General features: G+C 43.0%; 2 protein-coding genes across 4 annotated transcripts; one reads left to right on the plus strand and one right to left on the minus strand.

Moving 5' to 3' along the window:
* Window positions 1–30,689: 30,689 nt before the first annotated feature.
* On the plus strand, window positions 30,690–67,155 carry ccdc50a (coiled-coil domain containing 50a). Of its 3 annotated transcripts, none has more exons than XM_084308803.1 (11): window positions 30,690–30,961; window positions 38,648–38,710; window positions 44,175–44,304; window positions 48,932–49,022; window positions 51,405–51,507; window positions 56,978–57,153; window positions 59,674–59,721; window positions 61,184–61,306; window positions 62,040–62,122; window positions 63,587–63,669; window positions 64,098–67,155. In XM_084308803.1, the coding sequence occupies exons 1-11, from the start codon at window positions 30,913–30,915 to the stop codon at window positions 64,118–64,120; spliced, it is 972 nt and encodes a 323-aa protein (XP_084164929.1). In that variant the 5' UTR covers window positions 30,690–30,912; the 3' UTR covers window positions 64,121–67,155. The 3 variants fall into 3 exon arrangements, with proteins under 3 accessions (XP_084164929.1, XP_084164927.1, XP_084164928.1); XM_084308801.1 differs by having other exon boundaries at window positions 64,345–67,155; XM_084308802.1 differs by having other exon boundaries at window positions 65,035–67,155.
* Window positions 67,156–96,924: 29,769 nt separating this feature from the next.
* LOC311223701 (hydroxylysine kinase-like) lies at window positions 96,925–107,436 on the minus strand (the record flags this gene model as incomplete). Its single annotated transcript, XM_084308473.1, has 4 exons — window positions 96,925–97,382; window positions 105,811–105,826; window positions 106,412–106,554; window positions 107,103–107,436. The coding sequence occupies 4 exons, from the start codon at window positions 107,434–107,436 to the stop codon at window positions 96,925–96,927; spliced, it is 951 nt and encodes a 316-aa protein (XP_084164599.1).
* Between the last annotated feature and the right edge of the window lie 36,743 nt (window positions 107,437–144,179).

Here is a 144,179-nt window from a genome sequence, read left to right on the forward strand (position 1 = left end):
CTACTCACCTTGACAATCTGAGGAGGAGGCTCTGAAACTCTGAGGAGGCTCCCTCACAGGGAAGGAGAGTCCGAACTCACAGAAGGCACTTCTCCCCGAGGAGGAGCTTTGTGAGGAGGAGCTCTGACAACTCCCTGAAACAGATCCATAACATGGACCTGAACAACCCACGGAAGTCTTACCAACAGAGACGCGCTCAGTGACGTACTCTATGGCGGGGGAATTTCCGCGGTGCACACGCCCAATCTTCCAGGGCGTGGGACCAGGAAACCCCCCCCCCCCCCCCTCTTACCCTGTAACGTGCAGAACAGCAACGTGACAGGAACCTTGAAGGACAGGAGGTTTTAACCCCTGACCAATCAGAAAAGGGGAGGAAAGGATTACCAGTTCACCCCTTTACGACCCCACACCCATGATACGATGTAATGACAAGTAGAGCATGACACAGTCATAGCCTGCTACATGAAGCATCGAACAGCCTCACATAGCTCATGTGCTAACCTGCTATCTGATTTTTACTAAGGAAAAAACACAGAACAGAGAGGGCCCCCTTTAAGAGCCCCGGTACCAGACTTACACATGTGCTTCTGTAGGCCAAACCTAACCCAGTTGTAGATCACAAGACACACACAACTCTTCATCACAACAAAAAATGGCAAAAGTACACTCTTGCTACAGAGGAAGGCCGTTTTTCATAACGAGAGAATACAGAATCCTCGATTATGTATTGGCCACAGGCCTTGCTAAGCACACATGATAAGTGACCAAACAATCTTTTCTTTAGGAAAAAATTGTTTCTCAAGCGGAAAACACAACCCCAGCAATTAAGCTGAGGGTTACATCGTATCCCCACAAACACAGTGACACAATATATTGTAACCAACATGTCTGAGAGGAGGGGGGGAAGCCCCAGGGAAACCGGGGGGACACCCCTCTTATCTTACCCTTGATACGACCAAGGCGAACAGGCACCTCTGTTAATGTGTGAACATACTGTTCATTGTCATCACAGGCTGAGAAAAAGATTCATTCCTCAATCACATGTCACTAAGCATAGCTTTACAGGTTTAATTAACCCTCTTAGTTGTGAGTTCACCCACGGTACAAGTACAACGTTACATGAACACACATGTTCTCATCACAACCAAACCAGTTCATTTTTACACACGTAAAAAACAACGCTGATTCACTACAGAGAGAAGCTATACCAGTGACAAGACAATTCACACACAACACGCGTCGTATCCTCAATGTATTGCAGCAACACATGTTTTGGAAAACATCGTTATTACAAAACATTTAGAAGGGAAGAAAAGAAGAAGTGTTTAAAGTCCGGTCGGGACTCCTACCTTCACCCAGAACGCAGGCCGAAAGAACCGCAACACAGGTTAACGGGACACCGAGTTGAACCCAGCACCTCCGGTGACGAGGGTATGTCCGCAATGCCAACCAGCCGCCGTTCTCCATGTTGACGAAGTCCTCGCTGGCACTGGCAACCGGGTGTAGGGACGACTAACATCCTCTGTCAAAGATGATGTCGTAGTCAGAGTGTTTTAAGGCATGTTATAGTCACAGTATCGTTTCAACAGTGTAGCATTAAGCTAACAACCGTCCGACTGATAGCAACAAGCTAACGTTTACTAGCCTGGTAAACACAGCGAGCTAGCGCCGCAGCTAACAGCTGACTGGCTAACACAGTAGGCCACAACTAGCACGCCAGCTAAGCAGCTATCACCTGAACTGTACACAACGACATAACAAGCCACACTTCAGACAGGCCGCTGTCCAAGTCCCTCCCCCATCCTAAGAGGGAAAAGAAAAAGAATGTCAAACACAGTTTTCAACGGTGATCCAGACATACAGCGGGGCCAGCACAATTCCCATTTCGGGCTGCAGCCGACTTTGAGCATGGAACTCCCGATAAAGAAGATCCTATGCCCACATTTCCTCGTTAGGGTGTACTTTCATTTTTATGTAAAAGATGGGTCCTGCACGGCAGGGTTAGAAATTAACATTTTTTTTCAAGGGCTTTTTTTGCCCCCCTTAATTGATTTTCGGGGGCTTTTTTTTGTATTTCGGGGGCACTGCATTTTTATGATAAACGGTAGGGGTGGGACGGTTCACAAAATGGGACGGTTTGGTTCGTATCACGATTTTGGGGTCACGGTTTTCAGTTCGATATATGTTAATTTTTATTAAAAAAAAATTTAACACTCAAATCTAAACGTGCTTCTCATTTATTAAAAATAAAATAAAAGGTTTACAGTGTTTACAGCCTTAAATAATGTTTGGCACACAAAGACCGAACTGACTGAAAAATATAGGCTACATTTGTCAAAGTATTAACTTAGTGCAAACAAACAATATGCTCAGCCAGCACTAGACTTTCCTTTCTTTAATATAAACACACAAAAACAATGTCAACCATGTTTAAATTCCCTGATTGTCAGTTCTTAATGGAAAGATTCGTTTTCTGCTTGAAATTATTATGTTTCTGTCTACATTTATTTAGACTAACATTATTTAAATATTGAGTGCAACTGTGGTGGATTACGTAATTCGGTGAGTTGGAACTATCTATGGGTTGGCGTCGGGTCCCCACGGACATTTTAGCGTCACGGACCACCAGCCCAGACAATGTTATCAGCTCCGGTAACGTTAGGAGGAGACGTTCTAACATCAACATGCAGTGGAAAAGCGGCAATAGTCCCGGTTGGAGTTAGTAAAACACAGTTGTATGTTAGCCTTCTTGGATGTTGAATAAACGCCTATCATTGTCTTTAAACACCCCGCCTCTCAGACTCCCATTTCCTCCTCTGCTACAGTAGCTAGTAGCTACGGTGACATTTCATTGACTACAGTATTAGCTTGCGGGCTGCGTCGGGCTACCATAGTTAAAACGTGCGTTGTGTTTACAAACTCCTAACGCTATGGCAAGATGTGTGTAGGCATATGTAATGTTAATGGCTATGTTTTTAAAGTCGTAATGAAGATTGATTTATATTGTGCGTGCCATTTTTACACAAACTGACTAGCACCTGGCAGCTGGCTGCTGCTGCCTGCAGCCAGTGCAGAACACCGGCTCCGCCAAATGATTTTTTTTTATTTGCGCGTCATCTGAACCGTAATCCCACAGACGCTCCATTACCGGATAAATATATATATATAATTAGTAAACTGTCGGGGGCATTAAGTGCCCTCCTTAACTGATTTTCGAGGGCATTTTGTCCATTTTCAAGGGCATTATGCCCCAAGCCCCCGTTAATTTCGAACCCTGCTGCACGGGACAGAGAAGCATCCGCTAGAGAATCCTGGGATCACCAGGTCCTGGTCGCGGCCCACTAGATTGACCATCATGGGCGTCAGACCAAGATCCTCCGACCGCCGTTTAAGCCGAGCAGAGGACCCCAGTCTGGAGTCTGCGTTTCGTTAAATTGTCAGCTAACCCCCACAGCATCAACAACAACCAGAGCTCGCAAGCAAAACAGTACGTACCCCACCCTGGAAACAACCGCTTCTCACAACAGTCGGTGCTTCCCACAGTCCAGCTGTATGGCCGGAGGGCCAACCCATCCAGCCGCAGCAAGGAGGACTGTAGATGGGGAGCATGTCAGCGGCGTGAGCTCCTAATACGAAAAAGCCGTTGAAGGTCAGAATGATCATCATCTTCCACACACTCCAGTGACGAAGACAATATCGCTGTATTTTCTCGAAAATAGTGAGAGAGAAAATAAAGATATAATGTCAACGTATCTCCTTGTTCTTCTGTTTTCCTTTCTCCAGCTAATACTTTCTTCCTCGCCAAGTGGTGGTATATAGGCACTATATTGTGGATGAAATTTGAGAAGGAGATGAGTGTGTGGCCCCACCCCTGCTTATGTAGACAGCAGATGGGGGTGTGGTCAGACGGATGTTGGTATGTAAAGGTACATTTTGAAATGTATTCAGTGCATATCCACTGAAGCGAGATATTATGCAACTGATGCTGAGCGAAAGCCATAATGAAATAGAACTAACGTTAACGTTATTAATCTGGCGGCCGCGCTTTATTTAAAAACAGCCAATCAAATCCCCATCAATGGAAAATTAACCCGCCCATACCCTTGCTGATTGGTCCTTGTGCAAGACTAGAAAGCGGGGATCTTTGATTAAACACCTGCTATCAGAACAATAGACAGTCAGAGTGACAAGCTACAGAAGATGACCACAAACAATAGTACGAATCTGCAACACTCTCCAATCTGCACTTAAAGCCCAACTTGCAGGTTAAACCCTACTCTGCAATTATGGGTAGTTTACATCATTGGTATCTAATTTAATTCTTTATTTTTTTCCATTTGACGCCGGAAATTTCACTCAGAAATGGTTAAAAAGGTCCACGCACGAATAACATGCACGAGCAAATCTAAAAGCTTATCAGACGCTAGCACGGCCGTGACGTCACTTCAGGAAACGTATGCCTTATGCCCGTCCGGGTCGCGTGTAGCTTATTGCCAGCGGAAGAGTGCAAGAATGCTTCCGCATTCGTCACCACACGCCAGTACGGTAATGCGCCTTTCCTTTCGCCCCGCTCAGACAAATGCATAGTACATTGCAACACAACGCAGCATTTCCGTGTACATTGCAACGAATCACTTGGAGTTTGAAAGTGATATCAGAAGAAACTACTCAACCTCGGCTGTCTTTAACTATGAGTGAACACAACGCATTGTAACGTTAACGCAGCTGTCAACTGTACTTTACTATGGAATACATGTATATTATCGCGAATCAATCAATCATGTACCTCGGTGCAGCTGAATAACAGTAGGAGTGATCGCCTGCTGCGTCCATCACGTGTATGTGATTAATATGAACCAAAGCATATGTGATTAATATGAACCAAAGCGTGATTAATGTGAACCAAAGCGTGTTAATATGTGTCGAACCAAGCGGGGATCTCATGCGCGCGCGAGCGCGGCGCGGGCACCTGGGCGAAGGAAAAGGAAATGCGCATTACCGTACTGGCGTGCGGTGACGAATGCGGAAGCATTCTTGCACTCTTCCGCTGGCAATAAGCTACACGCATCCGGGTCATAGTACTACTGGATATATGGCGCTGGCTAACGTTAGCATTATGTCTACTGTCGTGAACCATTTTAGATCGGGGCATGTAGAGGAGTTTGGGGAACGAGTAAAATCATGTGCAGGTCCTCTTCTCAGACCTGTGTGGCAAAGCACTGCACACGCATCATGCAAGCTACACGTCGCTGCATGTTGATCAATGGTGGCCCACTCGGTGCATCACAGTCAGTGACTGTGATGCACCGAGTGGGCTACTATTGTGCTAACAACGTGCTGCGGTGTCTGGCTTGTTGGCCGGCATGAGTGCCCGATTTGGGGTGGTTCTCTCCTCTTTGTGTGCCTTTGTCCTCGCGGGTGTTCTGCCGGGGAGCTTGTGGACGCGACAATAGTGGTGGTTGTAGGGTGTTTGAGCTTGTAGCGTTAGTTAGCTCATAGCTATCGTGTACCACTAGCGTTACGGGCTCGAGCACCTTATGGCTGCTGCTGTTGTCGTGTCCATGGGCTCCCTGGCAGGGTACTTGTGGGGACGGGGGTGTACAGAGAGGAGAGAACCATTTTGGGTCGGGCGTTCATGCCGGCTAGCAAGCTGGACGTCGGGATATGTTGTTAGCACAATAGCTACCAAGCTAAGCTATGTTAGCTTCTAACGGTGTATACACAATATGTACAACGACACAATGATTTACATTATTACAAATATGGTAACGTGGTTGTGGCTTTTACAAATAGTGGTTAGCTTTAGAAATGGATGGCTATGATCACGGAGCAATAGTGTTGTTGGGTGAAACAGATACATTTTCATTCGGCTAGTAGTAGCAAGGCTCTCTGCCTGCAGTGCCTGCCACTAGCTGTGTGTGACTCTCAGAGCCCCCTGGTGCCCTGCACCTGTTGTGACGACATCATTTCGATTACACACGCGCGTTATGAACCATTGATTAAAATATCCACGTGCGTGGTGATTGTGTTGGGCAGACAAAATGTTTGATAAAAACGCTAAAACTGGGTCAATTTCAATAATTTTTTTTCCTTCTTCATGAAAGTCACCGTTGGCCTAGTCCACATTGTTTATTGAACAAAAATACAACATGCAAGTTGGCCTTTAATGGTCTTAAAGGATCACGCCAACATTTGGGGAAATTAGCTTATCGTCTTCTCCAGAGAGAGAGACAAGAAGATAGATACGGAAGCGGCCACTGACGGTTAGCCTAGGCATTGTCCAACTAACACCTCTCTCGAAGGCTAACCGGCACTGTCCGCTTCCATTCATTGTGCTAAGCTAGGCTAACATGGAGCCAGATTTCTACTGAACGCACAGAGAGGAAACTGGTATCTATCTTCTTGTCTCCCTCTGGAGAATGCTGGTAAGCTAATTTCCCAAAATGTTGGCGTGTTCCTTTAAACATGTATTGAATACACATAAAACCAAGTTTATGTTGTGCTCTGGAGCTAGAGGTGTTGGTAGCAAAGACATTCATATTTCCACTGTACAACGTTCCAATATTGAGAGAGTTACAGAATATAAATATGATTTTAAATATGAAAAATATTTCTTTCTTTGTATAGAAAATAGAAGAAATTTGCCCATGCTGTGTAGGAAAAGGATTGGATGTTGAAGCTGTTTTTCTCTGTTATGGATTATGGTGATGTGATTTATAGGCCTCTGCCTCTACTCTTAAGCCCTCGGGTGCCGTTCATCATTCTGCTCTTAGGTTTATTACTGGTGATGTTTATAGCACTCATCATTGCATCCTGTATGAAAAAGGTGGGTGGTCCTTCTCCTGCTGAGAGACGTGATAGACATATGTATTTGTTTATCTACAAGGCCCTTATTGAAAAACTGCCATCTTACATCAATGCTAGATTGGTCTTCTGGACCGTACCGCACGCAGTCTAATTTTGCTTTCCATCAAGTTCGTACTAAGCTGGGAAGATGTGCCTTCAGTTTTCCTTCCCATGACCACTTGGAACTCTCTACAAGACACCTTATTTTTATTTAATTTTTTTTTATATCTTTTTTCCCCCTCCTTTTTTCCGATTTTTCTCCCATCCCACTGTTAGTCGTTATGCCAATTCCCAACCCCCTTCCTGGTTGTTGCGCACTTTCCCCTACTGTTGGTCCGAGAGGCCGGAGACTGTCACATGCTTTCCTCCGACGCATGTGCAGCCAGCCGGCAGCCAGCCTGGCCACGCAGATTCTCACTGGGAGAGTGTAACGTGTGGGAGGCCGCACTACCTCTCTCCAGATCCTACCCTTGCTGAGCAGGCGCCCCGACCGAACTGTAGGGGTCGCTGTCCACAACGCCCAGGACCCACCCGCCAGCTTTCCCCACCCCCTAATACTGCCAATTGTATTAGTGTGAACGGCCAGCCAAGCTGGTAACAACGCCGGGAGCTGGATTCGAACACGCGAACCCAGCGTCTCCAGCGTTGGTGACAAACGCAATCTCCGCTATGCCACCTGACCGCCCTGACACCTTATTAAAAGTCAAGAGCTTGGTAACCCTTGGACATTTTAAATCCACGATTTTAAACCATTCTGTCTCTGTATGTACAGTACCTGTATCTTGCGTCTTGCAACTGAGCTTTTTTAGGCATTGGTAGTAACATTTAAAGTGTAGAAATTATCTTGTTGATGCGTGACATTTATTGAAAGCCCAAAAAAATATTATCGATATATGCTGGAAATAAGTTGAGCTAAAAAAGGTTGTGGGTTGTGTTGAGCCAGAATGCAACGTGTCTGTAATTCATCAGCCTCTAATTGACAGTCATGCTCAAACTGTGAGCGTGGGGTGTATTTGTGCTCATCGTTCAACCCCTCCCACCCTCCAGCGAGGTCTAGGCACAGGTTTAATGGGCTTTTCTGACACTCATATCTACGCATTTCTTGGCATTTCTTACAGTATCCACCCCATCCTCCCTCACAACACACACACGCACGCACGCACGTGCACGCACACACGCACGCATGCACGCATGTACGCACGCACGCACGCACACACACACACACACACACACACACACACACACACACACACACACACACACACACACACACACACACACACACACACACACACACACACACACACACACTCCCCTGATGTCTTCTCTTCGTCTAGCCAAATACAGCATTGCCACTGGCAGTGAGTTGACATATTGTGAAAAGGTTATAAATATCTTGGCTTTCTGGCTCGATGACTGTCTTTCTTTTAAGCAACGTGTTGATAGTCATGTAAGAATGTAAGACTATAAAATGAATGTAAGACTGCGGTTGAATTTATTGAACCCAGGTCACAATACTATTTTCACCAGCTGAAAGTAGAACATAAAAAGTTATAATCAGCCACACTGGATATAAAAAAATATTTAAATAATTATGTTTAGAAGGGCGTTGTATGTATAGATTGCACAATTAGCCTACATCCTGCAACAATGTGTCACACATGTAATTCATGTGTGACATGGATACATTGGATGATGCAGTTCTTCTTCTTACATTATATTCTTGCAAAGCGTCACTATGGAGCTTTCCCTGGTGATTTGAAAGCTCAAATGAATGATGTTGCTAAATCTAAAGAAATAGTCCGTAGTAAGCCATCAGCTGTGTGCTGAACCACTACCCATTTGTGTACAGTTGTGTTGGGTGTTGGCCAGTTAATGAGGAACCTGGAATAAAAACACTATAGTGTTCCATTTTATTTTATTCTACTTTAATTGTCTGATGCACCAAATAACCAAGACAAACCCCTTGTGTGTGCAAGCTTACTTGGCAATAAAGACCTTTCTGATTCTGATTCTGGAATAACATTTAGACAGGAAACATGGAGTAAAGAGAAGGGGGCGTCATGCTATACAGGTCAAGGGTTGGATTCAAACTCAGGACATTTCAGTTACATGGTACATTTAAGTTACATGGTACATTTCAGTTACTACATGGTACATTTCAGTTACATGGTTCAGTGACATGGCACGTGAGCTCAGTGTGGTTAACTGCCAGGACACCCACAGTTACCGAATAACATCTGCAATGCAAGCACACTTTTTTCTTTACAACAGAAGGTTTAACTTATCATCCTCACTGTGGATACAAATTGTGCTATCGTGTGTGTGTGTGTGTGTGTGTGTGTGTGTGTGTGTGTGTGTGTGTGTGTGTGTGTGTGTGTGTGTGTGTGTGTGTGTGTGTGTGTGCGTGCGTGCGTGCGTGCGTGCGTGCGTGGTGTGTGTGTGTGTGTGTGTGTGTGTGTGTGTGTGTTTGTTTGTTTGTGTTTGTTTGTGTGTAACCTCTGCGTATACACATAGTAGCATCTGAGTCATTGGTTAATTGCAGAAACCAGTTTCAATATGCTGCTGTTTCAGTCTGTGAATAAAAGTAAAAGTCACATGCTGTCTGGTTTCTATGAAGCCCCATTCTTCCTCCTGTATGAGTCAGATAGTCTTATCAGAGCAGCGGTTCCATTGTTTGGGCTCTGTCCATGACTCAGCTCCCACAACCTCTGTCAAAAGAGTCAGTGAACTGGATAGGCTGCGTATTCATTGTATTTTAGTAGCCTACTACTGCTCTGCACCCTCTCTAGTGTTCCCCTCAACACGTCATACATGCACATGTATAGTTTATGCAATTGGTATCTACCAATTTTTTAAAGGTTGGGTTTAGATCACTTTTGCATATGATTCATGTTAAAGTAATACTACATTTTCATATTAATAAATGTAAATTTGTTCCACTCTGTATCACAAACTAATATAACACAATATTGATTTGATCTATGAATAGTAAATAGTGCATTTATATAGCGCTTTTATTCACTCACACACCGACAGCAGAAGCAGCAGTTAAGTAGGTTAAGTGTCTTGCTCAAGGACACTTCGACACACTTCCCGGGAGGAGCGGGAATGGAACCGGGAACCACCGGATTGCCAGAATACTGCTCTACCTGCTGAGCCACTGTTGGCCCTCTTAGTTACACATGAAGTTACATTATACTTCCCCACACATAGGTATTTCTTTAGATAGGTCAGTGCCTTGCTCAAGGGTAAGCAGCGATGGTGAGCACTACAGATGTAATACCAGCCATCCTTCAGTCACCATCTCGCAGCTGCAATACACCCTCCTATTGGTGCCGGGAATCGAACCAGCAACCTTTCCATCACTTTACCTCTAAGTCATCCTGTCTCCCCCATGAACATGTTTTAGACTTTTAATGAATATATTATTGTATATTGTATATTAGTAGTGATGTCCCAATACCAGTGTACCAGTCATATACTCATACTCGTAAAACTACTACGATAATACTACTCAGTCAGTGCCATGTTTGTTCAGGAAAACACAAAATTATATATTTATATTATATTAACTTAAAATGTTAGCAACAGCATCATTCATGTTGTATATTTACTTTCTTACAGTCAGAAAGTGATGAACATCACTGAGAAAAGTGGTATCAGGACAACCATATATATTAGATATGTTAATTTCTTAACTTTTTTTCAAGATCTCCTTATGGGTTGTCTTAATCAGGCAAAAGGGATGTCACACTGAACAAAACAAACACAGCTCTGCTTAATTCCCAGAACTAAATCACTTGAGAGACACGCTGTTTACAGATTCACACAATAACTTTATTTGATTCACAAAATAAAGGGCAGTGCATTCATCAAAGCAGTGATATTTGTTGACATTTGAAACTAGAAAGTGACACAAAGAAGGTGTAATGCTCAGTATTGCCACTAGAGGACGACATAACGGGTATGGGACGAGAAATGGAGCCATTCTGCTGGTGGGATCTGCACTGGACGTGGCTGAGTTAGATCACTGAGATGCACACATTTTTTAAAGTTTTTTATTTTATTTTTTTATGGTAAGATTTATCTCCCCACAGCCTTCTAAAATAGTCAAGTAATTTGAAAATCACATTATCATACAAGAATGGCTGATGTACAGGCAAATTATGTAGAACCAACAGTCCTACTTCTCAAGACAGCCCCTCAACACATAAATGAAATGACCCAGTGAAGAATAGCACTGGTGAAGGTACACCTCTATATTGCTGGAAGATATATAGCGTGACTCTAACTGGTGATGAGTCTTAAGGCTATGTTGGATTTTGCAGCTTCACAGTGGTCCTTCCTTCCTCTCTCACGTCGGTCTCACACACAGTACTTCCAGAAACAGGCTGTGGGCAAAACACAGGGAAAAAACGTGCTTGTAGTAATAATGCAAACAGCTATTCACTTCATGGCTAATGTTATATTTGGCTTCTCGAACCGCTGTATTTTCTTTATTGGTTGCATGGCAGCAAGATGTATGCAAATCTCAAAATGTTTTACATGGTCTACCAAATCATTAGAAGGAAAAGCAGTAAATCCACATGAGTCTTACAAGGAAGAATCTACCATAAGAATCTGCCCCTACGTGGCTGGGCAGCCAATACTTCAACATAAGATAAGATAAAAACTGTGATTTTATATGTCTGCACTTTATGTGCTCATTTTATGCCTGTCTTTTTTCTGTTGTGAAGCAACAGCTGCAGTTTCTGTATGAAAGGTGCTATACAAATAAAGTTTATTATTATTATTATTATTATTATTATTATTATTATTATTATTATTATTATTATTATTATTATTATTATTATTATTATTATTATTATAAGATAAGATGATCCTTTATTAATCCCCTTGGAGATATTCGGTTGTCAAAGCAGCATGGGGGGGGGGGGTACAGAGCTTCACAGTCCTATACAGTCCAGTATCTAAATACACTATAGATACAATATAAAATATAAGATATAAATACAAATACAATATAATATAAAAAAGTACAAATACAAGATAGTCCAGTGATATGAGTCTCTAGTTCTCAAGTGTAAAAACACACAGATGAGATGACTAAGGTCGGTGATGCTATCTGAGGACAGAAACTAAGAAACGATGTGTTTCTTATCAAACCTTTTGAAGGCAGCGACTATCTTTCTTATAATCCTAAGCACAGACAGCTCTATATGAAAGGAGGGAGCAACGAAAGCCACTTACGTTCGCCTCTCTTCCTGGGTATGGATTTACCCTCTGAGAGAACATGGGCTGTTAGATCCTCCTCCAGCTGCAGATCTGCTCTCAAAGCCTCCAACTAGGATTCAAGATTCAAGATTCAAGAGGTTTATTCGTCACATACATACACAAGACATGTAGTGAAATGAAGGTGGCCATGCCCGCCTTGATTGTGCAAAAAATAGAAAATAATAATAGACATGATAAAAAGTACTAAGATAAAATACAATACAATGCTAAGCTTACGAATTAAAGGTAATGACTATATACAATACTATACAATATACTATACAATATACAGTTATACTATATATATAACTATACTATACTAACTATACTATACAAAAACATAGTTATGTTTTTTAAAGGAGAGGTCAGGACCATTATAGACCAGCCAGGTAGCCATGGTCTCTGTATCTAATAACAATAGCTGTACCAGTTTAATCTCCCGATTCAATATCTCTCTCTCTCTCTCTCTCTCTCTCTCTCTCTCTCTCTCTCTCTCTCTCTCTCTCTCTCTCTCTCTCTCTCTCTCTCTCTCTCTCTCTCTCTCTCTCTCTCTTCTCTCTCTCACCCCATTAACATGCATAGAGATCACCAAAAAAAGGCCATGATTAATATAATGAATTATTAAACAACATTTCTGATCCCAGCCCTCCTGTTTAAATACAATACAATCGCATGATACATTACATAAAACGTTTGCCTTTAAATCCATGACAAATGACCACCCAAGGACATTTCAAGGTAAAGTTAAAATAGCCTCACCTCTTCTAACTCGGCTAATCTATTGGCCAACTCGAGACCTGTGGAGGGAGGGGGGGGGGGAATAATTAACATCACAACAAAAAATGTCATTCATCATTTATCAATTTTACTGTGTTTTCTATGTGTCTTACCAAGAGGGTCGTTCCTTTCAACAGGTATTAGGCTTTTGTGTAGTAACAGTGCTAGAATCTTGTTCTGTGCATCTGTGTCTTCTTTAGAGTGAAAAACTGGATTTCCTGGGTAAATTAAAACTTTAAATTAATATTTAAGCACCATGAACATTACAAACCAGCATAAAACAGCATATAAAGTCCATCTCATTGTAAAAATAAAAATAAAAAAATTCCAACCTGTTGCATTGAAAAAACAACAACAGCAGCTGTAAACTTAAGCATTTAAATGCCAGTGGACGCAGTTTATGCGTCCGGGACAACAATCAGGTTCCAAACCAGGAACCAAACCAGCATCCTCATCTCCACTCACCAGGGCTCAGTATGCTCCTTCCCTCCACAGTGAGCATCCCCTGCAGCAGAAGCACCAAGCCCAGGAGTCCTAAGCAGTAGTTGAGAGACATAACCTTATCCATGACACAAGAGACGTCGTCCCAAAGAAGTGCTTCACGACTAACTCTCCCTCAAGCAAGGCGAGCGATCCTCTGCCTTAAGGTCCATCACGGCGATACATTTATCCCTTCAGGAGATGGGAGGAGTAGGGGGCAGGAGGGGCCAGTCAGCCTTTCGTGCACTAAATCAATAACTAGTCACTGTGGCGTTCGTCAATAGGCCACCTATCCAAGGGGACCGTGTAACGTGCGGCTGAAATATGGTGATCTGATATGGTAGCCGTGGCCAGTAAACCCTACATCACTGTGACAGGGGCAAATCCAACAGAGTGAGGGAGTCATCGATCTGGTTATTTACGAGAGACGACAGTCGGATGCCATTGGCACGTGTGCACACACAAGTCCTTTTCTTTTACATTAATTAGATCCTTAAATAGGTACCATGTCGCATCTCAGGGCTGGGAGAGAAGGAGGGTGGGAATTAACTCTGTCCCTATAAGTGCACCATAGCCAGAGATGGGCTCTTCACTCTGGGCTTCAGCTCTGATTTGGAGCTGACGGAGGCCATTCGTCACATCATAGCACAAGCCCCGCTGGCCACCACCATCCCAGTCGCCGTACATGCTGTGCATCAAGGAAATAACATCATTCTCACACCTCTGGCAGAGCAGTAAGCATTATACACTGGCATTTGGCCTGCAGCCTCTCATAGAGGCACCGTGGCTGCTCCTCTCCCATTTGGCTTTGTCTGAGGAGCCTATTGACGTTTAGCATCTCAACCCCAGATCACAGATCCATCGTCTTATCATTCAGGCGCCAAAAGCAAAGGGCCTCAAGGACCTGTTGGAATGACTCACTGTGTGAATGAAGACCGGAGGGACGGTGCATCTTGAAGAGACACGTGAAAGACACTAACATTTGGGATCGAGGTCTTATACAGATTATGGATTTTGGAGTCGAATCCTAGACCATCTGCAGGACTAACGGAGCACTGCACGTTTGATGTGAATCGTCAACACGAGTTGCCATAGCTGATCGATCTGGGTCTGAGCTCCGGCATGAGCGCCTGGATCCTCTGGACTTTCTAAGTGACAGGCCCCAGGCGGTCAGGGTGGGGGGTCATACCTCCAGCAAAATCACCCTGAGTATCGGGTCCCCCCAGGGCTGCGTTCTGAGCCCCCTGCTGTACTCACTGTACACACATGACTGTGTGGCCAGGTTTAGCTCCAACTCCATAGTGAAGTTTGCGGACGACACGGTGGTGGTGGGGCTGATATCTAACAATGACGAGAAGGCCTATCCTGAGGAGGTTGATGAACTGGCACGCTGGTGCCGGGACAACAGCCTACTCCTGAACATTGGTAAAACCAAAGAGCTGATTGTGGATTTTAGGAGAATACAGCAGGGGACACGCCGTTGTGGATAAACAGGGCTATCGTGGACAGGGTGAGCAGTTTGGAAACAGCACGGCACTGGACAGGAAGGCACTCCAGAGAGTGGTGCGCTCAGCTCAAGTTCAAGTTTCAAGTTTCTTTAATAGTTGTCATACAGAAGTACAGAATACTTTTGTACAAAATGCTTCTTACTGTTGCGCTCCAGAGACTGTGCAAGACAAGATAAGTATGAAATAAAAACATAGTAAAATTAGAAGTAAAAAAAAGAGGTCACAGTGTTCAGTTTAGACATATGTACAATGTTCGATGCAGAATAGACGTAGTTACCATACAATATACAATACTGTGCAGTGTACTAATATACAATACTATATAGTGCAAGGCAGAAATGGAGAAATGGGACGAGGTGCAATTTAGGTACAATTCATAGTAGGTGTACGAGTTGTAGTGCAAATCCTTTATCAATAAATATAAAGTGTAAGTGTGTTTGTGTGATCTAAAGTGTGGAGAGTGGGTGCTGCAGTGTGTTGTTTGTTTGAGTGAGTGTGTGCGTGTGGGTGTGTGTGCTGTGTGCATTTGATGGTTGTTGCATAGTGATTATTGTTCGTTTAGCGATTATTGTTCGTTTAGCAGCCTGATGGCCTGGGGATAGAAGCTTCTTCTGAGTCTTTCTGTGCTCGCCTTAAGACTCCGGTATCGCTTGCCTGACCGCAGCAGTTCAAAGAGGCAGTTGTTCGGGTGGCTCGAGTCCTTAATAATTCTCTTAGCCTTCCCCTTGCACCGCTTGTTGTAAATGTTCTGGAGGGTGGGAAGCCCCCCTCCAATTGTGCGTTCGGCTGAACGTGTCACTCTTTGTAGTCTGCTACGGTCTTGTGCAGTGCTATTCCCAAACCAGGAGGTGATGTTGCCGGTCAGGATGCTCTCTATTGTACATGAGTAGAAGTTCCTAAGGATCTTCTGACTGACTTGGAACTTCCTTAGGCGCCTGAGGAAGTAGAGGCGTTGTCGTGCCTTCTTCACAACACTGTCAATGTGTGTGGTCCATGTCAAGTCCTCGGATATGTGGGCTCCGAGGTACTTGAAACTGTTCACTCTCTCAACCGGTGCCCCGTCGATGCTGAGGGGGCTGTAGTCCTTGACCCCCGACCTCCTGAAGTCCACAATCATCTCTTTTGTTTTGCTGACGTTCAGGGAGAGGCAGTTCTCCTGACACCACTGTGACAGGTTCTCTACCTCTTCCAGGTAGGCCCTTTTGTCGTTGGCAGAGATCAGGCCCACCACTACTGTGTCATCAGCAAATTTGATGATGGTGTTGTTGTTCCGCTGTGCTACGCAGTCATGTGTGTACAGGGAGTAGAGGAGGGGGCTCAGAACACAACCCTGGGGGGCCCCTATGTTGAGCGTGATGGATGAGGAGGTGCAGTTGCCGGCTCTTACCACCTGGGGTCTGCCCGTCAGGAAGTCCAAGACCCACTGGCACAGGTCATAGTTCAAGCCCAGGTCCCTGAGCTTGGCTATGAGTTTGGAGGGGACTATGGTATTGAATGCTGAGCTGTAGTCGATGAACAGCATTCTCACATAGTTCCCCTGCCTCTTGTCCAGGTGTGATGCTGCTGTGTGCAGCACATGGGCTATGGCGTCCTCCGTGGACCTGTTGGGGCGATATGCAAATTGCAGAGGGTCCAGGTTGATGGGGAGGGAGGAACAGATGTAGCCCTTCACTAGCTTCTCAAAGCACTTCATGGCTATGGAGGTGAGGGCTACAGGGCGGTAGTCGTTGAGGCAAGCGGGCGTAGATTTTTTGGGTACAGGGATGATGGTGGACTTCTTCAGACAGGTGGGGATGACAGCCTGTTCCAAGGACAGGTTGAAGATGTCAGTGAATACCGGGGCCAGTTGGTCGGCACAGACTTTTAGGACGCGGCCGGGGATGCCGTCCGGTCCTGCTGCCTTCCTGATATTCACTTTTTTAAAGATCCGTCTCACCTCATGCTCTGTTACCCTGAACACTGAGTCTCCATCAGCAGACCCCCCCCCCCCCCCCCCCCATTGCCGTGGTTTGTAGGCTGGTGTTGTTATTCACAGCCTCAAACCTCGCATAGAAGGAATTGAGATCATTTGCTAAGGAGATGTCACTGTTCAGTTTGAGGGGGGTGCCTTTGTAGTCTGTCATTGTTCTGAGGCCCTGCCACATGCCTCTAGAGTCAGCCTGTTCAAACTGAAGTTCAACTTTATCCCTGTAACGCCGTTTTGCCTCTATTACTGCTCTCCTGACGTTGTATCTTGCCATCTTGTGTTCTTCCATGTGAGCTGAGCGTACTACGGGTATTGCACTACCACCCCTGCAGGACTTATATAACAGGAGGTGCAAATCCAGAGCCTGCAGAATTATGAAAGACCCTCACCACCCCAACAACAGCCTGTTTAAGCTGATGCGGTCAGGCAAGCGCCTACGGTCATACGCTGCAAGAACAGAGAGACTCCGACTCAGCTTCTTCCCCCAGGCCATCAGAACACTGAACACTGAACTCTCCACTCACAAATACACATGAGCACACACACACACACACACACACACACACACACACACACACACACACACACACACCACTCATGCGGCAACCGCAAAAGAAATTTAAAATCACTTTAAACAAAATGTCACTTTAAAAAATTGAATCTTTAGAAACACTTTAAAAGAAGGAGGTTGTTGTGAAGGATCAGATTAAACCGAATATATATATTTATTTATGGATATATATTTAATAGTATTTGTATATCGTTTGATATCCCTTGTATATTCCTTGTACATATACACTGAATATCCCTTTAGTCTACTAACAGCCCATAATAGTTTCATTCTACCATTGGACAAGAACCTGGCGCCAGCAGCCAAGCCCCTTGGTTCAAGTTCAATCGTGCCGACGAACATGTCGTTACAAGCCCGGTTCCGCGTAGGAATACGTCTGGCGAAATACGAATGGTACTATTTGTTCACAGCGCATATATATATGGCGCAAGTAAAGTAGAACTTTCTTTTAGTCCATTAGTCCTTTACCCTCCAACCTAGTAACAGACGTGAAGCCTCACCCACGACCCACGTGTGGTGCAGTATGGCCTACTTGGCCTCAGAATAGGCATTGAGACATCGTGTGGATTAATAGTTGAATTGTCATAGTTTGGCACTATACCGTCGAGTGGGACGTATTTCTATTAAGTTAATAATAGTCTATTATGTATGGTGCATCGTTCGGTTAGAGTTATAAAGTGAGCAGTACCCCCATCGTTCCTGACGTTATCTAGAGTCTTAACCAGGCTGGGCAGACCACGTGTGTTGCTTTCATCCGAGGAGTTCTGGGCCAGGACGAGTGGACCTGCACATTGGATTACTTTACCCGGACGACGGCGAGCCCTACACGGCTTGGATTATCTACTTGCTTTGGGTGCTTTGATTATGCCATGGATAACAGCCAACACTGCTGAGTGTTGGAACTACCCCCCGAGAGGAGTCCAGGTGAGACGGCGCTCTACCCCGAGTGAGGTCGCCTCACGTCTCTTCGTTGTGGACCGGCAGCTACCGTCTACAAGAGGGCCCAGCTGTATTCATCTGTGGACCGAGGTTCTGTGGGCACCGTGTTCAGCACTCTGAATTCTCCCAAGAAATCGTTGGCCAGATGGGATATCGCCGGCGGCTCTCCTAACCCCCCCCCCCTACTGACTTACAACCAGCGGGACCCCCCTTTAGTGTATCCAGCTATAATCATTTAAGTACCATCGCTATAGTTCCCTAAAGAACCAGGTTGTATACTTGCTCCCTGCGTAACCAGAGATTGGACATTCAATGTTGATTTGCCTACGAATACTCATTTGCCTTACAAGTGCATTCAAATCATAAATGTCATTAAGTGAACGTTGTATATACCCTTTGCTATATAAAATATTCGATTTATACATTTGTGTGGACTTCGTTTCATCAGGTGGGAAAGTGTTCATCATATCTATATCATGTACTGTGTGGCCAGTAGTTAAAGTACATAATCGGTAGTGGTTTAATGATACCATACTTATCAATACAGTCAGGGAATTGTACCCCTCAGTTACAATTGGTCCTTCGAGCCGGAGGGTAACTAGTGTAATATTAATATAGTGTTATTAATATTGAAATGGCCTATGATGAACACTCCACGAAACGGTCCTCCTAACGTAGAACGCCCGCGGCGCAGACGACAGACACCTCAGTACTTAGAGGATTACGCTGTCAGTCAACTACCTAGCCTTCGACAAACGGTAAACGCGGTAAAAGTAGAAAGTAAAATGATGTCTGACCTTAACGACCAGGTTACCCCGACCACAGAGGCCCTAGTGGGTTCTAATGTAACTGACCAGGCTCACGGTGGGGACCAGGAGGGAGCTGACATGCCTTTACCCCCCGCCAATACCGAAGAAGTAGTCCCCGACCAGCCCCGGGAGGAAGACAACCCTACAGAGAGAGAACTCTGCACGGAAGAAGAGGAGGAGAGCGCCGAGGAAATAGAGCTCCAGGACTCCCCAACGAGTACCGCCAGGAGCGGCTCACCTCTACAACCGTCTTCCCCCAGCGAAGCGGAGAGAATGCTATCACAGGCATTCCTCGTCAGCCTGACAGCCTCTACCGAACGCGATCGACTTCAGGGTGAACGCGATCGACTTCAGGGTGAACGCGATCGACTCCAAGCACAGACGCTTAGCGAGCGCGAACAACTCCAAGCGCAGCAACGGAGCGGAGAAGAGCGCATACGCCTGGAAATGAGACGCCTTCAGACGGAAGAGAATATGGCAAGAGACCGGGCCGACGCCCAGCGCGCCGCTGCCGGTGCCCAAAGAGAAGCCGATCTCACCAAGCGCGAAGCCGAGCGCGACAGACTACAAGCCGAGCGCGACAAGTTACAAGCGCAGCTAATGGAGCAGCTGATCCTCAAGGCAACACCCTCTCCCTCCGCCAGGGGTTCAAGGAACTCGTCGAGACAACAGTCAAGGGCAGCGTCTCCTAACCGAGCAAGCGACCCTGAACTTGACCAACAGACCAAGCCTATACCCCCCGCAGACCCCCTTCCCAGACCGGTCCAAGCGAGACCCAGCTACAAGGAAGGAGCGGCATACACTGCGGAAAAGCTAAATAAACGACTACAGGATCTAGAGGACCTGATAGAAGAAGAAGAGGGAGAGGAGGAGAACCAAGCCCGACGACAGCACAGTACTCCACCGGACCAGGAGGTCCAGTACAGCCCAGGCTATACCCCCGCGGCGCTGCGCTACAGACCCCCGACTCTATTCACGGGTGAGCATGACGCACGACCAGCCCCGAGGAATAGCACCTGGACCAGCGGGCCATGGTACCCTGCCGGTACCAGCCCACAGAGAGGCGCAAGAGGAGACTCGCCTAGGAGGTCTCTCCCCCAACGCTCGCCGATGTATCAGCCATCCACGGCGTCATACATTGCCACGCCGACGTTTCCAGACTTCACCTATGAGAATCGAGCACAGTACACGGAGCTCCGGATGTGCTTAGAGACAATGATGGTGGATGTCGCTGATGAACGCCACAAGTATGCAATATTACTGAAGCACCTGAAAGTACCGCGAGCGCACAATATAGCGCTAGCCTATGCCACCTCTACGACCCCATACACCGCGGCTCTAGCAGCGCTGGACCAGAGATATGGACGTATATAGGATTACGTAATCCAAGAGATAAGGCATATCGACCGCCTACCCCCAGCAACAGACAATCGCTCATTAGACGACCTGTCTATAAAAGTGCAGTCCCTGGTAGGGATGCTGGGAGCGCAACGGGAAAAGGGTATGCACGAGCTATACGCCAACTCTAACGTCGAGAGGATTTTAGAGAAGCTGCCACCCGCCAGACAAGAGCGCTTCAGGCGGCAGAGAGACCACCGTGATCCTAACGGTCCCGAACCATCCCTCCTCGATCTAGCCGACTTCCTGGCGAGAGAAGTCAGCAGCTTACGACTGGATACGTTCGTGCGGAGCACACCAAGCTCCAGAGAGGGACCCAGGAGAATAAACAATGGAAGAAGATCGGTGACTGTCATGCACCAATCAGAATCAGTACCGAGCAGTAAGAACCACAGTACCCCCTCGAGAAAAGAGAAGTGGAAGATGGCGTGCCCGTACTGCGAGAAGGAACACTGGCTGTCACAATGTGACCTGTTCACAAAGATGAATGCAGAAGAAGTGAGTCAATGGATAAAGTCCAACAGGCGCTGTTACCGATGTGCGCGCAGTCACATGGCAGCCGAATGCCGCCTAAAGAAGAGGTGCAGTCGGTGTGACGGAGCCCATCTAGATGTACTACACGACAGTAACAGAAGAAAGCCTGCACCTGCACCATCGAGCAGCACCAAGGCAAGTGTCATGTACATTGACCCCGCCAGCAGCAGCGGCGCCCAAGTGCTCTTAAAGGTAGTCCGTGTAACATTGAGCTACCAAGATAAAGTCATGGACACTTACGCCGTCCTTGATGACGGGTCAGAGAAGACCCTTCTGCTCGCGTCCGCTGCGGCCCAGCTGGGACTGCGGGGGAGCGAGAACCAAATGACGATTCGGACAATAAGAAGAGATTTAAAGACGATAAAGGGCGAGAATGTCTCCTTCACCATCGCAGCAAGCGGGCAGCCAGAGCGACGGTATAGGATTACAAATGCTTTCACCAGCCAAGAAATAGGACTATCACAGTACACCTACCCCATCGCCAAACTGATGGATAAATATGTGCACCTGCGTCAACTACCTATCCCGCTCATAGACGGCGCCACCCCGACCCTGCTGATAGGCTCCGACCATGCAGACCTTATAGTCCCGATAGACCGGGTCCATACAGGACCCCGAGGCTGTCCTGCAGCAGTCGAGACCCGCCTAGGGTGGACACTACAAGGCCCCCTCGCTAAATCTCTCAACCGAACAGCAGCCACTAGCTGCCTCCACTCCAGAGCGACAGAAGAAGACACCACTCTCCTGCAGCATGTCGAGAGGCTATGGACACTAGAGACAATACCCTTTAAGAACGAAAAGAAAGACATTCGTTCTAAAGAAGACATTTACGCCATAAACCTCCTCGAGCAAGGGACAAAGAGAGTCACAGTCGGCGGAGTGATGAGATACGCAACTCCACTCCTGAGGCGAGAGGGAATGCCCACCTTTCACGCCACGAAAGAAGCTACGGAGGGGTATCTATTGAACACAGAGCGGCGCCTAGCCAAAGACCCCGCTCAAGAGAGTGTGTACCGCGCTGAGATTGAGAAGCTAATCACAGCGGGACACGTAACGAAGATTGACTGGCGACGCCGTGCGCTGCTCCGCGCCTCCCTGATCAAAGGCGGCTTTGATCTCAGGCAGTGGGCCAGCAGCGACCCGCACGTATTGCGCAGCCTCTCCCCCGCGGACAAGGCTGCCAGCAGCGAGACCTGGATGGCGACAATCCCAGGAGAAGCCCAAGAAATGACACTAGGACTAGTCTGGCGCTTCAAAACAGACTCGCTCCACTATAGACACAAACCCCTGACCACGGAGCAGGGAAGGTCGACGGCGATACCGACCACCAGACGGAGTGTGTACAGAACACTCGCCAGACAATATGACCCGTTGGGATGTATTCTACCTTACACCACCAGGGCAAAGATGATTGTACGAGCACTATGGGACAAGGACCAGGGCTGGGACAACCCAATACCCGCACACCTTGCCTCCACATGGAGAGAGTGGGAGACGGAGCTCCGCTCACTCCCAGGCATCAATATATGCCGCAGCTACTTCCCACCCACAGTGAGGCCAGAGACATGCAAGATGGATCTACACGTCTTCAGTGACGCCTCCGAAGTAGCCTATGGATCGGTGGCCTACTTGCGTGCCCAAGAGAAGGGAGGAGAGATACACACTGCTTTCATCCTGGCTCGCTCAAGAATAGCCCCACGAAAGCAACAATCTATCCCGCGTCTAGAGCTCTGCGCAGCCCTAGCAGGAGCGCATCTAGCCACGTTAATCCAACGTGAACTCACCATTCCGGTGCACAGAACAATCTTGTGGTCAGATTCCACGACAGTACTCACATGGATCAAGTCTGATTCATGCAGATACAAGGTCTTCGTGGGAGTCAGAGTCACCAAGATTCAAGAGTTAACAGAAGCAGCGAGCTGGCGGTATGTGGACACCAAACACAACCCAGCTGACGTCATCACCCGGGGAATGTCCCTAGATGACCTCACCCGTCGCAACATCTACAGTGACGGACCAGAGTTCCTCCAGCTCCCGGAAGAAGAGTGGCCTACGCCCACCCCACGGGAAGCGAGTAAAGAGGAGGCTGAGAACAAGAAACCTATGTTCTGTGGACTGAGCACAGTCGCCTCCACAGACCCCAACATAGATGACTGCATTACCCTACAGAGTGCGCAGCTAAAGACATTTCTGCGGCACCACCCAGAGATTCAGTCCACTGCCGACATTTCAGCAGCTGACTACGAAGAAGCAGAACTTCTTCTACTACAACGAGCCCAGAGAGACTCGTTCCCCGATGAGCTAGACTGTCTACAGGGAGGAAAGCCCGTCCCATCAGACAGCAGATTGCTCCACCTGGCACCCGAGAGCGACGCCCATAATCTCATCAGAGTGGGTGGTCGTCTGCGGAGAGCCCCCAATCTACCGGATGACGTTAAGTACCCGATAGTCTTGAACAGCCGACACAAGGTCACAGAGCTGATCATAAAGAAATACGACGAGGATGTACACCACGCAGGAGCAGAGAGAGTCTTCGCGGAGATCAGACGTCGCTATTGGATACTTCAAGGAAGAGAAGCAGTGCGACGCTTCCAGCGAACCTGTCTAGACTGCCGAAAGTGGCGCGCGCAGCCCAGCATACCCCGGATGGCTGACCTACCTCCCTGTCGCCTCCGACTCGGCGACAAGCCATTCCACTCCACAGGCATGGACTGTTTTGGCCCGTTGTATATAAAGAAAGGAAGAGGGACCGAGAAGCGGTGGGGTATTGTATTCAAATGCATGACCACCAGAGCGATACATATCGAACTCCTTCCGACCATGAGCACAGACTCATTCCTTATGGCCTTCCGAAGATTCACATCACGGAAAGGAAAACCGTCTACATTGTTGTCTGATCACGGGACAAACTTCAAAGGCGGAGAAAGAGAGCTGAGAGAGAGCTTCCAAGCTATGGGCCCAGAACTTAAGACCCACCTCGCTCCATCCCAGATTGACTTCCAGTTTAATCCCCCGAACGCACCCCACTTCGGTGGAACCTGGGAACGAGAAGTACGTTCTATAAAGACAGCCCTGTACGCCGTGCTTGGGGCCCAGACTGTGGCGGAAGAAGTCCTAATGACAGTCCTCACGGAGATCGAGGGAGTATTGAACTCCAAGCCCCTCGGCTACGTCTCCAGTGATGTAGCAGATGTCGACCCAGTCACCCCCAACACACTCTTGATGGGGCGGCTGGACCCCGCGCTACCCCAGACAATGTACAGGCCTGAAGAAGCAAACGGCCGAAGAATGTGGAGGTACAGTCAAGTACTAGCTGACAAGTTTTGGAACAGCTTTCTACTCCACTACCTACCGTCTCTACAGACCCGCCAGAAGTGGGTAAAAGAGAGAGACAATTTGACAGAAGGAACAGTCGTCATGATTATCGACCAGTCACTACCCAGAGCTATGTGGCCGGCTGGCCGCGTAAGCAAAGTGATCACCGGTGCCGATGGCAAGGTCCGAGCAGCTGAAGTGCTCGTCCAAGGGCGAACTTACACACGACCCGTGGCAAGGCTAATAGAACTGCCCAGACTCCCAGACACTATCGATGACGACCATGAACCCACGACTTTGTGAGTTGACTGACCCTTACAGCGGACCTTGAGTGGTAGACAGTGCGGTTAATCTGTCTCTGCTTAGCTAATTACATACATATACATACATATACATGTACATATACACTGAATATCCCTTTAGTCTACTAACAGCCCATAATAGTTTCATTCTACCATTGGACAAGAACCTGGCGCCAGCAGCCAAGCCCCTTGGTTCAAGTTCAATCGTGCCGACGAACATGTCGTTACAAGCCCGGTTCCGCGTAGGAATACGTCTGGCGAAATACGAATGGTACTATTTGTTCACAGCGCATATATATATGGCGCAAGTAAAGTAGAACTTTCTTTTAGTCCATTAGTCCTTTACCCTCCAACCTAGTAACAGACGTGAAGCCTCACCCACGACCCACGTGTGGTGCAGTATGGCCTACTTGGCCTCAGAATAGGCATTGAGACATCGTGTGGATTAATAGTTGAATTGTCATAGTTTGGCACTATACCGTCGAGTGGGACGTATTTCTATTAAGTTAATAATAGTCTATTATGTATGGTGCATCGTTCGGTTAGAGTTATAAAGTGAGCAGTACCCCCATCGTTCCTGACGTTATCTAGAGTCTTAACCAGGCTGGGCAGACCACGTGTGGTGCTTTCATCCGAGGAGTTCTGGGCCAGGACGAGTGGACCTGCACATTGGATTACTTTACCCGGACGACGGCGAGCCCTACACGGCTTGGATTATCTACTTGCTTTGGGTGCTTTGATTATGCCATGGATAACAGCCAACACTGCTGAGTGTTGGAACTACCCCCCGAGAGGAGTCCAGGTGAGACGGCGCTCTACCCCGAGTGAGGTCGCCTCACGTCTCTTCGTTGTGGACCGGCAGCTACCGTCTACAAGAAGGCCCAGCTGTATTCATCTGTGGACCGAGGTTCTGTGGGCACCGTGTTCAGCACTCTGAATTCTCCCAAGAAATCGTTGGCCAGATGGGATATCGCCGGCGGCTCTCCTAACCCCCCCCCCCTACTGACTTACAACCAGCGGGACCCCCCTTTAGTGTATCCAGCTATAATCATTTAAGTACCATCGCTATAGTTCCCTAAAGAACCAGGTTGTATACTTGCTCCCTGCGTAACCAGAGATTGGACATTCAATGTTGATTTGCCTACGAATACTCATTTGCCTTACAAGTGCATTCAAATCATAAATGTCATTAAGTGAACGTTGTATATACCCTTTGCTATATAAAATATTCGATTTATACATTTGTGTGGACTTCGTTTCATCAGGTGGGAAAGTGTTCATCATATCTATATCATGTACTGTGTGGCCAGTAGTTAAAGTACATAATCGGTAGTGGTTTAATGATACCATACTTATCAATACAGTCAGGGAATTGTACCCCTCAGTTACAGAGGTACTGTATAGTTTAGACCCACCCATTCTACATTCACTGCACATAACTTCCACATGCACACACACTCACACTTTAAACATTCACCTTAAACATGAATTCACTTTAGACACTTTAAACACTTTTACACCATATTTTATCTATTTATTCTTACAAATTTGCACTACCTCTCTACCTCATTTTGCATTTCGTCTTTTACATTTTGTACATTTTAGTTTTGTATAGTGTATATTTTGTATAGCGTTTGGTCCTTACTTTTCAACTTTTTAACTTTGTTACTGTATGAAGCACAATCTTAGGATGCCCATACAGAACCAATGATTTCACTATAATGTACATGTACCTTATATGTGACAAATAAAACAAAACTTGAAAACTTGAACATGAAACACTGTAAGAGGGGTTAAAAGAAAAGCCCTGCACCCCAGCTGGCGCCCTACTCTCTGCACCGGATCATTACGTGTGCCACTCTCTATGGCAACCTGGCGTTTGCTCCACCCAGCCCCAACCTAGCTTCCTTCCAAAGTCCATCTTTGGGTGGGATTGACAACCACTGGCCTAAATGCTGAAACCCCACTTTTTAAAGGAATTCTCCACCTCCTCCAGATCCCCATCTCTGTCTTCTGCTTGCACTCGATGTGGTTGAGGTTGACCTCACTCAAGAAGAAGAAAGACGTCCTCCTTGTACTTATTCATTGTAGACTACATACTGTAGTGTATAGGCTTCTTATTTTCTTGTTTTTGACTGAGCCATGTATACTTGCTCTCATTGCTTTACTATTTGAGATTCTCTATCTATATTGTTGCTCTTGTTACAGTATAAGTCGCTCTAGATACGTGCCTATGTAAAACAAATATCTGACTATGTAAGACCTATGATGTCCATATCGGTGGCCAAAGAGCAAAACCTCCTATCTGAATTTTTTTTGGGAGAAAACTAAAAATAAATTGTTGTTTTCCATCAATATGTTGATGTTTGTTAATCTGTTTATGTTAGGTGATTGTGTAGGTGTGTAGGTGCGTGAGTCCAAGTTTTCTCAGTAGTCTAATGGCAGAGGCCTGGGACATAATTGTCCTACTAACACACAGCTCAGACAACTAGCTATCTACTACTATCTACACACATCTAGAAATGGTGATATTGACTGGCCAGAATTATACAATGATAAAAATAGTTTTAAGTATTATTATTATTTATTATATATATATATATGAGAGAGAGAGAGAGTATTTATATAGTATATATAATTAGGTCTATTTTCTCAAATTTTATTGTTGGAATGGTTTTAAAATAACTTTCTTACAAGGATCAAAAACATTGAATAAAACCTAAAATACTGTAATTTGCTTGTTACGTTGTTAATGATTAATGTCCACCCACACTCTGGCTAGATCGGTGCCCTTCAAATTATGTTTTGCCCCTTAGACCTCCATGTCACAAGATCTGGGCAAAAAAAGGAACTACACCCAATTCAAGAATTCACACATTATTCCTACAGCACAGTCAAATATATTGTAACAGACGTAAAGTCTGAAGCTGCTTCACATTGAATTGGGAAGATGGTAAATATGACACTGAGACCACCCAGGTGAATGTTCTGAGTATACAGGTACATTTTCTGTTTCAGAACTGAGAATGCTACTGTAGAATAAAGCTCATTTGGGAATAAATAAAATAGAAAACAAACTTTCTGTGGGTCCACAAACGCAACCTACCACGTATTGCACAAGTCTGATTGATTGATTGAAAACTTTATTACAGAATGGGTACAATACAGTACGGCTCAATACAAACAACTACTAAGAGGATGCAGACCAGAAAAAGACTTTCGTCTTGTTTTACATCAGGGTCCTCCATTTTCAATTCATCAAGACATTTATGACAAACAAAACATACAAATATACAGTACTGTGTAAGAAAAAGAGATCATACATTTGTTTTGACATTTACCGGGGCCAGTTTCTAATTGCAGCCACCCGTAGGTGCTCTTTGAGAGCGGTTTTGAAGGAGGGTAGGGATTCACATTATTTTACGGCTGTGGGTAGGGCGTTTCACATTATTGTGGCATAATTGCTAAACGTGTTTAGTCCCTTGTTTGAGCCGAATCTGGGTTGTGGTCATGGTATTCACTGACCTTTGGGAAGTATTTTGACATGTAATGTACATAGGTATCTTAGTGGTGTAGTGTATCTTGTAGACCAGGCCCATTGCAAGTTGCTGTACTCTGTCGTCTACTCTAAGCCATCCTAGGTTGTCAAATGGGCAGGGGTAAGGTTGGTTTTATGACAAGAGTAAGGCCAAGCAGTAGTCTGACCAGTTTGTTCTGTGATGTTTGTAGCCTTGTTTTTAGGGCATTTGAGGTGCTTTGGTACCATGAGGTGCAAGCATAGTCATAGTACCCTTGAATGAGGACTAGTCCTGTTAGAGTCTTCAAGGTATTCTTGTTTACCAGAGAGGAGATCCGGTACAAGAATCTTGTTCGTTGGTTGACTTTTTTTATTACATTGGTTGCCATTTTGTCACAGGAAAGATTTGTCTCTAGGATGGAACCCAGGTAGGTAATTTCATTATTCCTTGTGACAATATTGTCACCCACTGTAACTTGCTGAGTTTGCTATTTGATCCAAAGAGAATGGATTCTGTTTTACCCAGGTGTAATGATAGTTTGTTATCAGCGAGCCAGGTGCAGATTCTGCCGAGTTCAGAGCTGAGGGCTTTTTCAACCTGCAACTTGTCCCTGTCAGAGACCAGCAGGGCTGAGTCATCCGCGAACAGGAACAAGTTGCAGTCACAAGCTGAGTCGTACTTCTCTGGATTTCTGTCTTTAGCAGAGAGGGTACCTCATGTTCACATGTATTGATTCAACTTCCCTGGGCAATATGGAAATAACACATTGTAATTCTTATTTGGGTGGCATTCCCCTTTTATCTATCTGCCATGTTGCGCTGGTTTACAGGCAGCGATTTGAAGGTTTTACAGCAGGGGGAGCAACTAGTCCATGCAATCATTATTAGCATAATCAGGACAGGAACTGTCATCAGTGGGTGTGCACGCAGTGTGTGTGTGTGTGTGTGGGGGGGGGGGGGGGGGTCGGTATGTGTGTGTGTGTGTGTGACTGTGTGCGTGTGTGTGTGTGTGTGTGTGCGTCTGTGTGTGTGTGTGTGCGTGCGTGTGTGTGACTGTGTGTGTGTGTGTGTGCGTGTGTGTGTGCATGCGTGCGTGCGTGTGTGTGCGTGTGTGTTACTATGTGTGTGTTAGTGCGAGTCCGGATAAATGCAGACAGTATGGCACGGCCGATTCTTTCCCTAATATGACATTAGTCAAATAAAACATTTTGAGCCCAAAAAGACTCCAAGAGGCATTCGTTTCTAGACTGGGGGTGAAACAGGGATGACCTGGGCCTGGGATGGGCCTGGTCTACAAGATACACTACTACACCACTAATATATCCATGTAGGCCCTACATGTCGAAATACTTCCCAAAGGTCAGTGAATACCCCGACCACAACACCAGAGGGAGTTCCACAAATCACGTTCAACCCAGATTCGGCTCAAACAAAGGACTAAACACGTTTCGCAATTATGCCACAATTATGTGGAACGCCCTACCCAGCTAGCCGTACTCCAATCATCATGCATTCATTATATCCACATGCGCTCTAATCAACATTCATTCATTTTACCCCCACACGCTTCTTTCACCCCTTCCAGTTTTTACGTCAAATGTATACTCTCTTTTCTGGACTCTTTTTGTATCACAAACAGCACTGTATTTGCAAATCTGGTATGTCATAAATGAATCTGTAAAAGTACTGTGTATCTGTATGTCATGTATGTCATATATGTCCTGATGAATTGAAAATGATGTAAACAAGACGAAAGTCTTTCTCTGGTCTGCATCCCCTTAACAATTGTGTGTATTGAGCTGTACTGTATTGTACCCATTCTGCAATCTGTTAATAAAGTTTTCAATCAATCAATCTATTCGGCACGGTGGTGTAGTGGTTAACACTGTCGCCTCACAGCAAGAAGGTCCAGGGTTCGATTCCCACTTGGGGACCAGGTTTCCATGATGCCAGGTACTCAGGTGGGGTATCTCCCAGGCCTTTCTGTGTGGAGTTTGCATGTTCTCCCCGTGCTCGCAAGGGTTTCCCCCCCGATAAGATAAACCCAATGGAAAAACATGCACAACAGATCGCTAACGCTGTGGCGTCCTTGACGAAGACGGACAGGAGCACTTGGATTGGACCCCGGGGCGCGGCTCACGTTGACGCCCTATCTGCTCCCGGCTGCCCATGGGGGGAAGGACAACGGGATGGGAAAAGTGCAGAGAGACATTTCATCGGCGACTCAGTGCATGTGTGTGTGTGTTCCTGTGGGTCGCCCATCTCGCGTGTGTGTGTTAAACTGCATGACAAATAAAGACTTCTAGTCTAACAATTATATTCCCCCTCCGCCCTCCCCCTCACGAGCTCCATGTAACGCGGAAGTGCAGTGGTCTCACGAGCTCCATGTAACGCGGAAGTGCAATGGTCGCAGGGAGAGAGGAAGGGAGGGTCAGTGGGAGGGATGCTACTAGCTCGAGTGGAGCAGCTGCTGCTAGGCTACAACTAGAGACGGTCGACAGGTCGTTACCGATACCAATAAAACAAAAAAGGGGCACCCAGCAGCACATGAACCATCAATCGGGTTTATGAGTAAAAAGGCGATCAATCAGAGAATACCGGGGCGACCTTCGGAAGAACTCGGAAGTGTAATTCAACGCGAACGATTTTTTTTGACACATTATCATCACGAACATGGCTGCATTTAGCATCGACAAGAATAATCTGCCTGGAGTAAAAGAGGGTAATGTGTGTTTGTTAGCTAACATCTGATCAAACTAACTTTAGCTATCCTGCATACTACTATAGCACGTTTTATTTACGTCCTGAGCTAACTTGTTATTGAATTGTATATGAATGTATGAACACAGGTGTCACTGTGTTAGCTATCAAACCTTGCTAGTTTGCGCCGACAGCACAGCAGCCCTACACTGGATTAGGGCTGTTGTTGTCATTGTGGCTAACGTTAACCCTTGGTGACCAACAATGCCATTATTCCATTATAGCCGATTAACCCGAACGTTGCATTCAGTTGTGTTCTAGTCATCATGAATGATGTTCCTGATGAATTGAAAATGGGGGACCCTGATGTAAACAAGACGAAAGTCTTTCTCTGGTCTGCATCCCCTTAACAATTGTGTGTATTGAGCTGTACTGTATTGTACCCATTCTGCAATCTGTTAATAAAGTTTTCAATCAATCAATCATGTGGCTTGTTAAACTGCTACAGATGATCACATGTAAATGCTGGCGTGGTTTAGCCCCAGGAACTGTGGCCAAGGTGCAGCATAGACACTCACTGAATGAGGTTCCAGTGAATGAATGAATGAATGAATGAATGAAAACTTTATTTAACAGATTGCAGAATGGGTACAATACAGTACGGCTCAATACATACAATTGTTAAGGGGATGCAGACCAAAGAAAGACGTTTGTCTTGTTTACATCAGAACTGTGTTCTAAGTTTCAAGTTTTGGTTTATTTGTCACATATGATGTATGGTGTGTGTGTGTGTGTATGGTACAACTGTATTGACATTCATCTCAACCAATCTGTAGTTTGCCCTTGGTCTGTTGACAAGTACTTTTGAGTCTACACAGTAGGCTACCATTCCCTATCTTCTATCTACTCATATCTTGGCCCAGACTCTGCAGCTCTGCATTGCCACTTAAGACATCCTTTGGAGCCGGGTTTTGGATGGGCTGCTATCTCTTTGTCGATGGAAAGCAAGGCCTCTTCCTGTGAGTGGGAAACAGCTGCTAAATGGAATGGAATGTATTGGATGCTGGTCTGGAAGAGTGCATGGAACGTGCCCGTCTCCAGGGATGACAGAGAGTTGTTGGAGACGTCAGCTTCCCCCCCTCACACTTGGAGCTTATTTTCCCACTTCATAGGCATAGATGACAAAGAGAGACATTTTAGCCTAACCCTTGACTTGAATTTGTGTCTGGAATTTGACCGGAATTTGTGTCCGGCTTGAATTGCTAAGCAAGCCTACGTTGTTAGGCAAGCTCTGCAAGTCCAGTAGTATTAACCAGACTAAAGCCAAGCTCTGCAAGTCCAGTAGTATTAACCAGACTAAAGCCAAGCTCTGCAAGTCCAGTAGTATTAACCAGACTAAAGCCAAGCTCTGCAAGTCCAGTAGTATTAACCAGACTAAAGCCAAGTTCTGCAAGTCCAGTAGTATTAACCAGACTAAAGCCAAGCTCTGCAAGTCCAGTAGTATTAACCAGACTAAAGCCAAGCTCTGCAAGTCCAGTAGTATTAACCAGACTAAAGTCAAGATCTGCAAGTCCAGTAGTATTAACCAGACTAAAGTCAAGCTCTGCAAGTCCAGTAGTATTAACCAGACTAAAGTCAAGCTCTGCAAGTCCAGTAGTATTAACCAGACTAAAGCCAAGCTCTGCAAGTCCAGTAGTATTAACCAGACTAAAGTCAAGCTCTGCAAGTCCAGTAGTATTAACCAGACTAAAGTCAAGCTCTGCAAGTCCAGTAGTATTAACCAGACTAAAGCCAAGCTCTGCAAGTCCAGTAGTATTAACCAGACTAAAGTCAAGCTCTGCAAGTCCAGTAGTATTAACCAGACTAAAGTCAAGCTCTGCAAGTCCAGTAGTATTAACCAGACTAAAGTCAAGCTCTGCAAGTCCAGTAGTATTAACCAGACTAAAGCCAAGCTCTGCAAGTCCAGTAGTATTAACCAGACTAAAGCCAAGCTCTGCAAGTCCAGTATTAACCAGACTAAAGTCAAGCTCTGCAAGTCCAGTAGTATTAACCAGACTAAAGCCAAGCTCTGCAAGTCCAGTAGTATTAACCAGACTAAAGTCAAGATCTGCAAGTCCAGTAGTATTATAACCAGACTAAAGGCTCAGGTTTCTTGCATAGGGACGCACCGATCTGACTTTTTCAGTCCTGATACCAATACCTGAGTGAGTACCGATCTGATCCATTACTTTTAATGAACAGTATAGACATGGACCATCATTTTAGCGTCTTCGACAAAAAATATTGAGATATACATTTTCTCCATTAGAGAGAGTTAAGGTGGGGAAAAAAGAGCAGCAAATCAAGTCACATTGCTTTGATTTCTGGCATATAAAGACGCGTTTCCTGGTATTGGGAAAATTCAATTTTAAATTCTGTATTGGTGCATCCCTATTCTTACATAAAGACATTAGGCATATGAGTGAAAAAACATGGTGCTAATTAAATCCTGTATTTGTCTGAGAGGGGGGGTGCCCCTCCTCTCTTCTCTTCTGCATCTGTTCCTCCCTCTCATTCATCAGTCATCCTTTCATCTGGTCTACCTCAGCCTCCCGCTTCTCCGCTTGTAGGGCCGAGGCCAACTCTGAGGAGCTGCCGCTCTTTCCACTACATCAACAACCGTGTCATCGTCACATAGAATAGAATAGAAGTACTTTATTAATCCAGAGGGACATTCAGCACTACATATCGCTCACAATAAACATTTAGGTTGTCAAAAATCGAAAATAAGAATAAAAATACAGTTAAGGATATTAGGATATACATTCTAAAATATGTATATACATTCTAAAATATTCAGCAAAATGTACAGTAAAAATGGAAAATGTAGATGTAAAATGTCCAGGAAGATATGCAAGAGTTTCTGTTACTGTTACATGTTTTAGTTAACTCTCTCTGCAGAACCCTCTCTCATATACACTAATAATACACACAAACGGCACCGTTGTGCCCTGCTCTTCGTTTTTAATTATGTATATATGGGTGAGGTAATCTCTGGGAGAGCCTCACTGCGAGGTTATGGAGGGTGGCTAGGCAGTAGGCTGCTTCATGTTTTAATGAAAACTGGAACGAGAGTAGTAAATACTGAGATAAATTGTAGCCTTAAGGCAATGTTAAATGTGCTCAACCTTAAAGCAATCTTTAATGTGCCTATAGCCAATGGGAATAACTTGGTCTTTTCAGAGGATTCATGCCAAGACTGCAACCATATTTTAACCCTGTTGAATTAGGACATCAAGCGCTGTCCAGCCACTTTACCAGCAGCACATTGGAACATGGATAATTACATATAATTATGGCTTTATATAATTTTTTTACCTTTTGAATGATTTCCATCCTATTTTTGCACAAAGACAAAGCCACTAACGTTCTAGATTGATAGGCTATGCTAAACAGAAGGGTGTTAAAACCTATTTTATACAGTGTACTGTATGAAACAGATGTCATCATAACGTTGCCTACAGTTCAGCTGTAGCTGTGATTACGTTCCCCTGGCTGCGCTGTTGTAGACCTGTCAGCGCTTTTAGACTGATGGAGGTTTAGTGCCTGATGGCAGATCCAGTCGTCCCCTATATCTGCTTCAGCAAATCAATTCAATGGGATGTGTGTCGATGCAGACAGGTTTTTAAGACAGAGGCCCGCTCTCTATAAGCCCTGCTGTCGGACGGATTTACACAGTGCTTTCTCCCTCCTTTGCGTGTCGGGGTTTCAGGAGGCTAAGTAGTGACAAGAGGCTAACCCCATGCTTCTGTGATTATCATGTTGACGTCATCGCGTCGTCACTTCACAGTTTTAAGTTTTGTTTGTTACATATATGTAAAAAAAAAAAAAAAAACATTGGTCCTCAATCTCGAACATGTTCGTAAGTACCTTTTGTAAATATCTAGGTAAAAAGTTTATACTAACAAATTTACAAAAATCCTCTGGGTTCCTGAACGTGTGAAACGGTCTCCGTAAGTGGCCAAAATCATCACAGCTGGGTTTCCATGAATGAACAACGTCACTCATTCTTAAATTGGAAGCACGTTCTTCTTCTTGTACACCCGAATTTGCATACAGGCACGCCCCGCCAACTCCTTATAAGGTGAAGGAGGCATGTGCAAAACAGCGAGAGGGTCAGCATTGCATCTGCACCGTGCTGAGTATTGACCCATTCAACAGGTGGCACGGAAGCGATTTGCGACTGATCTCAAAATGAGATTAGATTCAAATTTATTGTCATTATACAGCACAATTATATTATAATTATAATACAACATCCAACCAGAGTGCAAATGTAACAGTAAAGTGCAATTGTAACATACAATGCCCAGGTGATTAAACTGGGTATAAAATATATAATACTACTGAGTAATTGTGCGTTTTATTTGGGCCAGGATGGCCGCAAACGCTTCCATCACCACCACGGTACTCTCCTGTCTGTTAGCGAACCTCTCCAGGCTGTTGGCGACAATGGCGACCCTCTCCAGGCTGTTAAGGGCAAGGCCCTCCCATAGTCGAGCAGACTGTACACAGAGCAACTCCGCGGAGGTCCGCGCGGACTCAAAGGGAGTCAAAGCAGACCCACAGCAGAGTCCAAAGTGCGAAGCTCCTATTTTCTGACGCGCGGACGTCCGCTGAGATCAAAAGCTCAAAGAGTCCGCGCGGACCTCCGCAGAGTTGCTCTGTGTACAGTCTGCTCGACTATGGGAGGGCCTTTAGCGACCCTCTCCAGGCTGTTAGCAACCCTCTCCTGGCTGTCCAGCATCGCCTGGACCGTGTTGCCACGGGCACGTGTGGCACCGCTGGTGGACGGGTGGCAGCGGGTGTACTTGCTGTATGATGACAATACATTTGAATAATCAAATTTGTTGCCCCTCGTCCACCAGCGCTGCCACGCGTATTCTCTGACATATTACTGAAGTGATGTGTTTAGTTCTTGAGAGAAATTGTAAACTATCTATTTAATAATAGTGACAACATCAAGTAAATCAAATCCGTGTTTAAAAGGCTTTATTCATCCATGCAATTAATCGCTGTCGGACTTCGACAGCAGTCTGTTGTCAGGGCAAGATGAGCAGTGGAATGTTGGGCCGGGGGCATCGCTTGTGGACGGGGGGGCTGAGGGGCACTGCTGGTGGACGGAGGGCAGCCTGACCGTCCACTAGCAGTGCCACGCGTGCCCATGGCAACATGATCCAGGCGATGCTGGACAGCCAGGAGAGGGTCGCGGGGGTGATGGAAGCGCTTGTTGGAATGTTTCTTCAGCAATGTCAAAAAATACAAATAAAACCAACAATAAATAATATCAGTGAGTCTAGTCCACTATAGCTACATCCACACGATTGGGTTCAGTTCTTATTTATTGATTATTATTTTCGGACATGGTTCGTTAAGTCATGACTATATGTAAAACGTGATTGTTAATGATACACATATTGTCGTATTTATTATCATTATAATTATTTAATTCCGCGGATGTCTACAATTGAAGTGACGCAATCCCCAAGGACTTCTCCCACAGACAGCTGTTATAAACTCGGGTGCATGCCAATACATCGAGACATAAATAATCATTTATTATCATTATAATAGTTTAATTCCACATATTTCTGTAGAATCGAAGTGACACAATCCCCAAGGACTTCTCCCAAAGACAGCTTTTGAAAATACGGGCGCACACCGGTCTGTCCGACTTGCGTCCGATTTACAACTGCCTTTTTGAGTTCCTAAATCTTACAACGAATTTACAATACGAAGCCGTTCGAGAATGCCGAATAAGTTCGTAAATCGAGTTATGAAGGAATTCCTTGGTAACTTTCACGCAAGTCCGTTTGAGAATGTGAAAGTGAAATGCTTGATTCTGTATGACCCTCCTGAGATTGTGCTTCATACAGTAAAAGACCAAACACTACAAAATATACAAAACTAAAATGTACAAACATGAGGTAGAAGAGGTTGTGCAAATGTGAAAGAATAAATAGATAAAATACGGTGTAATGTTTAAAAAGTGTAATTCTCGTGCACATATTTGTCATCATTCAGCCTTAATCGCTGTCGCTGTCAGAGCAACTGTTTATGGACCTATATTTTCTTCCTGGGCTTGCATAATTTATGCTGCTTGTCTTTCTCATTGGGTTCTGATTGGCAGCGAGTGCCAAGACACTGCCGCTATCTGAGGTGTGGGTGTGGGTGTGTGTGAGTGTGAGAGAAACATCCACCCGTTAAGCCCATTACACATATCCTCTTTGGTCCTCCACAGTAACTCATCCTTTTTCTAAGCACTGTCCCATCAAGTCAAGTCAAGAGTTTTATTTGTCACGGCATACAAGTATACAATGAAATGCGGGGGGTCTTGCCCGCAACGATGTGCATAATACAATAGTAATATATAATAAGAATCCAATAGAACGACATTGTGCAATAAAACAAATAAACAAAGTAGGGCATATTGGTATATGTACATGAGTTATTTACAGAGCATGGAAGGACATGCTAGGTCCTGTGGTAGTGCAATACACTGTTAGCTTCGCATGAGGCACTGGGTCTTTATGTACACTGTTATACATGCTATATTATACAATCTCAAGTTATACTATACTATTCTTAAAGTGACCTTTCCTTTTGTAAAGTGACCATAAGTGTGAGCGTGTGCAATGGGCGGCTACGTGGCGTAGTGGGCAAGGCGCTCGCCACGAATGCGGAGACGCTGGGCTCGCCTGTTCGCTCCACATTGCTTTCAGTTTAGCTGGTCGTTCATACTAATACACATTGGCCGTATTAGGGGGTGGGAAACTGATGGGTGGGGATCGGGCGTTGTGGACAGCGACTCCTACAGGTCGGTTGGTGCGCCTGCGCAGTAGAATCAGGAAGTGTTGGGGGCAGCGTGAGCCTCCCACGCGTTACTCCTCGCCACTGAGGGATCGAGCTGCGCAGGTGAAAAGATGCGACTGCTGTTACCTCAAGTACCGGAGGGGACTTGTGCTATGTATGACTTAGTCCACATTGCAGCCGGCTTGTGGGAGGCAAGAAACAGCGTTTGTGACAGGGGGGGGGGGGGTTGAATTGGATGATACGAAATTGGGATGGGAGAAAATATAGAAAAATGGGAGAAAAAGTGGATAAAAAAAAAAGTGTGAGCGTGTGCAGCATCATCATGAGTGTGTGTGTGTGTGTGTGTGCGCTCATGTTAAAGTGGCTGCTAGTGTGTGAGCGTGTACAGTGTGTGTGTTGTGTGTGTGCTCATGTATGCTTGTGTGTGGAGAGTAATTAGTCAGTAAATCATTAGTCAGTAATAGGCCTCAGTCAACAACTGGCTCAAACGCAGATCTAGTTTGTTTGTGTTACTGAGCCCTCTTATGCAATTTCATTCTGGGGCATTGAGTCTTACGAAAAACATCAAACTTTATTTAGGCTAGGCTAGTTTCCTGGCGGAATGAGGATGCATACTGAACAATAGTTTCACTTCATGTTTTTTCAAATAAAATAAACCTTTCCTGATTTGGTTATCCTGTGTGTAAGAATCATGTCTAGCCTTTATCCAAACCCAGATGGCCCAGTACCCTCAGTTAAAATCAAGAGTATTTGTTGTCAAATTACCCAGGATTATTGTTCTTAATAGTCTTAATACTTCAGTCTTAACCAGTCTTAACACTTCAGTCTTAACCTTGTGTCTGTCTCCTTTCCACAGTGTGCAGAGACTTTGCGGTGCTGGAAGACCACTGCCTGGCGCACAACCTCCAGGAACAAGAGAGTGAGTAGACTACGGTTAACACCACACCACTGAACTGAGATCAGCTCCAACCGCTTAATCCCAATGGTTGTCTGGGCTGTCCCTGAATGATTTCTCTGTTGGGACAGGGTCGTCAACACTGCGATCTCTTCACTAGGTCGAGGAAAGGCTTGGTTCCCTTTGATGAGTCCTGTTGTAATCAAGAGGATACAATTCAGACAGTTTCGGCCCATTCCTGTTTCTCGAGAGTGTGCTTCATGCACCGTAGAGCGCATTCACTTCTAACCAGAGAATGCAGGAAAAACAAGTTTTCACATCCTTTTGAATGGGCGCAGTGCATTTGGGCTTTCACATTTGTTGCCGCATGGCTTGGCCAAAAAACAAACGTATCGGCGAGCAGCGAGAAAGCAGAACTAGAATAAACGTTTGCCATAACGCAACCCCCTCCCCACGCTGCATTGGCCAATCATGTAACCTGGGGATCAGAGTGGAAGACGCCCATGGGAAGAGGAACCGTATTCCTATTATTTACCATGCTAGCTGACTGTGTAGCGTTCTAGCTGTGTAGCATTGTAGCTGTATATCATTCTAGCTGTGTAGCATTCTAGCTGTATATCATTCTAGCTGTGTAGCGTTCTAGTCGTGTAGCGTTCTAGTCGTGTAGCGTTCTAGTCATGTAGCATTCTAGCTGTGAGAAACTGTGAAGATGGAAGAGAGACTGATTGCAGCTGTGATGAGCTATCCAGATTCCAGAGCGGTACGAGATGATTTAAGACGCCCACGGGAGGAAGAGCCCTGTTCACTGACACTGTTTACAGAGACAGAGCAGTACCCACTGTATGGAGGAATTAGACGATGCACAGAGAGAGACAGACATGTACGGACATGAGACTGTACAACATGGATCTGATCTTTTCAGATTGGAAAGTGAAATAGCTGTTTACAGTGGTCATAAAATAATTCTTTGTCTTGCCTGTCATTCGGGAGGTCAAACGTATGATGTATGATGTAAACAAATATTAAGCTATTTAATAATAGCATGACGTCACACAAACGGCCCATGTAGTGACGCAGGGCAGGCGCACGGTGCCGTGGCCAGGTGCCACGTCCTCTGATTGGAGGTGAATGTGTCCTCGGTGTTGTCGTCGTACCTGCGTCAAAGCAATTATGAAATGGCTCCGTAGCGGGCCAGACTACCTCACGCGCTGCCACCCCACTGCATTCCCATTAAATAACACAAACCATCAAATGTTTTTATCGTGCGTCAGAGGAGTCGAGTTGAGTCACGTTGTACTTTATTAATCTCCCTCTCCGCACGTCAAGAAAAAAAACGTGCGGAGAGGGAGAGGGAGGGAGGGCGAGAGAGAGGATCGTGATTGATAAAATGACAGACTAGGAAGAGAGGCAGATGTCACCCAGTGATAATCTCAGTGCGGATTAGGCTCCGATTTGGCTGTGATGGATTTGGTTTGGGGGCGCACTTGGCCTGGCCTAGCCTTTGTCCTGAACTCTATGAAGGTCTGCCCATGGCCCTGCCCTGTCTCCTCAGCTGCCACACTGACTCATCTGTCTTCAGCTGCTTATCTGTTGGTCTCACCGTTGACCCTAAAGGTCACCCAGATGTCCCCTAAACACGCTGCCATCTCGTGTTTTCTCTGACTTTCTCTTTTTAAATCCTGAGTAAATGTTGCGTGCAAAACCCTTCCCATGGCTGTGTCATCTCGACGATGTCATTAAGGGTACAGGGTCTCTCTCAGAGCTGTGTCACCTCGACGATGTCATTAAGGGTACAGGTCAGTCTCTCAGAGCTGTGTCACCTCGACGATGTCATTAAGGGTACAGGTCAGTCTCTCAGAGCTGTGTCACCTCGACGATGTCATTAAGGGTACAGGTCAGTCTCTCAGAGCTTCAACATATTTGGTCCCCAAATGGTCCCAACCTACGGTTTTTATTTGTCTTGAACTGAAGAAGAACCGTCCCAAATCCAGACCTGCCAACCTGTAAGCATTTTGACATCAAAGTATGCTGGTACCCTTTGTCACTCAGAAATATGCAAAAAGCTGGCGACATCTTGTGAGTTTGACCAATTGTGCAGCAACGTTACTCAAGTCTACACCAACGAACGTCTAAAGACAAAAAAGAAAGAAGAGGAGTTCGACCAATCATACAAGGTGTTGCTTAAACAGATTTCCGTTTAATATAAAGGGCGAGCGGGTGGGGTGGGTATTGAGAGAGAGCTTGTGTTTTGCACGCATTATTAATAATAATAAACCTTATTTGTATAGCACCTTTCATACATGAATTGCAGCTCAAAGTGCTTCACAGCAGCAAAAAAAAAAAAGAGAGAAGGGCATAAAATGAGCACAAAATTGGCAGATCAAGAGCAATGCATAAAGTGCAGACATAAAATAAGTATATCAAAATAGAACATTAGGTTAAATCACATAGTTCTTCACATAAGCGCTTCCTGAAATTGGGGAAATTCCTGAATTTCCCCAAGGGAATCAATAAAGGAATATCTTATATCTTATCTTAGGATCTAACATCCCAATAGGCCTCTTTGTTGTTTATGGTTAGATCAATTGTAAAATAGACAGTAATAAAATAGCAAAATAGAGTAGACAGAGCCTGCCAACCTTATAATAATAATAATAATAATAATAATAATAATAATATATTACATTTGTAGGTGCGCTTTATATTTGTGGAACAAATCTCAAAGCGCTACAGTGTAGAAGAACATAAACTAATAAGATAGTTAAAGTAAGTAGGGCTAAAACTAGTAAAAGAGTAAAAAGAACATGAAATGTGAAGACTAAAACTAGTAAGATAATATAAAATAAGAAGGGCTAAAACTAGTAAAAGAGTAAAACATAAAATGTGTGGGGCTAAAACTAGATACAAATCAACAAAAGGCTCTATTAAAAAGATGTGTTTTGAGGCCCTTTTTAAAAGCATTTAAAAGTCTGTGGTGCTCTCTGATCAGGGAGAGCATTCCACAGACTGGGCCCGGATGAGACTGCAAGATGGAGGAAGAGAGAATGCAGTAAGGGGCTAAGAGAAGAGATGGGCCAGAGGAAACAACATACATCTGCTAGGGCTGCACGATTAATCGTTTTTTAATCGAAATCGCGATTTGGAATGATGCAATTATCAAATCGCCAAGCCTGCAATCTTTTTTTTTTTTTTTTTTTTTTTTTTAATTAATTTAACCAGGAAGTCCCATTGAGATACAAGATCTCCTTTGCAAGGTAGACCTGGCCAAGATGACAGCAATAACATTTGCAATACATCACACAGCAATAAAATGTGCGATACATCACACAAGAACATAATAAATGTGCATGTATAAATCAAATCAAATCAAATCAAATCAAATCAAATTAATTTTGCAGTTGGGACCCGACTACAGAAAGCAGCAACATTCTTCTTGTAAATTTTTTTTTAAATATGTTATAATCGCATCGCAAATCGCAATCGCAATATCTGTCAGAATAATCGCAATTAGATTATTTCCCAAAATCGTGCAGCCAAGTCAATGTTAGGGTTTTAATAGGGCTGAATTATATCTGCTGTATTGGATTGATGTGTTTAGGCTCTGATCGTGACTTGAATTGACTTTATTTGAATTGAGAGTGTGACACTATAATACTATAATAATAATAATAATAACACGATATGAAGCTCAGGCTTTCACACATTTTATTTTCTGTGGTTATTTCCTTGAGAAAAACTGGAGATAACTTTGGGTGGGACATCATAACCTTATAATAATCTTAACGATAAGATAATCTTAAACTGTGGACCTGGTGGTCATCAGGCTGTCTGTAGCCCACTAAATTATCCTATTTGCTTATTTACTATTTACTATTCGACTTCACTACAATTGTTTTGTTATGACTACATGGACTTAGGCACATGGACTTAGGCTAGGTTACTACTTGAGGCATTTGAATTACCAGGGGAAAATATACACTGCTTGTGACTTTGCCATATGTATGTACTGGTACAGCATGCAATACATGATCATGCTTCTTCATAGCTTGTAAATCACCTATTGGTAGTAGCCTGATGGTTGAGGAACGGAGTGTTTTTGTCAGTGTGGAATTGGCCAAGTCTTGAGTACCGCTGGTCTGGAGTATTTAAACTTGACGGCTGCATTAGAGAACAGCAGTAATGGTTACGCGTGGAGTGGTGTTGAAATCCCATAATTATCGGTTGTGTGCTTCGACAAGGTGCACTCTAAGCCTTTCCTCAAGGTTGATAGGCCTGCAAATCCACTAAAAGTGGGTTGTATACAAATTGAGCCTTTTTGTTTTATTTACCATCCCTGGATCGTCCCTATATAACCTATGTTTTACTGCTGTCATAGACACTATATTTATTGCCGCCGAGGACGAGCGCTGTCTCTCCGTTGGCCGTAAACCAACAGAGATTACACACTCTACTCTTCCCCAGGTCAGGAGCTAGAATCAGAACGATAGCGGACCTCGTCAATGTTGTGTCTGTAGAGAAATCAAGAGTGTCATAAAGTCCTCTTGCTTGACTTTAATTTCCTCAGGAGAGAACCGGTGTTGCTGTCTAACCAACCTGCCATCGGATGAGCGATAGGCCCCCACGTCTCTCGTCCTTTTTGACGTCCCTTTGACGTCCCTTTGACGTCATATTTCCTCCTCAATTCTTCTCGTGAGATGTCGTAAAAACTTGCACAATTGATCAGTGTGTCTTCCGAATAAAAATCAATATCAACCCCTCAGGTTTTTTTTTTATATCATCAACCCACCGCGTCCGTGACGCACATCCCCCCCCCCCCCCCCCCCCCGTTTCCTCCGTGGCAATCTAGGAGCAGGAACTTTATGGAGCCCCTCCGGAGTAAATTGTGGGATGTAATTTGCTCCTTTTCGCACCAAAGGTAGGAAGCGTGATCGATAGCCAGGTGAAGCGGAGCTGAGTGAGTGACTGATGCGCCCGGCGTGGCCCCGGGACGGGACGGGGAGTGTGTCAGCACGCAGGGATTTATGGCCTGTTATGGCCCCGGCACGTGCCGACACCCAGCCTTGGGAACGGCGGCGTGCGTCGTGAAGGAGTCATTTCTCAGTGACTGAGGCCGCACTCTGTGCATCTCCAGACTGGAAAGATGTTGTTTTTGTTTTCTGTCCTTGATGGAGTAGACATCATAAACAACTCTCCTCTCTCGGACGGGCGACGATGTGTTTTCTATAAACATCGATGCGTTTCTATAAATATACTCCTCTCTCCGCTGACCTCGCACGGCTCTTTTTCTCTGCTAAAGTGTGACGCACAAGAGGCACTAAAATAAACGGGGCTCTTCGTGAAGTGTCCTCAGCTCGCTTGACCTGAGGAGGTCCTTTAAGGTCTCTCTGTGTGTGTACACCGTCTAGAACTTGTAAGTCGCTTTGGATAAAAGCGTCGGCTAAATGACTAAATGTAAACGTCTAAGAGGGGTGTGTGTTTGTGTTTGCAGTCGAGAGCCACTTGGCGTCTAACGTCCATAAGAGCCGTCTGGTGCAGCAAGACCTGCAGGTGGCCAAGAAGCTGCAGGAAGAGGAGGACAAGAGGGCCAAGGACCAGAACAAGAAGCAGCACAGGGACCTGTGGGTAACACACACACACTAGGGATGGGCATTGATTTTCGAATATAAGAATAGTCGTATATATATATATTTTTTTTTAAATCCATTAGTTTACGCAAATATAGTTTTGTCTCAAAATAAATATTTTCCCCTTGTTTTTACCGGCACCTACACTGTGTAGTGTATTGAGCGGGGAACCTATTAACTGTTAACACCGCTGAACCAACGGTATGCTAGGTACAGGTAGCTAGCATAACAGTCAGTTAGAATGTGGGGAACAGAAAAGAAATATGAAGAAAGAGAGACCAGAGATGTCACACGGTAGCAGCAATGTTTTGTACGTTTGCCGTGTTTTTTCACTAAGTTCACACATTTCAATCATCAGTGATGAAATGTTCAGAATGAATGCTGTTGTCAACAATGTAACTTTCATAATTAATGCTTTTGTTCCTGGAAATAATGTTAGCCTGCTGTGACTCGCACATATCTAGCTGTTTGCAATGACAGAATTCAGCTAGCTCTCTTTTGATTATGTCATGTTTGCTATTAAGTAAAAAATTGCATGTAAATTTAACAGAAGTGGGATTTTTTAAGTAATGGAATAGTTCCCACTGACTATCGAATAGCAATTCTGTGAGTTTTGCCCATCCCTACTCAACACAACACTAGGGTTGGGCGACAATTTTATATGATAGTTTAACATCTTTCAATGGGATCATATCACGATGACATGATGATGTCATTGCACACTATTCTTTCATCTAAATTAAACATTTTAAATAACAACGATCATATTAACTCACATTTTGGCTCGGTGTCACACTTTACATTATCACGCAGGTCAATGCGACGAACAGCAGTCGGATTATTTATCAGGTGATTTTTGCATTATGTGATCATCTGAAAAGAATTCCAGATGAGATTATCATTAATGAATTACCGGTAGGTTCATATCGCCCCGGGCCTGGATGTAACTATACACCCGTCCCGTCTGCTGCCAACACTTCATCACAGCACCCTGTCACGCGCCATGTGTCACTATGGAAACCCACAAACGGGCAGTTTTGATGAATATGCTCCCAATATGCTCTCCCAAGTCTAGTAAAATATATAATAATAATTAAAAGAAATGCATTTAAAATAAAATAAAAGACATTATAAGTAAATATTTATTATCAGTGAGAGTAGTGTTCCAAAAATAAGCCACAAATATACACAGACACACACACACACACACACACACACACCACACACACAGACGGGAGCACCAGTAGCAGGCCGGCACCCCCAACAGGGAGGCCAGATGCTCCACTGTCGATGTAGGCAGGCCAGCGCCGCTCTGCATGCTGGGAGCTGCTGCCATCCGCTGCACTCTTGCCAGTGCCACCTCACACACAGACTCGCTATCAAACTCACCATATTTGCAATAAAGAAAGCCATTTGCTGTAATTTCCTGCAACGTAAAACATAATTTCAATAAAATGGCAAACACAAGGGTAAATTCCAAATAAGTTATTTATTTAAGTACAGTGTATAAGGTTACAGTGTATAAGGTTTAACGTAAACACACACATACACTTACAGTGGAACTGAGGACAGAGTACGAGGACTGTCTCACTTCGCCCAAGATTTGGCTCAACCCTTCAGTTTCAGTTTTTTCCTTTTTTAAAGGACATTGATAAAGATTTCTGTAAATGTGTCAGTTTTAGCCAGCTGGCTAATTCGCAACTGTAGTCCTTTTGGCAAGATGTTATGAGACCGACAATACACCTAGAACAGAAACATTAAAAGTACAACACAGTATTTACAACATAATCCAACATAATAATAAAAGCAATAATAAAATACACAATGAACTGATTAAAAGTGATTACATGTTTGATTGGTTAATAACCAGGTATTGAGTTTTTTTGTAAAGGTGTGGTAGGTAGCACAGTGTCTTATTTCAGTTGGTAGGGTGTTCCAGAACTGTGTGGCTCTGACTACAAAACAGGACTGACTGAAGGAGCTGGACCTGAACACTCCTTTCGGGAGTGTTTTGGAATGTTTTCTCCGGATTCTATTTTAGTTCAGTTCTCAAAGTTTCTCATCTTGCGGGTGAGATCGTACACCTGTATCGCATGAAGTCAGACGACGAACTGTTATTGATAAAGTGCGGGTGGAACACGGTTCAGTCTCTCTGGTACCTTGCTTCTAATGAGAGCACTACACACGCATGCACGTCCACATACACACTAGGGGTGGAGGGGGGGGGGGGGGGGGGGGGGGGGGTCAATAGAGCAATTCCTCAAGGTATTATGTGTGCCGATATTATATAGATACAGTGACACCAAGTATCGATATTAAACAAATAAATTAAATGTTTGCTTAAAAATCCCAAAAATCTAACCCTGACTAACCTTACTGTCATGCACTTGTCCTAATAAACTAACCTACACTGTAACACGCAACACTTTGATGAACATTGTTACTCAGCTGATAGAGTTGTACCCTTCTTGCTGTCTTGTCGTACAGAACTTGTAAGTCGCTTTGGATAAAAGCGTCAGCTAAATGTAAATGTAAATGTAAATGCAATAAAAACTATTGGAATGAGGCGAACAGACTTTATCTTATTGGATAAAACAGATGATGTCTATATATTATTTTTATATAAAAATGTTCCTGTTGGGAACATAATTTGCAGTTGAAAAAAGGTAATAAATTGCAATATATATCGTGATATTACAATATCGCGTCTCTGCTATCGTGATAATATTGTATCGTGGGGCCTCTGGTTATTCCCACCCCTAACACACACACACACACACCTCGGTGTCTCGCGCCCTCCAGTCAGATGGTGTAGTCGACACATTCCTGGAGGACACAGGGGAGCCCGCAGAGGCAGGAGGTGTTCAGTACATCACAACAGACCAGGGGACTCGCACCTTGAGAGTAGACACTCTATCCCCTGCACAACAAGCTTTGCATAGATCTGGTATCTCGTATCAAAACTAGCTCCGAGCGAGTCGGTGGTGCCTTTGTTCACCGTTCCGCCGTGCTCTGACATAACACGCTTATTCCATGTTTCATGTTGTGTAGATATTCTTGATTGTTATGGCTATGATGTATTCCTCAAGGTATTATGTGTGCCGATATTATATAGATACAGTGACACCAAGTATCGATATTAAACAAATAAATTAAATGTTTGCTTAAAAATCCCAAAAATCTAACCCTGACTAACCTTACTGTCATGCACTTGTCCTAATAAACTAACCTACACTGTAACACGCAACACTTTGATGAACATTGTTACTCAGCTGATAGAGTTGTACCCTTCTTGCTGTCTTGTCGTACAGAACTTGTAAGTCGCTTTGGATAAAAGCGTCAGCTAAATGTAAATGTAAATGTAAATGCAATAAAAACTATTGGAATGAGGCGAACAGACTTTATCTTATTGGATAAAACAGATGATGTCTATATATTATTTTTATATAAAAATGTTCCTGTTGGGAACATAATTTGCAGTTGAAAAAAGGTAATAAATTGCAATATATATCGTGATATTACAATATCGCGTCTCTGCTATCGTGATAATATTGTATCGTGGGGCCTCTGGTTATTCCCACCCCTAACACACACACACACACACCTCGGTGTCTCGCGCCCTCCAGTCAGATGGTGTAGTCGACACATTCCTGGAGGACACAGGGGAGCCCGCAGAGGCAGGAGGTGTTCAGTACATCACAACAGACCAGGGGACTCGCACCTTGAGAGTAGACACTCTATCCCCTGCACAACAAGCTTTGCATAGATCTGGTATCTCGTATCAAAACTAGCTCCGAGCGAGTCGGTGGTGCCTTTGTTCACCGTTCCGCCGTGCTCTGACATAACACGCTTATTCCATGTTTCATGTTGTGTAGATATTCTTGATTGTTATGGCTATGATGTATTGCAGTATGTTGTTTTAACTAAGCCTCTCCTTCGTAGAGGGTTCATGCGGTCATAGAAAATATGGAAAGTGTTGGAATGGCACTACCGTTAAAACCAGTGCCTGTAAGATAATAGTGTAATGGTGAATTGTTATGTTATTTGTACAGCTTATTGGACATGTTTCATAGCTCTGTGTTAAAATACATAATTATTCTCTTACAGACTAGTTCATATGGGTCAACTAGTATAACGATCAAAGACACTAGGGCGACAGTCTGCCGGATGTTCTTAAAACAACCCCAAGGGCCACAGGACAGTTTGACTTCGATATGACATTTCCAAGTAAATCACATCTTGTTCTTTTCTTGTTTAATCTTGACTCCAGTCTTGTGTTAGACAAGATAAAACCCCTAACTCATCTTTTGTTTTTTAATTATTCATCTTTGTTTTCATTTGTCATTCCCAGTTGGTATTTAATTGTAAGTCTGACCAGGGCTCTTTCTCATTTCCTGGTCAGACGCTTGTGTACACTTGTCTCTGATTTGTAACTGAGAACTTTTTCTGTGATCACTGTGTTAATTTTTTTTACAATCGACTCATCTGAATTCCTACACTGTCTTGACTCATTTAGAATATTCCACAACAATAGTTACACCTGTTGTTTATCTGTTATTAACCCTGTATTACTGCCCACCCACCCCCTCCCTCTCTCTACAAACATACACACACACATTAGTGAGCGCCAGGATAATGAGATCGCCCAGGAGATTCAGGAAGAACTGGTCCGACAGGCGGAGTGGGAGAGACAGCAGGAGGAGAAAGATGAGGTAAGAAAGGCACACAAACCAACTGCATCCACCCGTCACTCTCCACCCGCCACTCTCCACCCGCCACTCTCCACCTGTCACTCTCCACCCGCCACTCTCCACCCGCCACTCTCCACCCGCCACTCTCCACCCGTCACTCTCCACCCATCACTCTCCACCCGCCACTCTCCACCCGTCACTCTCCACCCGTCACTCTCCACCCATCACTCTCCACCCGCCACTCTCCACCCGCCACTCTCCACCCGTCACTCTCCACCCATCACTCTCTACCCGTCACTCTCCACCCGTCACTCTCCACCCATCACTCTCTGTGTCTACTGGCACTTTCACATCCGAAACTGCTCCATTGTCCTGTGGCGTGCCCCAGGGTTCTGTGCTGGCTCCTACTCCTGTTTGCACTTTACATGCTCCCCCTGGGAGTAATCATTAGTCAATTCAAAGAGGTCTCTTATCATTTCTACGCTGACGATATCCAATTATATGTCTCTTTCAAGCCTGAACAAACTGACAAATTATCTGCCCTCTTTGACTGCCTGACTGCTGTCAAGGATTGGATGGCAAACAACTTCCTTCAGTTAAACGCAGAAAAAACTGAGGTTCTTATTATAGGCTCAGAAAAAGTCACCTCAGAAGTTGCCACATGCATGGGGACCCTCTCAACAACTCTGAGGCCCAAGCTTAGAAACCTTGGTGTGATCTTTGACCAGCAGATGCGCTTTGATCACCACATTAGATCTCTGACACGTACTGTACCTGTTTTTTCCATCTACGAAATATTGCCAAACTCCGATCTGTTGTGTCCCAGGTAGAGCTGGAAATGATTATTCATGGTTTTGTTTCATCCCGCCTGGACTATTGTAACTCCCTTTTCACTTGCCTCGATGCATCCACTTTGGGCCGGCTACAAATGGTCCAAAACGCAGCCGCTAGGCTGCTGACTAGGTCCAGAAAATATTGCCACATCACTCCCATCTTAGTTTCCCTTCACTGGCTCCCCATCAAATTCAGAATTCACTTTAAGGTTCTGGTCATCACCTATAGAGCACTCCTTGGTCAGGCACCTGCCTACATCTGCGACCTATTGCGTCCATACACCATGAACAGATCGCTCAGGTCGTCTGATCAGGGCTTGCTGGCTGTCCCCCTGTCTAGATTGAAGAAAAAAGGGGACAGAGCATTCGAAACCATGGCCCCCAGGTTGTGGAATGCTCTGCCCTTGGACCTTAGATCTGTGGTCTCTGTAAACACTTTTAAAAAGCAGCTAAAGACTGTGCTGTTTAAACAGGCGTTTGGCGAATTATGCTCTATGTAAATCTTTTATATCTTTTTATCTGTTTGGCTTTTCACGTTTTTTATTATTTTCTTTTACCATGCTGCTATCTTTTGCATTTTATTGATGTTTTGATGTGAAGCACTTTGTGACCCTGGTCTGTGAAAGGTGCTATATAAATAAACTTTACTTACTTACTTACTTACTTACTTACTTACTTACTTACTTACTTACTTACTTACTTACTTACTTACTCTCCACCCATCACTCTCCACCCGTCAATCTCCACCCATCACTCTCCACCCGTCAATCTCCACCCGTCACTCTCCACCCGTCACTCTCCACCCGTCACTCTACCTGTCACACTCCACCCGCCACTCTCCACCTGTCACTCCACCCATCACTCTCCACCCGTCGATCTCTACCTGTCACTCTCCACCTGTCACTCTCCACCCAGTATCAATAGGTGAGTGGGTCATCCCGCCCGAATCGCCATCATCGTTATCATTATGTCAATTCCTCTCTATTGATAGAAAAGGTTAAAGGGGCACTTAAAAAAAAAAAATGCCAAATTATTTTATAATTTCACTCACATCCCCAAAACTCTATAAACAGTTTGGCACATGTTCATTTAGTTGGACATTTATCGAGAGTGAATGACTTTGAATATGGCCACCAGTGATGTCATCAGATCATTGTCGTGTTAATTACAGCTAATTACATGAAATGATAGGTAGCAGTCCCCTATAAGACAAGGTATTGCTATTTTCTCTTCTCCATCATCTCGTGGTGCTGTAAATAACACAACACAAGGATTCAATGTCCCCGATGACATCACTGGTGCCCATATTCTAACTAATTTACTCTCTAAATGTCAAACTAAATGAATGTGTGCTCCTTTTATGAGTTAATAGTTAGTGACCGGACTGGACCAACACACATAATTTCCCCGCATGCATTATAGAAACATAACATTTCATTGCTGATGATCCCAGAAGTCTATCTCTCAAAACATTTTGAAATAGTTGTCGAAACTGTTTTCCCATGATATATTTGGCAAAGATCAGCAGTTTATTGGTTGGGATTTCTGTTGTGTGTCTGTGTCTGTCCAGGCCATAGCTCGTAAGATGCAAGAGAAGGAGATGAAGGAAGAGAGGAAGAGAAAGAAACAGCTGGAGGCAAACTTAGAGGAGGAGTTCTACGAGGATCAAGGAGGTGGGTAGAGCGCCCCTGGCCTATCTGTGTGTGTGTTAGTCTCCTTGGAGTGGATGGTGGTGATTTGAAGTATGTGTGTTATTCTCTGTGGGATGGTGGTGATTTGTTTTTTTTATGTCATTGATTCCATAAGAACATAGAATAAACATTTACAGACTTTTTCTTTTTAAATGGCCCATTTGCATGTTTTAGGGACATCTATGGTTCTCAGGGAATGTATTCCCAGTGTCAGAAATATTGTGTCTGGGGCGGCTGGGTGGCACATTGCGCTTGTCACCAACACAAGAGACACCGGTATCGAATCCGGCTGTCAGCGTTGCCGTCATACTGACTGAGTCGATGGGTGGTAGTCTGGTCGTAAACAGCGACTCCTACAGGTCGGTCAGGGCGCCTGCACAGCAAAGACAGGAAAATGGCGGGGGCAGTGTGAGCCTCCTACACGTTACTCCTCGCCAATGAGAGTCCGCGCTGGCAGGTGAAAAGATGCCTCCACATGTATCGGAGGGGACATGTGATGGGCTTATATCCTCCCTACGACCGGCCTGTGGGGGGCACATGCGAGCAACGATCAGGACAGGGGAGGGAGAATTGGCACGAGAGGTAAATTGAGATGGGAAAAAAATCACAGAAAAAGGAGGAGAAAAAGTTGATAAAAAAAATATTGTGTCTGTTACTAGGCTTGAGTAAATTGTAAACCAAAGGAGAATATTAACCAGACCATTGACCAGACCTGAAAAATCTAAGCAAATGAATAAAGGGAAGATGAAAACAGAAGGTTTTGTAGATACAGTACTGAATTCTGCCATCTGGACACATGCAATTTGAAATATGATTATAGAATATCAGGCCTATAAATTACCTTATTATGGCCAAGTCGCACATCTATGGATCGGGCCAAATCTCCCCTTTCAATCTGGATTTAGTATCACCAGGCGTGATTTACAAACCGTGAATGAAATCTACTGTAAGTACGGTTACTTTTTTAGAATGTAAATTTCTCCACCATTTTTCATCAGATTGCAATGCCGTTTTTTGCTAGATGTTCACAGAAAGGTAGAGAAACTACCTGTGTGTGTGTTAGTGTTGTCACGATACTGGAATTTCGAACTTCGATACGATACCTTGAAAAGTATCGTAACTCGATACCATTTTCGATACCACAGGGAAAAAGGTTCAATCTTAAAATAAAAATAAAATATATATATATATTTTTTTTATATACATTTTGCTTTTGTTGCTGGTTGATTCTCCTCAGCTTCTCTCTGGTACTATAAGAGAAGATAAATATAACACTTTTAAAACCCTTTGTTTATCTTTAGATCACGCATTTAAAAATAACTGTTCATCTCACTTCAATAATTTTTAATAAATTATTAAAAATAAGTTTTAATTTATAGTATTTTCTCAAGCAGACAGATGTAAACACTGTAATCTGTGTTGCATGTACCTGACAAACTGAACCGTTTGTATTACAGTCATATTCCGACTTAACTGAATGCACATTTGTGTGTGTGGACTACTGTACTATTACAGGTATTGAAATGAACAATGCAACTTCCTTATACAAAAAAAAATAAAAAAAATATGAATAATTAAATAGCGATATTTCGGGAAATGAGTATTGAAACCGTTTTAAATATTCAGAATTGATATGTATCGATTTTGATATTTTTGACAACACTAGTGTGTGTGTGTTATTAGTCAGTCTCTGTAGTGTGTGTGTGTGTGTGTTATTAGTCAGTCTGTGTAGTGGGTGGTGGTGATTTGAAGTCTTGTGTGTGTATTTATGTGTGTGGTAGTCTCTGTTTAGTGGATGGTGGTGATTTGAGGTCTGGTGTGTGTGTTAGTCTCTGTAGTGGATGGTGGTCTGTACTGTATGTGCACGTGAGGCCCGGGTGTGAGTTTGATGTTGCACAGGGCTGAGATTTAGGAGTGCTGTTCTAAGCACACAGTGACCTTGAAGAGAGGCTGTGTCTGTGTGTGTAACAGAGTCATTTATCATCTGGCCTTCTCTTCCCTTTCAAGCACACATACACACACACACACACACACACACACACTGCCACCACAATGAGGGGTTTCACAGTGCTCTGAATGTACTGCAGAGGTAGGCTGTGTTTATATTTAAAATTCCAGGAAAACTGTCCAAGATCACTTTAGAGACACAAAAAAAGATGATTCTGATGTAGAGCCAAAGTTAAAATCTGATGTAGAGCCAGAGTCTGGGTACCGTCGGGGGAGAAAAATATATTCAGGGGTGCCTTGCTTTGTGAACCACCCGTCTTTCTCATTGTCATGTGAAGTGAAATCTACTCTGCTACTCCGTGCTGCTACTCGGAGCAGACACGTTCAGTTTATAATGTTGTCTGACTAAGTATTGATAACACACTTAGGGCGGGATCCACAAAGAATGGATTGCACGGTGCTAATTGCACCCTTACTTACAATTCATTATGAATTGAACATGGGGAACCCTGATGTAAACAAGACGAAAGTCTTTCGCTGGTCTGCAATTGTGTGTATTGAGCCGTACTGTATTGTACCCATTCTGCAATCTGTTAATTCAATTTTCAATCAATCAATCACTGCGTAGGTGCCGGTAAAAACAAGGAGAAATATATTCTTTGAGACCAAACAATATTTGCATAAACAAATAATTTAAAATATTTTTTTAACAACTATTCAAATATTCAAAAATCGATGCCCATCCCTAGAATGAAGCAGTGTCTGGTATACAACTGTGGCAGTCTGGTACAACTGTGGCATGCATGAATGTGTCCATAATGGAGCAAAGACTCCGACCCTTTATTAATCCCTCTATGCCAGTGTATCTAAACGGGCATCATATTCAGCTCATAAGGTTGTTGCAAAGCTCGCCTCACTCCATGCGATCTCACCCTTGTCTGTTTGTCTACAAAGTGACATTCTTGATCAGAGACTTTCAGTCCCCTTGTAGCTTTTATATCACATAGGCACAGAATCACACTCGCACATCTCATCAGTGCCGTGCCGTTTCCTCAGGGCGTGTAATTGGCCGCTCCATACAGGAAATGAGGGGGCGCCGGCTGCCGCGTTTGTCTTAATCCTCCAGATCAGAGATACACTCAAGCGGCCAGTGTGGGGGAAGAGCCTATCCGCTCAGCCGATTAACGACTGGAAAGTGTGTGTGTGTGTGTGTGGGGGGGGGGGGGGGGGGGGGGGTGTATTTAAAAGGGACAAAAGAGGGGGAAATATCCATCTCATCCAGCACATAGCATCATCCATCTCATCCAAGCACATACCATCATTTACTGTATTTAATCAAGCACTTTTTTACCAAGTCTCACTTTGCGCTGGCAGCAAGCTGTAGTTCAATACTTAAAACGAGCACTCTGTCGGTTTTCAACCTCAACCCTATCGTTCTGTTGTGAGGAAGATGTGTAAACTCACCAACGTGTTCTGTGTCTCCAGAGCTTCGCCGCTGACCTAACCTGATGCGCCAGATGGTTTGTTACACAGAATTACACAGTCATTTCGCTAGTCAAGCTGTCTCTCAAGGTCACTCGGCTGCATCGACCCCCCCCCCCCCCCCCCAGGGAATTTCCTTTGTGTGACATCACCGAGAGGTGCGCAGACCTCTAGCGAACTGCAGACACTATTGCAGACAACCGTTTAACCTCACCTTGCATTCTGCTTTTCACAGGGTATTCATTAACCACATCTGTGGTGCAATGGATCCTTTGGGGCCAACATGGCCACTAATAGCTGCTAACTCTTTTTCTCAGTGTCTTTTGCTCATAATCTAACACTCTCCTCACAGGTGCTGCGACTAACCCTGTGCTCACTAACCAAAACGTAGCATAGCTCATTGCTGTCCCTGTCGTTCTTATCTCCATGCTCTCGTCAACCACCATCACCATCTCTGCACGTCTCCCCCTCCTCCGCCGCCTCTCCCTACCCTTCCATCTGCCCAGCAGCACAGGGGTTCGTCGAGTTGGACGAACCCAGCCGCCACGCCTCCGCTTCCGATTATGAGGCCCCAGGCCGAGATAATGACCCAAATGCTCCAGGAGGCATGCAGCACGACCTTTCCCCAGAATACACCTCTTCTGAGCCCAAAATGAACAAGCACCCGAGACCGGACCCTGTGGAGCACCACAGCCGCTCCAGATACCCCGAGCACCACCCGGTGGGGGAGGGAGGGCGCGGCAGGCATGCAGATCCTTATCCGGAGCACCTGCTGCCCCCTAGGGGCAAACACGGGGACAGGTACCCGGAGCACCAGCTCATTGAGACGGCCAGAGCCAGGGGCCAACGGGCGGAGGAGGGGGGCGAGAGGGCAGTGAGGAGAAAGGAGAAGCCAGCGAGACCACCCCAGCCGCGGGGTCCGGTAGAAAAAGACAAGACCCGACACAGGGAGAGAGACTACGGCAGAGAGAAGGACAGGGAGAGAGACTACGGCAGAGAGAAGGATAGGGAGAGAGACAGGGAGAGGGACCCCAATAGGGCCAGGAACTTGGAGAGAGATGGGGAGAAAGAGCGGAGGAGGGACATAGAGCCTAGGCGAGACAAAGAGAGGGACAGAGACGGAGACCAGCGTAGAGACAAAGACGGACACCAAGCGCTGTCGAGGAGCAGGGAGAGGGGACTGCAGGAGGACTCTGAGCCCGTCCTGGGCAGCAGAGATCGGCGGAGGGGAGACAGGGTGTCACGGGAGGAGGAAGACGAGGAGGAGGATGAAAGGGGCAGGAGGGCCAGGGGCCGGCAGCGGGTCCACTCCCGCCCCGGGGAGGTCTTTGAGGAGTATTGGAGCGACGAGGGGCCAGGGGAGAGGAGGGAACTCGGTGACCCTCACCACCGGGAGGGTCCCGGCAGGGAAGGCACGGAGACAGGTACAGCCCGATCCCCCGCCACTGGGCCCCGCAGGTGGTGGGTTTGTGTGGTGCCTTGGTGTGCATTTGGTTTCAATTCTCTTTTTCTTTTGCTGGGGTGGATCCTGCAGGTGGTGGTCTGAGCATCACAATCACTACAATCGCTCTCTTCTTCCTCTCCTGCTCTGGTCTTTGCTTGGTTCTTGGTCATGATGATGGTGTTTTTGATGACTAATTCTGAATCAGATGGGTCGAATCCGCTCCCGGTGATGCTGTGGCGTGTGGTTTGGTGTGGTTTCTTAATCTGCCATTGTTGGGTTAGTTGCACAGAAATGTGTGTACAAATATATATATGCGTGTCGTGATTGTCCAGTAGATTTTCTTTCTGCTACGTGATTGGTTTCACATCACTATTGAGTCTCTCCCTCCAAATGCTGGGATCTTCAAGGGCTGCAGTGTTGCCAGGCTGATGGCTGCAGTGTTGCCAGGCTGAGGGCATCGGTCGTACCACAGCATAGAAACACCAGCAGAGAAGCACTGCAGCCCTTTCTTTTTTTTGCGGGTGGGTAATCAGACTTCAGTTTGTGTCCAGTCTTTTAACAAGAACACTCCCTTCACAGGACGCGCTGTACCACACGGGGGTGGTGGAGGAGGAGGAGGAGGTGGTGTTGGAGGAGGAGTGAGAAGCGAGTTTGGGCTAAGCGAGGCCACACAAGGCTTGGCACGGCTGGATCTGAAGAAGCAGGAGCTGAGGGACATGGAGGTGGCCAGGAAGCTCCAGGAGGAGGAGATCAAGGTGAGGAGGAAGGCTAGGAGCTCTACCGAATATGAAGGTATACCGTCATGGATCCATGCAGTATGGGTTTTTACTATACCGTCCATGATATATATACACATTGTAAAAAAAGATCAAGAATAATAAAATAAAAAAACGATTAAAATGTTTTTAAAGAAAATAGACCATCATTAGGACCATGACAATTGTATTAAAAGATAAAAATGTAAAAAAATAAAAATAAAAAATCAGTAATTGTCACTGGAAAACCATAGTCACATACCATTATACAGTTAAAACTAAGGGAAATATTGTGATGTCTTTTGGTTAGGGATGCACTGATCCGACTTTTTCATTCCCGATACGATACCTGAGCTTTGGGTATCTGCCGATACTGAGTACCGATCCGATACCCATTGTTCAATTAATAAACTCTATGCCTCACTGTGTGGAAGAGACTGGGATCATCAGGCTTGACTTAAAACATTACTTTCCTAACTTAGTGAAACAAAATATAACAAATTAACACATAGATATAAATGTACTGAATTGTTATTTATTATTAAAAAAAATATATTCCAATATATATATAATTTTTTTCCTTTTTGATACCCGATCCAGCTATTTTAGTCATATCGGGGCCGATATCAATATCGGATCGGTGCATCCCTAATTTTGGTCATATCGCCCTAGAGTGGAGGAAGGCTAATAGTCTAAAAGCTCCACCAGAGACCATGCAGTCCATGATGCCAGGATCAGATGACACAAATTCAGCCAGAGTTTGACACAATATTATCATGGCCAACACATTTCCAGCATTGTGGCCAATTTATGATTTATAAAGGAATCACTGATTTATAAAGGAATGCCTGTGCAATCGGACAACATTAGTACTGGCATGTACTAATGGAGTAACATGTACTAAACGTGGGACAGTATCATAGCAGGCTATAAGAAGCGGGCGATGTTTCCTAAATCAAGGCTGATAGTGTCTGTAGTGTCGCTTCGTATTGGTGCCTCAGAACGCAATCTGGCATGCTAACGTTAGCTAGCAAGGCTAACACAGTGAGGTTATTGGCAGCTTGGCTCGAATGCGCTCTGAAGCTTTTACTGTGTAGTTGCCTTAATTTAGGACAAATCGCCCTGCTTCTTTGACTCCAGTACACCATGTTTCAATGTAACTTTCAACAATGCTATGTTGTAAGCTAACAAACGGCTTCTTTCTGAGAGAACAGCGTCACAGCCAGAAGCCGTCACAGCCAAAAAGCCAGCTGTCACTGCCCCCCCCCCCCCCCCCCCCCCCCCCTCTTATTGGGGGCACCAACTGTCTCTCAAGTTGCACTTGAGTATGAGGAACTGTGTTGTTCTTGTCTGATACTCATAATCCTGTGGTGGTTAGAGGACGAGGCAGCTCGCAGGCTTAATGTTATTGCCCCACAAGGGCAAACCGCAGTAACCACAGTGAAACAGATACAAGAATAACTTTCAAGTTGATCTCCTGTCCTGCCAAAGGCACTGTTAGTCCAACAGTAGATGGTATATATACACCTTCGCACCATGGGCGACCGGGCCTTCTGCTCAGCTGCTCCTCGGCTGTGGAATGCCCTCTCAGACCATCTGAGAGCACCACAGTCCATTGAGGTTTTTAAAAGGGGCCTAAAAACATTTATTTTTAACGAGGCATTTGCCTGAATTATTCTTTTACTTTTATTTTTACTTTTATTTATTTTTTTAGATTTTAGTCTATGTTTCTTCCATTGGTTGTTTTATTCATTTTAATTGTTTTTATTCATTTAACTTTTGACCTTTATCTCCTGTAGCACTTTCACAAATGTAAAGTGCGGTACAAATAGAATTTATTATTATTATTATTATTATTATTATTATTATATAATGCGCTGGTTGTTTGTTTGACGTGTGTTTTAATTATTTCCCTTACCTCTGTGATGCATGTATCATCTGTCTCATTTCTATTTTATTTTATAAAATGTTTTGGTCCCCTTTCCCTGTTACCATTGGACAGGACCTTTTGTCCCCTCACCAGGCCATCATTGTAAATAAGTATCTGTTCTTAATTGACCTGCCTGGTTAAATAAAGGTTAAATAAAATATGAATTCAAGTCAAATTTGAAGTTTCTTACTGTATATCAGTCCTCAAAATGAAGCATTGTGTCTGTTTACCAGGCGACAGAATACAGTACAAAGCTCCAGATCATAACTAGTCTTAACTCTCTAAACCTCAGAACTGCTCTCAATTAAGGTTCACAGGCTGCAGCTCCTTTGTGCCAAACGTCACCATCTGGAGCCAATATGAGACAAACAGTAGAAAAACATTATTAGATCTGTGGGCTAATAATAAACCTCAGAGGTCTAAATTGTCTTTTGAAGCTCTGTGGCTCAGAAGTCTGTTTGAAAGGCCTCTTTTCCCGTACAAACACCTTCCCTGGATGATGTAATAATGAGCGGAACGAAATGTCCTGCCACGCCAGGGGGAAAATGTGACTTCAGACGTTTTGATTTTTTTCTTTATTTTTATTCCAGGCAAGTAAAGTGGACAACAAGCGGGCAGCGCAGGTGGCCCAGGACGAGGTGAGTGGGTGGCACTTCCTAGTTTGCCTGGAAACTTTGCTCTCATTTCTTGTCTCACGCCATCTCTTCTCTTTCGTACTTCCTCTGCTCACCCAGTTAGCAGCACACATACACACTTCTATCCTACTATCTATCTATCCGTCTGTCTTGTCTGCTTACATACATACACATACACACACCGATCGACCTATACTATATATCATCAGTATATCTATCGGTCTGTCTTTCTGTCTGTATGTCCGTCTGTGTCAGTCACACCGATCGACCTATACTATATCACCAGTATTTCAATCTGTCTGTATATATCCTATCTCTCTATCTGTCTGTGTCTGTCTACACACACGCATGCATCCATAATACTGTACATGCGTAGTATACACACATCATACATATTATGTGTACGTACTGTATATAATTCAATCAATAGATGGATCGAACGGCCAGATTCCTCTTAATTCATTCAGCGCCAGCTATTAGACGAGGCCCGTTGTAGCAATGCCACGCTTTAAAAGATAGGAGTGTGTCACCTTGTTTGTAGAGCTATAACTATATTCTATATTATAGCTATGGATACAATACTATGGCCCATTTGACATCAACTATCTATCGTTCAGTATGTGAAAAAGAATAAAATGTTTCATCCATACGTTCCCGTGTTATACCGTGGTGAATATAAGTATGGTTTTAGAGTGGTCTGGGGTAATTCCCGAAAGGCTGTGTTATAGCCTCATACGTGAATCCTACTATAAGCGTTGCCGTTTCTTGCCTGGACACGCTACTATTCCCAAATCAAATCTACATAATAGGTATTTATGTTTCATCATGAAAGGGGGGGGGGGGGGGGTCGTTTCTGATTATTTGATTGCCAGTAACGGCATTCGTATTGAACACTAAAAACGCTTATCAGCCCGATCGGTATAAAAGCATTGCACGATCAAGCTAAAATTGACATCAGATAGTCCTTACCTGTGATCGGGAGTATTCCAAAAATAATATTCAAATTGTTTGATCGCCATCTGGTACATCTGATGTCCATTTGGTCCACGACATAACCCACCACAACATATGGATCAGGGATATTTGACACGCTTCAATGCAACCAGGAGAACCGCTCGACTGGCCCGACCCAGAAAACTGCGCCCGGAGACATTTGACCGTTGCACAGGCCAAGATATAAGGTTTTAAAGGGTGCTCGATACCGCCGTCTAGCTGGAAGCGGCCGGTATTGCACTTTGGCGATCTCGGACTCATTCCCTATGGTAACACCAAGGTCCCTGGATGAATAATCAATACAAATATTGAATAAAAGAATAAAGTACCAAAACCCGAGATATCTCGGGTCTGGCAGCCAACGCATGGCGAGTTAACCCAACTTATCTCGGGTTTGGCAATTAAAGAGTTATGGTGATGAGGTGTTACTACTGTACAAGTCATTTGTCACGTGTACTGGTTGCGCTGGCAGGAAATCGCCCGCTTGCTGATGGAAAAGGAGAAGAAGGAGTACAAGAAGGGCAAAGACCGTGTAAAAGAGAAGGAGAGGGAACGGGAGAAGGAGAGGAGGCGCCCAGAGGGAGGAGACTACAGGGTGATTCTCCTTAACAACACCTCCTGCTCGCAAACGACATTCGTCACATGTCTTAATAACTGAACCATTCAGACGAAGAACCGGACAAGTCTGTAAAAAAAAAATTTAATGTGATACACCACTAAACTGTCTTGTAAAGAGAAATGCCACCCATTTTAAGAATTCACGTATGATTCTACCTGAGCCCCAGGACAGTTCAGTCAGTATTTGTGAACACGCACCACTCTCTCCTAAGGCTAGAAATCAGAGAGAGAGAGAACCCTCCAATCTGTGATGTCACTGGGATGTAATATCTGGGCCTGCTTCATAGACCGTGAATGAGGCTCTGACTTTGTGAGCTCTTACACACAAATGGGCTTTATGTTCTAGCATTGCTAGAAGGTCTGAACCGGAATGAAAACCTAGTTGGGTTTTGAAGCAGCCCCAGATTTGACGTCACCGATTGGAGGGTTCACTGTCCTGGGACACGGGAAGAACATTGTGTGAATTCAGAAAACGCATGGTATTCCCCTCTAACTACTGTATGAATGAACGCGACACTCGCCAACTATACCCATAATAAGATCATTAGGTTTGACAATATTGTTCATCTGAAAACTTATATATTCTTCAAATCCCAGATAATCCTTTTTGTAGATGTTAGTGATTTCTACATTGCCACTAATACAAGCACCATGTATTGGGTCCTAATTACGACAGCAGACCACTTTTAAACCACTGTCTCTGTTTCCAGCCGAGCTCGGAGGATGTGGTGCGGCCCAGGTCACGAGAGGAACATGAGCAGCAGAGGCAGAGGCACCAGAACAAGCCGAGCAGGTAGCAACGCCTCACTGTGTTCATCCATGGTACTGTTTCACCCACTTTGAGACATATGAGCAAAACCTCCTATCGGAAAAATTGCAGAATGTTATTCGTTTTTTAAGGATACCCAATACAATACACTGTTTTTGGACTATATTACTATATTATGTATTAATAATACCGACCAGGCATTAGTGCCTCGCAAAGTGCAGATGGGAGGTTTTCCCCACTTTTTTTTATGCAGATGAGAGGTTTTCCCCTACTTTTCTATGCAGAAAGGAGGTTTTTCTTTTATGCAGATAGGAGGTTTTTCCCCACTTTTCTATGCAGAACGGAGTTTTTTCTGCTTTCTTTTTTATGCAGATAGGTTTTCCCCCACTTTTTTATGCAGATAGGAGGGTTTTCTTCACTTTTTACGCAGATAGGTTTTCCCCCATGTTTCTATGCAGATGGGTTTTTCCTCTTTTTTTTATGCAGATAAGAGGATTTTCCCCACTTTTTTCTTTTGCAGATGGGAGGTTTTCCCCCACTTTTCTATGCAGTTTTTTCTGCTCACTTTTTTACTCAGATAGGAGGTTTTTCCTCTTTTTTTATGCAGATACGAGGTTTTGATCTTTGGTCATCGATATATAACTACAAGACATCAGCTGATGCATCCTCAAAATGTACAGACTCCATAGTCTAGCAACGTTCGAGACAGGGGAGGGGAGAATTGAAGGCAGAAATTGGGATAAGAGAAAAATAAGGAGAAAAAGTGGATCCAAAAAAGTACAGACTCCAGTGGTTTCCTTCACCTTCATTCTTGCTCCTTCAGTTCACCTTCTTATAGGTCTGGAAACTCTTGAAGAGAAAAAGAAATTAAATGTATTTTTGATCAATTCCAGGAGATAGGTAAAAAATATTGTTGTTCAGTCGTCTTGAGAATAAAATCGTAAAAGCTTAGAATCTAAAAATGAGTTGCTGATGACGGGAGACCTAGACTAAAAGGAACACACCAACATTATGGGAAATGCACTTACCGTATTCTCCAGAGTCTGACAAGAAGATGGATACCAATTTCCTCAGTAAAAAGCTATCCAGCTGCACGCTAGCCTAGCTTAGCACAAATAAATGAAAGCAGATACGGACCACTAGCTTAGCTGTTGGCCAAGTACACGTCTCCCGAGTTTTAAGCTAGGCTAGTGGTCACCAGTCAAAGCCTTTGAATCCACTTGAAAGAAAATGTAGGTCTAGGAAAAAGTGTGGTAGAAAAGACTCACGCACATCCCAAATGTAGTCACGGGTGCTAGACTCGAATTAGATCTGTAATGTTTGTGGAAGAAAAGTCTGCACACCGTCTAGTGTTCCCAAGTTTTAATGTACTTGAACACAACGTTTCGGCCTGTGGCCTTTTTCAAGTGTCCACCTGTGTGACCTTTTTTTGAAGTGGAAAATATGCAAGGCGCTCTTCAGCTTCTGTGTCTCTTTTGGTTTTGGCAGGCCTCCCCAGCCTCGTACCCACGACTATGAGAACGTGAACTCCAGCTCTGGCTATCCTTCTAGACCTGAGGCCGCTTACAAAGGTAAGGCCACCTTGACCTGATGCACTTCATCTGACTGAACTAGAATCTATGCTACATTTAACCCGTTCACTGCCACACGACAGAAGGTTAACCCTTTACTATCACACAACCGACGGTCCCGGCTGTTGTGTGGCAGTGAAAGGGTTAACCTTCTGTGAATTGTCGCAGTGAAAAGGGTTAACCGTTTGGTAGTGCGGCAGTGAAAGGGTTAAAGCACTTTTGGTTCACTTGACGATGATACTTTTAAATGTATGCCGAGCATAATGTCTTAACGACGGGTGCCATTTTAATGTCGTCTGGTGTATCCAGAAGGCAGCATGGCTGATATAAAACCTCTCACGGTGAATTGTCATTATTTCAGGTCCCTGTTTGAAGTCATGGTATCAAACCGTTGATATTGTTTCTTCTTTGTATTCCATTCTCCTCAGGTGCCGCCTATTACAGGCAGTGACCCAGGCTGCCCACGCTGTCCTGTTGTACCTGCTCCACTTTTGTTACAATTTTTTTTAACTCATATTTCATTTTCTTTTCACCCTCGACCCTCAAGCCTCGGGGGCGGTCTAACGTGTCGGCAATGGGATGTTTTTCTTATACCCTCCAGAAGTCAGGAAGCTCGTCTACGACCACTGGAACCCACGCTCCTCTTTCCCTTTTTATTTACATCTTTAACCACAGGGCTCGACATCCAAGACGAGCCAAAGGAGTTGCCTTGTGACATGAACTCCTGTGGCTCCTAGCCGTCGAAGTAGCGGCCGTCGCTCCTCTCCCGCTGTAGATGTGGCGTGCCGGTGTTCCATCCCGTCGCTCCTCTCCCGCTGTAGATGTGGCGTGCCGGTGTTCCATCCCGTCGCTCCTCTCCCCTGCTGTAGATGTGGCGTGCCGGTGTTCCATCCCGTCGCTCCTCTCTCCCGCTGTAGATGTGGCGTGCCGGTGTTCCATCCCGTCGCTCCTCTCCCGCTGTAGATGTGGCGTGCCGGTGTTCCATCCCGTCGCTCCTCTCCCGCTGTAGATGTGGCGTGCCGGTGTTCCATCCCGTCGCTCCTCTCCCGCTGTAGATGTGGCGTGCCGGTGTTCCATCCCGTCGCTCCTCTCCCGCTGTAGATGTGGCGTGCCGATGTTCCATCCCGTCGCTCCTCTCCCGCTGTAGATGTGGCGTGCCGGTGTTCCGTCCCGTCGCTCCTCTCCCGCTGTAGATGTGGCGTGCCGGTGTTCCGTCCCGTCGCTCCTCTCCCGCTGTAGATGTGGCGTGCCGGTGTTCCGTCCCGTCGCTCCTCTCCCGCCGTCATGCGGACCGTAACTCAGGCCTCTCTCTCTCTCTGCTGGATGTAGCCGTGCTGTCACTCAGGCCTCTCTCTCTCTCTGCAGGATGTAGCCGTGCCATCCCCTTCTCCTCATCACTCGCGCCCGTGTTTTGATCCAACATGGCTGCTACGGTGTCTTATGATCCAACATGGCGGCTGCTCGGCTCTGTCCACTTCCTGTGCCATGCAACAAGGCCGTTACAGGCCCCGTCCCGTGTGCTGCTGCACTGCATACTACTCCTTTTTCTTAGGGACCTGTTTGTATCATTCTATTCTACAGCACAGATGAAAAAAGACTATCAGAAATGCTATATATCTCGATGCTGGGTCTTTTGGCTTCTACGTTTACTGCTTTTCCATCCCGAGGAGGCGTTGCTTGGTGACAATACATGGACCTATGGCTGGCCGTGAGCTGCTTTTAAACCGACCATCCTTATAACCACAATACCTTCGAGGCAAGAGGGATGTTGGACGTTCGGTTTATGGCTCAGTGTTTCTATGTGCATGCTTACTGAAAGTGTACTCCTGTGTACATGCATTTCTGTTCTTTATTTCAAACTATCCGGCTCCCCGTTTGCCAACAAAAGGCCAAAGGGCCACGCGAAACGCCAATAATCTACTCTTTGTGAATGAACAACAATATACCCGGTATATATTTATTTTCTATCTGTATTTTATACGGGCTCGGTCATCTACAAACCGAAACGAGTGGGCCACGTGCGCCAAGCCCGTCCAAAAACGTCGGAGCGGTTGGGAGAAATTAAATGCATGTACATTGCAGGTCCTGTGTCAAACCTAAATGAATGCTTGTGCTGATGTGACTCGGTGTGGTTGAAAAGTCGCTGTCGCTTGTTTATTTAACTGTAAATAACGTCCATTCGTGCCCCTGAATCATCTTGATGCTCTTGACCTGTGGGAAAAGGGTTGTCCCCCGTTTCCTGGGTTCCATCAGTCATGTTGGGGATTTTGTCTAGAAAGGGAGCTTTTTAATTTATATTGTTTTATTGTTTTATTTTTTTGTTACGCTAAACTTTCCAGACTTTGCGTCCCCTTCATTCGGTTCCCTAGGCAACGAAACACTACCCCCCACTTCTTGTTTTCGTTTCACTCAAATACATCACTTCCTGTGTGCAAAAAAAAGCAAAAGCAAACATTCCCATAATAGCAACGCATCCGTAACAGAGGGACTTTTATTTTCAGTCACAGAATCAACTGGAAAGGTTATGACAATGAAAACAGAATTTTACTTAAAAAGGGACAGATTTTTTATTTATGATTATTAAAAATATTTACTGCTCCATGGCCAGTTAGTTATTTTCTGTTCATATTGAATAAGAATAGTAGTGGGCAGTGGAAATAGAGGATACACACTCTACACTTTATTAGAACACTCAGACGGTGGGGGAACTAGCTCTGTCGTGACCTCAGCACCTCTTCCAAGTACTCGTTTTTGTAATGCAACAGCTACTAGCACAGCTCTGAAGTAGCCTCCTCAGTTGGGATTCCCTCTTTCCAACGTTTAATGGATATTATTTTGTGTTCTTTCTTGCGTCCCATTTATCTACTGTATCTTAATCCATGGGTGAAGAAGGCCAAGTAACGGGGCATGTTTGTACGTTTTGTCAGGTGTTTCTACATCTGCGATAAGTATCTGATCGTTGTTGACCGAATGGGATTTGTGCCATATGTGATTTTTTATTTTTATTTTTTTCATGGACTTTGTAGATGATATAGGGAATCTTAGCTCTTAATTCAATGTGGCTGAGCTTCCATGCCTCACGGTTGTGGTGTTCATGTGTCAATTCCTTTATGATGGCGCCACCTTGTGGACTGATTGATGATTGATGATTTAAGAAATGAAACATTATACACAAGCCTATCGGGATGTATCTTGAGTGTGGATTAGTGGTTGTTGTGAATCAGTCTTATCATTATTTTTGGCTTCAAGTGCAAACCAAGCTGAAATTTAGTGAGTTACAACCTTTATATTTCTTTGTAATCCAGGGCTTGTATGCAATCGTCCAATCACCGATCATCAACACATGTATGTGTCCACAATCACCGATCATCAACACATGTATGTGTTGGCACTTACTATAAGACTTTTCTTTTTTTGTGAAATTATTAAAGAAAATTGCTTTTACCTTTTTACCATCTCAAATAGTAATAAACTATATCAACATTTCCAGTGCTTATGGTGTATATAGTTTATTCATGAAATCAATTTAGTCCTTGAAACGCATTGTGATTGATTGATTGATTGATTGAAAAGTTTATTAACAGATTGCAGAATGGGTACAGTACAGCTCAATACATACAATTGTTAAGGGGATGCAGACCAGAGAAAGACTTTCTTCTTGTTTACATCAGGGTCCCCCATTTTCAATTCATCATAACCTATATGACATACAGATAGACAGTACTGCTACATCTATACATTTATGACATATCAGATTTGCAAATACAGTACTGTTTGTGATACAAAAGTGTCCAGAAAAAGAGTGTATATACATTTGACGTAGAAACTGTACATTGGAGGAGGTTGGGTGGGTGGGTGGGTTGGGTGGGTGGGGGCTGTACATTGGAGCTGGGGGGGGGTTGGGTAGGGGGGACACACATTTTACACTGTACATTGGACCGTGATACACGGTGCACCCGCAGTGATGGTGTTTTATGAATTATTAGGTAATGAATTATTAAAGAGAAAATGTATTTATTTATTGTTATTTAGTTTAATTTATTCATACATCTATTCCTGACAAATGACTGCTCCCATCAATAGTATAGTAAGCCAAAAATATGACACACCACCTACAAAAGATGGCCTACTTGAAGTACAGGTTTAAACCACCCCCATGGCGAAACACTTAATTGGCCTTAGTTGGCAGAGAAATAACAAGAGTATCGTCTCCATTTTAACGAATTCCTTCCAGGTCTAGGCGTGACGCAACTTTGCATATCCATCCACACGAGTGGTTTAACAAAAGACATTATAGAATAGAAATACTTTAATCATCCCGAGGGAAATTTGGCATTACAAATCGCTCACAGTAAACATTTAGGTAGACAAAACAAAATCACGAATAAGAATAACAAAAAATGTCCTAAGAATAAAATAATTATAATAAAATACGGTCTGGGATTCACATTTCCTGTTATGTATGTACATTCTAATATAAAATATACAGTAAAAATACAGAGATCTACATTAAGTGTACAGTAAGTGTAATATTGACACTTGTTTTTAAAGTAAAAGTCCAGGAAGATACCATGCAGTCAACAATGGTATGTATTATGTAAAACTAGTGTTAGTTAGTGTTGACTTAGTGTTGTGTGTTGAGTATCCTTGAGGAGCTACTGTGTTTACTGCTGTAGTTGTAGCAGTATTGTCCATCTGATCAGTATCCGCACTGCGAGACCACTCTTTTAAAGTCGGTAATATCAGTTAAGAGAAACTCGTTTCAAGAAACCTGTTTCAGCCGTATGTAGGCCAGATGTTTGCATATACAAACTTCACATTAGACAACGTTTCATTCAGCAGGGAAATACAATTAAATGAGCCACAAGGAACAGTCAAAAGCAGTTGGAACAGGTTTATTTGTGCAATAATTTTCAAGAACTTTGCAAAAGAAACAGTGTACATTAATTTGGCTTCCACCTGCTTTACATGAGGGGGATGACGACAGTAGCTACACTCACTCCCTGTCTCAGTAAAGCCACAACTTAGTAGAGCATGATCCTGTGTTTATTCACTAGCTTGTGAGAAGTTCATTGTGTGAATAGTTTTACATAAGACATACCATTGTTGGCTGGTATCTTATTTATTTCTAATAAGATGTGCTGTGCTGTGCTGTGCTGCGTTGGGGGAGAGTACAGGGTTACAGCCTTCACACGAATCCAGCAGGTAGTAGAGCTGAGTGCCAGGAGAGCTGGTTCACCAACATACCTGACATAGTGATGGCTCTCCTGCATGTGGTAACATCGCCACACCTGCCTTCACTGGGTTATGTCACAATCATACACTTCTAGATAACACATTATTGTTTGTATATATACTGTAATACTTTTGTAATGTGCATTGGGAGACTTTAAGGTGTGCAAACGTCTTCACATCTCCAGACGTGGCAGAGGGAGCACGAGGTCTCGTTTCTCATCCACCTGTTTTCCCAACAGCACTCTTGAGTTGCACAAATCGATTTAAACGCCGTCTTAATGCCATTCCTGTTCCATCCTCGAGATGCATAGTACACACACTACCAGAAACAATGACTGAAATTCTTCAGCACGGAAATTCCCAGGCAAAGTTTCCAGCGATGCGTGTAACTACTGGAGAGGAAAGAAACACCCCGTGGAGAGAAATAGGGTTAGGCCTACTGTACTGCAATATCAGCAAAGTTGATAGTCTGTGCGGGTGGAGATCCGTTTGTGATACCAGCACGTTCCCTCAGGTGGTGTTGTCTTGGCCTGCGATACAATACTGCAATGACATGTCATCACTAGAGCTAGCTCGCCTTCATCCAGGTGTCATCTGTTAAATTAGTGAGTCTTTCCTAATTAAATGAATTAAAAGTGATCACAATTCTCCCAATATACTTGGCAATCATCATTAGACGGGTCATTTGCAACAGGTGCAACGATTCAGGTAAAGCTGATCACACGAGAATGAAACGTACAGGCAGGCGGGACATACATCATGAATAACACCTCACTTTTCAATAATGGCGTTCTGTGTTGCATTTGCTCCATACAGTAGGTAAATAATACAGTAATGACGGAAGGCAAACCCTACACTCCTACAGTACAGCCCAGGGAAAGAAGACAACTCACCTGCTACTGGCAGCATCAACTCATTCTATGAACAATCCAGCAATGGGGGGGGGGGGGGGGGGTAATAATGAACATAGTTACACTACAAGTGTATTCACTTAATGTGGACACATTACTGTTCTACACAGTATCAAGTTCAAGTTTTGTTTTATTTGTCACTCATAAGGTACATTACAGTGAAATGCTTGGTTATGTATGACCCTCCTAAACATAAACAATATACAATTTACAAACTAAAGTACAAATGCAAGCTTTTTAAAATGCCTCACCTGTCTCACCTGCTCGTGCAGCAGTTCCTTGTGCGTAGCTACTGTACACACAACCTGCACAGCGCCGTGTTGAGACACGGTGAAGACACACACGCACGCACCCTATCACGCGCACACTGTCAGTGAGCTCTACTTTTCTTTTTTCGCGCACTCATTTGAGATAAAAACCGAGGAAGCGTACGACGTCTCCTGGGCTGCAGCCGACAGAGGTTTGGACCAGAATACAGACAGTTGCCTGACAAAAAAAAAAGACGCACTCAAGTCCTGCGACCGTCCGTATCGCTGCGTGCAACACCTACTAGCCCATGCAGCTTTAATCCATGCAAGGTGCTTTTTTTTCTCCTCTCGACATGATGAGCCTAGGGGCACTTCTTCAGGAAAAACCGGTCGAGGTGGCCACTGGCAGAAAGGATGCGTCAGACATTTAACGTGTTACATGGTCCAGGCTGGGTAATGTGCAAATAAAATGTGTAATACCATTTATTAGGCTACTGCTCATTAGAATATCGTTGAAACATTTTAGTTGGTGTGAATACCTTTTGCAAGGCAAAGTGTGTAGTGCTGCACCCAACATCTTTCTACAGTGTTATTCAGTGAGAACACATTATCGGTCTAAGGCTTTGGGTACAATGTAAATGTTCCTATAGGTATAGTCTTGGTGAAGTCTTACACTCATAATATACTTGAAATTACAAATAGCCACCCTTGTCTCTCATACCCTCTCAGCAGTGATTTTCCAAGAGTTGAAACTTTTAAATATCTTTTAAACTATTTAAAATTCAAGACATATAAAGACATGTTTTTATTCTCTATAGTGGATTGCTACGAGAACTAACACTAGACAACAGGTAATATATGTTTTTAAATTGTATTCACTATGTTGTGGCTATGAAGGGTTTATTTACGTTGGTAATGTTTGTAAACATTGGAGAAAATAGATCTGTATTATGCTTTTTGACAGGTTAAGAAAGTTTCACAAAGCTTATTTTCCAGCTACAGATCAAACTCTTCAAGAGTGTGTGTGAAATTACCCCACATGTACAAATGTCACATACTGTACCCCCCAACAAACAAACAACTACATGTAATGTCACATTAAACTGGTCTTTATTCATTGCACACATTGACAATGTCGTCATGCAGTGACACACACATGCGATGGGCGGCACACACAGATACACACACATTATTTGGGTCGCTGATGAAATGTTCCTCTCTGCGTTTGACCCATCCTGTCGTCCTTCCCCCCAAGGGCAGCTGGGAGCAGACATGGGCTGCGGTGTGGGGCAGCGCCCAGGGACCAATCCAACTGCTCCTGTCAGTCTTCGTCAGGGACGCCACAGTGTTAGCGATCTGTTCTGCATGTTTTTCCATTGAGTTTATCTTATCGGGAGGGGAAACCTTTGCTAGCACGGGGAGAACATGCAAACTCCACACAGAAAGGCCCGGGAGATACCCCACCTGGGTAACTGGCAACGTGGCAACCTGGTCCCCAAGCGGGAATCGAACCCTGGACCTTCTAGCTGTGAGGTGACAGTGTTAACCACTACACCACCGTGCCGCTACCCACATACCTCACAAGTAAACAACTACATGTAATGTCACATACCCTCCAACAAAACAACTACATGTAATGTCACATACCTCACAACAAAACACCTACATGTAATGTCACATACCCCACAACAAAACAACTACATGTAATGTCACATACCTCACAACAAAACACCTACATGTAATGTCACATACCCCACAACAAAACAACTACATGTAATGTCACATACCTCACAACAAAACAACTACATGTAATGTCACATACCCCACAACAAAACACTACATGTAATGTCACATACCTCACAACAAAACAACTACATGTAATCTCATACATACCTCACAACAAAACACCTACATGTAATGTCACATACCTCACAACAAAACAACTACATGTAATCTCATACATACCTCACAACAAAACACCTACATGTAATGTCACATACCGCACAACAAAACAACTACATGTAATGGCATACATACCTCACAACAAAACACCTACATGTAATGTCACATACCTCACAACAAAACAACTACATGTAATGTCACATACCTCACAACAAAACAACTACATGTAATGTCATACATACCTCACAACAAAACAACTACATGTAATGTCACATACCTCACAACAAAACAACTACATGTAATGTCATACATACCTCACAACAAAACACCTACATGTAATGTCACATACCTGATTGATTGATTGATTGAAAAGTTTATTAACAGATTGCAGAATGGGTACAGTACAGTACAGCTCAATACATACAATTGTTAAGAGGATGCAGACCTGAGAAAGACTTTCGTCTTGTTTCCATCAGGGTCCCCCATTTTCAATTCATCATATGACACACACGACATACAGTACTGCTACATCTATACATTTATGACATACCAGATTTTCAAATACAGTACTGTTTGTGATACTAAAAAAATCCAGAAAAAGAGTGTATATACATTTGACATAGAAACTGTGCATTGGGGGAGGTTGGGTAGGTGGGGTGGGGCTGTACATTGGAGGTGGGGGGGGGGTGTTGGGTAGGGGGGGGGGACACTGTACATTGGAATACTGACATACATTTGACATAGAAACTGTACATTGGAGGAGGTTGGGTAGGTGGGGTGGGGTTGGGTGGGGCTGTACATTGGAATACTGACAAAGCCATGCTTGGTCTTTATTGTACAACTGGGTTAGGACATTTGTAGGGGCCAGTTTTGAATTGCAGTCTCCCGTAGGTGTTCTTCCTCACAACAAAACAACTACATGTAATGTCATACATACCTCACAACAAAACACCTACATGTAATGTCACATACCTCACAACAAAACAACTACATGTAATGTCATACATACCTCACAACAAAACAACTACATGTAATCTCATACATACCTCACAACAAAACACCAACATGTAATGTCACATACCTCACAACAAAACAACTATGTGTAATGTGACATACCTCACAACAAAACAACTATGTGTAATGTCACATACCTCACAACAAAACAACTACAGTACATGTAATGTCACATACCTCCCAACAAAACAACTACATGTAATGTCACATACCCCACAACAAAACAACTACATGTGATGTAACGTACCCCCCCCCACAACAAAACAACTACATGTAATGTCACATACCCATGACAAAACAACTACATTGAAATCCCATTTAAAGGGTCAGTTCACTACCAAAGAAAACATATTTGCCTCCTTACCCAGTCAGAGTGCTATCTATCCATCTCTCAGGGGTCTCAAACTCAATTTACCTGGGGGCCGCTGGAGGTAGAGTCTGGGTGAGGCTGGGCCACAGCAAATATTATACATAAATATATATGATTTCTTATTTTTTCATTTTTTTTTGCTAAATCAACTCTGCCTCTTTGTTAACTACAAGAAGCAATGCTGTTTGTTATTTAAGATGAGGTCGGACTCGGCATTGACAGATTTGTGTTCATTGTGCTGCTTTTATAAAGCCTCAAATGACGGCTTACAATATTTCATGAAAGCAAAGTGTTTTGTTTGTCTAAGATTTAAAAAGGTTAAAACTTTACAGCACTGACAAAGTTGAACAAAGTGCTGTACAAGTCCCACAACATTATAAAAAAAAATCTAAAATGTTAATAAATATATATATATTTTTTACTTTGATGTCAAGTAGGGGGCCACAAAATATCATCCAGCGGGCCGCAATTGAGTTTGAGACCCCTGATCTAGATGGTTGTGGTGTGATTTGCTTAGTTTTGGAGATATCTTCTATAGAGATATCTACCGTCACTTCAAAACAATGGAGCTGAATGGCACTCAGCTTGTGGCGCTCAAAGGGCCAAAAATGCATTTGAAAAACTCAGAAGCAATGTCTCTTTCCAGAAATCATGGCCCGGTTACTCAATATAAACGCAAACCTTGTTTTAAAAATTTTTTCTACTGAAGGGCGTTGTACTTCGGTAGAAAATAGCTCCTACATGAAACTGCTCAGAACAAGGTTTGAGTATTATCATGATCATTCTGGAAAGAGACAAGGTCTCATTGAGTCATGGTGTCTCTACTCAATCTACCCTGCTATCAGAAGGTCTCATTGAGTCATGGTGTCCTACTCAAACAACCCTGTGCTACTAGCGGCCAGTCTGTCATGATTTCTGGAACGAGACGGTGCTTTTGAGTTTTTCAAAAGTATTTTCTTTGGTGCTTAGAGCCCCACAAGCGGTGTGTCATCCAGCTCTATTGTAGGGATTTGACCCTGCCCAGTTCTCAATCACGTGGGTTGAGATTGTGATTTTAGAAAGGAGGGGGGCGGAGAAGACATTCCCATCACTGGGAGTTAGAATAGGCAGGCCGTTTGGCCAAGGGCACTGTGTGCTGTGCCTGATGCAGGAATGACATCAGACTGGTTTGGAGCGGTAGTCCTGAGGCTTCACTGGGAGTCACCCTGGCATGCATGCCGAGGCAATCACCAGGTGCTCCGTCTAAGCTTGTACAACAGGAGCAAGTCACTGAAAGACAGTGACTTTTTAATTACGTTTAATCTATTGGCACCGTTTCTGATCATAGCCAGAAGTGGCCTTGGTAAGAACTACCTGCTAAAAGTAGAAAATAATATATGATATATCTGTTGATTTATACCAGGGTAGGCTAAGACTCAGTATGGAGTATTGCCCATTGTACAGAGTAGGTTAGCTACTGTACATGGGGTTGACTTATGATAGAATCTGTATATTATACCAAGGAGCGGCTGTACATACACGCATTGCGTTGTTATTATTATCGATAGAGTAACATATGACTCACCTGTCCAGCAGATCAGACTCTTATCTTTATTTTTATTTCATATCTTATCTTGTTCTTTATTATCTACCACACCTTTCATTCTTACATGGGGGGGGGGGACAGTGGCTCAGGAGGTAAGAGCGGTCGTCTGGTAATCAGAAGGTTCCCGGTTCACATCCGGTTCCTCCTGGCAGTGCGCCGGCCGCAGTGTGCTTGAGCAAGACACTTAACCCCTTAACTGCTCCTGCAGGTTGGCATCAGTGTGTGAATATCTGAGTGAATGTGAGGCATAAGTTGTAAAGCGCTTTGGATAAAAACACTATATAAATGCAGTCCATTTACTATTTATATTTGTATTTCTATTACAATGCCTGTACCTCCCCTGTTCTGCTATGACCCCTGCATTTCCCCAAAGGGATTGATCAGGAATCCAGGATACATCTTATCTTATCTTAAGATAGATTGTAGTTTCAATTCAGGAGAATAAATAGTGTTGCTCCTTATTTGTTGCATAGAATAATTGCAATAGCTTAACTTATTGCGCACTCTTAGTGTCAGATCAGTTTTGGACAATGTCATCTAATTATTTGCTGAGATCCAGAGACCAGTGTTCTGTATTGTTGATAACTGTATTCAGAACATTGATCATTATCGGCTTATATTTTATGTTGGGGGACCCTCTGTGAAATTATGACATCAGTGGCAGATATTCCATGGGCTGCATCCCAAATCTCCTCTCTTACACTAGGATATCTCCTCGTTTCCTTCATGGCACTGATGTCCATGCCTTAAGGACAGAAAACAAGCCGCTTAAACCACCTCCTGAAGTCTCCATTGGTGGAGGACGCATGAGTGCAAACTGCGTGGGAGCCCTATAGTAGGCTTCTCAGCTGTGAGATGATTGGAGCACAATAAAGAGAAAAAATATATTTCAGACGGATATATAATGATAAATATAAACCTTCAAGATTAATATCCTGGAAGTTGATTACAACTTACTGGCATATCTTAAAGCTGCAATAACAGTATTTTTCTGTCAATTTTTATGACTACCTTCCACCAGGAGGTCTCATTGAGTCATGGTGTCTCTACTCAATCTACCCTGCTATCATAATGTCTCACTGAGTCATGGTGTCTCTACTCAATCTACCCTGCTATCATAATGTCTCATTGAGTCATGGTGTCTCTACTCAATCTACCCTGCTATCATAATGTCTCATTGAGTCATGGTGTCTCTACTCAATCTACCCTGCTATCAGAAGGTCTCATTGAGTCATGGTGTCCTACTCGAACAACCCTGCTATCAGAAGGTCTCATTGAGTCATGGTGTCCTACTCAAACAACCCTTCCATCAGGAGGTTTCATTGAATCATGGTGTCTCTACTCAATCTACCCTGCTATCAGGAGGTCTCATTGAGTCATGGTGTCTCTACTCAATCTACCCTGCTATCATAATGTCTCATTGAGTCATGGTGTCTCTACTCAATCTACCCTGCTATCATAATGTCTCATTGAGTCATGGTGTCTCTACTCAATCTACCCTGCTATCAGAAGGTCTCATTGAGTCATGGTGTCCTACTCTAACAACCCTGCTATCAGAAGGTCTCATTGAGTCATGGTGTCTCTACTCAATCTACCCTGCTATCAGATGGTCTCATTGAGTCATGGTGTCTCTACTCAATCTACCCTGCTATCAGAAGGTCTCATTGAGTCATGGTGTCCTACTCAAACAACTCTGCGCTACTAGCGGCCAGTCTGTTGTTATTACATCATTTATTTTCTTTGTTGACAAAACCCAGCCTGTGATTAGCTCCACCTATTTTACAAACCTATGCATTTAGAAAGTATTTCTTTCAACAAATCTCTTAATTACATGGTTGTTTAGCAACCAGGAAATGCCCAAGAGAAAATTATATGTAATTGTAGTTGAAATATCTATGCACAAAACAATGTTTCAAGTTACAACAAGTTTGTGCCAGTAAGATGTTTTTATGTTGATACTGATGAGGCTTTCATTTTGGGTGTTTGTTTATAGAAGTGGAGACTTGTGGCCCTTTAATTGTCAGAAAATAGTGTTTGTTTATAGAAGTGACGACTTGTGGCCCTTTAACACTTTCAGCACCACGCTTAGCGGTTATCTCTACCACTAGATGGCCAGCTTGATAGTCGTCTCCGCAGTGTTTCACTATGTTTGCAACGCTGTGTGTGTGTTCTGTATTATAGCTGTGGAGACAATGGTGTGGCTCATTTGACAGACATTACTTGTAGTGCAACACGGATTTTCTTTTTGTTTCTACACACTGTAGTTTGTAGTTTATTACACGCTAAACATTGCACATTTCCAAGATAATCCAGTCTTTTTTCATAGATCACGAGATAAAACGCATTATATGCAATAAGCCCGAATCGTTCTGGTTGATTCCCTAAACCCTGCAATACTCCCAAATCAATCGTTTTAACTCAAAACTGTGATCGTGTTTGCCGAGCATGTTTTACGTCTGTGATCGTTAGAAAAACACCTTTCAGGTTCGGTATAATAGACATAGAGGTATTCCAAAAAGAATAATTCCAAGTTATCGCATCACCATCGCGATTACCACCAGTGTATATGTCTATACACGTTTCGATGGTAAAATACGCTTAGGCAACGGAATTTCGAGGCGATCAATGTGAATCTCTGTTCAAGCAGGAGGAGGAGCCCCTACCAAAGAAAAAAGGAAGACGTGTATCAACACCAAGCCATTCCAGTTCAGACACAGACGATACTGCCACCTGGTGATAGTCGATCAGGCATTGCAATTCAAACATATACAAACGACCCAGGGACGGCTAGAATGATCCGGATGATGATTTAGAACGGGGATCAGAGGAAAAGGATCAAAACCCGAGAAATCTCGGGTCTGGCGCTCAACCGCTGGCGAGTTAACCGGGGATATCTCGGGTCTGGTGCCCAATGTGTTAATCGTCAGAAAATAGTTATTGTAGCTTTAATCAGTGATGGGGAGTAGTTTCAAAACAGGTCTAGTTTTGGTTTAATTACATTTTGTAGTAGCTTGCTAGTAGTTCAACTAAATTCAAATTCAATTGAGGTGGAGTTAACTACTGGAACTACAGTTTTGGCTGGAGGCCAATAGAAAATAAAGGAATTACATTATTATATATATATATATATTTTACCACAATAAACGTTCTCTTCTTACCTCCGACAGTCCTGTGTAGACGTGTTTTATTCAGTCCGCTAGCTAGCTTTATTGTGTATGTAGGCTAACACATTTAACACATGTGTAGACACTCCGCTTGATTATGCCTTCCGTAACACCTGTCCTGGAGGGCCCTTTCGACCAGATGGTCAGAGCAGAGATATTCTGCTCTGACCACTAAACTGACAGATAAGACCATTGTGATGGTAATGTTAGTGAATGGTCCAAAAACGTGACAGTTCAAGATTAATATCCTGGATGTTGATTACAACTTACTGGCATATCTTAAAGCTGCAATAACAGTATTTTTCTGTCAATTTTTATGACTACCTTCCACCAGGAGGTCTCATTGAGTCATGGTGTCTCTACTCAATCTACCCTGCTATCATAATGTCTCATTGAGTCATGGTGTCCTACTCAAACAACCCTTCCATCAGGAGGTTTCATTGAATCATGGTGTCTCTACTCAATCTACCCTGCTATCAGGAGGTCTCATTGAGTCATGGTGTCTCTACTCAATCTACCCTGCTATCAGATGGTCTCATTGAGTCATGGTGTCTCTACTCAATCTACCCTGCTATCAGAAGGTCTCATTCAGTCATGGTGTCTCTACTCAATCTACCCTGCTATCAGATGGTCTCATTGAGTCATGGTGTCTCTACTCAATCTACCCTGCTATCAGAAGGTCTCATTGAGTCATGGTGTCTCTACTCAATCTACCCTGCTATCAGAAGGTCTCATTGAGTCATGGTGTCCTACTCAAACAACTCTGCGCTACTAGCGGCCAGTCTGTTGTTATTACATCATTTATTTTCTTTGTTGACAAAACCCAGCCTGTGATTAGCTCCACCTATTTTACAAACCTATGCATTTAGAAAGTATTTCTTTCAACAAATCTCTTAATTACATGGTTGTTTAGCAACCAGGAAATGCCCAAGAGAAAATGATATGTAATTGTAGTTGAAATATCTATGCACAAAACAATGTTTCAAGTTACAACAGGTTTGTGCCAGTAAGATGTTTTTATGTTGATACTGATGAGGCTTTCATTTTGGGTGTTTGTTTATAGAAGTGGAGACTTGTGGCCCTTTAATTGTCAGAAAATAGTGTTTGTTTATAGAAGTGACGACTTGTGGCCCTTTAACACTTTCAGCACCACGCTTAGCGGTTATCTCTACCACTAGATGGCCAGCTTGATAGTCGTCTCCGCAGTGTTTCACTATGTTTGCAACACTGTGTGTGTGTTCTGTATTATAGCTGTGGAGACAATGGTGTGGCTCATTTGACAGACATTACTTGTAGTGCAACACAGATTTTCTTTTTGTTTCTACACACTGTAGTTTGAAAGTTTATTACACGCTAAACATTGCGCATTTCCAAGATAATCCAGTCTTTTTTCATAGATCACGAGATAAAACGCATTATATGCAATAAGCCCGAATCGTTCTGGTTGATTCCCTAAACCCCGCAATACTCCCAAATCAATCGTTTTAACTCAAAACTGTGATCGTGTTTGCCGAGCATGTTTTACGTCTGTGATCGTTAGAAAAACACCTTTCAGGTTCGGTATAATAGACATAGAGGTATTCCAAAAAGAATAATTCCAAGTTATCGCATCACCATCGCGATTACCACCAGTGTATATGTCTATACACGTTTCGATGGTAAAATACGCTTAGGCAACGGAATTTCGAGGCGATCAATGTGAATCTCTGTTCAAGCAGGAGGAGGAGCCCCTACCAAAGAAAAAAGGAAGACGTGTATCAACACCAAGCCATTCCAGTTCAGACACAGACGATACTGCCACCTGGTGATAGTCGATCAGGCATTGCAATTCAAACATATACAAACGACCCAGGGACGGCTAGAATGATCCGGATGATGATTTAGAACGGGGATCAGAGGAAAAGGATCAAAACCCGAGAAATCTCGGGTCTGGCGCTCAACCGCTGGCGAGTTAACCGGGGATATCTCGGGTCTGGTGCCCAATGTGTTAATCGTCAGAAAATAGTTATTGTAGCTTTAATCAGTGATGGGGAGTAGTTTCAAAACAGGTCTAGTTTTTGTTTAATTACATTTTGTAGTAGCTTGCTAGTACTTCAACTAAATTCAAATTCAATTGAGGTGGAGTTAACTACTGGAACTACAGTTTTGGCTGGAGGCCAATAGAAAATAAAGGAATTACATTATTATATATATATATATTTGACCACAATAAACGTTCTCTTCTTACCTCCGACACAGTCCTGTGTAGACGTGTTTTATTCAGTCCGCTAGCTAGCTTTATTGTGTATGTAGGATAACACATTTAACACATGTGTAGACACTCCGCTTGATTATGCCTTCCGTAACACCTGTCCTGGAGGGCCCTTTCGACCAGATGGTCAGAGCAGAGATATTCTGCTCTGACCACTAAACTGACAGATAAGACCATTGTGATGGTAATGTTAGTGAATGGTCCAAAAACGTGACAGTTCAAGATAAACAGGTTTTAAATTAACATGTGCATAATAAAAACAAGTTTACATCTTTTGCACTTCAAAAGGTAGAGCAGTCGTCTGGTAATCTGGAGGTTCCTGGTTCAATTCCCGCTCATCCCACGCAGCCTGTCGGAGTGGCCGGTCTAAACCACATTGCATGCGTGCACCACAAAGGATAATAGTGATGATCTAGCATTGATTTCAGGAAGATCCGATAATCAGGCGAAGAATGACAACGTGTTTATTGAATTACACACTTTTCCCTGGAATTGCTCAGAAGCGGCCGGACTATGTTCATATTCAAAACGGTATAAAACGGAAATGTACGGATGAAAAAAGAATCAGTTTTTTGCACGTTGACCAGAAGTAGCTCAATGAGACTTGAGGGCGTTATTAGACCCATAGCGATACTATAAAATATAGGTTTAGTTCTACAAACTACAACTACGTTTACATGGGGTTAATGGGCGGCACGGAAGTGGTCACTTCCCGGAAGGGGCGTGGCACTCAATGTGTTAACCTCTAACTGCTCCCGATGAGCAGGTTGGCACCTTGCATGGTTGCCTCCGCCGTCGGTGTGTGAGTGAATGGGTCAAATGTTGCAAATTGTAAAGCGCTTTGGATGAAAGCTGTTATATTAATGCACCATTTACCATTTTTGACTGGCAGACAGCTATTAACACATTCCCGGCCAATCATATATATATAATATATATACGTGATTGGGAGCCAGCGCTTGACGGCCAATCACGTATATATACGTTTTAAACTCGTTTTTTCTTTTATTCGATTTTAATATCCTATTCACTGTCACAGAGCTGTATTTTGGCTGGAAAAGGCATATTGGGAGTCCGAATGTGCCGGCCATATTCTCCCAGGTGGTGGTATCGAGCTGCAGTAAACCCTGTTCCAGACCCTTGTGTTACACTGTAAGGTCTCCGGGTGCAGATTTTCACTAGACGGCAAGGCTATAGGTTCAATCGGTCGCATCCAAACGTCTACGGGACATCCGATGCATATGCTGTGATTGATTATGCCGTGGCCCTAATCGACATTGGATGTACCAGATGGCGATCAAACTATTGGAATATTATTTTTGGAATACTCCCGATAACAGGTAAGGACTATCTGACATAACTTCTGGCTTGATTGTGCAATGTTTTCATACCGATCCAGCTGATCAGCGTTTTTAGCATTCAATACTAATGCCGTTACTGGTAATCAATAATCAGAAACGACTCCCCCCCCCCCCCCCTTTCATGCATTCATGATGGAGCATAATACCGATCATATGCATTTTTAACTCTAGCTTGTGTAGGGACGAAACGCCAATCAATTTAACGTTATTAGCTTAGCGCCTTATAAATAGCTTTGCAGGAATTATCCCAGATCATTCCGAAATAACACTCATATTCACCACTGTATAAAACGGGAACGTATTGATGAAAAAAAAAATTCTTTATGGCATATTGAACGGAAGGTTCATACTGTCAATTGACAATGACATTGGATCCATAGCTATAATATAAAATATAGATTTAGCTCTACAAACAACGTGATGCACAGTGAACGTTTGTAATGGAAAGGTGGCCTTCGTAGAGGGGCCTGTCTAATGGCTGGCTGGGAATGTGTTAAAGAGAGACTTTCAATTGATCTTCATGTCACTTCATCTTGTTAGCCTTTATATGTTATAATTTTGTATTGCATTGCAGATACTTTTATATATTATATACTGTACCTGTATGTATGTATATAACTTTAGTTACCAAAGTACATTTCTCTCCAGGGTAGCTTTGCTGCAGTTCAACCTCTTCCAGTATGACGTCATTGGAAGCTTCTAAAACTATGCTCTCAGAGTAGCTTCCCCAACACTGGCTTTAACAAATATTAAAGCCAGAAGCTTCATCTATAGCAGGGGTCAGCAACCTTTTTGACATGGAGTGCCTGTTTGAAATATAGTTGTAACTAGTGTGCCTCAACAATATTCCATGCATCGTAAATATTTTTTCTCATAATCAGGTATTTTTAATGATAATTTTTACATTATTACATCATTATCGTTATTATTAACAATATTATTATGATGGTTGTATCAACCCTAAATCTGAGTTGGGGGGGGGGAGGGGGGAATGCGATGCAGACAAACAGCTGCATACAGTGCGACCATTTCACTCACATTTGCCCATTCATTTTTGGACACATCACACACCATCGGTGTGTGTACTGTACGTGGGCTGTCATAGCTCCACCTACAGGCCTAATGGAGAACACCAGGAGAACACCAGGATGTGAATGGAGGGTGAATGTGAGGTATATCGTGTAAATAAGTTTTGATTGATCGCAAGACTACACTGTAAAAATATATATAATAATAAGTTACCAGAACTTAAAAATATTGAGTTCAGTTACTGTGCATTAAAGGATAACTCCACTATTTTGGGAAATTAGCTTATTTAACATCTTCCCTGGAGATAGACAAGAAGATGCATACCTTTTTTGTCTCTGTGTGTGCATTTTAGCTTTGGGAATAGATGCTCCGTTAGCATAGCTTAGCTTCATCACTGGAAGTGAGGCAGGACAGTAGCCTTACAGTGCCTTACAGTGCCTTACAGTGTATTGCAAGGTCTGACATTGACCAAACTTGATATGCATGACCTTGGTGGGCTCTAGGTCAACTCCTGAAAAGGGGGTCAATGTCAGACTTTGCAATCAAAAGTTAGGGGGCTAATAACCCTTGCCATAATTTCAGTGCGCCCCTAACTTTTGATTGCAAGGTCTGACATTGACCCCCTTTTCAGGAGTTGACCTAGAGCCCACCAAGGTCATGTATATCAAGTTTGGTCAATGTCAGACCTTGCAATACACTGTAAGGCACTGTAAGGCTACTGTCCTGCCTCACTTCCAGTGATGCAGCTAAGCTATGCTAACGGAGCATCTATTCCCAAAGCTAAAATGCACGCACAGAGACAAAAAAGGTATGCATCTTCTTGTCTAACTCCAGGGAAGATGTTAAATAAGCTAATTTCCCAAAATAGTGGAGTTATCCTTTAAGGTTTTCAGTTTTCAATCCATAATAATCCAGAAAAATAAGTACACAACCTCATTATTTCAACCTAATAAAACTATGTTTATTGTCATTGTTTTAAGAACACAAGTTGACTTGGTAATACTCACATTTTGAGTAAAGAATATGGCTTTTAACATGTGCAATGTTCAATGAAATAGAAAAATAAATAATAAAATTAGTTGATTAATCCCACTGGTCACAGTGGTGACCGTAATAATGTTTTTGTTATAAGGCTCTGCAAATGTTACTGAATGATGTAGCAATGTATTTCCAGCTAAATTGAAATAAACAAATAAAGGGTCTCAATTAAATATGTGGTAGTAAAAAGAACCTGTGGGAGGATTTCAACAAGATAAATGCGACAACAGTGCAAAATATATATAATATATATATATATATATAATATATATATATATTTTTTTTTTTTTTTTTTTTTTTTTTACTGCTGCCCCCTGTGTCTATGCAAATGCCCCCGCGTGCCTATGCAGGCACGCGTGCCTAAGGTTGCCTACCCCTGATCTATAGGGAGGTGTAGTCTGACGTCACTGGTTGTCCCACCTGTATAGAGATTCATCATTGGGAAAATGGATTATCGGCTATTGTAACAATTCTGCCGCATGAACATTGGCAAGCTTTCCATTTTTGCACAAAATGAGTTCCCTTCTACCACTAACATTATTGTTTAACACTTTCGCGGTCACTTGGATCCGTCTAAAATCACTCTAGACGGCCAGCATTTCATAATAGACTTGCATAGTCTGTGGGGCTGTTTGTAGAGCTAAATCTATACTTTATAGTATTGCTGATGATATATTCCTTTACTGCACACTGAAATCCGCGTCCCAAAACGTATTCCAAGCTACAGGCTATAGGCATCACTTCATGTTAGCAGAAAACTACATTGGAGTTCCAGAAAAAACAAGACAACTTCTGCCACAGGGAACACTGCATTATCGAGATAGCGCCCCTAAGAGGATCTGGCCGGTAAGACACTTTTTCGAATTCAAAGAGTAGGGTACTTCTGCAGTGCTGCTCGGTGACATCGAGTAGGTTATTAAAATGGAATAAAAGCCAAAACAACCTGGTTGGTCCTCAACCGTTGGATTCGAAACACGGATTTATCCGTGGTCGGGCGGGAATGTGTTAAGCTTTTGTGGTTGAAATAAATTAGTAGTAGTTATAAGGTTTTTAATTTGTCGTAAAAAAAAAGGGGGGGGGGTGGGGGAATCGGGAGTAAAAAAATTATAAATGTTTTAATTTTATTCAACAAACATGACCATGTTCACATCTTAAACTCATAATACTTAGTTTTGGTTTTAAATTACATATCATCATTTATTTATTGTCGCACAGAGCAGAAGAATTTGCCAAAACAAACGCATTTCCTTTGATTTACACCGTTGCACGACAGTGACGTATGCCGAAAATAGCAGACCTCACAACGTGTCGCTCCCTCAACACCGGCAGGTCCACCTGATGACTCGGAGCAGCTAGACAAAATGTCAGAAGTTTGGAAGCATTTTTAAACTGAAACCGAAGCCAGTCCAATAGCCAGTTGCAATGTTTGCAAGGCAGACGTTCCGCGTGGAGGAAAGAACAGAGCTGCGTTCAACACGACCAATCTAATACGTCACGTTATGTTGACTGGTGCTTTGCCAAACAGCTGTATTGATTGCAATGCCTCGCTTGAATGAAGTTAACGTTCACCTGGATAACGTCAACATTCGGAGGATTATTGTCTGCGTTTCAGACCTAAATGGAGCAAATCATTACGTAAGTCGAACACTATGAATGTATACTAATGTGCAAACAGATTGAAACTTTGAATATTTCTCGTATGAAGCACATTCTCAGGGGCTCAGGGTGAATGTAATGTGAGCCGCCATGCTCGACTATTGAGGCAACAGAGGGGCTTGTCTCGCTTCGCCAGTTTCTGACAAATGCGTCAAATTGGTTACTAATGTGAAAGATCGGATCGGGAAAGATCGGTGCCAGATACTCAAAATCACATGATCGGGATCGGATCGGGAGCAAAAAAATGCGATCATCCCTAACATCCCTAACAATTACCAGTAGGCAGCCTGTTGTTCACTAGGCAGCCTGTTCAGTGCTGTCGCCTGAACCAGGTCACGGCCAGCAAGCTAGCTAGCTAGCTAACGTTACCGTTACCTCGCTAAACGTACTAGACGTTAGCAATGTCTACTGTTGTTAACCATTTTAAATCGGGGCATGTAGAGGCGTTTCGGGACCGAGTAAAATGTGCAGGTCCTCTTCTCAGACCTGTGCACTGCATGCATCATGCCGGCTAGCAAGCAAGCTAGCTAGCTACACGTCACGGCCGGCTGATGCCACGATAGCTAACTAACGTTACAAGCTCAAAAACCTTATAACTACTACTGTCGTGTCCATAAGTTCCCTGGCAGAATACTTTGTCTGTGAGGACAAAAGTAAATAAGAACGATATATATAACGCTGTATAGCATATTCTCCTTTTTTTTTTTTTTTTTTTTTTACAAATGTTTTTAATTTTCCTTTTTTTTAACATGAAACTAGACAAACAATACAGTAACAGTAATAATCAATGATAAATCACAGGACAATGACAGAAATAATAATAACAATAATGACAGTCCAGTAATTAAGTTAAAATGAATGTAGATTAAAAATAAAAATAATAAATACAATACATGTGCTCTTGCTCGCTCTTCCTCGCTCTTTTCTTCCCCTTCCCTTCTCTGAGATTAATCTGTTGGTGATCTGGGTTGCGTGATGATAGCCGAACGTTTGCCCAGACTGCATCCCAATCAAAATCTACTTCCAAGTTTGGGATATCCTTCCTCCAAACCGAGTCTAGGGGAAGGACCTCATATGAGGACGTAAGTAAGTGGCGATAAAAGTCAGAGACGAAGCCTCTCGATGTCTCCTTGTCATAAAATAATTTGTGAAATCTGTGGTGCTCAAGTGGAATATTTAATGGGACTCCGTGAGCCCTCAAAGCTGCTCTTATTTGTAGATAGAAAAAATAAGTGGAACTGGTGAGGTTAAATTTGTTAAATATATCTTGATAACTGCGGAAACCATGGTCATCGAAGATATCCCCCAATGTGTGTATGCCTTTCTTTTCCCATCTAGGAAATCTGATAGGTTGTTGTGCAATAAGGAGTAAATTGTTATTAAATAGGGGAGAATGCCTGTGCCATTTATGGAGGTTAGTACACTTTTTCTGTGTGTCACGCCATATCCGGATCACATGTGTAATAAGAGGGCCAAATCTCAAGTTAATTGATAAGTTGGTGTACATGTAACAGGTACAACCTAGTACCTGCCACGAAACTTCGACCGCGCCTTGAGTGGGAGTCGAACCCCGGGCGTCCGCACGGGGGGAAGCAACACAAACCGCTGCGCCAAGAGAGGAACTCCTCCCTAAGCGCTCAGTTTGGATGCCTCTGGGGAGTGAGTTTCACTTCCTGGTACCGCTACCGTGCCTCAGCCACTTCTCAACGTCGGAAGTTCTTCGTGACTGGGCTTCGCGGTACCATCCGTTACATTCACCCCCCCTGAACTCACACCACCCAAGGCATCCGGGTCACGGCACCACTGTAACTGGTCTAACCTAGTACCTGCCACGAAACTTCGACCGCGCCTTGAGTGGGAGTCGAGCCCCGGGCGTCCGCACGGGGGGAAGCAACACAAACCGCTGCGCCAAGAGAGGAACTCCTCCCTAAGCGCTCAGTTTGGATGCCTCTGGGGAGTGAGTTTCACTTCCTGGTACCGCTACCGTGCCTCAGCCACTTCTCAACGTCGGAAGTTCTTCGTGACTGGGCTTCGCGGTACCATCCGTTACATACACTATATCCTGCAGTCTATGTGGTGCCACTATGTTCTACTCTAATGGTCTCCAGGATACCGATGCTTGAGAATCAAACCAGGTGATCAGTGGTCTTAAAGAGAACGCTTTAAAGTAATAGTTGAAGTCTGGAAAGGCTAAACCCTGTCGGCTTTATTTCTGTGCAGTGGATCTTTTTATTCGTGGACGTTTGTTGTTCCAAATAAATGTATATGCAGCGGAGTGTAATTTTTGCCAGTAACCAACGGGGGGGGGGGGGGGGGGGGGGGGTAACGGCAACATCAAGCTGAAGAAGTTAATTCTGGGTAAAACATTCATCTTAACTATTGACGATCGGGCCTGTAATGAGTTTTTTTTTATTTTGACCACCTGCCGAAGTCATTTGTGATCCTATCTAGCAATCCGGAATAATTATACTTCACCGTTTGGCTTATAGTGGGGAATATTTCAACTCCAAGACATCTAAAGTGTTCTACCATGGGTATATTTGCTGGGAGGGTGGTAGCCTTCGCAGTCACATTAAGTGGAAGGAAGGCCGATTTTGGCCAGTTTATCTTAAATCCTGATAGATTGCCAAAATCATCTATTACTTTGAGAAGATGAGGTAGGGAGGTGGTAGGGTTTTGCATGAACAATATTACATCGTCTGCATATAAGCTAATGTGATGCTGTGTGCCCTTAGTTGAGATCGGCGCTATGGACTGGGATTGTCTTATGTACTGTGCTAAAGGTTCTAGGGATAGAGCAAATAGTCCGGGACTAAGAGGACAACCCTGTCTGGACGAGCGCGACACAGGGAAGTGTGGGGAGCAGAATTTACCTGTTAAAATCATGGCCCGATGGATCTGTATATAGTACTTTGATCATATGAATGAACCCATCTCCTAACCCCATCCTTCTAAGTACTGCCCATAAATAAGACCATTCCAACCTGTCAAAGGCCTTCATCGCATCTAAGGATAATACAGCTGTAGGAGGCGCTGCATTTTTTTTTATCTCTAAAAAGTATACAAAGACGAGATAACCATTTTAAATCGGGGCATGTAGAGCCTGCCGTAAAAACAATAACGTTATAAACTATACACAATATGTACAACGAAACAATGATTTACATTAGTATTTACAGTGATTTAATATGCAGTGAATACAAATAATGATAACGTGGTTTTTGCTTTTAGAAATGGTGTTTGGCTTGGGGCGCGCTGCGTCGCGGCACGGTCGACCCGGGTTCGATTCCCGACCCGCCGTAATTTGCCGAATGTCTTCCCCCCACTCTGTCTCCCGTTCTTCGTCTCTCTCTCTCTCTCTCTCTCTCTCTACTGGACTGCCCAGTAGCAAAAAGCGATAAACGCTAAAAAAATAAATCTTTAAAAAAATGGTGTTTGGCTTCATCTGATAAATGGATATGATCACCAGAGAGATACTAGCCACAGATTCAGGGTCAGTTATTTTCCCATTGTACGAATTGTTAAGCTTATCGAATGTAAGGGAAATCTGATCCTAGGTCTGTGACTAAAGCCAGGCGTCTACGCTGTGGTGACGTCAGTCAGCACTTCAGCAGCACCAAATAGCAGTGTAGTTTCCCAGCGAACGTTATTTTGCTACCTTTACGATTAATTGCGAATATTTTCATGTTGAGCTATATATTGTGGATAAATACGCACAGAAAGGTACACCATGCCAACGTTAATGCTTTATTTATCTAAAACGAGCCGATTTAGAAATGATCAATGGGGAAATACATTAAGTGGAACAGAGGGTGGAACAGGAAAAAACTAAAATTACGTAACCACTACACCTCCCTATTGGTATGAGGTCATCATCATAAATCCTTTAGATGACAAACCATAAATACATTTTTTTTAAGTTGTCAGATAAACAATATCCTAAGACCTAATTATCTAAAGATAGTAAGTTAAAGATAGTGAGCAACGTCAGAAGGATCCGCCCCTTCCTGACAAAAGAAGCCAGTCAACTCCTCCTGCAATCAACAGTCATGTCTCACCTCGACTACTGCAATGCATTTCTAGCTAAGATAAGATCAAATAAGATATTCCTTTATTGATCCCCCTGAGGAAATTCAGGCATCAGAGCAGCTTGGGGGAGGGGAGGTACAGGTATGGGCAATACAATTATAGTACAGTTATGAATAAGCAGTGTAAAAAATATAATTAACTCTGAATATGAGCAAGTAGGCAGTGTAATCAAAGGTGCAGATGAGGGTCTGTTATAATATATGTTACAATAAATACGGTCAATAGCACTTAGAATCCGAATATATACCATGAGTAAGTAAAGTATACAGTATACACAGGTACAGTATACATAAGGTACCCTAACTGGCATACATCATACATTGTAGTCTATGCAGTTTAGGTGGGAGTCAGAAACACTTAGTGATCAGATATTCCTACTAGTTCTCACATTCTGCTGCTGTTAGTGCCCACTGTTGTGGAGCCTGGTGGCTGCTGGTACGAATGTTCCACCATCGACAAAAAATTCACCTCTTCAAACAATAATGGACTGTTGACATGAGTGTGCTCTCCTGTTATCCTTATCCTAATATCCCAGTGAGAGTGGAGAGTGATTGACTGACTCACACCAGCTGAGTGATTGACTGATTTGACACCATGCTGAGTGTATATATGACCTTTGTGACCTTTCACAAAATACAAATTGTGCTTCCTTGAAACATGGATCCTGTCTGACTGCGTTTTATTCCTCCTTTCTTTATAGACTGCGTAGTATGTATTTGTGTATTTATTGGTTTAAAATACAGAGACAGTGCATATTAACACTTTCTGCACCAACAACGAGTTTACTCGTTATTGGCCGCCAGCGGTTGAGTGCCAACAACGAGTAAACTCGTTATTTGGTCAGTTTTTATTTTTTTTTATTTTAATATTCTATTCAATGTCACAGACCTGTATGTTGCCGTTAAAAGGCATACTGGGACCCCGAGGGTGCAGTACCGGCCAGATCCTGCCAGGTGGCAGTATCGAGAGTGCAGTAAACCCTGTTCCAGACCCTGTGTTACACGCAAATGTCTCCGGGCGCTATATTTAGACGGAGCCGAGTAAGTCGCTTCATCCGACCACTTCGAAACGCATCTGGCACACTCGATCCATAAATTGTGCCAAATTATGTCCGGGACCAGATGGACACCAATACTGGAAATTGCGATCAGACAATTGGAATATTCTTTTTGGAATACCCCCGACCAAAGGTAAGGACTATCTGACATCAATTTCAGCTTGATCCAACAATGTTTTGATATCCATAAAGCTGATCAGCGTCTGTAGTGTTCAACACGAATGCCGTTACTGGCCATCAAAGCATAAACCTATTATATACATTTGATTTGGAAATAGTAGCGTGTCCAGGCAAGAAACGGCAACGCTTATAGTAGAATACATGTAGCGCCCTATAATTCAGCGTTCATGAATTATTCCGGATCACTCCTAAACTATACTTATATTCACCACGGGATAACGCGCGAACGTATGCATGAAAATGTTTTCTCTTTTTTGCATGTTCGACGGAAGAAAGTCATTGTCAAATGACTATAGTATTGTCTCCATAGCTATAATATTACATTTACCTGACGCTTTTATCCAAAGCGACTTACAAGTTCTGTACGACAAGTCATCAGGAAGGGCACAACTATCAGCTGAGTAACAATGTACATCAAAGTGTTGAGTGCTACAGTGTAGGTTAGTTTATTAGGACATGCATGACAGTAAGGTTAATTAGGGTTCGATTTTTTTTATTTATTTTTTTTTATTTCAGATAATGGTTGAAGAAGTGCGTCTTTTTTGTATCCACTTTTTCTCCCCATTTTTCTATTTTTCTCCCATCCCAATTCCGTATTTCCAATTCTTCCCTCCCCTGTCTTGAACGTTGCTAGACTATGCCTCCCACTGGTCGGCTGTAGTGAGGATAGAAGCCTTGCATCACGTGTCCCCTCCGGTACACGAGGAGGCAGCCTGTCGCATCTTTTCACCGCAGCAGCTCGAACTCTCAGTGGCGAGGAGTAACGCGTGGGTGGCTCACGCTGCCCCCGATACTTCCTGTTTCCGTCGCACCGGTGTCACCCAACCGACCTGTAGGAGTCGCTGTCCACAACGTCCAATCCCCACCCACCGGCTTTCCCACCCTCTAACACTGCCAATTGTGTTAGTATGACGGCCGGCCAAGCCGGTAGCAACGCCGAGAGCTGGGCTCGATACCAGCATCTCCTGCATTAGTGGCGAGCGCCTTGCCCACTGCGCCACTCAGCCGCCCTGAAGAAGTGCGTCTTTAGTTGACGCCGAAAGATTGGACGGGTTTCGGCTGTCCTAACTGGGGTGGGTAGTTCATTCCACCATTGTGGGACAAGGACTGAGAAAAGGCAGGTTCTCCTTGATGACCCTCCCGGAGCTCGGATAGGAGTGGGTCTGAGACGGCCAGAAGATGCAGAGCGTAGGGGTCTTGAGGGTGTGTAGTTAGAGACCATTGACCGGAGGTAGGCGGGATATAGCTCTACAAACAAGGTGACGCACTCCTATCTTTAAAGCGTGGCAGAGCTAGAACGAGACCCGGCTAATCCCTGGCGCTGAATGAATTAAGGAAAATTTTACTGTAAATATGCCAGTTTAGCCAGGTTGGTTAATTTTCAACATGAGCACTACAATAATTAAGACATAGTACAATAATTAAAACACAGTAGGAATCAGTAGGTTACAATACACTAAAATACATTAAAATAATAATTAATTAATAAAAGTGTTAGGATCGTTTACGCATACAATAGCTGGCATTCAATAGGTTATGGACCCAGGGTGCTATAATCATGACGACCAGACAATCTGAAAGAAGTTTGCGTTGGTCTCGTCTAGGGGTGCACCGATATATCGGTCGGGTATCGGTATCGGCCGATAAGTGCCTTGTTGACTGCCATCAGCCTATCGGCCGATAAGCTCAAATGTGCCGATGGCAGTAGCCGATAAATATCCATCAATTTGTGTTGCGTCAATCTGGTCCACACATTCAAACTTTGAAAAAAGTTTCAGTCAAGCGACCTGCACAACGCCGCCCCCACACACACTGCATCAAAGTTACTACTTATGATTAAAGGCATTCTTTTGTGGCATTAACGTTATAGTTTGCAGTAAAATCATTATGCCTCGTTTAGTACTCCTGTGGAGCGCTGGTAGTCTACTCGTGGGCCGCGGAGAGCTAACTTTATTAGCTTTGTTGTTGAGCTCTCGTCAAAATCAATGGCGGACATCCCGGAAGTAAAAAACTAATAAGCGCTTGCCGATTGGTGGTAAGAACAGCAGAGGCGGGTGCAAGCGGTGTGACGTAATTGGCAGAATCGACTGTCAATCAAAATTGTTCTGTTGCATTGCTTTGGTTGAGAGATAGTGCTCTCTTATTAAAACGAATAAACAAGTCTTGAGCAAGACAAGTTAGTCTGTTATGAAAGCCAGTGAATATTGTATGACTCAGACTTCAGCAATAATCATGACTCATGAGCATTATAAAATAAAAACACACATGGCATAGGGAATTAATACCATAAACATATTTCTTGATGTTTCCTTTTTTTAAGTAAGTAAAGAGGCCTATGTTCATATCGGTGAGCACAATTTGTAACACAAAAAGAGAGACGTGTAGCCTATTTATTTATTTATTTAATATTTTATTTATTCATTTTATTATTATTATTTTATTTGTTGCCATGCCTAAAATAATAGTCAAGCATAGGGCTAAAACATTTTCATAAACAATAATATAATTTTTTGTTATGGTTATAATGAAAGCTTTTCTATACATTTGTCTGATTGATTGATTGAAAAATGTATTAAGAGATTGCAGAATGGGTACAATACAATACAGCTCAGTGGACTGCAGGATGAAGACCAGAAAAAGACTTTCGGCTTTTTTACATAAGGGTCCTCCATTTTAATTTCATCAAAACATTTAGAGAAATACAAATATACAGTAGTTTCATAAAAGAAATTATAATAATTATATAAAAAAATATTAAAATTATTAAAAAAAAATTGCCACAAATATCGGTATCGGCCGATTGTGTTAGTTGAACAATCGGTATCGGTGGCACATTTTCATATCGGTGCATCCCTAGTCTCGTCTAGCGTTTGACGGAGATGAAAAAAGGTATGAACTGTGGGAAACTAAGTTCATGGGCCATCTCCGGCTACAGAGGCTAAAAGACACTCTCGAAACTGAGCTTCCTTTAACAGCGTCTGCTGAGGAGTTGAGAGAAGATGAGGAGAAAAACTTGATGATTTACGCAGAGCGCATCCAGTTTCTGGATGATAAAAGTGTATTGCTGGTAGCCTAATGCGAGACGTGTCTGATGATGGACGGAAAGCACTAGAAATATTGCACAATTATTATGCGGGTTCAGGGAAACCTAGGGTTATCAGTCTCTATACAGAGCTGACCACACTGCAAAAGTCTAGCAGTGAAACAGTGACCGACTACACTATTCGGGCAGAAAGGGCAATAACTGCACTGAGAAACGCAGATGAGACTTTGAGTGATAGCCTACTCGTGGCTATGGTATTAATGCATAGGTTTATCAATTTATTATCTATCTATCTAGGAAGACTTCGATGGCTGAGGCTGGAGAAGATAGAGAAGGGAGAAGGAGAATACGATCCGGTTCAGACGTGCAGATTTATACACAAGATTGTGTTAGAAGAGTTACCAATAATGTCCCAGCTGTCCTCCATCAACACCGACACCTCCAGAGTGGGAGTGTCTGTAAGTCTATAACACGCTCAACATTATGTCCCTTTGGTCATTTTGAAAGTCTATAACACATTCAACATTATGTCCCTTTGGTCATTTTGAAAGTCTATAACACATTCAACATTATGTCCCTTTGGTCATTTTGAAAGTCTAAGACACTCAACAGAATGTTCTTTAGGTTATTTTGAAAGTCTAAAACACGCTTAACAGTATGCCCTTTTGGTCCTTTTGAAAGTCTATAACACGCTCAACAGTATGTCCTTTTGGTCGAGATCCATTTATTAATTGTATATATGATGACTAATACATTTATGAAGAATGAACAAGAAAAAAGGAAGGAAGAAAGGAAGATGCAGAAGAACAGTAATGAATCATCTCTAGACAATATGCTACATTAAACTCCTCTCAACAATGAAGAGCAGTAACGTGTTGACATGGTAAAGCAGCAAAGTAATCCAAATTACCTGAGTGCAAGGAAACACAACCTGCTCCTTCATACTTTGCTGTGATCCGTGCACCACCGTGTGGACTACGGCGGTAATGCAATGTAAACTACTTTATGCCTGCAAGTTCAAAACCAATCAATAAAAACTGCTAGAGGCAAAACATTTTGTTGTTGCATTGTCTGTTGTCAAAGTCGATACTCTGATAGGATCCTTTTCTATACACTCAGTAGACGGGTGACGGGTAAATATTCCTTTATTGATCCCTTGGGGAACTTCAGGTGTCATAGTAGCACAGGGGAGGGGGGGTACAGGTATGGGCAAGGTAATAGAATGGCAATAAATATAGGTAATACAAATCTCATTTCCTCATTTTATTTATTTGTACATGGAATTGTTACAGTCCAACAGTGTCTTCAATACATATAGTTCACTTAATATGATCCACAAAATGTCATGGCCGAAAGATACAGTACAGTACATACTTAATGGCTTTAACAAATAAGCCACTGTTTGAGCGGGGTTGACGACACGCAATCCAAGAACCGAAAATCCAACGTTACCATTTAACAAAGGAATTTATTAACAAAGATTTAAAGAAGGATATGGCCCACTTTTGCCTACAAAACCAACTAAAGTAAACAATGATTAAAATCTATATTTGCGGTAGAAAAACTGTGTCCGCTCCCCAGTCTCCCCCGGCATCCCCAACCAGGTATTCCACTTTAATTTCAGGCCTTTCCCGCAGGTGAAAGCAGTCCCCCTAATTGAAGGATCCTACTTGGCTCTGTAATAGTAGAGCTGACCCAAAGAGGGAGCCATACCTAGATCAACCCACAGCTATCATAACTCGTATTTATCCATAAATAAAGAGGGCTGTGGTCCTCTGACTCCGGTCTCCTCTCCATCCCCACCACCAACCTGCGCACTGTCGGTCCCAGAGCCTTCTCTGTTGCCGCACCCACCCTCTGGAACTCTCTCCCTCCAAACAACCGCAGTGCTACATCCCTGGACTCTTTCAAAATCCCAACTCAAATCTCACCTTCACCAAATTTATAAATGACTCTGCCTGATTTCCCTCTTTTCTTCTCTTTTCTTTTTTACTTTGTCGTTACCTGATCTCCTTCCCCTTAGCTGCCCCGCCACTGTTAAGCGCCTTGGGTTTCCTGAAAGGCGCTATACAAACTCAAGAAATTATTATTATTATAGCATAATATTGTCTGCTTTGCATAACTTATATAAAACAATAAATCACTTCTTTCAATATTCCATACATTTAACTCATTTTCCATAGATATAACCATCAACCATAACATATAACATCATAATACATTCAATCAATTGTTTTGGCTCCAACACTGTTCATAGTGCAATGTTTACCAAACCAAACAAAATGTACATACTTATTTTGCAGAAATGAATACATCAACACAATTAAATTAACATAAATAAATACATTTTTGTATCTATCAGTTAAATTAAATTTACTGAGGTTCATTCATTTATACACACACACACTTATATATATATATATAGTACACTGTTCTATTATATAATGTATTATTCTATATTATACTTCTATATACTATACTATTATACTATATAATTGTATTATTTTTATTTTATACTAACTAAATCACACTATTTATACTACACTATATTATATTGGTATACAGTATTATACAATATTTTAATGTATTATTATTATTATTATTATTATTATTATTATTCTATGTTAAGCTGCTATATACCATATTACTATACTCCTACTAGCCTATACTGTAATGCAATTCTATATTATCCTGTTATGCTAAACTGCAATACTATACTAAACTGTGCTATACTGTCTATTTATCTTTTCTTTGTACAACATTTTGAAGTGAAATATATTAGTAGAACTCTTTACATCATTCTGCAAAGAGTTCCATAGTTTGATACCTATAACTGAGGTGCACCTTTGTTTTAAGTTTGTGCAAATTGGTGCTTAACATTTTATTTCCTTCTGCTGTCATCTGGACAGAGAACAAACAACTTCTCTATATTTGCTGGTAATACTCTGCATTTTTCTCTAAACAAAACTAATAAAGTCTGTATTTCAGCTAACTCTTTAAGTTTCATTACTCTGGATTTAATAAATAATTAATTGGTATGTTCTCTATGTATAATTTTAATATGGAAATGGAAATCAAGCGTCATTCAGAGAGAGATTTATGGGTACTGTCAATCCTGACTACTACTGGCATCCTCCCAATACTTTTAGACTGTAAGCCTCTGCATCTTGGAACCATCGTCTTTCCACTTCCTCCTTACCCATCTCCCAGAGTTTGGTAAGAAGCAGAGTTCCTGGTTTGGCTGTAGTCAGGGTGTACTCGCTGTTTTCCGGATGTTTCAAGGCATTAAACCGACCTATAACCAGAGACTGACAAAACCGGCACAGGACCATCAGGTAGAGGGCATTCCTCTCTGCCGCGTCGAGGGGCATGATGCTCTCCCAGCCCGCTAACACCAGCCCTCCGACGGCCTCCGGATTGGGGTTCTCTAGCATCAAGTACATGATCGCTACGGCCACTTCATAGACGTAGCAGTCGACGTTGAGCATACCGAAGTCCAGAACGCCTGAGATTCTGTAGCTGCCCGTGTTAAAAGGTTGCACTGTGATGTTCATGTCACTGAGGTCCCCATGAATTATACCTGTAGAAGATAAACATCGTAATTGGTTTTGGGACAGGACATACTTTTGTATATTTGCTAATTCCAAGCTCATTCTTTCAGTCGGTATCAAGTGGTATGCCTCGATGGCCTCGATCTGAAAAATTTACTTTCAGACTGAATAGGAGCAGCCTCCTTGTTCTCATCATCCAAAGTGAAATCCGCCAATCAGAAAATGATGCAGATAGGAGGTTTTGCTCTTCGGCCATCGGGATGGTTCAGGGGAACCTTTCTGGTGCAGTGTAAAGTCATTGGACCTCATGCACCAACATTCTTGTAAATAACCTCGTAGGAAGTTTGTAAGAGAAAACCTATGATAGTCACCTCCGGATTCATCAACGCGTGGAGCGGTTCTCTTAACCTCTTAAAGATCGGGTGGAGAGGTTCTCTTAACCTCTTAACTCAATCAGCGCCAGACCCGAGGATAGTCGGGTTATCTCGCCAACCGTTCAGTGCCAGACCAGAGTATAGTCGGGTTTTCATTTCTTTTATTCGATATTTCTATTAATTTCTCTCACACGGACCTCGGGGTTACCATAGGAAATTAGTCTGAGATTGCCAAAGTGCAATATCGGCCGCATCCTGCTGGGTGGCAGTATCGAGCACCCTTTGAAACCTTGTATCTTACCCTGTGTTACGTTCAAATCCCTCCGGGCACAGTTTTCTGGGTCAGGCGAGTCGAGCGGTTCGCCCCCGATGCATGTGTTGTGGTGGATTATGTTGGCGACACGATGGACACCAATACTGGGAATCGCGATCAGACAATTGGAATATTCTTTTTGGGGTACCTCCTAGTGAAGGTAAGGACTATATGACATAAATCCTGCTTTGATCCAACCATGATTTCACATCGATCGCAACAACCATGTGTAACATTACTCCACAACGTATGCCATTGGTGACGATCAAAGCATCAAAAAATCCCCCCCCCCGTCCCCTTCATGCATTCATGATGAAACATAATACCTATTATATACATTTGATTTGGAAATGTCCAGGCGAGCAATGCCAACGCTTTTAGTGATATAGCCCTGCAAACATTGCCACTTATCCCTATCTCTTAGAGCGTTGGCCCAGTAGGAACTAAGATGCGCTAGGCCTCCGGCGCTGAATGAGTTAAGGATCGGACAGCTGTCGTGCACTCGCGCGCACGTCGCGGCACTTTGCCCTCGTTTGTCGGCTCCGGGCTGTGTTTTTTCCGATCAACCAATACATTGTTGGAAAGTTGAATTTGTTGCCTTTCGATCGTCACCACACTCAACCTATTGCGTGATTCCATTCTTGAGTTACAAGACGAAAACATCCGGCGAGCATCATTTGACAAGCCATTCGGACGAGTGACCACGTCCGGTTGTGAACGGTCCTGAACTGACCAGTGACCAGTCACCGCTGATGGCGAAAATGATTGACCACCATTGTAGCCAAGGAGCGTCTGCTCCGAAAGCGATCCCAGACGGGCACTGAGAGTGGGGGAAGGTGACACAAGAAGATGAAGAAGTCCATTGTTTTGACGAGAGCCTCTGAATGAATGGGAACGGATGGCCATTTTGGATAATCATGCAGAATCTTTACCGGTACACACATTACAAAAACCTTTGTAAAACATTCATTTTCTGTGGGATTTTTACTACATAGGACTTCAGGCGATGGAACTGTTATGTTTTCCAGCTCCTACCTCTCAGCTGGAACTTAAAAACAAGCATCTGGCAACAAGTCAACACAAAAGTAAGGAGCAAATATTTTAGCCAAGGAGCGTCTGCTCTGAAAGCGATCCCAGACAAGCGCTGATTGCAACGAGAAGGGGGCAGAACCAGACTCACAAGTCTGAATGAATAGAAGCGGAAGGCCATTTTGGATAATCACGCTGAATTATTGCGGTACACACATTACAAAAACCTTTATAAAACACACATTTTCAGTGGGATTTTTATAAACTTTGGACCTGTACTACCTAAGACTTCAGGCTATGTAACTCCTACCTCTCAGCTGGAACCCAAAAACAGGCATCTGGCAACAAGTCAACACAAGAGTAAGGAGCAAATATTTTATTTTAGTGCGTTCAAACCTCTGTTTCTCTATTATATTAGCACTTAAAGTGATTTTTCATACTACATCCGTGCAATTAATCGCTGTCAGACTTGGGCAGCATGTCTGTTGTCCGGGCAAGATGAGCAGTGGAATGTTTCTTCACTGGCTCTTACAATGTATTCAACTATGTCATTTTGTGAGAGTCAGAGAAGTTAATGGGCTGTCCCCGACTAAGGATTTGGATAGTCGACTATGATTGGCCAAAATGTGCCGTTAGTCGACTATTAGTAAAAAAAAAAAAAAAAAAAAAAGTGTAATATATATATATATTTTTTTTATCATTCCATTTGGGCTGTGGGGGGTGCTTAATGTCTGAAGGAGTCGCCTGAAAGCTTCTTGTCCTCTGCAAAAGTATGCAATTGGTCCACTGATGGATACATCTTGATATTTGTCTAGTCTAGTGCACTAGATGGGTGAAATCCTCTTTCAGTGCTTCTGTGCCTGTTTTCGTAGGCAGTTAGCCTCTGGTATCCGTGCCATTAGCGTTAGCCACGCTTCTAGGCCTCTTTTCTTTTGGAAAGAATGATACAAAAAAATTATAAAGAAAAAATATTTATAAAATCTTTAATTTAAAAAAAATAATTTGGCTAAGAGGTTGGCAGTCGACTACGGCTCCTTTCGACCGATTAATCGACTAATAGGGGTCAGCCCTTAATTTCTAAGGTATATTTTCCTAACTGAATAACTGTCCTCAGAGGATCATTTGATCCCTGGAACACTGTTTGAAGCTAGAAAGCTTCCTGAAAAGTTACTATTTCAATGCTGTCGTTTACAAAGGCAAAGCCTGCAATTTTGTTAACAAATATATTCTAGGCTATGATGTTTGATTCACAGTGCCTAAACAATTTTCATTTTTCGTTTTAATTTATGATAACTATCATCACTCATACGTCATACATCATTATCCAAATATCTCATCATATCTATAATTCCAGATATTTCTGTAATTCATATTATGTGTGTCAATGCTACACTTGTTTTGTCTACTCTCCTGTATACATATTTTGTTAGCTCGCCATTCTTTAGAGATTTAGGCTATAGGGCCATTACTGTAACCTAGGTCTCTCCATGGTGCAACATGTCATTCTGTCAGTAAACTATCCTTAATCAAAGACTCTGTTATCTGCCTCTGTGAATAATACCTGGTCAAATTATTCCACATCAATGAGATTGATGTAATCTAAGAGCAGCACCAGTTGAGTGGCGGTAAAAACGATGGTGGTTGCTCTCTCATAGTCATTTACGGGCTGCACGGTGGTGTAGTGGTCAACACGCCTCACAGCAAGAAGGTCCTGCGTTTGATTCCCGTTTGGGGACCAGGTTTCCAGGTACCCAGCTGGGGTATCTCCCAGGCCTTTCTGTTTGCATGTTCTCCCCGGGCTCGCAAGGGTTTCCCCTCCAGAAAAATAGATAAACCCAATGGAAAAACATGCAGAACAGATCACTAACGATGTCGCTTCCCTGACGAAGACAGACAGGAGCACTTGGATTGGCCCCACGCCGCAGCCTATGTCTGCTCCCGGCTGCCCTTGGGGGGATGGGTCAAGCACAGAGAGGCATTTCATCGGTGTATGTGTTCCTGTGTGTCGCCCATCTCGCATGTGTTTGTTCATCTGCATGATTGACAAATAAAGACTTCTTCTTCCTCTGTGATATTGCCACATTGGTGTACTGTGGCTATACTATTGTACTACTGGAAACTCACCGAAGGAGCAGTAGCAAGCTTCCCCGCTATGCTGAGCGCTCGTTATCTGAGGTGAATTACCTTTTCGGAAGGTGCCCAGTCTGGGCTGCACACAGGTCTTGTACTGTTCAATGACCGCCTTCACCACCTGCTGTACCGGATCACCATCCATCGCAGGCAGGTAGGGCTCCAGGAGGGGAATGTTAGACATTTTCCAAAGCAGCTCATCTCTTTGTAAAACACCAAGGTTTGGAGATGTCATCTGAAAATATAACACTTTGTAAGAATATACTTTTTTATATATAAATTTTTTTATATATTTATTTTAGTGCTGTCAAAGTTAACGCTTTAATTTGAGATTAATTTAAATTATGTAACGCATTACAAAAAATTTAACGCCGTTAAAGCAGTTTTGTTTACTTCCTGTCGCAGCTGACCCATAACGTGTGCAGCCAAACTAGGTAAAGCGAGCCGCCTGGTTAGAGGACAGTCACTCTGGCGCGAAGATGGACAAAGGCGGACTTTTAGGTGGAAAGTTTCACTTTAAAAAGTTGCCGACGGCTCGTTGGAGAAATGTAAAGTAATTTGCGCACTTTCCAAAGCCGAATTCAACTATGTCTTTGGCATACTGTATCATCTCAAAGCAAAACACCCTGCTGAAGTTACCTCCAGGGCCTCGCCAATGAATCTACGCTGCTGGAGTGTGGTGCTCGTGGGCGGATAACTAAACCTGTAAAGTGTACTCTGCCGTCATTTGCGCTAACTGTGAGTAAAACAGAGGAGCCTCACTACGCTGAGGCATGCGCTGACCATTTTCTGTCACCATCATGTGTTCTCACTCCCTCTCCCCCTGCTGTGTGTGTGTTCTCACTCCCTCTCCCCGTGTGTGTGTTGTTCTCTCTCTCCATGTCTGTGTCCACCTGTTTTCTGTGTGTGTGTTCTCACTCCCTCTCCCCCTGTCCTGTGTGTGTTTTTTTGTGTGTGTGCGTTCTCACTCCCTCTCCCCCTGTTCTGTGTGTGTGTGTGTGTGTGATGATTTATATTACTGGTAGTTCATACAAGACATTATCGTCCTCAGTCTAAGCCAATCTGCACTTTAACATAGGCCTGGGTTGTTAGCGCCGCGGATATAAGAAAGAGGTCTTTAAAGCTGAGTCAATGTTGATGGTTTTGTTGTTTGTTGAGGGCGAAAGCACATCTGTCTGAGAAATAGAGAGAGAGAAGAGGAGGGGAGGTGTTATATTAAATATGGATCAGTGTGTAATATGGTTTTGTCTTGAACATTTGTATTTCACCGGAGAGAAACTGTATTCAAAGATCAAAGAAAGCTATTAAAATAGTCTTTGAATCTAAATATACTTTCTTTGTGTTGATTCTACTCAATCAGTGCCGGCTATTAGACTGGGCCCGCTGTAGTTAGGCCAGCTTTCCATTACAACTTTTCACTGTGCGTCACGTTGTTTGTAGAGCTAAATCTATATTTTATATTATAGCTATGTATCCAATATCATTGTCAATTGACAGTAAGAACCTTCCATTCAAGATGCATAAAATAAATATTTTTTTCATCAATACATTCCCGTTTTATACCGTCGTGAATATGAGTGTTATAATGGAATGATCTGGGATAATTCCTGCAAGGCTATTTATAAGGCGTTAAGCTAATAATGTAAAATCCATTGGCGTTTCATCCCTACACACGAAACAGTTAAAAATCCAAATGCATATGATCGGTAGGTATTATGTTCCATCATGAATGCATGAAAGGGGGGGGGGGGGGGGGCGGGGGAAGTCGTTTCTGATTATTTGATTGCTAATAACGGCATTCGTTATTACCACAACATAGGCTGATCTGGGGGTGGCTATTAAATCCTTGCACGATCAAGCTGAAATTGATGTCAAATTGCTCTTACCTTTGGCCGGTTGGATTCCAAAAGGAATTTTCCAATTATTTGGTTGCCATCTGGTAGATCATATGTCCATTGGCCCATGCCATAATCCTTTACTGCATAATGAATTCGGCATCCCAAGAAGTATCGATCGAGTAAAGCCCTCGCTTCAGGCTAACAGAAAAGTCCGCCCGGAGCGTAAACAGTGTGACACCAGGTCTGCAACAGGGGTTACTGCATTCTCGAGACAGCGCCACTACCAGGATCTGGCCGGTACTGCACTTTCGGAGTCCCAATATGTCTTTTCCAGCCAAAATACAGGTATGTGACAGTGAATAGGATATTAATATCGAGAAAAAAAATAAAAACGAACCAAAAAAACACAACAATACGTGGCTGGCCCCAAATGAGTTAATTCCATGATTTTACTCAAGTAAATATCTGTTACAAGCTTCGGTCTTAACACATTGGTAGCCAAAATCGCTTTTCAGCGTTATTGTCCGCCATGCGTTGACCGCCAACATCGCTGTACAGCGTTTTTGAGATCAATATTTCATTTTTTCGCCATGGCATTCATAATTCATCCACCCAACCCCCGATGCCCTAGCGCAGTGCTTCTCAAACTTTTTCTGTCTGGCCCCCCTTTGGCGGACCAAAATATTTTTTTTATGCCTAATAAATATAACTAATATACATTATTTCAAATGGGGATTTTCACTGTGTAAATCATGAAATTCAAGAAACGTTTTAATAAAAAACGTACGTTTTAATAAAAAACTTATGTTTTAATAAAAAACGTACGTTTTAATAATAATAATAAACAATAATGTCTCGGGCGTGTCTGACACAGGTGTGCTTCATCTGTGCACGGAGACCAGCAACAATTTTTTCTAACAGAAACCCATTGCGGGGTGCGTCAGCTAGGTCGGGAGGTGACAGGGGGTGCACGGCCAAAAAAGTTTGGGAACCGCTAGGCGATAGGCGTCGAATAATTGGGATCTTTCACCGCCAGTCTCATCGGCCCACGGTAAGAGAACAGTAACGTTATTTTCAGCCCAATTGTTTATTCATTTCACTGCAAACCATCTGATCAATATATCACCCATACTACATAAAGCCGTTACTGATGATCAATGATTTTAATATAGCGTGTATGGGAAAGAAACGCCAATCGATAATCTATCATATGCGTTTGGGCCTATAACTAGCATTTTTGGAATTACAGCAGAAAAGATTAAAAACATACTTATATTCTAGACGGTATTAACACAACAATGTATGAATGAAAAAGTATAACGTTCCCACATCCTGAACGATAGATAATCGATGTTGAATGGGCCATAGTAATGCAGATATAGCAATACAATTAAAAAAGTTATAGCCCTGCAAAGAAGGTAAACATCTCCATAGGCTTTTAACGGTGGCAGAGAGGGGTATGAGATGGGCACAACCCCCGGCGGTCGAGACAGCACCCCCAAAATCGTCTTTTTGCTTTTTTTCGACAATATTGAAAAATGTTTATACTTTGCTTCCTAAACATGTCTTCTATGAAACTAGTGACAATAAAACATCAATAACACACATTTAGTTGTTTATTTGACTTCATTTTGCCTGATTGCATCTATAAATGTGCACATATTTAATGGGGAAGTGCCTCATTTGCATATATAAACATAAAATTCAGAAAACTTGCAATATATTTTTTCTTAGTTTATATGTACATAACAAACTGGGAAAGTTTCATAGTGATATCTATTCAAATATTTATTTTGCCTATTAAAGGGTACTACACTGTTACTACACTGTTACTACACTGTTTGTTTGTAGCCTGTGTGTAGTTCTGTTCAGTTCAGTTATCAGGCATGTGTTTAGGTTGTCTATTACTAATGGTTTGATTGGGTGTTGTGTTTGTAAATAGCTGGTACAAATAAATATGTATCGCATTTTACAATACAAAACCTTTCTGAAAAACTAGTTTTTATGCATTTTACTTACACACAAAGTCTTGGAACTCCATTTTCCCTAGTACCTACACACACCAAACTTTCCATATTTCTTCCCATCCATATTATGCTTCTTTCTATAGAAGGGTTTGTTGATATATATCATTCATAGCCGGGTTTATAGTACATTTTATACCAAAACTATGCGAAAATAGTTTTTTTTATGACAGTAGACAGTATTTCCTGATGTATGGGCTGATAAGAGGACATAGCCACAAAGTCTCTCTATACAAAGTTTCGTTTTGAATGTATCAACAAAATGAAACCAAGTTTTTGAATCTGGCATTATCCATGTTGGTGATGTGAGTCTTGGCGATACATGCAAATGTGTGCCTATTTAATGGGGGAAGTGCCTCATTTGCATATATAAACATAAAATTCAGAAAACTTGCAATATATTTTTTCTTAGTTTATATGTACATAACAAACTGGGAAAGTTTCATAGTGATATCTATTCAAATAAAATGTCCCCTATTAGGGGGCGCTGTCTCGCCTTAGAAAAATGCAATTTTTAATAGATTAATTACAGAAAATTGTGAGATTAATTAGTTAATTGTCTTTTATCTATTGACAGCACACATTTATTTATATATATTTCATATATGTTTGCAGTTTGAAATTGATTGATAAAGAAATGTAAAGGACAGGTTCACTTTTTTCTAACCCAGGCCCTATTTAAACATTGGCATGATGTTGTTCATTTGAAGTACAAGCCTTGCTAAGAAACCTGTGCTGCATCCTCTCACCTGGCTCCAATACAATCTGAAAACGTACATCATATCAAAGGTTATGAGTTTTATAGGCACATGTAACTCAGTTCCCTCAGTAGAACATATGAAGACGCATCTGATTATACTGTGAGCTTCCTGTTTTGTAAAAGGACTTGTATCATGGTTTCAGAAGGCTAAAACACTTGCCTCATTGGATTGGATTGGAGCCTGGTGAGATGACGCAGCACAATGTAATAACAATAATACAATCTTCTTCTTTTTCTTTTGGCTTTTCCCGTCAGGGGTCGCCACAGCGGATCATCCGTTTCCATCTGTCGTCCTCCGTCACTCCCGCTGCCCGCATGTCCTCCTTCACAGTGTCCATAAACCTCCTCTTGGGCCTTCCCCTCCTCCTCTTTCCTGACAGCTCCATCTCCAGCATCCTCCTCCCGATGTACCCCACCTCCCTCCTCCGCACATGTCCAAACCATCTCAGTATTGCTTCTCTCACTTTCAATGCTCAATAATAAAGCAATCAGTTAAATTATGTCCTGTACTCAACATCACGCCAGACAATTTAAAAGTGAACCTATCCTTTATACCTAACCTAACCTAAATACTCCTTTCAATGACCTACCGCTTGGAAAGCTTTATCCATGGTGGCGGCCAGCTTGCCCACATCATAGAGAATCTGTGGTGAAGCCGGGGATACTGCGATAGTCGTTCCAGGCATGTAGCTCAACAGCCGGACACAATAGGTCTGACTGCCAAATCCACAGTCTGTCAAGAGCAGATGTAATATGTTTATGATAGCAAACGTAATTGTTGCTACAAGTGACCTGTTTCAAAATGGTCAGCATAGATTAATTTAAGATAAGCTATTCCTTTATTGATCCCCATGGGGAAATTCAGGCATCATAGCAGCATGGGGGAGGGGGGAGGGGAGGTACAGGTATGGGCAGGGTAATAGTAGAAAGACATAAATACAGGAAATAAGATTATAGTACAGTAGAAAAAAAAAATTGGCAGTGTAAATAATATAATTAACTCTGAATATACGCATAGTATAATGCTAATGCCTAATACTACCTCATTTCTGCATTTTGTTTGTACTTTAGTTTTGTATATTGTATATTATTTTGTATGGTGTTTGGTCTTTATTCTTTTAACTTTTCTTACTGTTTGAAGCACAATCTCAGGAGGCTCATACAGAACCAAGCATTTCACTGTACATGTACCTTATATGTGACAAATGAAACAAATCTGAAACATGAAACTACAAATGCTTGTGTTTCTCCTAGCAATATGCAAGGCTAGTTCTTTCTCACCAATCTCTTCCAGGCTCATGAGCTGTCCCGTGACGGTGGGCAGGGCGGTCTGAGTTGGAAGCCCCTGCTGGTGCAGGAAGGTCATGCTGTACGTCTGCACCTCCAGCAGAGTGGGGTTCTGACTGTCGGCTGAGTTCATGACCTTCAGGATGTACTCGTCGCCCTCCTCGACCGCCAGGTAGAAGTTCTGGTCGTAGTAGCTGGGGAGATCCCTGACCCGAGCTGCCCTCAGTCCATAAAGCCGCCTCACCAGCTCCTGTGCCTCGGACCGGCTGAGCTGTGGTTTTGGATTGGTGACTGCGGAACGATCTGCATAGATACATAGGGTCAACATTACTGTGTAGCCAGTTCTTTTGTACGTATTTAAAGATGCAGTACAATGAAAATCTTGTTTTTCAATCTCATTTTCTTTTCATAGAAGGTATGTTAATGTAACATAACCCAAAATGTTAAAGATGTTGTTGTGAAAATGATGACCAAAGCCTTTTGATCTCTATCCCCCTGCGGAACGATCTGCATAAATGGTAAATGGTGCATTTATATAACTCTTTTATCCAAAGCGCTTTACAATTTGTTCCTCAGATTTTAATATTTAAAGATGCAGTACAATGAAAATCTTGTTTTTCAATCTCATTGCATTTTCTTTTTATGCACAACCCAAAATGTTAGATATGTTGTGAAAATTATGATTAAAGCCTTTTGATCTCTATTCCCCTGGATGTGAACATAATCAAACCATTTCCGATATCCAATCTGCTTCCCTAAAGATATTTTGTAAGTAAGTACTTACTTTAATTTAGTCACAGGTCGAGGACATTGACCTGGACTCGGTTCTTTAGATTCCCAACACAGTAACATGGGATATGGGTAATCTGTCCTGCCCCTGCCACCCTAGTTTCCAGTAGTACACTAGTAATAGCCACTGTACACCAAACTTTATACTCAGAAGGTCATCAATGACTATGAGAGGGCAACCACCAGCTTTTTACCACCCTCCTCAGCCACTCAACTGCTGCTCTAGGGCAGGGGTTCCCAAAGTCGGGGTCAGGAGGGTCGCGAGCCGCCGCGGGAGGGTCGTCAGATGATTAAAAAATAAATAAATGGACGGTTTGTCTTGGTTTCAGGCTGCATTTGGGGAACATCTATAACTTTTTTGAACGTTTATGCCCCCAATGCAGACAAACCCACATTTATGTCTGACATGGTGTTGCTGTTCAATGAAAACTGTAAAGGTTTTGGAGTGATGGCGGGAGATTTTAACCTGACAATGACAGCATTGGATAAATCTAGTCAAACTAACCATAGCTCCAAATCCTCAAAAGTTCTTCAAGGGTTATGTGCAGAAAGTGGCCTAATTGATGTCTGGCGTGAATTACATCAAGGCATTAAAGACTACAGCTTCTTCTCAAATGTACATAACTCGTATAGTAGAATAGACTATGCCTTTATTTACTCAAAATATATATACATGATAAAGGAATGTGAAATTAGCCCAATCATTGTATCAGATCATGCCAGAATATGCCTGACTATTCAGTTTAATAGGAACAACTCGTTCACCAAACAATGGACATTTGATAATTCATTACTCCAAGATGAAGAATTTAAATTAAAAACGCGAACATGGATTACAAACTACATAAAGGAAAATAATGACCCCCTCATTGACCCTAACATTATCTGGGAGGCTGCAAAAGCCACTTTAAGAGGACTAATAATTTCATATGGTTCATTTAAAAAGCGAGTAAAAAGAGCACAAGCACAAGAACTTGAGAGAGAAGTAATAAGATGTGAAGCACTTCATAAGACAGCGTCTACAGAGGACAATTTGAGACAATTAATTGTGGCCAGGGCCAAATTAAACCTTAATATTTCAAATGAAATTACAACAAATGTATTACGTTAGACAAAAGCATTACGAATTTGGCAATAAACCAAGTAAATTACTGGCCCATCAATTAAAGAAAGAACAAACTGAAAGAACTATTAAAGCAATTAATCTCAATGATAATATAACATATCAACCTAAAGAGATTAATCAAGCCTTCTTTGAATTCTACAATACACTTTACAAATCTCAAAGTTCTCACTCACAAGAACAACTGGACCAGTACTTACAAAATAAGAAATTGTCAAAATTGTCTGAATTAGACCAGCAATACCTTAACTCATCATTTACAAAAGAAGAGGTTCTGGCCACAATTAAGTTAATGCCCATAAACAAAAGCCCAGGACCAGATGGTTTTTCTGCTGAATCTTATAAAGAATTTTGGACTGAACTTCATCCCATTTTTATGGCAATGATGTATAATTTCTGTCACAACAGAATACTCCCTCAATCAATGAACCTAGCACATATCACAGTATTGCACAAAAGTGGCAAAGATCCTTTAAATTGTTCATCATATAGACCTATTAGTCTTTTAGATCACGATTACAAGATTATAACCAAATTATTAGCAAAAATACTAGAAGATATTTTGCCTAAATTGATTAATCCAGACCAATCCGGTTTCATAAAAGGGAGATATTCTGCTGACAATATAAGGAGACTTTTGAATGTAATAAATCATTTGGACACCAGTCGAGGGACGCGGGAAGGGGGGGGTGCGGCAGGGGCTGCAGAACCCCCTGCTGGATGGGAGTGTAACTGCAACTGCAAGGTTGTTTTGGCATTTATTCCATTGTAACCGAGGCTACTCAATGTCAAAGAGCGAAGCGGCACTGCAGATTTACCCTACTTCATTGCCAGATCCTCATAGGGGCGCTGTCTCAATAATGCAGTGTTATTAACAGCGTGTAGCCGACGCATGAACCGGTTGGGATTCGAATAGACGCGGCCTGGAAGCGTCAACGCGGAACTGGAAATCCGTTGGTAAAAATATAGACGCAGCCTGGAATAGTTTTGGGACGCTGAATTCGCAGTAAATGAATATATCTGCGGTTTCCCTGGCATGAACAAGCCAGCAGAACTATCCGAGCCCCCGGGAGGGTGGTTGAATAACTTTTGCATGTCGGCGATCATGTATGTATGCTGTAGTATTAGGTTATATTTGTATAGGAACCTTTGTGCGGTAGGAACCTTGATGTGTGACGGGGGGGGGGGGAGTTAAATAAAGCATGCACGGACTCGAAAGCTATCGCCTGTGTCATATCGTCTCTTGATTATAACAAACCTAAGATCTCATGATTGTAACTCAACATGGTGTCAGAAGCGGGATTGAACATTAGACATAGCGTTAAGTAGTATAGACTTTAGAGTAGGCTGCTACAGTAACGTTAGTACTAGTTTGAGTTTGAGTTTAGAGACCGCAGGGTAGCTAGCGCTAACGGCGTGAAAGCGAAAGTATGAGTCAGTTTCAAGTTCCCCCGCCAGAGAAATTCACCTTCAAGGCAGAAGACTGGACAAAATGGATAAAGGACTGACTGAAGTGGAGAGCTGCGTCCCGTCGTAGCGTTCTGGTACGGGGGCGCAACAGGTGGGGTAGGCTGGTGATGTATGCTTGTTGTTGCCGCTTGCAATAAATCGTCTTCTGCTTCGCGCATGCATTTAATATGACGGTATTATTATTATTATTTATCTCTGACTCGACCGCACCCCCAAGTCAGAATGAGTTCCCGCGTCCCTGGTCGGAGCCCTTCTCTGCTCCTATCGCTGGACGCAGAGAAGGCCTTCGATAGGGTTGAATGGAACTTTCTTTTTTCTATACTTGACAAGCTTAATATGGGACCGAACTTTATCGCTTGGATTAAAGCAATCTATAAAAATCCTAAAGCAGCTGTCATTACCAATGGAGCTTCCTCTGATTTTTTTGCACTAACGAGAGGGACAAGACAAGGATGCCCACTGTCGAGTTCACTCTTCGCGATGGTGATTGAATTGTTGGCGTCATGTGTACGAGACAATATTAACATTAAAGGACTGAAAATGAATAATGAGGAACATAAAATATCCTTATACGCAGATGACATTATTTTATACATAAAAGACCCAGAACAGTCCTTATCACACTTATATAACGAAATAGAACAATTTGGAAAATACTCTGGATATAAGTTAAACTTTAATAAATCAAATGCTTGTCTCCTGCATATGACCCCAACAGAAACGATGTATAAAACATATCCTTTTAATTGGTCTCCAGAAGGGTTTAAATATTTGAGAATAAACATTACACCGCAACTAGAGAACTTGTACAGGGAAAACTATTGTCCTCTTATAGAAAAGATAAAAACTGATTTGTGTAAATGGTCCACGCCCCCATTATCTCTGCTGGGAAGAATAAATGTAATAAGAATGAACGTCCTTCCAAGACTAAATTTCCTTTTTCAAATGTTACCATGTTACTTATCTACAGAATTTTTCAAATATATGAATAGACCCATCTCAAAATGTATTTGGTGCAACAAAATGCCTAGGATAAAGTTATTGACACTTATGAAGCCAGAATCCATGGGGAGGTCTTGGTCTCCCCAATCTCCAACATTATTTTTGGTCAGCCCAATTAAGAAATGTACTGTCATGGTCGTTGGGAAGACGGGACTCACAGTGGTTTCAGCTAGAAGCTAAATTTGTTGACCCGTTACCATTGGACTCTCTCATATTTATAAAACAATTTAAAAAGATAAGAAACATAGGTAATTGTTTCACTGTTTTTAACACACTATGTGCTTGGAAGGACTGCTCAAAAAAACTTGGTATCACCAATTGTACCTCCATATCCTCTCCTATCTATCACAATCCTGATCTAGATAAACATCTAAGATCAATTAATACACTCAAATGGGCTCAGTTGGGGATAAGTCAATTCAAAGACCTGTTTCACACAAATATGCAGTTAAAATCATTTATGGATAGGGGAGCTCCAGTAGCTCACCGCGTACCTCGAGCGCTATTTCGGCGCCGGGGACAACCGTGCTCGTCACGGATCTGGGGTTAGCAAGTTCGACTCCCGGACTGTAGCCGTATCTTTCTCAGAGTGTCTTCCCCCCATCTGTACCCCCATTCAAAACCTGTTTCTGTCGGTCATTCTTGACCAGAGAAAATGCGATAAACGCAAAAAAGAGCCAGCGGAATGGCCAAAGTAAAAAAATAAATAAAAAAAAAATCATTTATGGATTTAAGAACAGAATATGCCATCCCAAATACTGATTTCTTTAAATATATACAAATGCGAAACATTATACATATACTGAGAAGAGAAAATAAACTAAGACTAGAATTACATGAAATAGAAGAAATACTAATGTCATCGACCACAATTAAAGGTAAAATTAGTGAATTGTATGACATCTTCTCCAAAGAATGTCACTCATCTTTTTTCCCTTTGTTGATGATCTGGGAGACAGACCTAACCATTAAATTTGAAGAAAATACATGGCTAAATATTTGTGATAGAATACACTTTCCATTTACAAGTAACAAAATCAAAGAAGCTCATTTTAAATGTATCCATAAATTGTATCTAACTCCAATAAAAATGCATAAATGTCTAGAGATAATTCAATAAACTGTCCTAGATGTAAAACTAACGAAGGAACATTTCTACACATGTTTTGGCACTGTGATAAACTAAAACGATTCTGGAATTGTATTCATTCATTTACAAAATCTGTATTAGAAACGGAATTTGACTTGTCTCCATGTGCCTACTTACTAAATGAATTACCTGAGATCCAGATGGATCCAAAAAAATATAGATTGCTGATTGTTATAACATACTTTGCCAAGAAATGTATTCTCCTGTTTTGGAAAAATGACTCTTCGCCCACTTTTGAGATGTTTCAAGATCAGATATCCCAGCTTCTTCCATTGGAGAGATTGACCTTGGAGGAGCGTGGCCGGGGGTGGATGTTCCGGGACCTTTGGTCTCCGCTGTTTTCTCGATTGAGCAGGGGGGCTGTTGATTGATACGGCTAGTGGCGGTATGTGAATATGTCCGCATGCTGTCACTGGCCGTGTCGATTGGTGGTTTTGCTGTTTGGTTGAGGGAGGGGTGAGGGCCGGGGGTCTTGGGGTGTCTATCCCCGGTTGTATATTTTTTGGAGGTGGGTTTCCCTAGTGGAAGAAGTTGTACAACAGATGCGTAAGAGGCCTGTCTGTTGTATAACAATGATGTTGCTGTTGTCATTGTTGTTATTATTTATTATTGTTTATTTTAATTTTATTATTGTCCTGTCTTTATTTAGTTTTGTTGGCCGCAGGTGGGGGAAGGGACCAGAGAGTGAGATAATTGCAGTGTGCTGTGGGACATGTATCTGCTGTACACCTGTTATTCAAATAAAAAGAAGTTAAAAAAAATAAAAAAGTCCCAATTTTTTTTGTTGTAGTCAGGCCACTGAACTTAGAAGCAGGCCAGGCCAGTGTTTCTAGTTGCAGCAGCGCAATAGTTAGATAACCTAGGTGGGGAACAACCAGGAGATCACTGCAACTCACACAAGTTGGAGAACTATATATACTTCCTGCTTCAGCAAAGCAAGCTGCTTTTACTGTCGCTCCGCTCCGCTGCTTTTGCCTATCGCTATTATAATGATTTCTTAACTCTGTACGTTAACTCCCAATTCCTATGGTACTTCTCCAGAACTGTGAATCTTCTTATCTATTCAGATTTTTTACCACAGTCGAAAGGAGTAGCAAGATTCTCCGTGGGAGGAATAGCGAGCCGTCTTATCAGCTACACAAAGGACTATGTCGGAAGGCAAGGATATTTATGAAAGACGAGGAAGGTTTTCCTTGTTATTTTGAGTTTTAACGAGACGGAAGACGACAGTGTGAGTAATAGCACAGCTCCAGGGCAACGGAACTGCCCCGTGCCACCATCACCACCACCACCACCACCATCACCACCACCACCACCATCATCATCATCATCACCACCACCACCACCAGCTAAGTACCTAGCTTAGCTTCAGCTTAGCCTAACCTGAAAAGAAATAAAGGAAGATGCCGGGACTCGGCTCTCCCACAGAATGTACTAATTGCTTGGAGATGAGAAAGAGGATTGTAGAGCTGGAGGCTCGGGTTTCTACCCTGTACCAAATACAGCAGGATGAGCAACTCATTGACTCTATTTATGAAGCTACTACAAATATAGCCAACAATACCATGATTGAGAACTGGCCTTTGCTAGTAACTACAGAACAGCACCACCCAAAAGACGGTCCTTGGCACAACCAAGGAGCTAGACCAAAGCAGTGGATCACCGACAAGGATAAAAGGAGAAATAAACGATCCAGGACCTCACCCCCGGTACCGCCAGGAAATAGTTTCAACCTACTCTCGGAAACACGCATATCAACACCCAAGGCAAAGAGACATAGAAGCGTAGCTAACAACGCTAACGAAGAAAACAGCGAGCGTAACGGAGCTCACGCTAACGACGCTAATAGCAAGAATACCGGAGCTCACGCTAACACTAGCGAAGCAAACAGCTGGCATGCCGGAGCTCACGCTAATGCTAACGAAGCACACGCTAACGACGAGACGACGAGGAAAACAGAGCCACTAGCGACACGGCTGGCAAACACGACCCAGACCGAGCGAACGGCTAACAGCGAAGAGACTATCATGCGCCGAGAACGTCGCGGTAGCCAACGCCGAAGGTACGGGACCAGCGTTAACATGAAGGCTAACGAGGCTTCACCAAGGCCACAGGACTGTGGAAAGAACCAGCAGACTAGGCCTAGCCCAAAAACAAACGGCCCCAAAACTGTTGGAAAGAAAAATGCTAACCTCACACAGAAAATAGACTGCATACTGATTGGAGATTCCATAACAAGGTATGTGGAGATGGCAAACACAGAAAATATCTGTCTAGACAATACAACTGTGAAAGAGCTAGCCGAAAAACTTCCAACACTAATCAGACCAGGAATAACAAAAATTGTCATTCACTCTGGATCGTTTGACATCCTGCGAAAGAAGACTGGCACAGAGACTTTGAAAGACGATTTCACACGTTTAATGAACACACTAGACAAACATCAGTCTGTGTACACAAACACTGATGTGTCCATCAGTGGACCAATTGCATGCTTTCGCAGAGGACAGGAAGCATTCAGTCGACTCCTAAATTTTAATTCATGGTTAGGGGCTGCATGTCTCGTACACGGCCTGAAATTCATTGACAACTTCAATGTTTTCTGGAATAACCCAGAACGTTTTCAAAGAAATGGCTTCTTCCCAAATCGCTTAGGTTCAAAGCTCCTATCAGCAAACATGCGTCATGCCTTGATGGCCTCCAAGAATATTAAGCTCACACCAGCACGAGAGATAGTCATGAAGGACACAATCTCACCACGAAGTACAGCACAAGACGTCCCATCCCCGTCCCCCCCCCCCATATCACACAAGGCCATCTCGTCTGATCAAATGTCCCCGAAAGCACAGTGCAGTCAGTACGGTACAGTATAGCACAATTACCATGCCATCTCTAAAAACATACAAGTAATCATAACTAGCCAATGGCATGGTGAAAAATATACGCCACCAATGCGTTTACCTGCTATTAACCTCAGGGCCATCACGGTCAAACCAAAGCAGACCTCCTCTAAAGAAGTCCAACAAATAAAATTAGCTTTCCTAAATGTCAGATCACTGAATAATAAAACATTCTTAGTAAATGATCTGATTAAAGAAAATAACTTAGATTGCATCTGCCTAGTAGAGACATGGCTAAATAATGACACAGCTACATCAATAATGATAGAAGCTTGTCCACCAGACTATAACTTTTTTCAAATACCCAGAAAAAATAAAAGGGGCGGAGGAGTTGCAGCAATCTTCTCCTCAAAACTCTTGTTTAGAATCACAGAACTAGGCGAGTTCATGTCAATGGAATATCTTGCCATTGAACTAAAAACAGAATCAACTATTATTGTCACAATATACCGCCCGCCTAGACACTCACCAATATTTATACAGGAGCTCTCTGAACTGATCTCACTATGTGTTACCGGATATGATAAGGTGATCCTAAATGGAGACCTGAACATCCATTTTAATAAGAAAACAGACTCCAAAACTATGGAACTAAAAAATCTACTGGATAGCTTTGACCTAATACAGCATATAACAAATGCAACTCACCGGCTTGGGAATACACTAGACTTAGTTATAACAACAACTGGGCTAAACATAACAAATATCTCAATAACTGAATTATCTCTCTCCGACCATCACTGTATATTTTTTGATACTCAAATAACCCTTACTAAAACAAAAAAAGAAATCATAGTTAAAAAGAGGCTCCTAAACGACAAAGCTGAATCAAAGTTCATTGATCTTATCAGACTACATGAACCACACAATCATGACAGCTCTCTAAATGAAATGGTAGAAAATCTCAATGATGCAATGTCATCTATATTAAATTCTGTCGCCCCATTAAAAACGAAAAAGAAGAAAACTAGAGCCTCGCCCTGGTTAAACTATAATACGGTCAACAAAGAAAAAAGGAAATGTCGTGCAGCGGAGCGAAAATGGAGAAAAACAAAAACCACCATATGCTGTGATATATACAAAGATGCTTTAACTGCTTATAATAAAACCATCCGCTTAGCAAGGAAAGATTACTTCTCTAAAATCATTACAGAAAATGCTGGAAACTCCAGAATCCTCTTTTCCACTATTAATGTACTACTCAACACTGCCCCTACACCTCCTCAGTCATCAACGGTTAAGTGTGAAGAACTTGCACTATTCTTTAACAACAAAATAACCTTGATCAGGGCCAGCATTACTCATGATGGAAATAAAGTTGATTGCGGCAAACCGTGCAATGTAACCATGAGAAGTTTCACATGCATCACATTAGATGTACTCTGCAAAACTGTCTCAGAATGTAACTCCTCCACCTCAGACATTGACCCTATACCTACAGCTTTCTTCAAACGGGTATTTAATAGTGTTTCAAGCCCTGTGCTAGATATCATAAACACTTCCCTTAGGACTGGTATTTTCCCGGATGCCTTTAAAACAGCAGTTGTAAAGCCATTACTAAAAAAACCTAACTTGGATAGTAATGAAATGGCAAATTATCGTCCAATATCCAACCTACCATTCATTAGTAAAGTACTTGAAAAGATAGTTTCAGTTCAAATAAATTCCTTTCTTGAAGAAAACAACATCTTAGAAGAATTTCAGTCAGGATTCAGAAAATATCATAGCACTGAAACTGCCCTCACCAAAATAATCAGTGACCTCAGACTAAACTCTGACGAGAATAAGATCTCCATCCTTATCCTGTTGGATCTCAGTGCAGCATTTGATACAATCGATCATGATATTCTAATCGATCGTCTTGAAAACCATGTCGGTTTCTCAGACCATGTGCTGGGCTGGTTTAAAACATACATCAGAGGGAGGAAATTCTATGTTAAACTAGGAGATCACATGTCTGATATATACGACAACAACTATGGAGTTGCACAAGGGAGTTGCTTAGGTCCTTTACTCTTCTCCCTTTACATGTTACCGCTGGGTGATATCATCAGAGAACATAATGTAGATTTCCATAGCTATGCGGATGATACACAACTGTACATATCTGCTGAACCAAATGATACAGCGATTAGCTCCATTACAGACTGCTTACTGTCAATAAATAAATGGATGAGTAAGAACTTCCTGAAACTAAACGAGAACAAAACTGAAATTCTAATTATCGGCTCCAAAACTAAAAAAGAAACATTAATAAAGAACCTGGGGGGACTAACCCCTTGGATCAAATCTGAGGTCACTAGTCTTGGGGTTATCATAGATTCAGAACTGAACTTCAATTCTCATATTAGCAAAGTGACGAAAACATCGTTCTTCCATCTCAGAAATATAGCAAAAGTACGACCATTTATTAATCAGAACGATGCTGAGAAGCTAATTCATGCATTCATATCTAGCCGGTTAGACTACTGTAATGCACTTTTCACAGGTCTCCCTAAGAAAACCACAGAGAGGCTTCAGCTAATCCAAAACTCTGCAGCCCGACTGCTAACTAGAACCAAAAGGAGAGAGCACATTAGTCCAGTCCTAGCCGCTTTACACTGGCTTCCCGTAACATTTAGAATTGACTTTAAGGTCCTTCTCCTTACATACAAAGCTCTAAATGGACAGGGACCTAGCTACATCGCCAACACTCTAATAAATTACACACCAGCAAGAACACTGCGATCATCAGCTGCTGGACTACTAGAGGCTCCCAGAAGCAGTCAAAAGAGGATCGGTAATGCAGCCTTTATCAACTATGCCCCAAAACTATGGAACAAACTACCCCAAAACATCAGGGAAGCCAACTCGCTAGACATCTTTAAAAGACAGCTTAAAACCTATCTCTTTGCTCAGGCATTTCACTGATAGTTATCTGCTACCACCTAGTGGCAAGAGGAAACATCAGGGATATCCTGACACAACTTGTATTTATTCTTACCCTGCCTACTCTTTTACACTGCCTATCAAACTCATGTGTCGGTTATTGCACTTTTTACTTCTTACTGATGACTATTTTTAAACTGAATCATTTTAAACTATTCTTATTTATTGCTAGATCCAAATGTGAAACACTGCGGGTTGTGACGCACACACACACAGTCACACACACACAGTCACACACACACAATCACACACAAACACACACACACACCGACATACACACATACACACACACACACAGACACACACACCGACATACACACACACACACACACACACACACACACACACACACACAGTCACACACAGACACACACACACCGAGTTGTAGTAGCGTTGTAGTTGTAGATCTAGGTTAACTGTGTCCTGGTAGAGTAGTAGTAGATCTAGGTTAACTGTGTCCTGGAGTGGTAGTTGTAGAGTAGATCTAGGTTAACTGTGTCCTGGAGTAGAGTAGTAGTAGTTGTAGCGTTGTAGTTGTAGATCTAGGTTAACTGTGTCCTGGTAGTTGTAGAGTAGTAGTAGATCTAGGTTAACTGTGTCCTGGTAGATCTAGGTTAACTGTGTCCTGGGGTAGAGTAGTAGTAGAGTAGTAGTAGTTGTAGCGTTGTAGTTGTAGATCTAGGTTAACTGTGTCCTGGTAGTTGTAGATTAGTAGTAGCTGTAGTAGTAGTAGATCTAGGTTAACTGTGTCCTGGAGTGGTAGTTGTAGAGTAGAGTAGATCTAGGTTAACTGTGTCCTGGAGTGGTAGTTGTAGAGTAGTAGTAGCTGAAGTACAACCACACACACACACACACAACACAATAAACACACATACACACTAAACAACGATGCATACAGGATTATTTATGACTATTTTTAAACTGAATCATTTTATTCTTATTATTTGCTAGATCCAAATGTGAAACACTGTGATTATTTGTTCATGAACTACAGGAGTATTACTGAATAGAGAGCCTATTAAGATGCTAGATCCTAATGTGAAACACTGTGATTTGCCATATCTTGCTATGCTCGCTCATGCCTGTATTTTTTATGTCCGTTCTATTTTATAATTTTTTGACTATTTTTAAACTGAATCATTTTAAACTATTTTTACTATTTGTGTTACTGAAAACTGTAAGCGGAGAGCCTATTGGGATGCTAGATCCTAATGTGAAACACTGTGATTCTACCCGTCTATCTTTTTATGCTCGCTTATGCCTGTATTTTTTACTGTTGTGAAGCACTTTGAACTGCAACCTCTGTATGAAAAGTGCTATACAAATAAAGTTATTATTATTATTATTATTATCTCTCTCTCTCTTGCTCTCACACACACACACAAAGGGAGCCGCATGTGACTGGTGGAGGCGGGACCCTTACAAAAAACTTGTTGCTAATCATTGACACATGCTAGCCGGTAATAATCCCCCACAGAAAAATCTACTTTGCATTTGATATATTGCAAATATATGCCATCACACACACTGGCATTTAAAGGGTTAGAATTATAAAATGAATATGTGGTGTTATGATCAGGGCTGAAGTTGAATAAAAGATTTTTTTAAGTGCCCCTTTAATGTCGTCCTTAGGGTCCTTTTCCGTACGATATTCTCGAAAAGAAATAATTTTCTCTGCGTTTTGGCCTCCCATCCACAAGACAATTTAAGTTTTAGGTCACTGAATTTTAGGTCACTGAAAACAGCTTTTCAGAAAAGCTTCCAGGGTGGAGATGAACTCTGTTTTGCCTATATACACAACAAACAATAAACTGGACTGGTCGGACAACAGAGGCCCTCTACAGGAAGGGACAGAGCAGGCTGTTCTTCCTGAGTGAGGAGACTCAGGTCCTTCAATGTTTGCAATAGACTGCTGCAGTCATTCTACCAGTCTGTAGTGGTGCAGCGTCCTCTTCTATGCTGGGGGGGCTACACCAACTCGAGGGACACCAACAAACTCAACAAGCTGGTGAGGAAAGCTAGCTCCGTGGTGGGAGTCGAGCTGGTCAGACTAGAGGTGATGGCAGAGAGGGGGATGAGAAGGAAGCTGGCTGCTATCCTGGAAAATCCCTCACACCCCCTCTACGACGAGCTAATCAAGATGAGAAGCACTTTCAGCCACAGACTCATACCCCCCCCGACACTCAACTAACCACCTCGGACAGTCCTTCATACCAGCAGCCATCAGGCTCCACAACAGTGGGCAGGGACTGCTGCCAGACACCCAACTAGAACTAATAGGAACCTAAAAAGGACAACAACACTACCTTATGCATACTGCACCTTATGTGAATACTGTGAATACTGTATATTTCAGTTAGTTAGATAGTAAATTATAACACTACCTTATGCATACTGCACCTTATGTGATACTGTATATTTCAGTTACAGTAGTTATATAGTAAATTATATTGACTTATTTGTTTACACTGCTTGTGTTGTTTTTACTACCTGTACCCTGTACCCCCTCCATCCCCCATGCTGCTATGATGCCTGAATTTCCCCAAGGGGATCAATAAAGGAATATCTTATCTTATATACGATCCAAAACTGAGCTTTTGGAAAACAAGCAAATCAGGACGATGGAGAGCTCCCTACAGCCTGCCACCAGGTCAATCAGGAAACACTTACCCTACTTGGACAGTGACTGGCGCTACATCTCTTATGCACAAAGAAACCTTAGTTAAAGACAAGTATACGCCAAATCTCACAAGTGTATTAGCTTGGAAGCACAACATCGCTCATGAGAATAATAAGTCAAGGTCATCTTTGATATGTTTAAATTGTGGGGGTACTTGTTTGTATACATCTATACAACCTCAATATTTAGAAATTCTACATTTGACTTTGTTACAATTTAAATAGCATCTGTTACAAAGTAAAACATTTGGTTTTCCATAAGCTCATGGGTCATTCTATAAAATGGTACTGCAGCACCATAACTAAATGTGATCAATTAATAATGAGGTGAAGAAACAAGCTGACATATAAAGAGAATAGAGACAGATGAGCCTGAGGGCAAATCTACATGGTTAAATCCAACGGAATTCTCATCAACCTTGGATGAAGTTGAATATGAATTCTAAGTAATTAGGTTAGAATCCCTGGCCACCTTGTAGGCAAGGCAAGGATCCACTACGGCTGAAATACACAAGCTAATACATTAGCTAGCCCACTGAATTATACACTAACAAACTCACATTCTAGTTTGTCAGGTAGTGAGCTTGTAACATTGTTGAAATAACTACAGTATGAATATCACCATGGATGAATATTCGAAGAATGGAATGTAAGGCGATAGTATCTCACAAAGGTATGAGGAGAAGCCCAGCTTGCAGCAAGTCAAGTCAAGAGTTGTATTTGTCACGGCATACAAGCATACAGTGAAATGCGGGGGGTCTTGCCCGCAACGATTGTGCAATAATACAATAATGCAATAATACAATAATAAGAATCCAATAGGATGAGAATAAGACATTTGTGCAATAATACAAGTAATAAGAATAAGACATAACAATATGTACATGACGTTTACAAAAAGCATGGTAAGACATGCTAGGTCCTGCGATAGTGCAATACACTGTTAGCTACGGATGAGGCACTGGGTCTTATGTACACTAATATACAATGCTATACTATACAATCTACAGTTATACTATGTGTCCTTATGCTAGCTTGCTATCCATCTGTTTACTATACAGAACCACTCCCGTTCTTGTTTTTAAAGTGACCTTTCATTGTGTAAAGTGACCATGAGTGTGAGCGTGTGCAGCATGTGTGTGTGTTCATGCTAAAGTGACTGCTAGTGTGTGAGCATATACAGTGTGTGTGTTGTGTGTGTGCTCATGTGTGCTTGTGTGTAGAGAGTTCAGTGTTCAAGACTCTGATGGCCTGGGGGAAGAAGCTGAGCCGAAGTCTTTCTGTCCTAGTTGCTGGTGTTGAACAGGCTGTTGTTGGGGTGGTGAGGGTCTTTCATTATTCTGCAGGCTCTGGATTTGCACCTCTTGTTATATAAGACCTGCAGGGGTGGTAGTGCAATACCCGTAGTACGCTCAGCTGAGCGCACCACTCTCTGTAGGGCCTTCTTGTCCTGTGCCGTGCTGTTTCCATACCAGGCAGTGATGTTTCCAGTCAACATGCTCTCTACAGCTCCGGAGTAGAAGGACTGGAGTATCTTCCCCGATACTCTGAACTTCCTTAACTGTCTCAGGTGGTAGAGGCACTGCTTCGCCTTCTTTACGACTGAGTCTATGTGTGTTGTCCATGTCAGATCCTCTGAGATGTGGACCCCCAGGTACTTGAAGCTGCTCACCCTGTCCACGGTAGCCCCGTTTATCCTCAGTGGTGTGTGTGTCCCCTGCTGTGTTCTCCTAAAATCCACGATCAGCTCCTTGGTTTTACCAATGTTCAGGAGCAGGCTGTTGTCCTGGCACCAGCGTTCCAGTACCTCAACCTCCTCCCGGTAGGCCTTCTCGTCGTTGTCAGAGATCAGCCCCACTACCACTGTGTCGTCCGCAAACTTCACTATGGAGTTGGAGCTGAACTTGGCCACACAATCATGTGTGTATAGTGAATACAGCAGGGGGCTCAGGACACAGCCCTGGGGGGACCCGATACTCAGGGTGATGGTGTTGGAGGTCTGACCCCCCACCCTGACCGCCTGGGGCCTTTCACTCAGAAAGTCCAGTATCCAGGCGCTCAGAGCGGAGCTCAGACCCAGCTAGATCAGCTTGTCCACCAGTCTGGTGGGGACTATGGTGTTGAACGCTGAGCTACAGTCAATGAACAACAGTCTCACATAGCCCCCCCAGCTAGCAGCAGCCCCCCCCAGCTAGCAGCAGCCCCCCCAGCTAGCAGCAGCCCCCCCAAGCTAGCAGCAGCCCCCCCAGCTAGCAGCAGCCCCCCCAGCTAGCAGCAACTCCCCCAGCAAATACCATGTAAACTATTTGCGTTTTCAGCTCATGCAGAAAATGTAATATCTCATTTGCCACCATCGCCGTGAAGCACTTACAGCGTGAGCGACCCAACTGTAAAGAGGACCCCGATCATAGTGGGTAGCCACAGTGGTTCCCCAAAAGGTAGGCAATGACACTTGCATTATTCTTTTTTAAATGTACCTGTAAATCAGTAAAGACCAATTTTGAACATGTCCTACTTTAAGGGATATTCCGTAAAGAATTTTGCATCTATGATAGAGTCAACTTTTATTATCCCTCTGGGACAATTTGTCTTGCAAACAGCAAAAAAAATAATCACATTTTATTTGTAATTTTTTTAAACCAAATCTGAACAATGGGACAATTCAAAGTAACAGACAATATAACAACCTCAGACAAAGAACCACTTTATGCTTTGCTTTAATTTAATCAGAAAGCTGCTAATAGTCTATGATATATTTTAATGTCAGAAATCTATCATAATCAATAAGAAATCCATTACAATCTTTTTTTTATAGATTTTAATGACAGAAATCTATTACAATCTTTTGATTATACATTTTTTTATGTCTCTGTCTGCACTGTACAGATAGATTCCTTAACGTATCTCCATGTTGCTATATCTAATTGCACCAACCTGATGAATATTCACTTTAGTAAAGATGGTAAGTTCACTCATAGTTGAGTAGTTTCTTGTGATGCATCACATTCACACTCCAAGTGATGATTTAGATTAACTTCACAACTGCAAATACATGGACTGTCTTCAGTGCAAGGGTTCAATTCATTCTAGATGAATTTATGAATCATGAGACAAATCTATACTCACCCATTGTCTTCAACAGCGCGTGATCAATACTCGTACTGTACGGATTGCGGTGGTGCTCCTTGCTATGCTAGACCAGACTGGTGTTCCTGGCCGATTCTCAATAATGAAACCAGTCAGACCACTCAGTGTTGTTGTAACAGATAATTACATGTGGAATGATGTCAACTGAGGCTAGAATGGCAGCACACCATACTGGGCAATGGTGAAAACGTGTGTCGTATATTTCTAAATGAAAACATGAACATAAGCAACTAAATGTACCAAAAAACAGAGAAGTTGATTTGATAGAAAGGTTATTTAGAACACCATGTGAAAGTAAATGGTATGAGACAAGGAAGGAATTTCAGGTTACAACACGGCAGCTGCTGACTAACCCAGAGGTCAGAAAGGTGACACAGGCTATTTGGAAATCGCCCCTTACACAGTAGAATGCCACTCTAATAGGTAGACTAGACGGTTTTTAGACCTTAAGGATATAAAGATAGAGATATATAAGAAAACTATTGGCTTTGTCAGAGAGATTAGTTAGATGGCTTTAGAAAACATTGCAACACATATGTAAAGAAAGGACCATTATGATAAAAGTGAGCTGTCATACCAAATCACCTTAGATAAATAGGTTTGGCAGGCATGAAAAGTTGACCATAAGTGAGCCAAATACAAAGACATTGTTTGTAAATTAATGTTAATACTGAACAAAATAATAAGTGATCAAAATAGAGCTAAAACCTAGATTACAGCGTACTTTAGAATAGGAAAAACAAACAGTAAAATAAATAGTTCAATCAAAAATAAAGTAAAAAGTGGATCCAACTGAAAACAAGACAGTGAGTCACTGGCTAGAAAATAAAGAATTATCTTAATATTCTAAAATGCAATTACAGAATGGTAAAAAGTTTGTAGATGGAAATAGCTCATGTTTTATTATGAATGCATCAAGAGCCAGTCTGTCTCCCCATAGACTATGAAAACGGTTGTGTCAGCAGAAGAAATTGTGTAACATGTGGTCACAGGACACCCTCAGACATGTTTCTGCTGGAATGTGACAGGAATAGGCAGGGTCTCCCCGTCCCTCTCGCTCTCTGTCTCCCCCTCCCTCTCTGTCTCCCCCTCCCTCTCTCTCGCCCCCTCTCTCTCTCTCCTCTGATAAAAAGGGCGAATGGCGACTCATGAGACACAGGACTCACACCAAAAGGGGACCTGGAGAGACAGACAGACCTGGAGCGACACACACACCCGGTGACACTCAGAGGAGACGGAGAAGGATCCCTGCAGAGCCAAGCCGTGACACAGAGGGACTGAGACCCGATGACAGACGAAATCGCTTCGCATCAGGAGAAGCGCGGACACACCAGAAAGGACCTGAAGACCCAGAGACATGGGGACAGACGATGACAGAGATCGCATCGCAACTTGAGCGCTGAACCTCCACCGACGGAGAGAGGATCACCACCCGGAGCTTGAGAGCCGAGCCGGAGACTCAGAGCCACTGACACCCAATGACAGAAGATCGCTTCGCAGCAGGAGATCCTGCCACGGAGAGAGATGAAATCAAGCGCTCCTTGCTTGAGCGCTGAGACTGAGGAGACCAGGTTGTCTTGACAACCAGACCAGCGAACCACAAGAGAGGACTCGGTGTTGGCCATGGACAACCTAAGACAGCGAACAGCACCGAGAAACGACAACAGCCAAATGAAAGAGACGATGTACTGTTTTAATTCCTAAAGCTGTTTTATTAATAAACACCGCCGCCCGTTGATTTTGACCATATCGTCAGTCTCCTCTTACTTGAAACCGAACATCTGAAAATACCTAAAACCATGCAGAGGAAAGGGTGAAATAGAACACTATACGATCAATGAACTTAGATAAGAGATACATGAATTAAGAAGATACACTTCACGTGCTAGATATGGATAGTGTACATATTATTGTGTCGTCCTTTAATTGAAAGGAAAAACACTTCATGGGACATATATGACCACGAGAGGGAATTCAGGAAGAGTGTGCAAGATATAGAGAATTGTGTGTAGTGTTGTGAAAAATGTGTGGTTTGGAATGGGAATCTGAGTCTAAAGCAGAAAATGTGTTTGGAGTTTAGCAGGATTGGTTTAGCAGTTGGTACATGAGTTTCAGGTTGTGCTTGTTGGGTAGGGTAGGGATGTTCGATATTGGCTTTTTTACCGATACCGATATTGTCCAACTCTTAATTTCCGATACCGATATCAACAGATACCGATATATGCGGGGTTTCCCCCCCCAAAAAACTGAATAATTTCAGGTAATTAACATTACATATCTCTTGTTGTGGAATTAACACAACATTATGCATACTTTTGACAATAAATAAAATAAGAATGTGTTCTTACTTGCTTGCCTGGGTAAATAAAGCTTAAATAAATGTAAAAAAAATAAATTTTAACCGATACCGATATTTTCCTATATTACATTTTAATGCCAATATCGGTAGGCCGATAATATCGGATATCCCTACTGTAAACTGTATATTGTATATTATGTATAGTGTTGGTCTTAACCTTTAATTAAAATTTTCTTTTTTTACTGTATGAAGCACAGGACAGGAGGCTCATACAGAACCAAGCATTTCACCATAATGTACATGTATACCTTATATGTGACAAACAAAACTTGAACTTGAAACTTGAGGGGTGTGCAACAGGTGGTGGAGGACATGAACCAGGGACGAGGCAGCCCTGTCCAGAACCACAGATCAACATCGCTCATGAGAATAAGTCAAGGTCATCTTTGATATGTTTAAATTGTGGGGTATACTCGTTTGTATACATCTATACAACCTCACCGCCATATATTTAGAAATTCTACATTTGACTTAGTTATAATTTAAATAGCATCTGTTACAAAGTAAAACATTTGGTTTTCCATAAGTGCATGGGTCATTCTATTTCCAGTTCCGCGTTGCGTTCTGCAATCTGATTGGCCACTGACGTTTCTGGTCATGTGACATCTGCGCCAATCGTGTGACGCCTGTTTCTATCACCGGTTAAGCTTAGGCACTCTTTCGAAGTTGGTTAAGGTTAGAGTTTGTCTTAGAGCAGGGCGATAGAACACCAGCCCTGATTCCAAACTCTAACCTTAACCAACTTCGAAAGAGTCGCCTAATCCTAACCAGTGATAAACTAGGCGTTAGGTAGTTTGCAGGCTGTTCGAGGCGGAAATAGGCGCAGAAACAGGCGTCACGCGATTGGCGCACATGTCACATGACCAGAAACGTCAGTGGCCAATCAGATCGCAGAACGCGAACGTATAGATAAAAGAACGTATTGGTAAAAGTATAGACGCGTCCGTCCCGCCCACGCAGACCCTCACTGCTGAGAGATCGCGCTGTGCAGGTGATGCGACGGCTGCCTCCTTGAGTACCGGAGGGGACACGTGATGCAAGGCTTCGTCCACATTGCAGCCGTCTTGTTGGAGGCATGGCCTAACAACGTTCGAGACAGGGGAGGGTAGAATTGGACAATACGAAATTGGGGACGGGAGAAAAATAGAAAAATGGGGAGAAAAAGTAGAGATTTTTATTTTTATTAGATCAAGCATATGGGTGGTTGTTAGGCCCAAGGCGCAGCCGAGGGTCGTCAGACCCCATAGGCGTGATCTAATTTGTATAACACGCGACTTCAAGTGATGTAATGCGTTTATACAATGACCCAATTCACCCAACCTTATTGCTATACAATAAACACACAGTAATTGAAGCATAATGGAGATTTATTCACAAACATCCACAGAGAAAGTAGATCCAATAGTAGAATAGTAGACACCAGAGGGAGCTCCACAAACCATGTTAAACTCAGATTCGGCTCAAACAAGGGACTAAATGCCCTACCCACAGCTGTAAAGGAATGTGAATCACTACCCACTTTCAAACCCAAAAGAGAGCACCTACGGGAGACTGCAATTCGAAACTGGCCCCTGTAAATGTCCTAACCCAACCCCCTCCAATGTACAGTAAATGTCCTAACCCAATAATACACGAGACCCTTTTCTTGGGACCAAGTAAGGTTTCATCGATAATCCAATGTACAGTTACCCCCCCCCCACCCCGCATTTCATGGAGCTGTAATTAACACAACACAACTTGGATTCACTGTCCCCGATGACATCACTGGTGGCCATATTCAAACTCATTTACTCTCAATAACTGTCTAATAACTAAATGAATGCATGCAAAACTGGTTAGAGTTTTTGGATATGTGCGAGATGTGTAAAATAAATTAGCATTGTTTTTTGGTGAAGTGCCCCTTTAATGTCCTCCTTGGGGTCCTTGTCCATAAGTATATGGATATTTAAAAAAATATATAATAATAATTCTCTGCGTTTTGGCCTCCCATCCACAAGAAAATTATAGTTTTAGGTCACTGAATTGTAGGTCACTGAAAAAAGAGCTTTTCAGAAAAGCTTCCAGGGTGGAGATAAACTCTGTTTTGCATATATACGAATGGATGGGTGAAACGGATCCAAAACTGAGCTTTTGGAAAACAAGCAAATCAGGACGATGGAGAGCTCCCTGCAGCCTGCCACCAGGTCAATCAGGAAACACTTACCCTACTTGGACAGTGACTGGCGCTACATCTCTTATGCACAAAGAAACCTTAGTTAAAGACAAGTATATGCCAAATCTCACAAGTGTATTAGCTTGGAAGCACAACATCGCTCATGAGAATAATAAGTCAAGGTCATCTTTGATATGTTTAAATTGTGGGGGTACTTGTTTGTATACATCTATACAACCTCACCGCCATATATTTAGAAATTCTACATTTTACTTTGTTACAATTTAAATATCATCTGTTACAAAGTAAAACATTTGGTTTTCCATAAGCTCATGGGTCATTCTATAAAATGGTACTGCTGCTGCAGCACCATTATAACTAGTAAATGTGATCAATTAACAATGAGGTGGATAACAAGCTGACATATAAAAAGAATAGAGACAGACTACAAATCTACATGGTTAAATCCAACAGAATTCTCATCAACCTTGGATGAAGTTGAGTATGAATTCTAAGAAATTAGGTTAGAATCCCTGGCCACTTTGTAGGCAAGACAAGGATCCAATACGGCTTCCAGTAGGTAGGCTACTGAAATACACAAGCTAGCCCACTGAACTCACCTTAACACTCACTTTAGACACTTTAACACTATATTATATCTATTATTAATGAGATTTGCACTACATTCATACCTCATTTGCAATTGCACCTTACCTCAAAGTTTTGTACCTCATTTTCTGCATTGTACCTCACTGTTGTTTACTAATTTTTACTACTTTAGATTGTATATTGTACTGTATATTGTATATATGTATATTCCTCTTAACTTACTTTTTACTTACTTTCTTACTTACTTTTTTTTACTGTATGAAGCACACTCTCAGGGACTCATACATAACCAATAATTTCACCATAAAGTATGTGTATTTTATTGTGATACAGTATTTAATAAACAAACTTGAAACTTGAATTATACACTAACAAACTCACATTCTAGTTTGTCAGGTTGTGAGCTTGTAACATTGTTGCAAATTCAACAAATTCTTCTGGCCTTTTCCTTGCAGAGATCTCAGCTGGTATGTTGACAGTCAGGTACTAGTCTGCGCCTGATTGAAGAGCCTCAAGCTATAAACAAAAGGTCGGTGCAATTAAATATAGCAACATGGAGATACGTTGAGGAATCTATCTGGACAGTGTAGTAGACAGAGACAGACAGAGAGAATAATGTAATGAAAACCTTAAATGGATTGAAGTGTATACTTACCTAAAATGTAGACAAGTATTGCAATTAATTACAGTTATTAAGACAATAGAATGCCTGAAACATAATACAAAGTATCCTATACTTACCCAATTACCTGAAATCTTGTCATACTTAGCTGCAACAAAATTGAACAATGTGAGACAGACAGACAGAGAGAGATAGGCTGATAGAGACAGACACAGAAAGACAGACGGACAAAGACAAATTAAGAAAGACACAGGCAGACAGACAGAGACAAACAGAGAGAGACACAGACACAAAGAGACAGAGGCATAGACAGATAGAGACAGATAGAAAAGCGGACAGAGATAGGTAGAAAGACAGACAGAGACAGATAGAAAGGCGGACAGAGACAGACAGAGATAGAAGACAGACAGAGACAAAGACTTGTATATAAATATGTTGAAAGTTGGCTGTGGATGTCCGAAGGTCATAGACATTGTTGGTAATTCCATTCTGTTAGGGTCCTTTCCACCCTGTTGAGTTCCTTTCCACCCAGTTAGTCACCTTTTCTTTTTAAATAACTTAACAACTATGTTAAATGTTTTACAAGTGTTTATGTTAATTTGCACAGTTGAAAAGGATCAACAGCATACATGTTTTTTATTGTGCAAGATTGTTTAATTATTTACCATTTTAATTGGGTGCATAGTACATGTGATTGTTCTGAATATTAAACAAATGTTCTACTCCACCATTCTTGTTTCATTATTATTCAAATAAAACCATATATGGAATAAGGGACACATAAGGTGTAAGAAAAGCTAAGTATCGGGGCGGCTACGTGGTGCAGTGGGCAAGGCGCTCACCACGAATACTGGAGACGCTGGGTTCGCCTGTTCGAGCCCAGCGCTCCACATTGCTTTCAGTTTAGCTGGTCGTCCGTACTAATATACATTGGCAGTATTAGGGGGTGGGAAACTGATGGGTGGGGATCGGGCGTTGTGGACAGCGACTCCTACAGGTCGGTTGGTGCGCCTGCGCAGTAGAATCAGGAAGCGATGGGGGCGGCGCCCCTCCAAAGCGCAGACCCCTGACGGCGTCTATATTAAAGGCAGCCCAAGAGTCCTTCCGCATTGGCGTTTTGCGCTCTGATTGGCCGAGCGTGCGCATGAGCCGCGACGCGCAACTCTACGCAGGAATCGCAACTCTGTTTAAGCTCCAGAGAGCGAGGCTGAAAATCCACAGTTCTTGCCCCACTGATGGAGCCGAATCGCGGATCCGAGTTTTCTGATGATTTTTTATTGGATTGTCATGACAAACCAATTCTCTAATCCAACATATATGTAAAGAAACAACATACTCCAGTTAATGGTATATTTTTTTAATGATTCGTTGCGGCGTAATCAATACTTAATTGCGTTCGGGACCTCCATATTTTGGGGGTATTCATCAGAAAACTCGGATCCGGGATTCGGCTCCATCAGTGGGGCAAGAACTGTGGATTTTCAGCCTCGCTCTCTGGAGCTTAAACGGAGTTGCGATTCCTGCCTAGAGTTGCGCGTTGCGGCTCATGCGCATGCGCGCGCTCGGCCAATCAGAGCGCAAAACGCCAATGCGGAAGGACTCTTGGGCTGCCTTTAATATAGACGCCCCCTGACACTGAAAGATCGCGCCGCGCAGGTGAAAAAATGCGACTGCTGTTACCTCGAGTATCGGAGGGGACTCGTGCTATGTACTGTAAGCCTTTGTCCACATTGCAGCCGGCTTGTGGGAGGCATGAAACAGCGTTCGAGACAGGGGAGGGTTGAATTGGATGATACGAAATTGGGATGGGAGAAAAATTGAAAAATGGGAGAGAAAGTGGATAAAAAAAAAAGGAAAAGCTAAGTATTGTTGAATATTTACATTATCTTTGCAATAGCTATATGTCCCTAACAGGGTGGAACTCTCTCATGGTCGATGGCTGAACAATCCACCTATAATTATTATTATCTAAGTGCTTGAGCTCTACCAATACAAGTACCTGAAGTTGTTATTTACCTGATATGTCAATGTACAGTTTCTACGTCTAATGTATATACTCTTTTCTTTCTGGACTCTTTTTGTATCACAAACAGTACTGTAATTGCAAATCTGGTATGTCATAAATGTATAGATGTAGCAGTACTGTCTATCGGTATGTCATGTATGTCACATATGTTACGATGAATTGAAAATGGGGGACCCTGATGTAAACAAGACGAAAGTCTTTCTCTGGTCTGCATCCCCTTAACAATTGTATGTATTGAGCTGTACTGTACTGTACCCATTCTGCAATCTGTTAATAAAGTTTTCAATCAATCAATCAATCATATAATTATAAAAACGCCAAAAAAAACAGGATTTCCCCCCCAAAGGTTAGCACATTGAAAAGTCACCAATAGCCAGGAATGACACATATAACAAACATACATATACCCCCCTTCACAAGACCTCCTCACACCTTCCATACAAAGAGGTATCACAGTAGAAGAATTAGTAAATACAAATAATACATAATGCAATATATCAGCCAATCTAGCTTAAAATATGTAAATAAAGTACTTATCGACCACAGGAAAAAGGAATATACTGTACATTATGTTATAGCCATTTTGTATTTACAAAAGTGTACAGTACCTATTACAAATAAGTAATATATTGATGTATTTACATACTCACAAATAAGTATATATTAGATATTACATTTTTATTTTTTTATTTTAATGTTTTCAGAAAATGTTTGAGTTCTCCTGCTTTACCTCAAGACTACTGAGACACACTTTTCTGATAGCCTTGTCCAAACCCTAACATTAACCTTAACCAGTTGGGCAGCACTAATACAAATAAAATAAAATAAAACAACGGCTATATTGTTGATACATCAAGATAAACACATTACATGGGGCTTAAACGTCCTTCAAATGTTTTCTATTGGCCATTCAAGCAGTCATTATAAGGAGGGCAGTGTAGATTCTTACCTCCAGCAGAGGGTACTAGTGTATCTGTACAGAGCATGAGGACATGTAGCAGGGGAGGCAATGTGAAACGTCAGGTGTAGCTTTACTGTTATATGTTGGTTTAACTACCTTATACTGACTAACTGCTCTCCTCACTCTCTACAAAACAAGATAGTCGCTACACTTGCTACTATTATATTCTTGCTACTATTGGATTCTTTATTTGCGTGTTTCTTTATTCCCAGTAGAGGATCTCGCTGGATCTGTAAGGTGCAGCAGAAGGAGTAATTTCCACTACATTACTACTACAGTAATAGTAGTAGTAGTAGTTGTTTTAGTAGTAGTAGTAGTAGTAATAATAATAAACTTTATTTGTATAGCACCTTTCATACAAGAACTGCAGCTCAAAGTGCTTCACAGCAGCAAAAAAGACAGGCATGAAATGAGCACATAAAGTGCAGACATAAAAATCACTTTGTTTTTCACATTAGGATCCAACATCCCAATAGGCCACCTTATGGTTGGCTTCATGGTTTGATTCTTTGACAGTTTTAAAATAGACAATAACAAAAAGAGTAAAATAGAATAGACAATAGTGCAGTGCAATAAAATAGTTCAATAAAATAAAATAGCCCTCATTTACAGTACAATAGTGGCACAACAGAGCAGCGTATCGCTCATGAGTTTCTTTACAAAGTTCAGTTCTTTATAGAACAGAATAAAATAATGCTGAATTACTGTTTAACAGTTTAAAACCGTCTTTACCCACTTTCTTCCCTGTTTGATATCCACATAGTTTCAAACCTGACGGCGCGCCTCTCAGCGAGGAGTGCTCAGGAGTCGGACTGTGTAATCGCAGACGTTACTAGTCTGTAGCCTGTAGTAGGTAGAGTAGAGTTAGAGTAGACAACTCACTTACCGTCCGGCCGTCTGGACGGTCTGGGCTGGGCTTCCACAGCACATTCCATGATAAAAAAAACTATCTATTTAGTTAGATAGAGATGATTATCTCTCAGACTCCTGACTTACTAACAATATGAAATACTCCTGGTCCCAAGCATTATTTTCTCGACTGACATTTTACTGGCTGTCAAAACGATCACTGTCTGTGTCAACAAGTCACAGCCACAGCACAGGTTACATACAAAGTGGGTCAAGTTTGATGTGTGCCGTGCGTGCGTTCAGGCTGCAGCGCCGCCGCGCTCCGAATGGTAATTGCAAGAATAGCATGCATGTTGCCATATTACGTGTGAATTAGTGCGCAAATCATTAATCATACATCCAAAATAGCATACGTTTATTATTATACACGATGATGATACAGAAAATTACAGAAAAATGAGAAATGCATGGCAAAAGTAGCATTTATTTTCAGTAATTTAGAGACCCCCCAAAAAATCGCAAATCAAGTTTGCAGGGGAGCTGATGTCTGATCTAGGGGAGCTATAGCGGACCGAGCTCCCCTCGTGGATCGCACCCTGCACACTGGACCGTGTTCTCCAACGCAATTATATGAGGATGAAGCAGGTGTACAGGGTTCCTTTTGACAGGAACACTGACAGAATCAAGGAGATTCACCATGACTATGTGCAAGTAAGTCCTATGCATTCCACAACTGTGTCCTATCAGCACTGACACATTACTGTATTGTACTACAGTAATCCAATGTTGTCCTTTTTTTACAATGTTTCACAATAGCCTATACTCTTGTAGACACCTGAATATGTCTAACAATAATTCAATGTGTCTAACCTAATTCCTTTTACTCTACTGTGCCCACTGACCCCTCTTGATCCTCCATATTCTAACATTGACAGTGAATAGTGGAGCGGACACCAGGGCCCTCATTCATCAACGTGTTCTACGCACAGATCTGTGCTTACCCTGTGCGTACGATCATTTCTAAGCAAAGAGTGGGATTCATCAATTTCGATTTGAACTTGACTCCGTGCTTACATCTACGCACAGGTCAGACCAGGCGTACCTGACGCCCAGTGGTATAATATGTTATTACAACAAGGAAATGAGCTTCTGTGCATAATAACACTGGCATGTTCTGTACGAACCGTAGTTCATTATAGTTCATTGTAAAGTAGCAACAGTAGTGTAATTATGGTCAAAACCCTATAAATAGCATTTGGAATAATAGATCTTTCTCTCAGAATGAATGCAGCATGGTTTATATAGCGTTATCGGAATATACGTAGGGTGACCAGGTGTCCCCCTTTTGGTTGTACTGTCCCACCATTTGACCGAACGTCCCACATATTGAGAGGATGTCCCTCTTTTTGAAGCAAAAAAAAAACATTGGTCTCGGTGAAGACCATGTTATTCTAATAAAAAAAATTACATTATCTATCTGTCCCACTTTGTCCCACCAAAATCTTACTGTTGTCCTGCTTTTGGACTTTTTGCATCTGGTCACCCTAAATATACGGGGTGTAGGCTACTGACTGACTGCGCTCCGCGTAGCTTGATTGATTGATTGATTGGAAAGTTTATTAACAGATTGCAGAATGGGTACAGTACAGTACAGCTCAGTACATACAATTGTTAATTGGGGATGCAGACCAACTTTCGTCTTGTTTACATCAGGGTCCCCCATTTTCAATTCATCATAAATCATAAAGCTCAACTCGTTATTATTTTGCGCAGACCGCAGAAACACGGGAACGTCTTGATTATATTTAAAAGGCTTTACGTTAAACGAAACAAGTGGAATTTCGAAGCTGTAAGCAGAATACAAGTCATATGAATATAGTGTTCTTCCCCCTTTTTACTGTATAAGAAAGAATGGAAAACGCATTGCAATGACACCATAGTGGACAGACTATGTATATGATGGGATTCAAGTTCGCGTTTTTGTTGATCATAGGCATGCTGTCAGAGTATGATATCTTCAAACATTCTAGAACATTTGTCGTCACAGATCATGTCCTAATAGAACATAGGCTATGGCATGGATCGTGATATTGTGTGGACTGTAATTATTACTGTACCGGTACCACCCATTGTGACAACAGCCTTGTGAGTCCCGCACACAAACATGATGGAATTCAAGTTCATGTATTGAAAGGCAGGCTACATCATACATGCAGTGAGATTCATTGTTCTTGTATATGATCTCTATTATTGTTTATATAGGCTACCCAATACTGACATCAAAATAGATTGTAGTATGCCTCTAGAAATCATATGCAGCAGGTAGAAAATTGACGGGAGATCCATCGCGATTTGGAATAAAATTGAGGAGAACTTTAATCCCTGGCCCTGGGTATTAATCAAACAACACGGGAAAAGGCAGTCATATTCCAGCGCGGTCTTTATTAGCCGACAACAAAATAGATGCCTCTAAAAATCATATAGCCAATCGAACACAACTAATAAAGGCATTCATATTACAGCACGGTTATAATGACACACAACCAACGCCAAACAGTGGTCAACGAACGGTCTTTATTAGTATTTTGAGCTGTCCAGGCAGAATTGCAGCAATGGTCTTAGGGAGCCGTTGATATCTGACATCACCGCTTACGAGTCCGCCTTTTATTTATCCCATAAATACGCGATAGTGTCTTCTTGGTTCGACAGCAGTGAACAATCTTCGTGGAGTTTCTCAGAGTCCCGCTCGGGTCAGTCCATTATTTCACATCCCATGGGGGGTGTTTCCTCATTTTCATGACCATATATGGATAATCATGCACGAGCATTGACGGTAGAACAAAGTGGTATTCATCAACACGGAGGACCATAGAGCCTGCGTACGCACCGTGTGATGAATCCCGACTTCCCTGTGCGTACACTAGTTCTACATTCTGTGCTTACGTGTGGAAATAGAAATGTTCTACGCACACTATTGATGAATGAGGGCCCAGGTGAAGAAGGATGGACTGGAGGTGCGGTGCGTGCAGCGGAACCCCCTCTTCATTGTTTTCCAGAGACGCAAGAGGTCGCATGGAGCTGGAGCTCTGGACATTAAACACGCGGAATATAAACCCAGGCACGAGGCGGGTTAGTAATGGAATATGCGATAGCTTAGCTTCCAGTTAATGCTAAAGAGACATTGTGAACAAAGAAGCAGACGGGTTACTGCCGAAGAGTGTGGTAGATATTGCCCACGTTGCGTTTTAGTTAAAGTATAGGCGTCAGGACAGGGGATTGTCAGTTTAGCTTTAGTTAGGTCTAGCACCACAGTTTAGCTCGCGTGTCGCTCCACCTCTCCAGCCGAGCAGTGGACTACTCAACGGACGTCGCGGCACTGCACGCACCTCCAGCGGTCACCTGCCTAACGTCCACCCAGCCCTGCCTCCTGCTACCACAGGACTTCTCGACGGCCATCTCCCCACCCGGACGTTCGGTGGAGAGAGCGGGCTAAGCTTTGGTTAAGTACTCTCCAGCGTGAGCGCTCCGAGTGCTGGAACTTTATCGGTAGACATTCTCTTTGTGCGGTGCAGGCCCTTTAAGGGCGAAGAGAATAAGTACTTTGAACCGTCACTGGTAGCCAGGCACGTGCACACATAGACATGAAGGGGTGCCCGGGCACCTGCCTTTTTCATTTTTCATTAGAAAGTGCCCTTTTTATGCCCCTTTTTATTTTATTTTTTACTGTTGCACATATAGATAGACTGCCCTGCCCTTCCAAATGAAAGATGTCATGATAGAATCTAAATATTAGGTAAAGAAAGAGAGATAAATGCCCCTACCCCTCTCCTGGAAGGACCCATTATTTACGCGCCTGTTAGACGCCTGTATACTTTCCGTAGCCGCATTTCTGGCAGACGCTCTCTGATTGGCCGACGCCGAGTTTCTACACTGGTTAAGCCTAGCCACTCTTCGAAGTAGGTTCAGGTTAGAGTTTGTCTTAGAGCGAGACGGCAAGTTCTTTCGACGGTTAAGCTTAGGCACTCTTTCAAAGTTGGTTAGAGTTTGTCTTAGAGCATGGCGATAGAACGCCAGGTAGTTTGCAGGCTGTTCGACGCGGAAATGGGCAAAGACAGACAGTAGACACAGCTCATCAGTACTTGTGTTGTGCTAACTGCTAACAATAAGCTATTTGGCTGGATGCAGTCTGGACAGTCGATATACATCAAGCCCTCCTGACCTGGACCACGTTTCAACTAACAAGTGAGTTAATTCTCTCTCTCTCTCTCTCTCTCTCTCTCTCTCTCTCTCTCTCTCTCTCTCTCTCTCTCTCTCTCTCTCTCTCTCTCTCTCTTGCACGCCTTGGTTGCTCATCATTGAAACAGCGTTTTTATGGGGCAACTGGGATGGAGTTTGTCTCTTCCGAGCGCCAGTGTTGTCTCGACTAATTCTCGTTCATATCTGGGGGATGTTAACGGAATAGATCAAAGCATAGGTAGAGGGGTCTCACGCCCTTAGGGTGGGCCACCGAGCGCGGTACGAAAGGGACCGTCTGGGTGGCGCCCTCTATAATGTTTTGGATCGACACGCGTACCTACCCCCCTCCTAGGGTTGGGGATGTCGGCGTGATTAGCGCACGGGATTCTGGTCGCGCCGGTCCAGGTCAGTTAACCCGTTGTCCGCCGGGGACGCAGATCTGCTGTTCTGGTACCCTGAGGTACTTGTGCTTTTTTCGGGGGGGGAAATGCCGGGCCGGCCTGGGTGTTGCAGGGTTTGACGTTATGGAGATGTTCGTGGTTGTGTTACTACGTATTACCCCTCACTGTTGCTTGGTCCATGTTGTGTTGTACCTTGCGCTGCGCTAAGGGGGCCTGGTCCTTCTCCATTATTTTCGCCCCTCTCTTCTCCTGCTTAAGCATGGCTGGGAGGGGGCTGTTGAGGTGATTCTTATGGAACTCCTCTGGCATCCCTGTGTACGTCCCGGTCCAAAATTGTTTCGTCGACCCGTAGGCCTGGGATAACCCCTTTTTGAAAACTGAAACACTTGTTTTACATTTTTTTTAATTTTAATTTTTTTTTGTACTGTACTGAGGTATAGCCAGTGTATACCCGCAGTTGTGTTTGAGTTTTTTCTTGAGGGGTTATAGGAACAACCACCTCATGTTTGAACCAAGGGGGTGGTTGGTTCCCTGGTGTGTTGGTAGCGGAGTCAACTCTCGGGGTAGGCCGCTTGAGTGTGCCCCCGCACGTTTCATGACGTCTGCCAATCGTGTCAGCCTTCTCTGCCTCGGCCCCTCTAGAGAGTCAGGGTTTTTTTGTGGAGGCTGTGACATGGTGCACAACAATGCCAGCATATGCCCCCTCCGCCGGGGTGGTGTTTTCAGCAGACCCCTTTGGCGCCTGTCTAGTCCGCAGTGCTCCAGGCTCAGGTCGAGTGCCTGTTGCCTGGATTGAGGGAGCGACCTCTTTTGGGGGTCGTCTCCCTGGTGCGCTGCCTGCTCCCGCTGTGGGTGTGAGTGCTTCGAGCTTACAGCCATGCCAACCTGAACACGCCCGATCTCGTTCGATTTCGGAAGCTGTATAGGTTCAGGCCTGGGTTGTACTTGGATGGGTGACTGCCTGAGTATAGCAGGTTCAGTGAGCTAGGCGGCGTGCTGTAGGGGGGGGGAAGGGCCTGCTCTTAGATGGGCCCTGTCCGAATACGCTGGCGATGTGGGGGACGGTGTCACTAGTGACTGCCTGGTGAGGTCTCGATGCTGTGGCGTCATTGGCCTCTCCAGGCCCCCTTTTCCGGGGGGGTTCAGTCCCTTCTGGGTCTGGGTCCTCCTTTGCGCTCCGCTGCTACGGCCTTGCCACGGGATTGGGTTTTTGCTCTTGACCCCGTGATATTAGGGGTGGTAACGGGGGTTTGTTCCTTTCCGTTCGTTCCCTAGTGGCATGCAGGTTGTGCGTTTGTGTAGTCGTGGGTACGCCCCACGGCCTGCTCACCCTGTGCGTTAAGTTGCTGAAGTCTCCTCTTCGCGCAGTCGGATCCGACACCCTCCCGTCCTCCGCTAGGGGGGTTCGGGAGGATCGAGTCCTCCCCGGTTCTGATGGTTGTGGGGGGCCTCAGCGGGTGCATTTGTTTAGCTCAGATCTGCTCAGCTCCTGTGTTGCAATAGACGCTGAGCAGAGCTATGCGATATATAACTTACGGTTATGCATATAACCATAGTTATATGAGCATAGTGACGCTCAGCGTCGGACTCACTGAGGACCCCTTGATCTTGCCTTGTGGTGAAAGATTGGGAAGGAGCTGATGGTATGGCCACACCCCTGCTTATGTAGGTAGCGGATGGGGGTGTGGCCAGACAGATGATGGTATGTAAAGGTACATGTGAGAATTTATTTCAGTTCAATACTGGATATGAAGAGTATTGCAATAGACGCTGAGCGTCACTATGCTCATATAACTATGGCTATATGCATAACCGTAAGACAATTATTGACTTCATCCAGTTCTCCTGGTCCATCCCAGAGTCCACACTCGTACTATAATCAGCTTCAGAGTGGAGGCCCTTGTTGCCGCAGGGGATGGAGATTATCCACATTATGTGGTGGATGCTAGCCAGGGAGGCGCTAAGGATGAGGGGCCACTGTCTCAAATGATCGTGCCTGACCTTTCCTTCAACAGGGAGGTGCTGAGGATGAGGGGCCACTGTCTCAAGTGATCGTGCCTGACCTTTCCTTCAACAGGGACCCTCAGGAGATTGAGAAGGTGAAACAGACCGCAGCTGAGAGGAGTTTTGCCAAGGAGGAGTTGGAGGGAGAGTGGACCAACCACTGGAGCCGTCCTGGTCTAGCCAGAGGGGCCATACTGATCCAAGCACCCAGCCTGCCATCAAGAGAGCCCCTGCCAAGGCTCCACTGAAGACTGCTTCTGATTGGAGCCCAGCCTGCCATCAAGAGAGCCCCTGCCAAGGCTCCACTGAAGATTGCTTCTGATTGGAGCCCAGCCTGCCATAAATGCCATCAAGACAGCCCCTGCCAAGCCTCCACTGACGATTGCTTCTGATTGGAGCCCAGTCTGCCACTGAGGATCCATCAACACCCAGGCTTCTGACTGGGACAGCAGTGATGTGCATCAAACAAACAGCATTGTGAGCTGTGAAGTTGGCTGATTGTTTATTTAGGGGGGTTGCAATATGCAATATGCAATATGAACTGTGTTCCTTATAAACTTTTTTTCTTTTCTTAAATATTTCATTTATAAATGCAAAATTACTTGATGTTTATGACCTATACAATTAACCCCACGTCTCTTCTGCTGTCATGGCATGTGGGGGGAAAAGATAAAAAAAAGGAGTCTCAGTTTATATGAGCAAATTATATATTATATTAGAAATGCAATTCTATACAGCAAATAGCAACAAAGAACTGAACATCTCTAGCGTAATGGGTGCAGGACTTTAGGCACTACTGGGCACAGGCGCCCACCACTGGGGCTCCATATCAGCACGGCTGTGCTGGTCCATCAACTTTGCGTCGGGCTACATTAGTAGAGCTCCGGACTCATGATGGCAAGATCACCGGTTCGAGCCCCGGTCAAGGCTGCTGTCGGAAAGTAGTGTTGTTGTCCAGCAGGGGGCCCTCTGTCCATGTGAATAATATGTGAAGAAGCATACTGTATTTGATTGTTTAAAGATTTTTTTTGTCTGAAACTGGTTTTTCGTTCATTGTCTCAGGGCAACATTGTGTAGTTAGACCACTTTTGTTAGGGCAATATCATGCTAATGGATGGAGATGTGCTGGGATGCATAATTATCACCATAGTCAGTGTTTTTGCTGTGCTATTAGGGTATATTATAGTATTGTTATTGTGAGTGGTGGGGTATATAACTAGTATTGTTATTGTGAGCATAGGCGCCTGGCCTTAAGAGCACGCGGAGCAGCTGCTCTCCCACTATTGAACTTGGGGGAGCAAGGGTATGATCTTGCTCCACCACTTTTTGATCATATGAAAAATATGATATACCCCCCCCCCCAATATATAAATCTAACCATAACTACGTAATTTCAATCAAATTAATAATACGCAATGACACTTAATAACACGTTTTTAAGTTTCCAAAGATTGCGAACCCCCCCCCCCTGCCCCATTATGGTTTGATCCAGTTCCTCCCATCTCCAGCGCGTAGACAAGTCTGGCTGCAGGTAGGCTGAGTCAGTGTAAATATCAAAGCCCACAGAGTGTGTCATAATATTGGTGGCAGGCAGGCAGGCTTTTCCAGTAAGTTGTTCAAATAAAAGGATTATGTTAGACATAAGTTACTATTGAGTGGTAGTAGAACTTCTACGGTTCTACCACGCAATACAATAAAAGTGTTTCACGGTCCCGAATTGCGATCTGGTCATACGGTTTCCTCGAATAAATAATAATAACGTTTCCCTCTCTGGTTGGCGTTAGCTTTAGTGCTAGCCGCTAGCTAACGTTATCTAGATATGTGGTGTGAGCTGGATGACGTTGACTTCATTTCCAAACGTTAACGCTATCTATATGGCAGACGAGCAGGGCCGGATTAACGACGGCCGCGGCCCGTGGGCCTATAGTGACGAGGGGCCTCCATTTTTTTTTTTTTACTTTTTTTTTTTTTTTTTTTTTTAGATCGATGTCATGATTGTGCACTGCAGACTCAGGGAGGAGGCAGAGAAGGAGAGAAAGAGACACAAGATTTACAGGTAATGGAAATATATCTTTTTTCTCTTTCTTATTAAAAACTTGGCCTATTTGAAAGGAGATTGATTTAATAAAAATGAATGAGCGAAAAATCAATATACAGTGTATATACAGTATAATATATTATTATTATAGTAATTGGCTATCATACTGCAATATAAACTGAGTTTTATAGTGAAAAGAGCAGCTTTATTGGTCAAGATTGAAGGCTCTATATTGCAGGAAATTGCACGTACAGGTTAATTAAAAAAAAAAAAAAAAAAAAAAAGTCTGCCATGGAGGGGGTCGTGCCGGACACCCTCCAAACCACCCCTTGCCTGTCCAAAAAAACAAAAAAAAAATAATAATAATAAAAAATAAAATGTAATAAAAAAAATATTCTTGCACCCCCACTTTCAACTATAACTAGGCGGCCATGATTGTGAGTGGTGGGGTATATAACTAGTATTGTTATTGTGAGTGGTGGGGTATATTATAGTAGTATTGTTATTGTGAGTGGTGTGGTATATAACTAGTATTGTTATTGTGAGTGGTGGGGTATATAACTAGTATTGTTATTGTGAGTGGTGGGGTATATAACTAGTATTGTTATTGTGAGCGGTGGGGTATATTATAGTAGTATTGTTATTGTGAGTGGTGTGGTATATTATAGTAGTATTGTGAGTGGTGTGGTATATTATAGTAGTATTGTTATTGTGAGTGGTGGGGTATATAACTAGTATTGTTATTGTGAGTGGTGGGGAATATAACTAGTATTGTTATTGTTAGCGGTGGGGTATATTATAGTAATATTGTTATTGTGAGTGGTGTGCTATATTATAGTATTGATATTGTGAGTGGTGTGGTATATTATTGTAGTATTGTTATTGTGAGTGGTGTGGTATATTATAGTAGTATTGTTATTGTGAGTGGTGGGGTATTTAACTAGTATTGTTATTGTGAGTGGTGCAGTATATTATAGTAGTATTGTGAGTGGTGTGGTATATTGTAGTTAGGTATTGTTATTGTTACATAATTAATTACCACTTCCTACACACAGGTGCTACACACCAATTCATTAACCTATACCCAGCAAATAGCAACAGCAATAAAAACCACAACCATGATAATAAATATATGTATGTATGATAATATGAATGAATGTAGTACTCCCAGGTGTGCACCAGTGGCGTCGTTAGACCTGGGCTTCCGGGGCTTTAGCCCCGGATGTTTTTCTCTTAGCCCCGGATCAAAAAGAATTGTTTAAATTTTCTTTTTTTTTTACTTTTTTCTTTTTTTTAAGATGTCAGCATCCCAGGGCGGTTAGGTGGCCGAGCGGAGATTGCGTTCGAATCCAGCTCACAGCTCCGGGGTTGTCACCAGCTTGGCTGGCCGTCTGCACTAATACAATTGGCTGTATTAGAGGGTGGGAGAAGCTGGCGGGGTGGGTCCGGGTCGTTGTAAACAGCGACTCCTACAGTTCGGTCGGGGCGCCTGCTAAGCGCGGATAGGACTTGAGGGGGATAGTGTGGTCCTCCCACACGCTACGCCCTCTCGATGAGAATCCGCGCTGCCAGGTGAAAAGAAGCGGTGATTGGCTGGACGTGTGTCGGAGGAAGCACGTGGTAGCC

Source organism: Notolepis coatsorum (assembly GCF_963971535.1).
Source record: "Notolepis coatsorum genome assembly, chromosome: 2".
Classification (NCBI taxonomy): domain Eukaryota; kingdom Metazoa; phylum Chordata; class Actinopteri; order Aulopiformes; family Paralepididae; genus Notolepis; species Notolepis coatsorum.

Coding starts and splice junctions, on each gene's coding strand:
- ccdc50a (XM_084308801.1), top strand. CDS start 30,913: ATGGCTGCATTTAGCATCGACAAGAATAATCTGCCTGGAGTAAAAGAG. Junction 51,508..56,977: donor GTTCTACGAGGATCAAGGAG/GTGGGTAGAGCG, acceptor CTCCCTTCACAG/GACGCGCTGTACCACACGGG. Junction 61,307..62,039: donor CAGAGGGAGGAGACTACAGG/GTGATTCTCCTT, acceptor CTCTGTTTCCAG/CCGAGCTCGGAGGATGTGGT.